Here is a 144179-nt window from a genome sequence, read left to right as displayed (position 1 = left end):
CTGCTGCTGATTGGCCAGAGTAGTGTTGTGTTGTTCGCTCCAAGCCACTGTGTTTACATGCCCATTTACAGAGCCAGGGCTGTGTATGGACACCATTTTTTTTCAGTCCACACACAGAATGGACAGTTAGCGGACCTTGAGGAGATATTTGCTGAATTTGACAAAAAGTGTATTGGATTAGAATCACTGACTTTACTTTTAATCCTGAATGACGCTTGCAGAAAGAGTGTATACTTTAAGTTTTACTCTATTTGTTATGTAGCAAAAACATTCACAAGCACAATATATTATTAAGGTCCTATGTTACCTGAAACCGGAGAACATAACAGCCATTATAATTTCAATGAATGTTATTGAATGTGAAGAACATATTTAAAAATTGATTTTTGAATAAATAAGGGTCAAATTGAACGCAGAACACTCTCTACAGTTTGTATATAAATGAGTATCAGCTGCACAAAAATAGAAAAGTTGTGAAATTTGATCATTTTTATATATACTCACTTTGAGAAAAGTCATAAAATATCTGGCTGAAAGAAAAGTGTTTAGGGTATTATTACTGCACTCAAATGTAAAAGCGGGTCAGATTTGACCTGGATGGTGTGTAAGGGTTCACATGAGAGTTGACAGTGTTTCCTACTTAGACCACAACAGGGAGTGTGACCTTACATCTGTCACACATGTTGTACTGCAGTGCTGAGAGGAAAGGCTGGACAGAAACCTGTCAACAATGTGTCATTTTGTGTATTTTTGTGGATAAGCGAGCATAAAATGTGTAATAAGTGGACATATGTGTAGAGTTATTGCAGAGGGTCATATATATGGTGGGAAAGTTGGCTGTTTATTCATGTTGAGAATGTTTTGGCAGAGGTTTAACTGTTAGCTATGTCAACTTAGCAGCTAAGCTAACCTGTGCTAGGTGTTCAGGGACCCTGTGGTGCTATGTTTTAAGAGTCTGTCCTTTACTTAAGTAAAAGTAGAAATATCACAATGTAAAAATACTTAATTACAAGTAAAATTCCTGCATTTAAAATCCTACATACGTAAAAGTACAGAAATATTAGCAGGTACATTTACTTAAAGTATTAAAGGTAGTAGTACTTGTTTTGCAGAAAAAAATTGGGCTGTGAATATATTAAATACATTTGATAAATTGCATTATTAATACTGATGAATCAGTTCATAAACAGCAATTTATTGTCATTATTTGATCTTCAGGAGTTTATAAGAGTCACAAGATAAATATGAGCAACAGTGAGATGATAGTTTGTGTAGGAAAGAAGAAAACTAAAATTCTGCTTCATAAACTGAAATTCATTTTCTCGAACTTTTCTCTCATCTTTTTGTTTCTTTGTGAAATATTGCAGTTTCATCTCTTTGGGTTTTATGTGTTTGAAGTTTAGAGCAACTAACAACTCACAGACATCTGAAAACACGATGAAAAGACACAACTACACACTGATTTCATGTTAAGTTCAGAACCGCTGCTTTAATCTTAACTAATACAGCAAAATTAACAGACTCATCTTATTTCATGTGAAGTGTAAATCTGAAAAGCAACTAAAGCTGTAGATGAATGTAGTGGAGTATAAAGTACAATGTTTCCCTCTGAATTGTACAGAAGTAAAAAAAATTTAAATACTCGAATAAAGTACAAGTAATTTATATTCAAATGTAGGTTGTTACTTTTGATCACTGCTTGCTGTCATGTTTGATGGTGTGTTTCCTCCACTTTGTCCCTCTGCTGTGATGCAGCTGAACGACACAAAGCTGAGCCTCAGCAGCACGCCTGTGGAGCATCATGGTGTGCAGCTCTCTAAGGACCAAACTGGAGTCACAGCCAAGCTGGTGCACTCCAACTACAACACCTCTATCTTCTTTGATGGCTACACAGCACAGATCCACATGACAGGTACAGAAAAACACGTCCTACATGGATAAAAGAAGGCGGCAGCCAGTTTTTTCTCTGTTTGTCTCCATATGAGAGGAATGAACAACTATCTTACAAATGTGGTTTTTCAAACTGATACATTATTTTGCTATACGCTGATGATGCTGATTGATTTACAAAAAAGAATTTGGCCGTATGGTGCAGTAAACCCAGAATGCATGGCATCAACTTGAACAACCCATGTTTCTTTGCACAAAGTAAATTTAGTATGTGTTGTCTATATTATGTTTAGATGTTTATATGCTGTACATGTATGTTTATATTACATTTATATTGTGTGTTTATATTATGTGCTTTACTAACTCTGTTTACATTTTCTTACATTTTTCTCTGTTTAATAATAATAATAAGTTTATTTAGTATAGCACCTTCACAGAAATGAAATTCACAAAGTGCTTCACAGGAATAAGAGTTAAAAATAAGACCATAAAAACATACATAGAGTAAAAACATATGCCACAAGTTCAAATTTAAAAAAACAAAACAAAAAAAAAACACAGGCAGCAAGGTACCTCAAGTAGAAACACTTGAACAAATGATCATTACACGTAACACACACCAATCAGACAACTCAAAAAGATAGAAAAGCCAATTTAAAAAGATGGGTCCTCAATAGTTTTTTAAAAGCTTCTATAGAGACTGCTGACTGTATATATACAGGAAGAGAGCGTTGGAGCCACAAATGCAAAGGCACAATCACCTTTAGTTTTCAGCCACGAGTGAGGGACAGCCAGTAGGTCCTGGTTGGACGACCTAAGTGACCTACTGGCAACGTAGGGATGGATAAGTCCATGATGTACTCAGGAGCCTGTCCCTGCAGGGCTCTATATGTAATAGCAAGAACCTTAAAAGGAATCCTAAAATGGATGGGCAGCCACTGCGAAGAACTTAAAATAGGAGAGATGTGAGTCATCCTGCTGGACCTGGTTAACAGCCTTGCAGCAGCATTTTGGACCATTTGTAGCTGGTTCACAGATGCTTTGCTGAGACAAATGAAAATGGAATTACAATAGTCCAAACGGGATGAAATGAATGCATGGACGATCATTTCTAGTTCTGGTTGTGATACGATGGACTTGAGTTTAGCGATATTTCGTAGATGGAAAAAACATGTACGGGTCAATGATTTAATATGCTGATCAAAATGCAAAGCCTGGTCAAATATGACACCAAGATTTCTTAAATTTGACCTAACAGCTGATGAAAGGGACCCAAAACTCTTAGCTACCTTGGGAGCTATACTGTCAGAAGCAATAATGAGAACCTCTGTCTTGTCAGTATTAAGCTGTAGGAAGTTGTTTGACATCCAGACCTTAATAGCAGTCAGACAGTTGTGCAGCACAGACAGTTTATCAGGGTTATCAGGCTTAAAAGGTACATAGAGCTGAATATCGTTAGCGTAACAATGATAGGAAACATCACTAAATTTGCTGATAACCTGCCCCAGGGGGAGCATATATAAAGCAAAGAGAATAGGACCCAAAACGGAACCTTGCGGCACACCACAGGAAAGAGAAGCAGTTTCGGACATGTAAGGACCAAGAGAAATAAGCTTGTATTCTGTCTTCAACATGTTGTATCTCTTTGCACAGTGGGATGGGAGGGGGGGTTGTCAGTAAAGTGAATGATATATTTCAGTTTGGATCCATGTCTAACAAATATCTATTGTGTTTTATAAAAATACATGCTTCACAGAGGGAATAAAAGCAGCTCTCAAAGACTTATAAAGAACAGTGGAAAGAGGAAATCTGGAATAAGCCCCAACTTTCAGATCAAAGGAGATTACTGCACAGAATCATACATTACAGTTATCAGAGAGGTCTGAGATCCTTATGTGCACGCTGGTTACTGAGGCCTTGATGTGTTTCTTGTGATTTTGGTTTTGTTGAGGATGAATTTCATTTTGTTTCATCAGTTCATGTACAGCAAACTATTGAGTTCATTATCTGCAAAATTCCATGAAAGGATCCTGATTCGTTTCAGTTGACTGAAGGTGAAACTGTATGCTGAGTCTGTATTTTAAGAGATTTTTGTTTTGGTGAGATTAATAGAAAACGTGTGCTGGTTAATATTAGCATATCTGTTAGCATATGGCCCGATGCTGCTGAGGTTGGGTCTATGACTGAAGACACTTGACAGGTGGCGTTAAGAAGGACGGGGAGCTGCTGGTCTGCTTTCTGCTCTGTTTGTACGTTCAGATGTGATCATACTGTGACTGTATGAATCAGTGGTTGACAGCTGTCCTTTAGTGAGCAGCCGTGTGCATCCAGTCCGACAATTTATTGATCTGAATCACATTCTCTCCTCAAACTGTCCAGGACCAAGTGGAAACACCCTGCAGGGTTTATGTGGCAACTCCAGCCGGTCTTTGAGTGACATGAAGGTCTCTGCGTACAGCTCAAGCAGGTAAGACCACGTCACTGACTGCTGCCTCATCACTGGGCTGCATGTATACTAGTAGTGCCTGTGTGTGTTTATATGAAGGAGTGAGGCCTGGGTAACACTCCTGACTTCTGCTGTTTGTCTCCCCCTAGCTGTGAGAAACAGTACAAAGAAGTTCCTGACAGTCAGATCAACTGCAAGACAGTGACTGAACGGTGAGCAGAGACACACCTGAACACACATCAAACTCTCCTTTGATCTATAAAACAACCAGAGTTACTCTCCATCACACGTTGATCTGCGAGAAAAAGAACATGTTGTTCATGTTTCATGTTGTCTGATGTGAGCAGGGATGAAACTGGAAGCCAAACACAACTGAACTCAGATTATACACCTTTTTATTTGGGGAACAGAGTTTTTGTGTCAATCTGTCTACACAACACCTGTCCTGTTATTAGACCCAATAACACTAACCTTTGTCTTGTTCTTCATGTTAGTAATCATTGACCTTATCTTTCTGTCTGACTGGACTTGATCGTTCTCTCTCCCATGACAGCTGTAATCTCCTGAAGGAGGATCCCTTCACCTCCTGCCACAACCGCACCAACCCCGAGCCCTTCATCACCGCCTGCACCAACACTCTGTGCAAATACCCAGCAGTGGACGGTCTCAACTGCCAGTTCCTGGAGGCTTACGCCAGAGCCTGCAGCCTGCAAAGCAAAGACACGCTGGAGGACTGGAGGTCAAAGGCCAGCTGCCGTAAGACCGTCCTTTACTGTCATTCAATTATGTTTTATAGGGCATGATAGGACAAGATGAGCCCAGATAACAGTGAGGACAGAACGGGAATCAAGAACTACTCTACTACAAGTAAAGACCTGCATTCAGATTTACAGTAAAATATGAAAAATAGAGGCAGTAGGTGCAGTGCATGTGATCAGATCAGATCTTCTGCGGACAGTGAAATGGCCACCTTCTCTGTCTACAGTGTTCCAGATGTAGACGGGACAAAGTGTTCTTCATATTTGACTGAATAAAGAACAAAGTTTGGTTGAGCTGTGTGAAAATCTCATGCACGCTGTTACTAAACTGCTCACAAGGAGTCAGGATCCGATCAGCTGTCGTTCCTGTTTATCTTACTGACTGACTCTAGTAAGTATTGATCTTTGTTTGATCTTTCAGCCTCCCCCCGGGCCTTCTGTCAGGACAAGTTCTGCAGTGCTCATGAGTTCTGTGCTGAGGACATCAGTGGTGGAACCAGCTGCTACTGTCGGGCCATTTTTGGCTCCAAGTACAGATCAACAAACACTTTTGGTATGAAGACTGAACAAGGAGACCCGTCTCACACGTGAAATGACACAATATGACATCAAATATCATAGTTTACATGTGAAAACATGAATTTATTTTGTGAGCTGGAAATACAGCATCTGACATACTGTCACATGAAGTGAGAATTCTCTGTTGGTTCATAACAACCACAGACACTTTCTCACACTGGATCGATTATTAATTTTATTAAAAAAGTATTGATTAGTGGAATGTGATGTGCTATTTTAACCACGCAAGTACAACAACAACTGCAAGGTGGTAGGTCTTAGGCACACGGACAGTGTAGGCGTCTCTATGTGCACCTGCTGTTTTGGTTCATGTATGTGCAGCAGCACAATGTGCAAAAGGGCTGAATGAAGGTGAATAGAGATCAGCAGGTGTGATGATTATTAAATACTCTCTCAGCCAGTCACATCACTGCTCTCATAGCTCTGAAACAGCTGAGCCAATCACAGTTAAATGTGATAACAGCAGCTCAACACACAAAAGGCTTTTCTTCAGGAAATGTCTGGATGGTTCAGAGCGTCATGACATGAACACACATCACCACAAATCTGCAGCCAAAGACAGGTGGACTAGTAGTCAGTTAGTTACTATAATAATAATAGAATAAAATAAAAAATAAACACATTGATTTGGTGAAGTTGTTTATATGATATGGGACAAACGCTATTTCAGCAATAATTCTAATGTATCTTACCTCGTACATGTTCACATGTTCCCTTACTGTTTTACTCCTCGTCTGTCCTACTGTCCAGGTGAGCCGACCGTCTGCAACCAAAGCTCTGCTTCACTTACTCTGGTTGGTTGTCTCCTGGAGGAAAAAAGCATCGACTACTCTGTCTTACACCTCAATGACCCAAACTGCAGAGGTCAGCGGGACAGCAAGACCCACATGGTGACCTTCAGCTTCGACAGCAGCAACGTCTGTGGGACAGTGGTCAAGGTGGGCTTCTCTTCTCTACTTACTGACTCTCCAGTCAGAGCCAGTCAGATCCCTTCTACCTCTCAGCTGGGCTTTTCCTCACACTTGTAGTGTTTGTGATCCATGTGTGACTGCAGGGGCGTGGTCAAGACCCACCACCTCCTTTGTTCCCTGAAATACTGGGGATTTATGAAGCTTATTCTGACACACAGCCAGTCAACACCTCAACAGTGTCAGATGTTACAGAATACAATAAAGTTTCTGTACAATACAATGCAATAACTAATGGGCATCTGAATAAATGAACAAAACCACAGGTAAAATCTAAAGATGAATGTGTGGTTTCCTTCACCTGAAACCTCACCTGCAGTAACACTGTCTGAATCCCTGTGACCCTGCAGGCCAATAGCAGCAAAATTATGTACAAGAACGCCATCATGACTTGGAACAGCTCTGGCCCCATCACTCGTCGTGATCAAGTGAACATCGACTTTTCCTGCTTCTACAACCAGCCGGACATCAAGACCTTGGCCTTCAAAATCAAAGACAGGTGAGTGGTTCAACAGGTTTGTGTGTTCGTTGAAACAGAGTTATTGGTGACACGTTGTCTGTAGCATGTACCTGTGCAGATCAGCTGATTTCTGCATATAGAGATAATTCTCTATATGCAGACATCATCTGACCAGGTAATAAACATGTATGTGTGTGTGTGTGTGCTCTGCAGCTCTGTGATCCAGCAGATTGTATCTGGAGCTTGGAATTACACTCTGACCATGAAGGCCTACACCGATGCCGACCGCACTCAAGCTGTGGAGTCCAGCACAGAAATCCAACTGGAGCAGACCATCTGGGTGGAGCTGAAGACGGACGGGTTGGATGACAAACTCGTTGCTGTGGTGACCGACTCTTGTTGGGCGACCAATGAAGCGTCATCCAGCGGGAGTCTGAGATACGACCTGATCATTAAGGGGTGAGAGACACAGAGGTGGAAGCCAGTCTGCAGCTTTTCACTGCTGCTTTGACATTTCTCAGTCAGCTCTGTATGAATAAGAAGCGAGGACTCATTAAGAATCCTGCTTTTTGATTCGACTTATTCACTGAAAGCAAAGTCTGGTCCTACCACACTTACCTCGACTCTGTCGGTTACCTAACAGACAACACCGTATGTGTTTACAGTATGGTGGACCACAGCCAGTGCTCAAAAGTCAGGCAAAGTGTAGTCAATCCCTCTCCCTGCAATTGCTTTTCATCATGTTAGCATGTTTTCAGGAGTTTACAATTGTTAATGTCAACAAGGTCTCAACAAGGGGAGTCACATCCATCTGCTACATGATGCACATTTCCTTATTTGGAAATTCACTCCCGGAGTTGGGGGTGTTCCCCAAAGATTAAGCTGAGCTACTGACACATGCGAAGTGCTCCTAAGGGACTCTCCTTAATCTGTTATTTCCCTTCCACAAAGTTAGGTTGTAAAAATAAAATTGATGAAATAAAATTGATAAAATAAATGAAAAATGCAAAGCAATAATCACCTTTGAAGTTCCTCCCTTCATGTTACACGGTGTGGTGTCTCTGTGTTATATATAGGAAGAGGTCTGTCTGCAGTGAGGCAATAAGTGAAGTTTTAGCTCAGTAGTCAGCACAATCGTCTTTGATCTGAGAGACTCCAGTTTGAGACCCAGTGTGGGGACCTCCTTTGTAAGGTAGTTTATTCATGAACACTTATTGAAGTGACTTACTATTAAATTTTCTAAAATTAAAAGCGTAATAAAAACAAAAACAGGATTTTTAAGCCTCTTTCCACTTTCATTCAAATACAAATAATCTTGCTGTCTCAACAAATACAGATACAAATACAAATAATGGGCTCTCTGCTCATCCCTAGTCTGAGTGTGTTTGTATATATGTGAGTGTCTTTGTATATGTGTCAAATCTTTAACCATTTTTAGTTGTGCTTTTTAATGTGCAAAAACAAAGAATAATAAGAGCCAGAATCAAGGAGCAGAATCAGAGTCAGAGTCCATAAAATAGAAACTGTCACTAACTCTCAGCAGAGAGACGTGCGTTCAGACTGAGTCAAATGCAGACAAGACGTTCAGAGGAATCTTTGATTCTGGGGATGCTGATGCAGCTTCTAACATCTGGTGTGTTTTCTTGTTTCTGAGCAGCTGTTCGAACCCTGCTGACCAGACGGTGAAGGTGCAGGCTAACGGACTGGGAACATCCAACTACTTCTCCTTCAACATGTTCCAGTTCTCTGGGAAGTCTGGTGATGTCTACCTGCACTGCAAACTCAACCTGTGTGTGAAGAAGAAGAACAGCACCTGTGCCCCGGTACGCCTGCTTCCCAAATCTACTCACAGATACATGCAGAACAGCTGCCGTCTGAACACACTTCATTAAATACATGTTCTCATGATGGGTCGATCACATCTCAGATGATCAATACCATGTTCAATTTCAGTGGTTACATATCACAGTACATTTTGACTGACTTCAACTAAAGTATTTATATTTTATTATTATTTTCAGTATGTCATATATGATTTCTTTCAATCAGAAGCTCCAGTCAACTAATATCAGTGTAGGACTGACTGAAATCTGAATCTTCATCTGTGTCTTTGTCTTGAATTTTGTCTCAGAGCTGCAGCGGAGGTAAGAGAGGACGCAGATCTGCCAGGACTACATATGAGGATGTAAACCCAGCCTTCATCACCATGGCCTGGACTAATTAGGTAAAAGCTAAATGCTGATTTATGTCATTGCACTGCAGTTTGGGAGAAAAGACATCAGCATCACACAGCAGAGACTGATAACTAATCCTCTGGTTGTCTTCTCAGGTTGTTTCCATGGCAACTCGGACGGACCTACAGACTGTCGACCTTCAGCATGATTCCAGACTTTTGCTTCATCCTGATCAAGAGCCACGTTTCCTGAAAAGATTAGCTCAGTCGTTATTGCTAATGAAGCCACGCTAGCACAAAGCTGTGATAACTAAACACTCCCGATCCTCCTCCTGCTTTGATTGGCCGATTCAGTCCAGTTTAAAGTTAAGAGTTGATTCGGTCCAGCAGGAAACAATCTGCAGCTCACATGAACTGTGTGAATGAGGACATTCAGCCCCCATCAGCTCTGAGCATGTTAGCGTGGATCATGTGTCAGTAACAAACCTGAGTAAATCTATGATGGAACGTCTCTGCAGAACATGTTGCTGTGCCTTCCTCGGTGATTTACACTTTAAAAAGACCAAACAGGCAGCAACAGAACGGTTGATCTGAATCAGGTTCATGTCTTCATATCACACAGACTGCACCTCCTTCATACAGGATCTCACTGTTCTGTGATTATTCAGACCCAAAACATTGGAGCAACTTTTCTGTAGTTAAGCATTTCTTAAATAATCTACTTATTGTTACGGTGAAGGCAAACATATTATAACCAAATTATTACATCCTTAGTACATCTACACTCAATAACAAGAACTTCAATTTACTCTCAAATAATGAAAAACAACTGATGATTGATACAAAGTAACTCAGGGATGTAGACATGGAAGGATTTAGGGTGACCGAAGTGAATGTTTTCTTTCTTGTGTGCACTGACTAAAACAATGATGAATGAAGGGTTTTAAAGGGTTTAATTCACTACGCCTTACTTTCCATTTATTGTGGTTTCTGTATTAAACTAATGAAAACTATCTAATGGAGTTTTTCCACCAAAAAGAATGTGTATCATCCAAAAAGTCTGAGCACTGAAGGCTGTCAGATGTTGTATCAGAAGTGAAGAATAGGACACCAGCGTCCTGGTCCAAAAAGCAGGTTTATTGATTATCTGGAAAACCTGAAAAACTCAAACCTGAATAGAGTTGACCTGGAAGACACAGTGGATCCAAAGCTCATGGAGATGTTGTGCTCTGAAGTGTCAGTAAAGTTTTTCAGAGAAGTGGAGGACATTTATTCCATCCTGATGGCACTGGTTAGATAAGAGACAGTCATGCATACCATCGTATAACCTTCCTCTTTTTTATTTCTTTTGTATTTACTCTGGCTTGTTTGTGGTGAACAGCAGCCTGGAGACCATCATCAGCTTGTGCCTGTAACAGAATATCAGATCATGCTCAGTTCAGTCTCATTTATGGAGGAAAGTCACTCTTGAGCCCTGAGAGAAGGTTTGCCACAAAAAGGTTTTAATGTTCAGTCTGAGGGAAAGTCCATCAACATGCTGATTATCAGTAGATTCAAGTGAAATGTTAACTGTGACTTTAACTGAACCAAACATGTGGCTTTAATGACACTGAGACCTGCTGTGGTGCTGTTTCATCTTTATTATATTTTTGTTTAAGCATCAAAGACCAAAAAAATAAATGAATAAAGGGGATGTGGGTAAAAGAAAAACATGAGTTTGTGTGTTTTTATGGATTTCTGTAAAGTGTAAAGTCTTCATTGTGTGCTGTCCATAATCTTCAGTTTAATTTTTCTTTAACTGCGATCACTTGGACTCATATTTGATGAGTGCCGCTGGAAGCTATTTCTTTAAAATAAAGCTTTATTTATATAGCACCTTTCAAAACAGTCAAAGTTACAAAGTACTACCAAACACCAAAAACAGGAATTTAAAAAACTCAATAAAATCCAAAACAAAGAAGTCAACATAACATAATTAAAACAGTTACAAGAAATTACCATCAGTTCAGACACAGACATGAGATAAAAACAGGTTTTAAGAAGAAATTTAGAAGCAGATGCTGAGTTTGCCTGTCAGAGACCTTCAGGCAGGGAGCTCCACAGTTCCTGGATAACAAAGGACCAATCACCCTTAGTGTCAAGGCGAGATTTTGGAACCATTCCTACGGCCCTGCTGGAGGATCTCAAGCAGCAAACAGGTTCATACGGAGGGAGATGGTCATAGATATATGAATCTGATCATGCATGGTTTTAAAAACAAGCAGTAAAATCTGAAAATCAAATCTTAAAATTCTAAAGGATGACTGGTGTAGTCACTTCTCTTAGAATGTGTTAAAAGACTGTTTGTATCAGCTGTTGTCTTTGGATGCCTGGCCCGCTTAGACCAAAATAAAGTTTGGTGGAGCAGTCGAGTCTGAAAGATATAAGAGCATGTGTGACCTTTTCCAGATCTGAAAATGAGGGGAACATTTGGTTAAATGTGTCAGCAGGATTGTTCCACTTTTGGCATCTGAAAATGAAAAGACAACTTTAAATAAGAAATTACATCTAGGTTTCAGGCCTCTTTTTCAACATTGTTAGATAAGGCACCCAGACCCAACTCTTCATGATACTTGTACCGGTGTGAGAGAAGTGATTATCATTATTTCAAACTGCAGAAAATGCTTAATTTCAGCAGCAAAATCTGTGTTCCAGGCTTTCTCAGGACATACATCATTAATACATATTATGTTGTGGCCCAGGGGCATGTAGATGGTAAATGAAAGGGGATCCAGAATCTATCCTTTGGGGACCCCACAAATGAGAAGGGCTTGAGAGGAGAAGGCATCTCCAAGCATAACAGAAGGACCTGTTGGACAGATAAGAGATGAACCAATCCAGAGCCACATCACTGACGCCAACATAGTTTTTCAGATGGCTGAAGCTTATGCAGAGCAGTCTCAGTGCTGTGCAGAAAGAGAAACAAAGTGTGAAAGCTTTAAAAAAAAAAAGTGTTCATAACAGAAAAAATATTAATTAAAAATGCAGAGTCATTGTTTAAAAATGGTAACTTAGAAATGGGTCTAAAATGGCTTTAACAGAGGAATCCAGAGATGGCTTCTTTGAAAGGGATTAACAGTGACATGTTTAAAATCTGAAGTGATATGTCAGTAGACTGAAAGCAGTTCATAATGGTTCAAATATCTGGACCAACCGCCTGAAATACTGCTTTTCAGAATACAGTGGGAATGCAGTCAGAAGGACGGGTGGATGATTTAGAAAGTGCACCACTGTGTTTCGGGTCTCTGTTATATTATTGTGAAAGTAATGAAGACATTCTCCACTCCTTCCTGTGGAGGATTCAGCTGGACAGCTTAGTGTGCGACTAATATTCACATAAGATTAAAAACACTGACAAGCTCCTCTTTGTCGATACCCTCATATTTATGGTGACTAGGTATGGTGTTTGAGGTAGTAAAAACTTACCAGAAATAAGGAACTGTGACAGAATTTAGGGGGCAGGAGCGAATCAAAGTGGGGGAGTTTGAGAGCAGGAGATGTGAATGGAACCTGGAAGGGCACTGACATGATCAGAGACAGCAAAATAAAAAATAAAAATCATGTCTTCAACACAGAAACCACAAGTACAAAGTCAAGTGTATGGCCTTTGCAATGGCTGGGTTGCTTGATGTATGGAGTAAGATTAAAAGAATCAAAAATTCTGATAAAATCAGAAGTGAACAAGAGGAAAATGGACAACACACATGGAAAGAACAAGAAATAATTAAAGCTGCAAGCAGCATTGAACGGGCTCTCACGCCTCCGCGAATGTCAGGCCGCAACGCAATCGAAGGGCTTCTGTCACGGGCATGTAGATGTCTTCAGACCCGGGCTGTTTTCAGACAGTGCAAGAGGGAGATAAACATCACTTCCTTCCACTATTTTGCCTGCTGCTGGGGCTACTTTGCTGAAATTTCGTAGGGGGCGCTACTCAGCCAGATTGTATCACTGATGGAATATTGTCATGTAGATGTGTTCAGTTAAGTTTAGTGAAGACTGGAACATTTACAATAAAGTTATAGCAACTTCCTCTATCAGGGCGAAAAATCAAATCTCAACAGTGTGAGACATGTCTGTCTTGCTCACACCTGTGTCATCAAAGTTATGCAAGTTTTAGGCCCATTCACTTGAATTTCAATTAGTAAATTGAAAACTCTGGATGAGTTTGTGCGTAAAACAAATTAAGTCATCAAGTCCATTTTTAGAAAAGGAAAGAATTTTAACCCACATGACCTGGTCAAAGTTTGATTGAAATGTGTACTGTCAGGTGTGTAGAAACAATAAGTAACTGCAGCTGGACACAGAAAAATACTCGTACACTTGAATGGAGAGTATGAGCGAACCCACACCTTTTTGAATATTTACTGCTTCCACATAGTTTTAGATACAAACATCATTTGAACTTTAAATGTGTCACGAGACTTTGACCTACAAATCTTGAATTTACATGTGTTTTCTATCTTTTGCTGTTTTTGAGATATTAGAGTGTGAGTTTTAAAGTCTTTTCTTGTTCCTCCTGTGATTTTATAATGAGTGTGTATTGTGGAATGTTTCACAGCACTGAGGGAGTGACATCACCAAGAGCAGTTGGAGAGGAGGATTTTAGAGGACACTTCTTGTGAAATCTTTTTTGACTGAAATCCGTGATACGATCCAAACCGTGAGTTTTGTGATTCATTGCACCCCTAGTGTTAACATGTCACCTTAGACTATATTTTGTATGTCATGCACATAGATAAGAGTGTGTAAGTCATGTATTTGATACATGCATTCATACTTTCTGATGTGAACCGACACTTTTAGATCTGTGAATGTTTTTAGTGTTCACTCTTTCTAGTATTCAGCACTGATCTGTTCCTGTATCACATTATAAGCTTTGTGGTACTTTATGTATTTCTGTATACTAAGAAAATACATAGGAAAATTTAATGTCTCATTTAAGACAAAGTAAACAAACTGCTGTAAGTACAAGTCATGGGCAGACAAGTCATGAGTATTTTTCTGTGTCCAGCTGCAGTTACTTATTGTCTCTACAATACACATTTCAATCAAACTTTGACCAGGTCATGTGGGTTAAAAGTCTTTACTTTTCTAAAAATATGTCTCACCCTGCAGAAAATTCTCATCCTCACACCGTTGAGATATCCTGTATCCATTGATACAGGTTTGAAAGTGGTCAGACATCAGAAGCCTCTGTTTGACACAAAGGTCATGCCTCCCCATTGGTGGACTTGGCACTGCAACTTTCAGGGCTTATAAAATCCAAACAAAAGAGTTATTACAAAGTTTTTAACAACTTTTTTTCAACAGTGTCATGTATTAAAGTTTGAAGCCGATACCATTAACGCCCCCGGATGAGATAGCGTTTGTTCGGAGGCCAAAATTGAGGCAAAGTCTTATTTTGACAGGCGGAGACAATTGTGGACTTCCGGCTGGATTTAGGTCAGGGGTGTCAGCACATGATTTTTAGGTCGGTGCTCAGGCCCTAAAAAGAACATTTGGTTGAAATAAACCATTGCAAAGTCGCAGTATTATTTGCAACATATTCCTTCTCTCTTCTTTGGAAAAGACATGTAAAATGATGCTCCAAGGGAGGACGGCCTCCCTAACCAATCAACAACCTGAATGCAATATTGACATCGAGTTGATCCAATGATAGTTTCCAGAATTCATCTTCAATTCTCTCCACTGTAAGGCAAAGTAGCAGCAGTAGATAGCTCCTTGCATTAGCCAATGCAACACCTGGCTTGTTGTAGCAGCCTGAAGGACTCTTTATACATCCATGGAAGGACTGTTAAGGACTGTTGTTAAGCTAATGGGAGAAATGATCTGGACTGTGCAGCGCAGCAGCAGCAGAACACCGCCAGGCAGCGGCTGAGAGAGAAGCAACCGGAGAAACAACTAGGAGAGTTATCTTGTTTGTCATTGTTGCTAATGATATCAGACTGGTTAAGCAGCAGCCATAAAGTTCTGTTAACTAACAAACAAGATGACCAACAGTCACAAATGGATGTTATGACATGAATACTTCATCTCCATGATAGAAAGAAGAAGACATCAAATAATGTGAGTCAGATACAGCTTCTCTCTCTCTGTCTCTTTGGTCGCTAATTTCATCTCTGATGGTTAAATGTCTCTCTGTGTGGCTGTTGTGTGAATTTATCTCCTTAACAAGAATGCAGCAGAGATATATATATAATGTGTTGTGGGTAGTTTGCTTGTTGAAGTTACAGTGAGCTGTCTGGACCCACTCATTCATGTGGAATTGATCCCGTTTTTAATTGAGTGGTTGTTCAGTCACTTGTTGATGTTATATGATTAGTGAATGAGTGTGCAGGAGGTCTGGCTGCTTGCTTCTGACAGTTTCTTTAGTTCGTTTTTAAGCTGAGCCATATATTGAGTAATAAGCTTAAAGTAACTAGAATAACAAGTGTTAACTAGTGGTGTAACTGATAGTAGTTGATCCGTGATCCATACGGATCGCCCCCCCACGGTTCGGCAGGCATATGAACTGCAGATTAATTGCAAAATTAAATGTCTCATTTAAGACAAAGTAAACAAACTGCTGTACGTACAAGTCATGGGCAGACAGCGTGTCGCTAACAAGGATTTTGAAGGGCAACGATCAAACCAGCACCTTATGGGTCTGAGGTGCCATCTGTAGGTATGTTTACACACTGTTTGATGTGCTGCAGCTGAGCAGCTAATTAGCATCTAGCTGCTAAATGACGTTAGCAGTGAATGTTTGTTTGGTGGCTCGTTCAACAAGCTGCAGGATGGGACGTGTGTTCATGTTTCTAAGTTATCATCAAGTTTTGATGATGTACACAAAGGCTGTTTCATTCACTACCGTCTTTAAAAGAGGAAGGTATCATGCCTCATATTGCAGTAATTGAGCATTGAATATTTAATTTATTTTATTTTATTTAATTTAAACATTGGACATCTTAAATGTTGTTTTCATTTAAAACCATGGGCAAAAGTTCCTTGCTGTTTCTTGCTGTAAGTGTGTTATAGAATAAATGGAAAACAAACTTTTATTTTTTTGACTGAAATCTGTGATACAATCCGAACCGTGAGTTTTGTGATTCAGTGCACCCCTAGTGTTAACATGTCAGCTTTGTAGACTATATTTTGTATGTCGTGCACATAGCTAAGAGTGTGTAAGTCAAGTATTTGATACATGCATTCATACTTTCTGATGTGAACCTACACTTTTAGATCTGTGAATGTTTTTAGTGTTCAGTCTTTCTAGTATTAAGCACTGATCTGTTCCTGTATCACATTATAAGCTCTGTGGTACTTTATATATTTCTGTATACTAAGAAAATACATAGGACACAAGTGTAAATCATGTGATATCTTGTCTGTTTTTGATGAGAACATAAATCTGTTGTCACAATAAAACAATACTATAAATTTGAATTTCACTTTGTTGGTAAAATCACACATCTGAACCACTCCATGGCTAAAATGAGCTCTTCTTTGTTTAGAAACAATATGTATATGCTAAATGTCTTTAAAGACACAGCCTTTACACCACTCAGGGGTTTTTGTTTTTAAAAGCAAATTGTTTTATTGGCATATAAAATTGCCCCCCACCCCTCCGATTTCATCAGATGGGGGACAATAATATAGTTTGATGCGGTATGTTGGTTTTCCTCCTGTCCTCCCCAATTTTTTGAGTCACCAGCCGCCACTGGTGTGGGGGTTGAATGCAGCTCATTTTTGCAGGATACAGCAGAAAGGCCTATATACATACAGTACATTATATACAAACTTTGTATGAAGTTTGGTGTTATCATTTATTTTACAATAATTATAGGTCTTATATTTATAATTCAGTAGTGGGGATGACCTATGAGTGGAAGGGAAAAATGGAGTGAGGGTGACAGTTTAGTTATAAAGTGCTGTAGAAAAATACCATCAAAACTAAAATTTGTATTTCTGTACTGCAGTTTTTCCTTTATTAGGGCCCGAGCACCTAGCGGTTCACTCACACTCTCCATTCAAATATATGAGTATTTTTCTGTGTTCAGCTGCAGTTACTTATTGTCTCTACACACCTGACAGTACACATTTCAATCAAACTTTGACCAGGTCATGTGGGTCAAAAGTCTTTACTTTTCAAAAAATAGACTTGATGAAAATTTGGAAATTCATTTGTTTTTTAAATTCAAGTGAATGGGCCCAAAATTTGATGAGCAGGTGTGAGCAAGACAGACATGTCTCACCCTTCAGAAAATTCTCACACTGTTGAGATTTGATTTTTCGCCATGACAGAGGAAGTTGCTATAACTTTATTGTAAATGCTCCAGTCTGCACCAAACTTCTCCTGACCTGAACACATCTACATGACAATATTCCATCAGTGATGCAAACTGGCTGAATAGCGCCCCCCACGAAATTTCAGCGAAGCAGTCCCAGCAGCGGGCAAAATAGTGGACAAAGGAAGTGATGTTTATCTCCTTGCACTGTCTGAAAACAGCCCGGGTCTGAAGACATCTACATGCCCGTGACAGAAGCCCTTCGATTGCTCCGCGGCCTGACGTGTGTGGAGGCGCAAGGGTCCGTTCAACACTGCTTGCAGCTTTCATTGCATTTCTTCTTTATGTGACATCTAAATCAAACATTATGTGACTCCAAGATGTGTTACCTGTATGTAGGGATTGAATGTGACAGGTTGTGTACAGGCACTGTACACAACATTTGGTGTAATATGCAAATCAGCAAAAAACCTGATAAGAATGTATCAGAGCCACATCAAACAGGCTCCTTTTATGAGAATTTTGATGGATGAGGTGCTGCAGGCTGACAGGTGTGTAATTATTCAGGTATGTTCTGAATGCACAGCCTTCATGTGTGTAATAACTGCCGCAGGGGTGTAGGTTTGGTTTTAATGTTGGTAGGGACATTTTGTGTCGGCCAAAATAGTTGTGTATTTGCACTCGCCCTCTATAGCTATCTTTTCTCTTTCATACGCACATGTGCATGCACACATAAAGAGCCTGACTACAATATATCGAATATGTATTTGCTGGCTTGCCTTTTATTTTATTTTACCTTGTATTTTTAGCGCATATATATAAATATGAGACTTTAATTCATATTTATAATTGATATTTCATAGATTGTGTCATGGCTGGGAGGCATAAGTTTGGTCATTAGTGATCATTAATAATTATCATAGGTAACTATTATTTATTAAAATTGATTAAAAAAATATGAATACAAATTAATAATAACACAGCATCACCTGGAAACCGGGACCAATAACCAAACACACTGGTGAACGGAGAAGGTTTGAGTCTGAGCTCTGACTTTCTGAACCAGCCTCTCATCACAAGTAAACACAATAATCACAAAAGACTTCTCTTTAAATGTACAACAGGATTTATTAACCTCAGCAAGAATTAATACAATTAAGAAATGCTTTAGTTATCAAATTACCGTACTATGACTAATACTACCTAAGCAAAACATACACACGACAACAGCTGTACACAGTTAAATACACATGCAAGTCAATGCGAGTGTGTGTGCGTGTATGTGTGTGCGTGTATGTATGTGTTTGTGTGTGTGTGTGTGTGTGTGTGTGTGTGTGTGGGTGACAAGATGGTGGGTGTAACCAGGGATGATAATGTCATGCAAGACTCAAGATGGCACACAGGACTACGGGAGGAATTCACATCACGTGAGAATCAAAAAGCAGATGTGACCGCAGTGTTTTGGTTAGAGACAATAGCAAGATAGCCAGCGACTCTGCACTTACCCAATTCAGCATGTGTGCATTCAAATACACATGTCTGGTGGTAAGATGGCTGGGGGCAGAATGCTGCTGTGTCCCACATTATCTGCCCACCAGATGTGCAAAGGGGTGCAAGTGTTTATGTGCATGTGTTCGTGTAAACAGAGCTAGTAATAATAGTAATGGGCGGACCGATTCTTTTCACAGTGTCAGTTCTTTCGAGTTGATACATGTAAATGTATCGAACCTTTTTCCAAAATATGCCGTCAGTTTCTTCATGACACTCAGTTATAGTGCAGGCACATTTGACAGCTAGTGCTGCCTGCCCCACAAAATTTCCCTTCAGTGGATTACCAGTCATCATGTATAAGTTTACATTAATAAAGATAAAATATTAATTTAAATGCATTGATTCAGCATCCCACTTGTATGTAGGTAGGCTATATAAGCTCAATATGATGTTACAGAAATGTGATGCGACACTGACCAACGATCTTTTAGTCTTTTTGAGGAGTAAGTCGCAGACCTCCTAGTTCGAGAGAGCAGCAGTTCATTCAGTCTGGTTCAATTTAACCTGCCGTCTGTCTCGACTCGAGTCTGATTAAATCGCCTCTCATTCAATCATACGTCCTAGTTCAAGAGAACGGTTCATTTGATCTTGTACAGTGAGTAGCTGCCAGGCTGTCTTGACTCGAGTCACACACTGACGTTGTCGTTCGAGACAATGATTCCCGCTCATTCATTGGTGCTCATTCATGTTTTGAGCGATTGCACCACTGTAGCAGGCAGGCAGGCAGTGTGAGCAGTACCCTACAATAACAGTGAGTGGATGTGGGCGGTATGAGTGGGAAAAGTCCAGGATTCATGAGCACTCGGTACGTTCGACAGACTGACCCGGTACATACCGGACACTAAAGAGATTCGTTCAAAAAGATTTGTTCATTCATTTTTGCCCATCACTAAGTAATAAGACAGAGAAAAGTAGTCTTCACTTTGTCACACAGAAAAGCACGCATACAGTATACGTTAGTCTGTAACGTGCATTATCTGGACTGTTGACTGACAAACCAACCTGCTTTCTCAATACTCTGCTGTGTATTGTGCGGTGGCACAATACACAAATTAGATTAGCATGGTGAACACAACTAAAAAAGCAGCAAGCATCAATGCTCCTCAGAGCTTAGCAATTCATAACCACAACAACAGCAATAAAGCTTAACAAGCAATAAGGCTAATAAACATACAGTACAACACTGTCTCTGCCCAGACGTAAGACTCTCATTTGGGTCACTTCAGTAAGCGATAATTGGGGTCCAGCACAGGTCCTCCAATGTGTGGGTCCTGTTGGTGCTGTCCTCATTTCCTCAAGGGTTAGTGGCAGCTTGTCTCTCAGTGGGCAGCAAGGAAACACAGGAGAGTAGACTTGGTCAGAAGGCAGCAGGGCATAGAAGTTATCCGCATCTTTGTGAAGAGATCCTTCTCTTCCTTCTGCAGGCAAACAGGAGAGCGGCGTCTAGCAGCCTTTTGGGGCTCCTCCTTTGTTTCAGGGATTAAAGGACACAGGTGGCCTCGTGGTCACGCTTCAGAGTTTACAAGTCTTGGCCTGCCTTTGTCTGACCACATGGTTGAGGCACAACAATTGTCACAATAAATGTTATAAGGAAATAAATGTATAGAAACTGTAGGTAATGTGATACTCTCACTTATACTGTTTAAAACAACTTTTGCTGGTTTGCAGGTTTTCAAACCTCACCTGAGATTCTGCAGCTCGGACAGGGACAGACAGCGCCACTGCCATTGCAACCCATATTGTGGTGAGAGGTGGGATTACATCTATAGTCTTAATGACTTGAAAACGTTTAAACTCTACTATTGAACTGTGTACTGTGAACGAAACTTGGCATGTACGTTCAAGATGAGAGAGAGTGGCTGCACTTGAGATGGGCTCTTGAATACATCTCAAACTTGGACCTAAAAAGTGGGACATTTTGCAAACTAACCTTCAAATACTCTTCAGAAAAGACTCTAAAGAAGAGGTAACAGCATTAATCAGCAATAACAGAGGAGAAAATTTCATCTTTGGATATATTTTTTCAATGAAAACACTATGTAGCTGTCAACTGCTAACTGCTACCTGCCACTGTTACCAACCTTCCCAAGGAGAAACTGCGTTGAGGAAGAGAAATTAAGGGGTCCTTGTTGGTGGTATTCTCTCTCTCTCTCTCCATGTGTGGTAGTGGCGCGACCAACGTTTGCAGTGTCCTCTCCTAGTTCTGACTATGCAGTGTCATTGTGTGGAGTGCAGGGGAAATATGTCTATGATCATCAGTTTCTTTTGGACATTCAGAACAAAGACCTTTGCTACGAGACATACTTGCTGGGAGCTAAATCAGCTGAGTGTGCTTTGTCTGCTACGCCCAATGGACCCAAAGGAGACCACGGCTTGAGAGGAAACATCGAAAGCAGTGTGTCAGGACGCGGAAGCACAGCAAGCTAGGCTAACTGTTAACCCATACAAACCGGCAGTTTCAACAATCAAGTTGCCTAATGTTCACTCTCTGGATAGCAAAATGGATTATAAACTCCTCCATCTGTGCTGGTCAGGCGTTGACATGCAAGAACTGTCTACATCCAACTGAGACATGTACTTTTCTCTTTAAATGCACTTAAATGCACCGTGCTCATTCTGTTTTTGTTTCTGTTTTTTCTCTTGGGATTTACATATTTTTATCATTTTTTATGGTGAATTTTTAGATATACAGTATATCTTTATCCTTTCTGTTGTTGTTACACTGCTGTGGGCTGGGAGAAACAGCATTTCATTTTTTTGTGTATGCAAATATACAAGAAAATGACAATTGAAGCTAACTAGCAAAGTTTCAGGAGCAGGACCACACCTCAATCCCACCCCTTCCGGCAATCCCATAAATACTAACTAAACCCTCTCCTCCTCTTTCGCTCTTGCATTCTGCATCAGAGCCGATTGCTTCGAGCACATCAAAAAACTATAAACATACTACTTGTTTTACGAACTTTCATCTTCTACTCACCTTATCTCAACCATGAATTTCATCTCCTTATTCCCATTGGATGACAATCTTTTTTGACAGCACCAGGATGACCAAGTCCAAAGTTTCTGCCTCACCAACGGATCCAGCTCAAAACTTCCCCACCACATCCATGCTTGAGACCCCGCTTTCCGAGGTCCACAATCCATCCAGGAAGTGGGCGACTCCAGCAAGCTCCGTCTCCTCCACAGTCCATATCCCACCTGGTTCATCTCTCCTCAACATCCAAAACTATAGTTCACCTGACAAATCCTCAGCATCTACCAGCCCACCTCCTTCATCCACAGAGGACAAGGCAATTCAAAAACTGTCCATTGCCGTCGCCACAATTCTCCAACTCCTTCGCCCACGAGGATAGCTCCAGGCCCTTGGCATCATCCCGACACTGGCATCACAACTGGGAGGTCCCCCGACATACAAAGAGAAGGGAATTCCATTCCACTGTACAGACAATGAGGCAAGACTTTTCAACTTTTCAATGTCAGCCTGTTGTACACACCACTCCGTCAACACCAGCCTTCTTCTAGGTGACATCGCCAGGCAAAACTCAATGACATGCCATGACGTCAGAGCCCCCGTTAAAGAGACAGCACAATTACACCCTCCAGCCCAAAGCCAGTGGAAAGGACAGCATCAGAGGAAAAAACATGGATCAAACGGACTAAATAACACCAGGGCTCCAATACCCACCTCCCAACAACGTGCTCACTCACCTACTTTGGATGAAGCAACTGCAGCAGCCTGCCTTGGTCAAGGATGCTGCCACCAGGATGCCAGCGCCCCCCACTGCCCCCTTCCTTCAACCACAGCAGCTTGCCTCGGCAGGGGCTTCTGGCACTGGGATGCCAGCGCCCCCTGCTGCTCCCTTACTCCAACCACAGCAGCTTGCCTCGGCAGGGGCTTCTAGCACTGGGATGCCAGCGCCCCCTGCTGCTCCCTTCCTCCAACCACAGCAGCTAGCCTTAGCAGGGGCTCCAGACACCGGGATGCCGGGATCCTCCACCTCTCAGCCCCACCACTCCCTGCAGCGCTTGTCCGCCGGGGCCATTGGTACTGGGATGCTGGCTCCCAGTTTCTCCCCACAGCCCACACAGCAGCTAGTTCCTTCCATTTTTAACTCTGGTCTTCCTTCATAACCCATTCTGGTCCAGCTCACACCGAGACACGTCAAGCCCAAACAAGAGCTTTTGCTCTTCCCGCTTAGCATCAGTGGCCCCACCAGCACCCATACCTCCAAAGCCAACGTCTTCCACCCCTTCCGTCATCTTCCCCTTACCCAATGGCATAGACAAAAAAGGCAGGCCCATCATGCACCAAGGCGGTCGAACCACTTTTAACAACTTTAACAATGCCGGATGCTCTATGTCCCAGTGCTGCTTCCTCTACGTCTGCGCCTTCTGCGGGGGTGGCCACACCCACCCTGCATGCCCACACAACCCCACCTCACAGAAGCTAGGTAATCACCTGTCTACACCTATTAACATTTCCACCTTGGCCGAAGCACTACATAATCACCCCAATCCAGTTTTCGTTATGTTCCTCCTAAGTGGAATTCGGGAAGGGTTCCACCCTGGAATCTCTGCAGTACCTGAGGCAGTCGACCGCCTGCTCGCTAAGGAAGTTAAAGAAGGCTTCATGATTGGTCTGTTCACTCTTCCTTCCTTTCCTACTTTCCATATCAGCCCTCTCGGTATCACAACCAGGAAATACTCCAGAAAGAAATGCATTATCGTCGAGCTTTCGGCACCACACAGCATTACTATTCCCAGCATTAACAACTTGATTCTGAGTAAAGACTTCTCCCTTCACTATGCCACCATCAACCATGCCATCTGCCTCATCAAACGTGCTGGAAAAAGGTCTTGGCTCTCAAAAGCTGAGATAACCAGCACTTTCACTTTCACTTTTCTCCCTGTCCACCCTGACCTCTAGCAATTCTTCTGCATCCGCAGGCAGGGTGCATATTACTTTGCCATCAGGTTCGCTTTCGGTTGCAAAAGCAGCCCTAAACTCTTTGACACCTTGTTTGAAGTCCATTGCTGGATCCTGTCTAATAACCATAACACCTCGTTCCTCATCCATCTCTTGGATGATTTCCGTATCGTTTCCCCCCCCCTCATCGCCACCTGCTTTTTGTCTGGTCACTCTGACCTCAGTTTTCTCTGACCTTGGAATTCCACTGTCTGCAGTAAAAACGGAGGGCCATAATAGCCACCGCTGTTCTGTGGGGCCATGAATGGTCCCATAAGTACATCCTCATATACTCAGACAACCCCGCAGTCATAGACATAACCAACAAAGGACGTTCCAACTCCTCATCCATCATGTCATTCATGCGCCGCCTAACCTGGCAGTCAGTTACACACCATTACGTCCTCCGCGCAGGCAGCTCATGTTCCTGGTCACTCCAACACCATCGCTGACTCTCTTTCCTGTTTCTTGTTTCAGAAGTTCAGAAGCTTGGCTCCACATGCAGATACCCTGCCTACTCCAGTTCCTCCATATTCAGCACTGACTTTCAACTTGTATATCCTGCCCTAGTACCCCTGATCATTGACTCCCAGAACTCCATCATCAACAGCCTATTGCCCTCAATCCTTTCATTCTACTGGACAGCTTGGAAAAGTTTCCATTACTTTCACGACCAGCATAACATAACCTTCCTGTCATTCGATCTCGTCACCCTGACTTGTTTCATTATCTATGCCCATTCCATTACGACTGTTAAAACACACACCATCAAAGTTTATCTGAGCGGCATCAGCTTCTTCTCCAAACTCATAACTGGCAGTCCAGGCTTGGCTTCAAGCCATCCTCAGATAACTTCACTCCTCAAAGGACTCCTTTGTCAAGAACCAGCCAAAAACCCTTGCTGTCTACCTCTTACTGCTGACCTGCTGTCAACATGCATCCACACCATCTGCTCCGGGCTCCACTTCCTATGTGGCTCGAATTCTAGAAGCCATGTTCTTGCTTGCCTTCTTCGCTTTCCTCAGATGCTCCGAATTCACTTCCTCAACCTTTCACTTCAACCCTCGCCGTCATGCTTGCATTTCAGACTTGTCTCTTTTCTCAGATGACACCATGGTTTTCTACCTAAAGCAAACTAAAACCAATCCATCCAGTCAGCCTAAACCCGTCTTCTACTTCAAAGTCCAATCACCTCTGAATCCTTTCAAAACCCTTGCAAACTACTTGATATACAGAAAATCTCAGAGCAAAACAGCGAGAGATCCTCTTTTCATCTCCGAATCCAGACAAGTGGCTACTCGATTCTGGTTCCACCAACACTTCCGCCACATACTTTCCCTATCTGGTATGTCTCCCATATATTACTCTGGACACTCCTTCAGAATCAGAGCTGCTTCAGCTTCCCGCAATGGAGTTCCGGAGTCATACGACTCACGGGTCGGTGGTCCTCTCAAACATACCATCATTACATCCGTTCGGATCTCAAAGATCTCAGATCTGCTCAAGCTCACCTTAAATAACTGGAAGTTTTTGGGGGTCTGTTGCTGCCCAGGCACCATGGCAGATTCCCCAAGAAGCCTCCCCACACCACATCCAAACAGGCAAGCTAGCGAAAGAGCAATCCTCATTAATCTTTTTCAATAAATTCAAATGTATTTTGTTGATGGTGTGGTCTTTGTTAGTGAATTGAAGCTAACTAGCAAAGTTTCAGGAGCAGGACCACACCTCAACCGCACCAATACTAATACTCAATACTAACCAAACCCTCTCCTCCTCTTTCGCTCTTGCATTCTGCATCCCTCCCTCCCACCATACTCTTTCTTCCTGTTTTTCCTCTCCTTCTTCCCTTGTAGGGTCCTGAGGGGGTCTGTTGCTGCCCGGGTGCCACCGCGAATTCCCCACGAAGCCTCCCCACACCACATCCAAACAAGCAAGCTAGCAGAAGAGCAAGCCTCATTAATCTTTTTTCAATAAATCATTCAAATGTATCTTCCTGATGGTGTGATCCTTGCTAGTGAATAAACTAAATCTTGAATCTTTAATTAGTGTCATCCTTTACCAGTGGTGGACAAAGTACACAACTCCAAAATACTTAAGTATTCAAAAGTACATTTTCTTTTTAATGTCAACGCATTGTTGTATTGTTGCCACAATGCATATACAGAACCTAATGACTCTGAAACAACCTACTGAATACACTGACTTGCTTGTACAACCTGTACAATAAAAAGCTTGTGGAATATGCTACAAAGCCTATATAAATACCTATAGAAACACAATTGAATCAACAAAAAGACAGCCATTGTCATTTTTATTTTTTTATTTAACACACCCCACTCCATCTCCACAAAACAGCATGTCAGTGTTCTGACACAGCTCTGGTAATGTGTGTGTGTGTGTGTGTGTGTGTGTGTGTGTGTGTGTGTGTGTATGTGTCTGCACTCGTGCACATGTGTGCATCAGGCACAGTGGGATTGCTGTAGATGCCTCTTCCTCAGAAAATAAAAAATAAATAAAACAACCTCCCTACCTTAAATAAACAGTTACACACCTCTAGCTTTACAACTGCCCAACAGCAATACTGCTTTCATTTCAAAAATCTGAAACATGGACTTCAGATATGGCCATGGATGTTCTGGTGAGGAATCATCATATCATCATCTTTATCTGCCGTAGTCATCATTACCACCACCAGGTTCAAACTGAACTGTTCAAAAAGCAATTTGAACTTGCCTGACAGCGTAGGAAAAGTTTACTGTGATTGGATTTTCTAGCCGCCTTCTTCTTCTTCTTCTTCTTCTTCTTCTTCGGGAGCTTACGTTCAGGCTTTATTTGGCTTGTAGTAACTTGAGTTAAGTTTCGAATAAAGTTTAGTCTGACTACGCTCAAATCTTCAGCGGCGTCTACTTCAAAATAAAATACTGTACGTGTTTACTTCAAAATTAAATTACTATACGTGGAAATACGAGACTTAATGTTACTAATAAAACAAAACAAATTAACTTGTCGCAATAAAAGATTAAATTTGGATACATTTGATTGAAAAACAAATGAAAGAGATGTCTTAAGAATTTTCTTGAGGTCTTGGAGGCCAGCTCAAAGAGGAATCTCTTTGAGGCTGTTTTTATAAGTTAGAATAAGATGGGAGGAGTTTTAGGGATGTTCTAAAGGGGTTTGTGCCGAACTATTGATGAATATTCAATTTCTTTGTTCTAGAGGCTTTAGGTGTGGCTGGTGGTCTGCAGGCTGTGCCTCCTGAAGTAAAGGAATTTGGGAAAATCTAATTCTGAGTTTTTACATGCAAAAACGTACACTTCAAGTCACTGTTACCTATTATTTCACATTAAGCTGTAAACACATTCCTGTCATAATGTCCAAACATTCATGATATTTCTGATTAATAATGGTCCTGTCAGCTTGTATCATATTTGTAAAACCATTAAAGAAACACTTAAGCATATTACATGATACATAATAAGTCAGTTCTTCTAATAACAAACATTAACCTTCATTGGTTCAACTTTCTCAAACTATCTACACATCTTAAACCATCTACTGAAATAAAGTTTAATACTATAGTGAAAGGAAATAAAGTCAGGCAACATTTATGTGATTAGATTACTTTCAGAAACATATTTAATTAAAGCTGCAAGCAGTGTTGAACGGGCCTTCGCGCCCTTGTGCACGTCAGGCCACAGCGCAGTCCTAGGGCTTCTATCACGGGCATGTAGATGTCTTCAGACCCGGGCTGTTTTCAGACAGTGCAAGAAGGAGATAAACATCACTTCCTTTGTCCATTGTTTTGCCCGCTGCTGGGGCTGCTTTGCTACAATTTCGTAGGGGGCCCTATTCAGCCAGTTTGCATCACTGACTGAATATTGTCATGAGGACGTGTTCAGGCCGGGACTCTTATCAAACATGCAAAGTTTGGTACGGACTGGAGCATTTGCACTTAAGTTATAGCAGTTTCCTCTGTCATGGCGAAACATCAGAACTCAACGCCACACCACAGCCACATGCTTCAACGATAGCTAAATTATAGCATATTAGGCACATTACCACCACCCTCCGCTTCGGACTGTAGACCAAATATTAAATCCTACACATCAATCCTGTCTGTCTAATAAACTCAAAAAAAACCCAAAAAACTGCTACTCCACCCACTTGGCAGGTTCATTAAAGTTTTAATGCTGAGCTCCGGAACTCTAGTCTTCCTGAGCTCTTCCCTCATATATTGTCTTTTTTGATCATACTTTGTACAATCTATGCTTGCATGTGCAATAGTTTCCTCAGCAAAGTGGGAACAAATATGTGCATATATCGGTAATCGCCAAAAATGATAGTCAAAAAGTAATCGTGTTAAATAACTGTGATGTCAATATTGAGCAAAAATAATTGTGATTATGCTTTTTGCCATAATCAAGCACCCCTAAAGAGAACATACATTTTGATTTACATACACACACACACACACAAAGCATTTAAATATGTATGTGATAAATTGTTGACTTTAATTAAAGCTGCAAGCAGCGTTGAGCGGGCCTTCGCGCCCCTGCGCACGTCGGGCCGTGGCGCAATCAAAGGGCTTCTGTTACGGGCATGTAGATGTCTTCAGACCTGGGCTGTTTTCAGACAGTGCAAGAAGGAGACAAACACTTCCTTTGTCCACTATTTTGCCCACTGTGGGGCTGCTTTACTGAAATTTCGTAGGGGGCGCTATTCAGCCAGTTTGCATCACTGATGGAATATTGTCATGTACACGCGTTCAGGCCGGGAGTCTTATCAAACATGTAAAGTTTGGTGCAGACTGGAGCATTTACAATAAAGATATAGCAACTTCCTCTGTCATGGTGAAACATCAAATCTTAACAGCTGTGAGGATGAGAATTTTCTGCAGGGTGAGACATGGCTGCCTTGCTCACACCTGTGGCATCAAAATCATGCAAGTTTTGTGCCCATTCACTTGAATTTCAATTAGTAAATTGAAAACCCTTGATGAGTTTGTGTGTAAAACAAATTAGTTTCCTAATGTTCATCGAGTCTATTTTTAGGAATGTAAAGACTTTTAACTAGGGATGCACAACATTAGATTTTTGCCAATATCCAATATGCTGACATTTCCAACTCATTGTGGCCGATTGCCAATGCCGATATATGCACATATTTTTACCAGCTGGCTGAGGAGGCTATTATTCATGCAAGCATAGATTATACTATGATCAAGAAAGATGAAGGAAGAACTTAGGAAGACTGGAGTTCAGTAGCTCAGCATTAAAGTTCTTCCCTCATATAGGCTATAGTCTTTCTTGATCATTAGTACAATATATGACTGCATGTGTAATAGTCTCCTCAGCCAAGTGGAAAAAAATATGTGCATATATCAACATCAGCAACTGGCAAAAATGACAGTCAAAAAGTGATCATGTTAAATAATCATGATCTCAATATTGAACAAAAATAATTGTGATTATGATTTTGGCCACAATCGAGCACCCCTAAAGACAACATAAATTTTGATTTACATACACACACACACACACACACACACACACACACACACAAAGAGTTTAAATATGTATGTGATAAATTGTAAATATGTATGTAATGAATTGTTTTCTTTAAGAAACTGTTACTTGAACATTTTTCAGTGTGCTCCTAAAGTTATATGTGTGCTCCTAATTTTTTTTCATTTAGGAGCACATGTACTTCTTGAAAAAAAGTAAGGATTGAACACTGGTGTCAGATGTGTAGAAACACTAAGTAACTGGAGTGTGGCGCAGTCTAAGGGCTTCTGTCACGGGCATGTAGATGTTTTCAGACCTGGGCTGACAGGCCTGACTTCACCCACCCCCCCCCCCCTCCCATTCTCTCTCTCCCTCTCAGCTGGAGAGAAGGATTTCAGAGTACTCTTCTTGTGAAATATCCTCATAAATCCCATGACTTTGGCCAAATCCTACATAAAAATCACATTTTTTTGTAGGAATTTCCGTCGCAAATCTATTGATACAGGTTTGAAAGTGGTCGGACTCATAGTTTAGACGTCAGACACCCCAGTTTGGCACAAAGTCCATGCCCAGAGATTGCCTCCCCATTGGTTTACATTGTAAGGTGTGATGTGGCACTCCAACTTTCAGGGCTTACTAGATCTAAACCATTCGAGTTATTACAAAGTTTTTTATAACTTTTGTTCAACACAGTGTGATAAGTCATGTATTAAAGTTTGAAGCCGATACCATTAACGCCCTAGGAGGAGATAGCGTTTATTCAAGGTCCAAAATTGGCACAAAATCATACTTTCATGGGTGAACTGCGGACTTCCTGTTGGATTTAGGTCAGGGGTGTCAGTGTATGATTTGTAGGTCTTGATGAGACAAATAATTGAGTTTTGGTTCAATCTCTCTACAACATTCCTACGGGCCGTGGCGGCCATTTTAGATACATAGGTGGCGCTCTCGAGCACATTTTGGCACTTTGGGGGTTAATTTTTACATTTTAACAAAGAGTTTTTGAGCATGTTTAGGGGGTCAAATTTAGGATTGAAGTGACGTACTAATAAAGAAAGAATAAGAAAGAAACAAACACACAAAATACAATAGGGTCTTCGCCCTTTGGGCTCAGGCCCAAATTAGCTTTGTGGCAGTTCTACCAACTAGTTTAATTGGATTTCTTCTTTATTTTTCATCTAAATCAAACATTATGTGATTCCATGATGTGTTACTTGCATGTGACAGGTAAAAAACTACTTGCATAACAGGTTTTTTTTGTCAACAGGGGAATCAATCCAATTGCACCAGCTGCAACATGCAAATCAGCAAGTAACCTGTTAAGAATGTACCAGAGCCACATCAAACAGGCTCCTTTATGAGAGTTTTGATGGATGAGGTGCTGCAGGCTGACAGGTAATGTAATGTAATGTAATGTAATGAGTGCAATCACTCAGGTATGTTCTGAACTCACAGTCTTCATGTGTGTAATAGGCACATGTGCGTACACACATAAAGAGCCTGACTACAATATCTGGAATGTGTATTTGCTGACTCTCCCTTTATTTGTTTTATCTTTTATTTATTAGATTCTGCAGCTCTGTCCTTCTTTCAGTTTGTTGATTTAGGCAACATAACTAATAAATATAATGATATTTACTATTTAATACCACCTCTCCCCTTTTAGTGGGTCAGGAGCAGAGTTATTATTGTATTGTTAAATATATCACAATATATATGGTGTTTGTGAAAGGTGCTATATAAATAAACTTTGCTTGCTTGCTTGCTTGCATATGAAACCCAGCTGGCACATGACCAACCTTCAACTTTGAAATGTGGTCGAAACAATGTCAGTTGTTTCAGTGTTGAAAAAACATTGAAGCTTAATGCTAAATGGCTGCAAAGGCCAAAAAAATACCTATAAATCAATATTGAAATTTTAACAAGATCTGTACGTCAAATCAACATGTCTTCAACAACAGGCATAATAAATGTATTGCCTTTTAAATTATTATTACGATCATTATTATTTTATTAGCATTTTATTATATTTCTATCATAAGACTACTTCAGAAATCTAAATTTATGTTAAATATAGAAAAACAACCACAATAATAATAGTTTTTTTTTTGTTTTTTTTTTACTGAAAAACTACTGAATCGGGTTGGTATCTCTGGTACTGAACTCAAATGGTTTTCCTCATACTGGTCTGACAGACATTTCAATGTCCACATGAATAATTACATGTCTTCCTCCGCTCCTCACTTATGTGAAGTCGATCCTTGAACCTATTCTGTTTTTATTATATATGCTACCTCTGGGTCATCTGCTTAACTCTTCCAGTAGTATCTCTTATCATTGCTATGCCGATGACATGCTGTTTTACTTCTCAGTTAAACCTAATGACCTCAATAACCTTACCACCCTTCATGACTGCCTAGCTTCTGTTACAAATTGGATGTCTCAAAATTTCTTCCATCTCAATTCTGACAAAACTGAGGTGATCAGTCCCAATTGTTTTACTAAGAAGGTCGGTCACTATATTGACCCTCTTGTTAGCAACATCAAGACCACAATCTTGGTATCCTTTTTGAACAACAGTTGAACTTTGAACCTCATATTACTAAGCTCATTCAATCTTGTTTCTTTCAGTTGAGGCATATTGCAAAAATCAAACTCCTAGTTCCTCTTTTCCTGCTTAGACTACTGTAACTCCCTCTTTACTTGCATTACTCAGTCCTCTCTTGCTCATCTTGAATTAGTGCAAAATGCGGCCACAAGGCTGTTAACAAAAACTAGTCATCAGTACCACATCACCTCAATTCTTGCCTCCCTTCATTGGCTTCCAGTAAGACATGGAATTGACTTTAAAATTTTACTAATTATGTACAAGGCCTTGCATGGTCTAGCTTCTGCATATATAGCAGAGTTATTGAGCCCTAGCCACCCTGATCATCTGATCAAGGCCTTTTATCTTTTCCCCATTCCTATTTTAAATCCAGGGGTGACCATGCTTTTACAGTAGTTGCTCTTAAACCTTGGAACAGCCTTCCCAATTCAATCAGATCTGCTGAATTTGTGGTTTGTTTTAAGCAGCAGCTGTTGGTTTTGATTACCTTGGTCGTGTGCTTATTTGTTGTCTATGTATCAGGCATATGTATGTATGTATACATGTCAGGGTTCCCCATACATGCATTTATTTGTGGTGATCGCTACAATATCAACATTGACTGCCACATATTGATTTTCTTTTTTTTTTTACTATTTAAAATGGGTAAAATCTTATTTCATAGTAGAGCTGCATACAGCACATTGGTTTGCTTAGCCCCCTTGCCCCCTTCTCGTTCTCTCTCTCTGACTGACAGTACAGTTACAAACTAAAGTGTTTGCTGCATGACTTTGCAGCAGCAGCATAGTCACAGCACAGAGTAGAGAGTGAGAAGTCCGTCCTCCCTCCTGCTCTCTGCTGTAACTGTTAGCCAGCAGCTGCTCTCATGTCTCCCCGGGTCTCAGTTGCTTGTTTAAATAAAAATTAAAACCACTACTGCAATAGTACAACAAAATAAGAGAATTAAATGTGGACTCTTGAACATTAGATCTCTGTCATCTAACGCCATATTAGTAAACGATTTAATCTCAGATCATCATATTGATTTATTTTGTCTTACTGAAACCTGGCTGTGTCGTGAAGAATATGTCATATGCCTTAATGAATCCACTCCCCCCAGTCATATTAATACTCACATTCCTCAGGACACTGGCCGAGGAGGTGGAGTTGCAGCCATTTTCACCTCAAGCCTAATCATCAACCCTAGACCTAAATTTAATCATGACTCATTCGAAAGCCTTGTTCTTAGTCTCTCTCACTCAACCTGGAAAACTAGAACAGCCAGTTCTATGTGTTATAGTGTACCGTCCTCCTGGCCCGTACTCTGAATTCCCTTTAATAATTTTTCCACAAACTCCTACTTTATCAGACCATTACTTAATAACTTTTGAATTCTTATTACTGGATTACACACCATTAGACAAAAATGTCCTCACTAGATGTCTATCTAGTGAGGACTGATAGTGTTGTAGATAAATTTAAGGAAGCAATTCCATCAGTACGGAATTCACTGCCATGTCTCAATACTACAGAGGACTCTTATGTTAACTTTAGTCCCTCCCAAATTGATAATCTTGTTGATAGTGCTGCAGGCTCATTAAGAAAAACACTCGACTCCATCGCCCCCTTAAAAAGGAAGATAATAAAACATAAGAGGTTAGCTCCATGGTATAACTCCCAAACCCGCAAATTAAAGCAAACATTGCGAAAATTGGAAAGGATTTGGCGTTCCACCAAAGTGGAAGAATCTCGCTTAGTCTGGCAAGATAGTCTTAAAACATATAGGAAGGCCCTCTGTAATGCCAGAGCCGCCTATTACTCAGCATTAATAGAAGAGAATAAAAACTGCCCCAGGTTCCTTTTCAGCACTTTGGCTGACAAAGAGTCATAACTCTACTGATCCATGTATTCCTATAGCTCTCAGTAGTAATGACTTTATGAGCTTCTTTAATGATAAAATTCTAACTATTAGAGACAAAATTAACCACCTCCTGCCCTCAACCATCAACCTGTCTCTTAGACTCCATCCCAACTAGGTTGCTTAAGGAAGCCTTACCCTTAGTTAGCACTTCTTTACTAGATATGATCAATCTGTCTTTAGTAACAGGCTATGTACCACAGGCCTTTAAAGTAGCTGTAATTAAACCTCTTCTTAAGAAGCCTACTCTTGATTCAGGCATTTAAGCCAATCGTAGACCTATATCTAATCTTCCCTTTCTCTCTAAGATCCTTGATAAAGCAGTCTCTAATCAGTTATGTGACTTTCTACATAACAATAGTTTATTTGAGGATTTTCAGTCAGGATTTAGAGGCATCATAGCACAGAGACAGCACTAGTGAAAGTCACAAATGATCTCCTAACTGCATCAGACAAAGGACTTCTCTCTGTACTTGTCTTGTTAGATCTTAGTGCCGCATTCGACACAATTGACCATCAAATCCTTTTGCAGAGACTGGACCATTTAATTGGCATTAAAGGAACTGCATTAAGCTGGTTTAAGTCCTATTCATCAGACAGATTTCAGTTTGTACATGTTAATGATGAATCCTCCATGAAGGCAAAAGTTAGACACAGAGTTCCACAAGGTTCTTTGCTTGGACCAATACTATTCACCTTGTATACGCTTCCTTTAGGTAATATTATTAGGAAACACTTCATTGTTATGCAGATGATACCCAATTATATTTATCAATGAAGCATGATGAAACCAATCAGTTAAACAAACTCCAAGCATGCCTTAAGGACATAAAGACCTGGATGACCTGCAATTTTCTACTACTAAACTCAGATAAAACTGAAGTTGTTGTGTTTGGCCCTAAACACCTTAGAAACACATTATCTAATGATATAGCTACGCTGGATGGCATTACCCTGGCCTCCAGCATCATCATAAGGAATCTGGGAGTTATCTTTGATCAGGATATGTCCTTTAACTCCCACATAAATCAAATTTCAAGGACTACCTTTTCTCACTTACATAATATTGCAAAAATCAGGCACATCCTGTCCCAAAAAGATGCAGAAAAACTAGTTCACGCATTTGTTACTTCTAGGCTGGATTATTGCATTTCCTTATCATCAGGCTGCAATAACAAGTCTCTAAAGACTCTCCAGCTGGTCCAGAATGCAGCTGCACATATACTAACAAAATCTATAAAAAGAGATCATATTTTTCCCATCTTAGCTTCGCTACATTGGCTTCCTGTAAAATCTAGAATTGAATTTAAAATCCTTCTCCCAACTTACAAAGCCCTTAATGGTCAAGCACCATCATATCTTGAAGAGCACACAGTACCGTATTCCCCCACTAGACTAAACAACATGCAACTAAGTGGTTTCAGTGACAGCAAGGTCCATAGCAACCACCATACCTACGATAGAATATGTTGCATTCGTACAATTTTCTGGCAAGACCTGAAACAACCTTCGTAATAACTAACAAACTAAACATCATATATACTGAGCAAAGATTATAAAAATAAAATGCACGTTTCTCTTTCATGAAAACATGAAACACGTAAATCACTGATTCTGTCAATATTGTCATGTTGATCCAACTGGAAACTAGGTTATAATATAATTGAATGCACAATTGTGTACAATGTGGAATGAAAAGGAAATGCAATCTATAGTTTATTCAGTGTTGAAAGATGAAACAAAGTTGCAAATTCAACTTTGATTTGCCTTTTAAAATTGAAACAAAATCCAACAGTGATTCAACATTGACTCAGGTTCACCCATGTTGAAAATTACGACGTTGAAACAATGTCACAATATCAACTTTCAAAATCAAAACAAAATCCACAACGATGAATCACCCGTGAGTAAACACTGAAATGTCGGCTGGCAAGAGAGAAGAGAGCTCTAGAGAGCAAGTGCCAATACACAATTATTTTGGCCATCTGACAAATGTCCCTACCAAATATAACATGAACGCTACCCTCAGCGTCTGTACATGCCAATCCACCCACGAACATTGAATGTCATGAAACCAGTTTGTCCACATGAAATCATTATAAATATGTGATGGGGTATGAAAGGGCACCATTGCACTCGAATACTGCATTTCTCGGTGCTGAAACCTCAGAGCATTTTCTTCCTGATTGTCCAGAAAGCTTCCAGAAGGTAAGACAACCTGACCACTCATCTCTGTCCCTCTCTCTGTACACAGGTCATGCCCCTCGGCGTCTGATAGCAACGAACAAAGTGCCCTGTATAGCGATGCACCGGGCTTTCAGCTAACTCCGATGTAAACTCATCTGTGGCAATATTAGATGTTAAGAGCAACTGCTCCGGCCTTCCATTCACTCCAATGTTAACCCTCCCGAGGCACGATAAGATGCTGTGAGAATCGGTCCGGTGGGCACACCTGAGGACCCGCCGCCCGAAAGTATTCAATTCCCATGTTAATGTTTTCTGTTAATGATATCCTCAACATTTCCCAACACAAAAACACTAAAGTGTTCTTGATAACTCAACAATATGATAGCTTATTGTTACGGCTGTCAGTTTCTATTATTTCTCCCTCGATTCTGAGAAATATTTGGATAGCAGAAGGCTATTTTACCCAAGATCCGCAGCCACCTTTACTATGGAGACAAAGACAGTCCCAATTGTTACCCGTTACAAAACATTTACTTACTATTATATCTACTATTTACATTTAATTACTGAATTTATTCCAAACTGATTAAGATTTTTGTGTGCAGCTCATTGAGTTCCCCCCTTCACACACACACACACACACACACACACACACACACACACATATACACACATGACACTGGAGTGCTTTATTTAATGATGTTGCTCAATATTAATTGAGGAAGACTTTGTTTTAAGGATGATGATTTCATATTAAATATCCTCAGCCACATATTCTTGAGAATATAAATAATGAACAACTTGTACAGGCTATAAAACACCCTTTATTAACAGAGACAGTGATGTTTGGAGATTGGAGATTCTAATTTGCATATTAAACACATCCACTATAAAAAAAATACATTATTAAACTAGCAGGCTGTGAAATAGAAGCGTTCAGGTGAGTTTGAAAGAGCTCTAAATATATAAACTAACTTTTAAAGAAATATTTAATTGAGATGTTCTTACCATGATGTCATGAGGATGTGACTGTATGTGTGAAGATGTTACAGTGTCGCTTATGATCTTTCAAAAGATGTTCTGCTTCTTCCAAGGATTGAACTCTGAATCTTAATCTTATTTCAAAGGTAAAACGGTTGAAAAAAACCTGTGTGCTTCTTTATTCCGCAGAAGATATTTCAGTTGGTTTGTGATTTAATATTTGGAAGGAGCTGTAACTACTACTACTTTATCTCTGTAAATACTGTAGTTGTCAAGTTTCAGCAGCAAGCTCGTCTCTCTGGGAAGCTTTGTTATAGTCATGATTTCTCACCTCACAGAGAAATTCTTTGGAATAACTGTCACACACCAGCCAGGAATCAAATCTGTCTGGTGTGACACAGATCATTAAAACCATTTGTCTTACCAAACAATAAATAATAGAATGAATATTTTAACAATTACATGCATGCATACATTAAAGATCCAAAGTGTTAGAACAACATAATAATAGATCATAATACTGATAAGAGAATTAAAGCCAGAGGAGATTTGCATTTAAATGCTCACATAGAAGATATTATATTGTATTATATTTCCAGCAAAGTCAAAGAAATAGTGTTATCCCTGTAACAATATTATTGGCTGATTTACTGACAGTGATAAAAGCTCTACATTTTATAAGATTATTATTTTTGTCATGCTTCAGCTGTGTCTCAGTTGTATTTACTGTATCTATTTTTAATAAATGTCCTGTTATACATACAGAGGACAGACTGAATGATTGCTGTGCTGTGTGTTTATGTGATGTGTGATGGATGTTTTCATGTTTGGAAATGTGATCTTTTTCTACTGTGACACATGGTCTGAGATAAAGTCAACTGAACTGAACTACATTGAAATTATGGGATATCAGTGACATGTGACTGTGTGTCGTCCAGCTCTCTGTCAGCTGACTGGTCTCCTCCAACATGCTCCTCCTGCTGCTGCTCTCCCTGGCTACAGTCAGCCACGTGTCAGGTAAGAACACACATGACTTCATCCCCACGGCAGCCATGTTGAAACTCTACCTGCACCATGAGTTTAGGGATGTCAGCAGACCTGACAGATATCAGATGATCTGACACTCTGAGGAACAACAGAATTATTTGAACTGAGGCAGGAAGGTCATTGTCCAGCTGACTAGTTAGTAAACATTTTGCCAGCTTGTTCGTGATCATGGACCAAACATGTTGATCTGTGAGTCTACGTGGCTGCTGTGGGCTCCTTAGAGCTCTTTGTTCCTCAACATTAGTATCTGCAGCTTTTCCTGTTGTCCTGCTAACTGACTTCAGTTCACTAACTGACTCTCATCATGTCTCCATTTCTGCAGCTGCACGAACGTATTTTACAACCAGTATTGCAGCAAACATCAGTGCATGTCCCATTGCCTTTTATGGACGAGTTTACAAGACTCTATATGTGAGTATGATGAATCGTCACGTTTGAACAGCTGTATGTCTTTGTCCTCGTTGATCCTTTGTGTCCGTAACAATGCTTCACTTTTACTCAGAAACTATTCAATGTATAAATCAAACTTCTTTTGACTTAAAATGCTCTAAAACAAGCGTCATTTCCACTGAGGATGCACGAGGGGACATGTTTTATTGTTTCAGGTTGATTTTTCTTCCTGCAGTTTCTCTGAACTTTGTTTTTTGACTGTCCTGAGAAAAGATCTGAGTTGATCAAAATATTGATACGTTCATCTGAGGCTCCTTCAGTTACTAATGTGAGCTCAAAGCAATGAGCATAACTTATTTTGCTGTTGGTTCTGCTTCTCAGATGACACTGTTTGTTATGAACAGGCGGCTGTGGCTCAGGAGGCAGAGCGGCTCGTCCACCAGCAGGGCTGGGGCTTCGATCCCCGGCTCTTCCTGCCCATGTGTCAAAGTGTCTCTGAGCAAAGCACTGAACACCAAGTTGCTCCCGATGGTCAAGCCGGCATCAGTGTGTGTGTGAATGAGAAGTAAAACTCATAAAGCGCTTTGTCTGTGAAGGTTGACAAGTGCTTTATAAATGCAGTCCATTTACCATTTGCTGGGGCTGTATGCAGCCTGCAGACACAACTCAGGGCAGAAAAAATGTCCTGCAGACTTTGTTTCCAGTGAGATAGTTAAGCAGAGAGCTCTTTGTAGTAAAGTTAGTATTAAACATTATTTATTAGAATTAGGTTTTTTTATACTTTCATTTTTATGGAAAGCATATGAATATTTTTTTTTTACATTTATTTCTCTTTTTTACGTCATGACGCTCTTAAATGTTAGAGGTCTGTGAAGTTGGTTCAGAGTAGATGGTAGATGGCTGCAGCACAGAGACAGAGGAGAGCACGTGTTTTACAATGACTCTTTGTCATTGGTCACGATGGAAAACATGTTAAAAAAAATGCGCATCGTTCACTGTGAGGCAGTTTTAGCTCTTCAGGAGCTGCTGCTTTGTTGTGAGCTGTTACCTCCAACACACTTCTGTTAGGATGTTCCACGTCAGTGGTAACTACTGCGCCTACAGTCTGAAGCCAAAGCATTACCTTACAGTGCAATGCCATCGATGGCCCCTAGATGCAGGCTTCAAAAAGAAAGAGGCTCAGCTCCCCCAGAAAGAGTCCTGAGCTCCCCTGGAAGCAACAAAATTTTGAGTTTGGGGGGTCTTGATAAATAAGTATTAACACTTCTAATGCTGCAGTGAATGATATAAAAATATATCAAATCTATTTCAAATCTGATGTCCCGTCATTTTAAAAGTGCGTGTGAAACATGTAGCAACTTAACCTGCTTGATGGACATGTTCAGGGTGTGTTTATGTATCATGTGCTTCTGTTCTCTGTGTAATTATTGTGCACAGATTCATGTCAGATCAACAATTCTCAGCATGCGGTCGGTGCAGTGTTGCTGCCGGAGCGCACATCCTAACCGTGCATTCAGTTCAGCAGCCTCTCATCATTTCTGCATTAAATCTGAGTGTCCCCTCCGTCTGTCAGACTTAGCTGCTGATCCCGATCACGTACCGTCATGAAGCAGATTTCTCTTTTACAAAAATAAGATTTCAGACAATAATACATGTAAAAAAACACCCTCCTAAAATTTTTAATTAAATTTCTCACTAAGTGATGAGTTAATTTTTCAAATGTTTCTTTGTAAATATTATAGACAGCAATAGCCTAAATAAGTCTCTCTCTCTCTCCTTCCCTCCTCCTGAAGCTGTCCGTGGTCCAGAATGTTGCTTGACTGACGTATCGCCTTCAAAACACTGATCTGGCTTATCTTTGAACTTTATTAAATGCTGTATTTCAGCTATATGTATGTAAGCTGTCACTGATGAAAGTGTCTTATTCTTTGTTGTCAGTGAACCTTTTTACTCAGTTTGCTTTTAAGAGCAGTCTGAGTGTAATTATCAGAAATATGATGAATGTGGGGCCTGACCAACGTGGCAGCATGTAATCAAACACATGGTCACATGTAAACACACACAGTCCATTTACAGAAGTGTCATGTAGCACAATGAACCAGCCACATGACAGAAACTTTATCCTGGTTTATTTGTCTCAGCAACTCTTGACAGTGACTGTGATCATCTCTCATTCTGTCTTCAGCTGAGGCCACAGTGGGAACATGTGAAAGGATCAATAGTGAGATCTTGGTTGTGCTCACAGTTGATAAGCAACGTGCTGATGAAACATGTGGACCTCAGAGTTCAAACACAAGCGCAGCGCCTGCTGTCTGAAGCTTTGATTTCATTCATGGGCAGCGAACATGGAGACTCAGGCTGTTTGATTTCTGTGCACGTTGGAAACTGTTGGTTTAAGAGGCTTTTTCAAGTCCTGTTGGTTGATTTGTTTGCACGGATCCACAGCAGGTTTTGTCTGTTGCCTGGTGTTGGTTTGTGTGTGTGTGTGTGTGTGTGTTTGTGTGTGCGTGTGTGTGTGATAGCCTTCACCAGGGTACTGTACCATGAAGTGAGACTACTATTACTACTACTAAACTATTACTGCATCACATACTCAGAATACTTTGTTCATCATCTGATAAAAAAACTAAAATACTTAGTTTACTTACTTACTTTAAGCTGTAGTCTTATAATATTTGGGAATTATTTCTAGTGTTTTTACATCTTCTATTGTGGTCATGTGATTATATTGTTTCCTTTGATTTTCACTTTTTGCTGTTGCTTTAACCAAATTCTCCTGCAGGTGTTTGGTTTCATCTCATATCATATTAAGTACTTCATTCATGGTTCTGATGATGTCACTCAATATTAACAACCCCACTTCTTTCACATTAACTCACTCGTAGCTGGAAAACCAGAGCTTGTTGATTTCCAGCTTCATGATAGCAGTTATCCAGTGAAGCAGCTGACCAAAGAGAGCCAGACTAAGCTGAACCTGCTTCATGGTTCAGGCCTCTGGTGTGCGTCAGACTGTCCGTGTCCCCGCTGGGATTCGATCCCACGTCAGAGAGACATCCAGAGAGAGAAAGAAGAACAGAACACATTCACCTTCATCAGTGTTGTTGATTTATTTGTTGTGTATCTCTGATGTTAACAGGTGAACTTGACGGACAGCAACGTCGCATTTTGTTTCAAAGGCCCGTACAGGCCTGGAAGCAAAAACGACTGTATTCTGATACCTAAGGGAGCAGTCACCAGAGGTTATCTGGGTACAACCCAAAGTACATATAGACCAGGATCCTATTATCATATAGGTCTGCCTCAACTCACAGGTTCATCAACATGCGAGGTGTACGTGGTTACAGAGAATGGAAATAGCCAGGCGGTGAGTGTTGTTCAGTTTCATCAGTGTCCATCTGTATATCTCTTATAACAAATCAGTCAAAGCCTTTTCTTAAAGATTTAAGATGTTATTTCCTAACAGTGTCTGAATCTCCTGTTTTATGTTTGCAGGGTCTATTCTACTTCGCACAGTTTGGTGAACAAGGAGCTTTATCTGCAATATTGTATCCAGCCTGGTCATCTAGTCCTGTGGTAGGTATATGTTTGATATGTTTGGGGACAAGTTAACACACACACACACACACACACACTCACACTCACACACATTTCCAGCAGTTGACTGGAAGTGATTCAGATGGAGTTTTGATGCTTTTGGAGAGGCTGGTTTATGTTTAAAGACTTTTAAGAAAAATAAGAAAGTATCCAGGATGTTAACAAAACCGTGAAAGCTCTGAACACTTCACAGACATGTTGCTTTATTTGGACGAGACAGTTTTAGTTCAGTTTGTCCACAAAGTTTTGTTCATATCTTCACGTGTTGTGCTTCTGTCCTGTCAGTGTGTGACAGTAACCTCTGTGATGTCGCTTCTTTGTAGGAGGCCGTTGTGCAGGTCGATGATGTTAAAGTGGATGACTGGAAAATGATCCCAGGTCTCACAAACTACACGGACATAAGTGGATGCAGACACTCAGGTTAGCAGAGCAAATAATTATTAAAGGACCAATTCACCCAAATTACAAACAGTCGTATTTCATCTCTTCCCTCTGGTGGAATCTGACCAGTCAGATAGTTTTGGTTTTATTTGTCCAGGTATTGAGCTCTCTGTCTGAGATTTCTGCCTCCACCGAACACAGTGCAGATCATTCAGTTTGTGATGCTGACAGCATTATAAGACATTTAAAACATTCAACAGCAACGTCTCTTTCCACAAACAGGGTCCATCCACACAACACACTGGAGTAGTTCCAGTTCAACTACAAACCACAAACTGAACTCCATTCACCTCCATTGTATCAGAGTGGAGGCAGAAATCTCACACGGCTGGACAGATATGATAAAATCAGTTGCTTTGTAATGTGGATGAACTGACTATTTAAATGGGCCCTCAGGGGTCCTCGAAGCCAAACATCATTATAAAGTTACTGTTAGAGTTTGTACACGATTCAGCAATCTGAGTTTTTTACAGGTGCTCTACTTCTACCAAAAACGGGAAAATGTGAATCAGAAGACTCCCCTGTAACCTGTAGTGCTTCAGCAGTCCTCAACACCACTCCTTGTGGCTCCGGAGAGATCTGCCAGGGCGACGGCCAGTAAATATATTTGATTCATATGTCTAACAGAATGCAGTTTTCTGTTCTGTCATCATTTAGTTCTGTGTCATAGCTCAGTGTCAGTGAGTAGTTTCCATCCCATACATCAGTAGCATCTTTTCATGTCACTGTTGCTGTTCCTCAGTCATTTCCAAATGTCTCATCATGCTGATGATGCTACTTGTCCCAAACCTCTGTCAGATGTGTCTTGGATGCCACGTGCACTGTAACCGGCTCCACTGTCATCGATCTCGGCGGTCAAGTTGTCTCTGTCCCGGATCGCTGTGCGTACACTCTGATGTCAGAATCAGGCGTCCACCTGCAGGCCGTCTTCCAGGACCGCCGTCGTAAAGATGTTAGTTTTTTGGACCATGTGATCCTACATCTGGATGACCCAGGCGTTAACTTTCACCTGGGACAAGGTGGGAGGGTTCAGGTAAGTTATCTACAGCCACAGTTTCACTTGGAGCGAGTGACGGACTTTGATCCAGAGTCCTCCTCACATCCTCCTGGTTGTTGGATCTCGTCAGTGTTCAGAACATTCAGCTGTTACTGTGGGTTGAAGTTTCTATTTTTGTGCTGCTGCTTTCCATTAATGTACCAAAAGCAGTCATCATTTGATCTTTTTGTTTCGTCTGCATCCTTTCAAGCCAAGACAAGAAGTTCATAAAAAGAGGCACCCCCCAACATATTATTTATTTCATTTTATTCCAAAGTAACACCATGGTATATGCAGACACTGTGTTAATGTTCTGAGGTAAAAAAGTCCTGTTTACTCAAACGCTTATTGTTTGACGTTGTGGTTTAGTTCACAAATATTCACTGTGCTCCAGTTTCCATGATACGGTTAATAAGTTGAAAACATATATATGGCAGGATATTTGTGCGAGTTCCATAAGACTGTCTGAGATTCAGTGTGGATTGATACATTTAATAAAATGGAAGCATATCTGTTCTGTGAGAAAACACTTTCTATGTAAATTGGCCACGGCCTCTCTCTCCAGTTCACCGGCCCTCCCCCACCATGCAATGGGTGCTGGAGATAGGAGACTGTCACATCCTCATACAGACAGCTGCTGTGATGACTTCCCCCTGTCCTGTGCATAAGCATGAACACCCCCTGCTGCTGATTGGCCAGAGTAGTGTTGTGTTGTTCGCTCCAAGCCACTGTGTTTACATGCCCATTTACAGAGCCAGGGCTGTGTATGGACACCATGTTTTTCAGTCCACACACAGAATGGACAGTTAGCGGACCTTGAGGAGATATTTGCTGAATTTGACAAAAAGTGTATTGGATTAGAATCACTGACTTTACTTTTAATCCTGAATGAAGCTTGCAGAAAGAGTGTATACTTTAAGTTTTACTCTATTTGTTATGTAGCAAAAACATTCACAAGCACAATATATTATTAAGGTCCTATGTTACCTGAAACCGGAGAACATAACAGCCAGCATAATTTCAATGAATGTTATTGAATGTGAAGAACATATTTAAAAATTGATTTTTGAATAAATAAGGGTCAAATTGAACACAGAACACTCTCTACAGTTTGTATAAAAATGAGTATCAGCTGCACAAAAATAGAAAAGTTGTGAAATTTGATCATTTTTATATATTCTCACTTTGAGAAAAGTCATAAAATATCTGGCTGAAAGAAAAGTGTTTAGGGTGTTATTACTGCACTCAAATGTAAAAGCGGGTCAGATTTGACCTGGATGGTGTGTAAGGGTTCACATGAGAGTTGACAGTGTTTCCTACTTAGACCACAACAGGGAGTGTAACCTTACATCTGTCACACATGTTGTACTGCAGTGCTGAGAGGAAAGGCTGGACAGAAACCTGTCAACAATGTGTCATTTTGTGTATTTTTGTGGATAAGCGAGCATAAAATGTGTAATAAGTGGACATATGTGTAGAGTTATTGCAGAGGGTCATATATATGGTGGGAAAGTTGGCTGTTTATTCATGTTGAGAATGTTTTGGCAGAGGTTTAACTGTTAGCTATGTCAACTTAGCAGCTAAGCTAACCTGTGCTAGGTGTTCAGGGACCCTGTGGTGCTGTTTTAAGAGTCTGTGCTTGAATTACCTTGTTACCGGTGATGGAACAAGGACTCAGGTCCTTTACTTAAGTAAAAGTAGAAATATCACAATGTAAAAATACTTAATTACAAGTAAAATTCCTGCATTTAAAATCCTACTTAAGTAAAAGTACAGAAATATTAGCAGGTACATTTACTTAAAGTATTAAAGGTAGTAGTACTTGTTTTGCAGAAAAAAATTGGGCTGTGAATATATTAAATACATTTGATAAATTGCATTATTAATACTGATGAATCAGTTCATAAACAGCAATTTATTGTCATTATTTGATCTTCAGGAGTTTATAAGAGTCACAAGATAAATATGAGCAACAGTGAGATGATAGTTTGTGTAGGAAAGAAGAAAACTAAAATTCTGCTTCATAAACTGAAATTCATTTTCAGGAACTTTTCTCTCATCTTTTCGTTTCTTTGTGAAATATTGCAGTTTCATCTCTTTGGGTTTTATGTATTTGAAGTTTAGAGCAACTAGCAACTCACAGACATCTGAAAACACGATGAAAAGACACAACTACACACTGATTTCATGTTAAGTTCAGAACCGCTGCTTTAATCTTAACTAATACAGCAAAATTAACAGACTCATCTTATTTCATGTGAAGTGTTAATCTGAAAATCAACTAAAGCTGTAGATGAATGTAGTGGAGTATAAAGTACAATATTTCCCTCTGAATTGTACAGAAGTAAAAAAAATTTAAATACTCGAATAAAGTACAAGTAATTTATATTCAAATGTAGGTTGTTACTTTTGATCACTGCTTGCTGTCATGTTTGATGGTGTGTTTCCTCCACTTTGTCCCTCTGCTGTGATTCAGCTGAACGACACAAAGCTGAGCCTCAGCAGCACGCCTGTGGAGCATCATGGTGTGCAGCTCTCTAAGGACCAAACTGGAGTCACAGCCAAGCTGGTGCACTCCAACTACAACACCTCTATCTTCTTTGATGGCTACACAGCACAGATCCACATGACAGGTACAGAAAAACACGTCCTACATGGATAAAAGAAGGCGGCAGCCAGTTTTTTCTCTGTTTGTCTCCATATGAGAAGAATGAACAACTATCTTACAAATGTTGTTTTTCAAACTGAAACATTATTTTGCTATACGCTGATGATGCTGATTGATTTAGAAAAAAGAATTTGGCCATATGGTGCAGTAAACCCAGAATGCATGGCATCAACTTGAACAACCCATGTTTCTTTGCACAAAGTAAATTTAGTATGTGTTGTCTATATTATGTTTAGATGTTTATATGCTGTATATGTATGTTTATATGACATTTATATTGCGTGTTTATATTATGTGCTTTACTAACTCTGTTTATCATTTAACATTTTCTTACATTTTTCTCTGTTCACATTTTAAGCTTGTATCCTGTCTTCAACATGTTGTATCTCTTTGCACAGTGGGATGGGAGGGGGGGTTAAAAGCAGCTCTCAAAGACTTATAAAGAACAGTGGAAAGAGGAAATCTGGAATAAGCCCCAACCTTCAGATCAAAGGAGATTACTGCACAGAATCATACATTACAGTTATCAGAGAGGTCTGAGGTCCTTATGTGCACGCTGGTTACTGAGGCCTTGATGTGTTTCTTGTGATTTTGGTTTTGTTGAGGATGAATTTCATTTTGCTTCATCAGTTCATGTACAGCAAACTATTGAGTTCATTATCTGCAAAATTCCATGAAAGGATCCTGTTTCGTTTCAGTTGACTGAAGGTGAAACTGTATGCTGAGTCTGTATTTTAAGAGATTTTTGTTTTGGTGAGATTAATAGAAAACGTGTGCTGGTTAATATTAGCATATCTGTTAGCATATGGCCCGATGCTGCTGAGGTTGGGTCTATGACTGAAGACACTTGACAGCTGGCGTTAAGAAGGACGGGGAGCTGCTGGTCTGCTTTCTGCTCTGTTTGTACGTTCAGATGTGATCATACTGTGACTGTATGAATCAGTGGTTGACAGCTGTCCTTTAGTGAGCAGCCGTGTGCATCCAGTCCGACAATTTATTGATCTGAATCACATTCTCTCCTCAAACTGTCCAGTACCAGGCGGAAACACCCTGCAGGGTTTATGTGGCGACTCCAGCCGGTCTTTGAGTGACATGAAGGTCTCTGCGTACAGCTCAAGCAGGTAAGACCACGTCACTGCTGTGACTGCTGCCTCATCACTGGGCTGCATGTATACTAGTAGTGCCTGTGTGTGTTTATATGAAGGAGTGAGGCCTGGGTAACACTCCTGACTTCTGCTGTTTGTCTCCCCCTAGCTGTGAGAAACAGTACAATGACACTGCTGACAGTCAGATCGACTGCAAGACAGTGACTGAACGGTGAGCAGAGACACACCTGAACACACATCAAACTCTCCTTTGATCTATAAAACAACCAGAGTTACTCTTCATCATACGTTGATCTGTGAGAAAAAGAACATGTTGTTCATGTTTCATGTTGTCTGATGTGAGCAGGGATGAAGCTGGAAGCCAAACACAACTGAACTCAGATTATACACCTTTTTATTTGGGGAACAGAGTTTTTGTGTCAATCTGTCTACACAACACCTGTCCTGTTATTAGACCCAATAACACTAACCTTTGTCTTGTTCTTCATGTTAGTAATCATTGACCTTATCTTTCTGTCTGACTGGACTTGATCGTTCTCTCTCCCATGACAGCTGTAATCTCCTGAAGGAGGATCCCTTCACCTTCTGCCACAACCACACCAACCCCGAGCCCTTCATCACCGCCTGCACCAACACTCTGTGCAAATACCCAGCAGTGGACGGTCTCAACTGCCAGTTCCTGGAGGCTTACGCCAGAGCCTGCAGCCTGCAAAGCAAAGACACGCTGGAGGACTGGAGGTCAAAGGCCAGCTGCCGTAAGACCGTCCTTTACTGTCATTCAGTTATGTTTTATAGGGCATGATAGGACAAGATGAGCCCAGATAACAGTGAGGACAGAACAGGAATCAAGAACTCTACTACAAGTAAAGACCTGCATTCAGATTTACAGTAAAATATGAAAAATAGAAGCAGTAGGTGCAGTGCATGTGATCAGATCAGATCTTCTGCGGACAGTGAAATGGCCACCTTCTCTGTCTACAGTGTTCCAGATGTAGACGGGACAAAGTGTTCTTCATATTTGACTGAATAAAGAACAAAGTTTGGTTGAGCTGTGTGATAATCTCATGCACGCTGTTACTAAACTGCTCACAAGGAGTCAGGATCCGATCAGCTGTTGTTCCTGTTTATCTTACTGACTGACTCTAGTAAGTATTGATCTTTGTTTGATCTTTCAGCCTCCCCCCGGGCCTTCTGTCAGGACAAGTTCTGCAGTGCTCATGAGTTCTGTGCTGAGGACATCAGTGGTGGAACCAGCTGCTACTGTCGGGCCATTTTTGGCTCCAAGTACAGATCGACAAACACTTTTGGTATGAAGACTGAACAAGGAGACCCGTCTCACACGTGAAATGACACAATATGACATCAAATATCATAGTTTACATGTGAAAACATGAATTTATTTTGTGAGCTGGAAATACAGCATCTGACATACTGTCACATGAAGTGAGCATTCTCTGTTGGTTCATAACAACCACAGACACTTTCTCACACTGGATCGATTATTAATTTTATTAAAAAAGTATTGATTAGTGGAATGTGATGTGCTATTTTAACCACGCAAGTACAACAACAACTGCAAGGTGGTAGGTCTTAGGCACACGGACAGTGTAGGCGTCTCTATGTGCACCTGCTGTTTTGCTTCATGTATGTGCAGCAGCACAATGTGCAAAAGGGCTGAATGAAGGTGAATAGAGATCAGCAGGTGTGGTGATTATTAAATACTCTCTCAGCCAGTCACATCACTGCTCTCATAGCTCTGAAACAGCTGAGCCAATCACAGTTAAATGTGATAACAGCAGCTCAACACACAGAAGGCTTTTCTTCACGAAATGTCTGGATGGTTCAGAGCGTCATGACATGAACACACATCACCACAAATCTGCAGCCAAAGACAGATGGAGTAGTTTTTGTCATCAATGAGTTACTATAATAATGAAAAATAAAGAAATTGATTTGGTGAAGTCGTTTATATGATTATATCGGATCAACACAATTTCAGCAGTAATTCCAGTGTATCTTACCTCGTACATGGTCAGATAGTTCAGTAATTAATTTTACACAACACACTACTTTTGCTGATAAATAAAGTTGGAAAAGAGGCTGATGAGCTGCTAATCCAACCTCTCCTTCATGAAAAAGCAGAATATCAAGTTATAACCAACCAGTGTGTAACAGCACTGTGCTCTGACGCAATACTTCTCAGAGGAGTGTTAGTGTTTAATTGAAATAAATTAGTTATATTTTAAGCATTAATCTGTTGTTACAGCATATCTGCAGCAAGTATTTAGTTTAATCCTGTTGATAAAATCACCAAAGCAGCAGCAGATTGGCGTTGCACCAGAAACAGACATGGTTCTGAGACATCTGTCTTCAGGGTGACTTCTAGGACCAAATTTCAACCAAAATACAACGACTGTCTTTGCACTGCTTTATTTGAATGAACCTCCCACCTGTGCACTGTGTGCTGGTCACCAAAATGCCACACAGACGGGCAAAGTGAGTTTTAAGATCAGGAAAATACAAAACTGTCAGAGCACTGGTCGGGCTGGTCGTTGCGCCTCCATGAAAATAGCCCTCACTGTTGCACGTATGTGTGTTTCATTCTCCTCGTCTGTCCTGCTGTACAGGTGAGCCGACCATCTGCAACCAAAACTCTGCTTCACTTAAGCTGGTTGGTTGTCTCCTGGAGGAAAAAAGCATCGACTACTCTGTCTTACACCTCAATGACCCAAACTGCAGAGGTCAGCGGGACAGCAAGACCCACATGGTGACCTTCAGCTTCGACAGCAGCAACGTCTGTGGGACGGTGGTCAAGGTGGGCTTCTCTTCTCTACTTACTGACTCTCCAGTCAGAGCCAGTCAGATCCCTTCTACCTCTCAGCTGAGCTTTTCCTCACACTTGTAGTGTTTGTGATCCATGTGTAACTGCAGGGGCGTGGTCAAGACACGCCACCTCCTTTGTTCCCTGAAATACTGGGGATTTATGAAGCTTATTCTGACACACAGCCAGTCAACACCTCAACAGTGTCAGATGTTACAATATACAATACAGTTTCTGTACCGTACAATACAATAACTAATGGGGATCTGAACAAACAAAACAACAGGTGAAATCCAAACATGAATGTGTGGTTTCCTTCACCTGAAACCTCACCTGCAGTAACACTGTCTGAATCCCTGTGACCCTGCAGGCCGACAGCAGCAAAATCATGTACAAGAACGCCATCATGACTCGGAACAGCTCTGGCCCCATCACTCGTCATGACCAAGTGAACATCGACTTCTCCTGCTTCTACAACCAGCCAGACACCAGGACTGTGGCCTTCAAAATCAAAGACAGGTGAGTGGTTCAACAGGTTTGACCCTGATTCACCTCTGAAGTCACAGCTGACAGTTTATTCTCACATTTAAATAAAGTGAAAAAGTAAAGTTACTTTAAAACCTGTGCTGGTTGAAACAGATTTATTTTTTTAACTCTGAAGTTATGAAACACTGAATCATGAATGTTTGGGATCAAATTTCGCTGTCTTCCCTCTTAATATGACTTAATCCATTCACCATTCACTCATGTTCATGTGGACAGTTTAAGTGACTCTCAGCTGAAAAATCAAGGATTCATATTTCCTGCTGAATGTAAAGCAAAGGAGTTACAACTGAATTTAAAATGGGAAGGTTGAGTTTCACTGGACTGAAGCTTGTTCGAGGCCTGTGCTAAAGTGTGTGTTTTGTGGTTCTTCCTGTGTGTTGGACAGTAGATGATTCATTGTTGGAGCTGTTGAACTACTGTGTATATGCACTGCTGTGGTTTTACTGGTGACACATCATCTTTAGCATGTACCTGTGTAGATCAGCTGATGTCTGCATACAGAGAATTAATCAGATAATAAATGTGTGTGTGTGTGTGTGTGTGCTCTGCAGCTCTGTGATCCAGCAGATTGTATCTGGAGCTTGGAATTACACTCTGACCATGAAGGCCTACACCGATGCCGACCGCACTCAAGCTGTGGAGTCCAGCACAGAAATCCAACTGGAGCAGACCATCTGGGTGGAGCTGAAGACGGACGGGCTAGATGACAAACTCGTCGCTGTGGTGACCGACTCCTGCTGGGCGACCAACGAGCCGTCACCCAGTGAGATTCTGAGATATGACCTGATCATTGGGGGGTGAGAGACACAGAGGTGGAAGCCAGTCTGCGGCTTTTCACTGCTGCTTTGACATTTCTCAGTCAGTTCTATACGAATAAGAAGTGAAGATTCATTAAGAATCCTGCTTTCTGATTCGACTTATCGACTACTGAAAGCAAAGTCTGGTCCTACCACACTTACCTCGACTTTATTTGATTTGATATCCAGCTATAAAAATTCAGAACTTCTTATCCTGGGTGATATAAACAATAACTGGTTAACTAATGCTTCTGATAATCTAAAAAATCTCTGCAATGGATTCAATCTCACACAGCCTATTTCTTCACCTACTTATCCAGATCCAAAAAGTGCAGAAAAGGCCACACTCGAAGATATTATTTTGACCTCAACATTATAAATCTAGTGGTGTTTTTCCTCTCGGCTTCAGTGACCACTGCCAAACAGCATGCATCCATGACACGAAATAACAAAGATTCAAACGAAATATCACTGTCAAAAGGAATTTTAAACACTTTTCTGAGCAAGCATTTTTGTTTGATTTGTACTAAAGTGATATTGGGTTTACCATGGCAATTCCTGATCCACACTTGGCGTTGGATTATTTAATAAAAACATTTAATTCCATTGCAGACAAGCATTCGCCTTTTACGAAATTCATAGTCAAAAACAGGAACAATCCTTGGTTTCATTTGGTAAATAGCTGAAATGTTACATGAAAGGGATGCTCCCTGGCACAAAGCGCGAACAACTAAATCATCCTCTGATTGGCAATATTTTTGTCAACAACGTAATAGGTGTTTCACTGTTATTCAAAATGCTAAATCTTCATTTTATGTCTCTGCACTATCTGAGAGTAAAGGAAACCCAGCAATTTTTTGGAAAAAGGTCAAATTATTTTCCCATAGTCCTACTTCATCCTGTGAAATAGTTCATTTTATTGCATCAGGTTATTTATCTGAAACTGCTGGATTTCCTCCCTCCACCTCTGATCATAGTGCACATTACTGGACAAACACTTTAGGCACTCAGACCTTTTCATTGGAGCCTTTTGCGAATCTTGAAGTGTTTAATGCTCTTTGTTCTATCAATCCAAAATATTTATGATCATTCAGAGCCAAGGTTTTTAGTATTAGCAGCTCAATTTTTAGTTGAATGCTTAACTTATATTTTTAATCTGACTTTGGTAACAGGAAGCATCCCTGACATTTGGAAGACAGCCTACATTCTACCTTTACATAAAGGGGCTCAGTCCAATGAGCTACATAATCATCGACCAATTTCTAAACTATCATGTATAGCTTATGTGTTAGAGAAAGTGGTAAATGATCAGGTGAGAACATTGTTAGATCAACAAATAAATGATAAATGTTTTTAAATCTTATCAATCAGGATTTAGAGCTGGTCATAGTAATGTGATGGCAGCATTAATAGTCTTGAATGATGTTGCTAATGCATTAGATAACAGGCAGGATTGTGTCGCCCTTTTTATTGGTTTATCTAAGGCTTTCGATACTGTCAACCATCAAATTCTTTTGAAACACTTGAAATCTATTGGATTTGATGAAAAATCTTGTTCTTGGTTTGCAAATTGTCTCAGAGGTATAATTCAAGCTGTTGTGGTTTATGGCTATATGTCAAGCTTTAGGAGTGTAAACAATAGTGTGCCACAGGGTTCCATTTTAGACCCACTTTTATTCACTATTTTTATAAATGAATTAGGTGAAAAAGTGACAAAAAAGTCAATTCATCTGTACACAGATGACGCTATTACCTATAGAATAGCGCTTTCTGTTACCCAGATTGCTCAAAACTTGCATACTGATTTCTGTGCAGTACAGCAAACATTGATTGATGTTAAATTACTATTAAACTCAGATAAACAAAATGTATGCTGTTTTCTAGAAAACTGACAGTACCATGGAAGTAAGTATTACTACTTTTAATGGGACACCGATTGAAAGAGTATCCTCTTATAAATACCTTGGTTTCTGGATAGATGATGAGCTATACTTCAAAAAACGTATTGATGAAATGACTAAATCTCGAAAAGCAAACTGGCATTCTTTTATAGAAATAAGTCTGCATGTCATACGCAGAATTATAGAAAGCAAACTCTATGGACTATGGTGGTGTTATTTATAAGCACTCTCCTGATTCTACTCTTAAACGTCTCGATGCAGTCTATCATTCCGACCTAAGGTTCATAACCGGAATTGGCTTTAAAATATAACATATAACATTTTTTGCCTCTTTATTTTTCTTTCTTTCTCATTAGCCTTTTCATCCTATATAGGTCTGAGTGTGCTTTTTTTAGTTGTGCTTTTTAATGTGCAAAAACAAAGAATAATAAGAACCAGAATCAAGAAGCAGAATCAGAGTCAGAGTCCATAAAATGGAAACTGTCATAAACTCCCAGCAGAGAGACTCGCAGTGAGTTCAGACTGAGTCAAACGTAGACGAGACGTTCAGAGGAATCTGTGATTCTGGGGATGCTGATGCAGCTTCTAACATCTGGTGTGTTTTCTTGTTTCTGAGCAGCTGTTCGAACCCTGCTGACCAGACGGTGAAGGTGCAGGCTAACGGACTGGGAACATCCAACTACTTCTCCTTCAACATGTTCCAGTTCTCTGGGAAGTCTGGTGACGTCTACCTGCACTGCAAACTCAACCTGTGTGTGAAGAAGAAGAACAGCACCTGCGCCCCGGTACGCCTGCTTCACAAATCTACTCACAGATACATGCAGAACAGCTGCCGTCTGAACACACTTCATTAAATACATGTTCTCATGATGGGTCGATCACATCTCAGATGATCAATACCATGTTCGATTTCAATGGTTACATATCACAGTACATTTTGACTGACTTCAACTAAAGTATTTATATTTTATTATTATTTTCAGTATGTCATATATGTTTTCTTTCTATCAGAAGCTCCAGTCAACTAATATCAGTGTAGGACTGACTGAAATCTAAATCTTCATCTGTGTCTTTGTCTTGAATTTTGTCTCAGAGCTGCAGCGGAAGTAAGAGAAGACGCAGATCTGCCAGGACTACATATGAGGATGTAAACCCAGCCTTCATCACCATGGCCTGGACTAATTAGGTAAAAGCTAAATGCTGATTTATGTCATTGCACTGCGGTTTGGGAGAAAAGACATCAGCATCACACAGCAGAGACTAATAACTAATCCTCTGGTTGTCTTCTCAGGTTGTTTCCATGGCAACTCGGACGGACCTACAGACTGTCGACCTTCAGCATGATTCCAGACTTTTGCTTCATCCTGATCAAGAGCCACGTTTCCTGAAAAGATTAGCTCAGTTGTTATTGCTAATGAAGCCACGCTAGCACAAAGCTGTGATAACTAAACACTCCTGATCCTCCTCCTGCTTTGATTGGCCAATTCAGTCCAGTTTAAAGTTAAGAGTTGATTCGGTCCAGCAGGAAACAATCTGCAGCTCACATGAACTGTGTGAATGAGGACATTCAGCCCCCATCAGCTCTGAGCATGTTAGCGTGGATCATGTGTCAGTAACAAACCTGAGTAAATCTATGATGGAACGTCTCTGCAGAACATTTTTCTGTGCCTTCCTCGGTGATTTACACTTTAAAAAGACCAAACAGGCAGCAACAGAACAGTTGATCTGAATCAGGTTCATGTCTTCATATCACACAGACTGCACCTCCTTCATACAGGATCTCACTGTTCTGTGATTAATCAGACCCAAAACATAGGAGCAACTTTTCTGCAGTTAAGCATTTTTTAAATAATCTACTTATTGTTACGGTGAAGGGAAACATATTATAACCAAATTATTACATCCTTAGTACATCTACACTCAATAACAAGAACTTCAATTTACTCTCAAATAATGAAAAACAACTGATGATTGATACAAAGTAACTCAGGGATGTAGACATGGAAGGATTTACGGTGACCAAAGTGAATGTTTTCTTTCTTGTGTGCACTGACTAAAACAATGATGAATGAAGGGTTTTAAAGGGTTTAATTCACTACGCCTTACTTTCCATTTATTGTGGTTTCTGTATTAAATTAATGAAAACTATCTAATGGAGTTTTTCCACCAAAAAGAATGTGTATCATCCAAAAAGTCTGAGCACTGAAGGCTGTCAGATGTTGTATCAGAAGTGAAGAATAGGACACCAGCGTCCTGGTCCAAAAAGCAGGTTTATTGATTATCTGGAAAACCTGAAAAACTCAAACCTGAATAGAGTTGACCTGGAAGACACAGTGGATCCAAAGCTCATGGAGATGTTGTGCTCTGAAGTGTCAGTAAAGTTTTTCAGAGAAGTGGAGGACATTTATTCCATCCTGATGGCACTGGTTAGATAAGAGACAGTCATGCATACCATAGTATAACCTTCCTCTTTTCTATTTCTTTTGTATTTACTCTGGCTTGTTTGTGGTGAACAGCAGCCTGGAGACCATCATCAGCTTGTGCCTGTAACAGAATATCAGATCATGCTCAGTTCAGTCTCATTAATGGAGGAAAGTCACTCTTGAGCCCTGAGAGAAGGTTTGCCACAAAAAGGTTTTAATGTTCAGTCTGAGGGAAAGTCCATCAACATGCTGATTATCAGTAGATTCAAGTGAAATGTTAACTGTGACTTCAACTGAACCAAACATGTGGCTTTAATGACACTGAGACCTGCTGTGGTGCTGTTTCATCTTTATTATATTTTTGTTTAAGCATCAAAGACCAAATAAATGAAAATAAATGAATAAAGGGGATGTGGGTAAAAGAAAAACATGAGTTTGTGTGTTTTTATGGATTTCTGTAAAGTGTAAAGTCTTCACTGTGTGCTGTCCATAATCTTCAGTTAAATTTTTCTTTAACTGCGATCACTTGGACTCATATTTGATGAGTGCCGCTGGAAGCTGTTTCTTTAAAATAAAGCTTTATTTATATGGCACCTTTCAAAACAGTCAAAGTTACAAAGTACTACCAAACACCAAAAACAGGAATTTAAAAAACTCAATAAAATCCAAAACAAAGAAGTCAACATAACATAATTAAAACAGTTACACAAATTACCATCAGTTCAGACACAGACATGAGATAAAAACAGGTTTTAAGAAGAAATTTAGAAGCAGATGCTGAGTTTGCCTGTCAGAGACCTTCAGGCAGGGAGCTCCACAGTTCCTGGATAACAAAGGACCGATCACCCTTAGTGTCAAGGCGAGATTTTGGAACCATTCCTACGGCCCTGCTGGAGGATCTCAAGCAGCAAACAGGTTCATACGGAGGGAGATGGTCATAGATATATGAATCTGATCATGCATGGTTTTAAAAACAAGCAGTAAAATCTTAAAATCAAATCTTAAAATTCTAAAGGATGACTGGTGTAGTCACTTCTCTTAGAATGTGTTAAAAGACTGTTTGTATCAGCTGTTGTCTTTGGATGCCTGGCCCGCTTAGACCAAAATAAAGTTTGGTGGAGCAGTCGAGTCTGAAAGATATACGAGCATGTGTGACCTTTTCCAGATCTGAAAATGAGGGGAACTTTTGGTTAAATGTCTCAGCAGGATTGTTCCACTTTTGGCATCTGAAAATGAAAAGACAACTTTAAATAAGAAATTACATATAGGTTTCAGGCCTCTTTTTTAACATTGTTAGATAAGGCACCCAGACCCAACTCTTCATGATACTTGTACTGGTGTGAGAGAAGTGATTATCATTATTTCAAACTGCAGAAAATGCTTAATTTCAGCAGCAAAATCTGTGTTCCAGGTTTTCTCAGGACATACATCATTAATACATATTATGTTGTGGCCCAGGGGCATGTAGATGGTAAATGAAAGGGGATCCAGAATCTATCCTTTGGGGACCCCACAAATGAGAAGGGCTTGAGAGGAGAAGGCATCTCCAAGCATAACAGAAGGACCTGTTGGACAGATAAGAGATGAACCAATCCTGAGCCACATCACTAACGCCAACATAGTTTTTCAGATGGCTGAAGCTTATGCAGAGCAGTCTCAGTGCTGTGCAGAAAGAGAAACACAGTGTGAAAGCTTTAAAAAAAAAGTGTTCATAACAGAAAAAATATTAATTAAAAATCATTAATTAAAAATTATGCAGAGTCATTTTTTTAAAAATGGTAACTTAGAAATGGGTCTAAAATGGCTTTAACAGAGGAATCCAAAGATGGCTTCTTTGAAAGGGATTAACAGTGACATGTTTAAAATCTGAAGTGATATGCCAGTAGACTGAAAGCAGTTCATAATGGTTCAAATATCTGGACCAACCGTCTGAAATACTGCTTTTCAGAATACAATGGGAATGCAGTCAGAAGGACGGGTGGATGATTTAGAAAGTGCACCACTGTGCTCCGGGTCTCTGTTATATTATTGTGAAAGTAATGAAGACATTCTCCACTCCTTCCTGTGGAGGATTCAGCTGGACAGCTTGGTGTGCGACTAATATTCACATAAGATTTAAAACACTGACAAGCTCCTCTTTGTCGAGACCCTCATATTTATGGTGACTAGGTATTGTGTTTGAGGTAGTAAAAACTTACCAGAAATAAGGAACTGTGACAGAATTTAGGGGGCAGGAGTGAATCAAAGTGGGGGAGTTTTAGAGCAGGAGATGTGAATGGAACCTGGAAGGGCACTGACATGATCAGAGACGGCAAAATAAAAAATAAAAATCATGTCTTCAACACAGAAACCACAAGTACAAAGTCAAGTGTATGGCCTTTGCAATGGCTGGGTTGCTTGATGTATGGAGTAAGATTAAAAGAATCAAAAATTCTGATAAAATCAGAAGTGAACAAAGAGGAAAATGGACAACACACATGGAAAGAACAAGAAATAATTAAAGCTGCAAGCAGCATTGAACGGGCTCTCACGCCTCCGCGAATGTCAGGCCGCAACGCAATCGAAGGGCTTCTGTCACGGGCATGTAGATGTCTTCAGACATGGCTGTTTTCAGACAGTGCAAGAAGGAGATAAACGTCACCTCCTTTGTCCACTATTTTGCCTGCTGCTGGGGCTACCTTGCTGAAATTTCATGGGGGGTGCTATTCAGCCAGTTTGCATCACTGATGGAATATTTTCATGTAGACGTGTTCAGGCCGGCAGTCTTATCAAACATGTAAAGTATGGTGCAGACTGGAACATTTACAATAAAGTTATAGCAACTTCCTCTATCATGGCGAATCAAATCTCAACAGTGTGAGAATTTTCTGCAGGGTGAGACATGTCTACCTTGCGCACACCTGTGGCATCAAGCTTTGGGCCCATTCACTTGAATTTCAATTAGTAAATTGAAAACTCTTTATGAGTTTGTGTGTAAAACAAATTAATTTCCTAATTTTCATCAAGTCTATTTTTAGAAAAGGAAATAATTTTAACCCACATGACCTGGTCAAAGTTTGATTGAAATGTGTACTGTCAGGTGTGTAGAAACAATAAGTAACTGCAGCTGGACACAGAAAAATACTCGTACACTTGAATGGAGAGTGTGAGCGAACCCACACCTTTTTGAACATTTACTGCTTCCACATAGTTTTAGATACAAACTTCATTTGAACTTTCAATGTGTCACGAGACTTTGACCTACAAATCTTGAATTTACATGTGTTTTCTATCTTTTACTGTTTTTGAGTTATTAGAGTGTGAGTTTTAAAGTCTTTTCTTGTTCCTCCTGTGATTTTATAATGAGTGTGTATTGCGGAATGTTTCACAGCACTGAGGGAGTGACATCACCAGGAGCGGAGAGAGGAGGATTTTAGAGAACACTTCTTGTGAAATCTTTTTTGACTGAAATCCGTGATACGATCCAAACCGTGAGTTTTGTGATTCATTGCACCCCTAGTGTTAACATGTCACCTTGGTAGACTATATTTTGTATGTCATGCACATAGATAAGAGTGTGTAAGTCATGTATTTGGTACATGCATTCATACTTTCTGATGTGAACCTACTTAGATCTGTGAATGTTTTTAGTGTTCAGTCTTTCTAGAATTCAGCACTGATCTGTTCCTGTATCACATTATAAGCTTTGTGGTACTTTATATATTTCTGTATACTAAGAAAATACATAGGAAACATATGTAAATCATGTGATATCTTGTCTGTTTTTGATGAGAACATAAATCTTTTGTCACAATAGAACAATACTATAAATCTGAATTTCACTTTGTTGGTAAAATCACACATCTGAACCACTCCACGGCTAAAATGAGCTCTTCTTTGTTTAGACACAATATGTATATGCTAAATGTCTTTAAAGACACAGCCTTTACACCACTCAGGAGTTTTTGTTTTTAAAAGCAAATTGTTTTATTGGCATAAAAAATTGCCCCCCACCCCTCCCCGATTTCATCAGGTTGGGGACAATGATATAGTTTGATGCGGTTTGTTGTAAGATTCCATGTTGGTTTTCCTCCTGTCCTCCCCCATTTTTTGAGTCACCAGCCGCCACTGGTGTGGGGGTTGAATGCAGCTCATTTTTGCAGGATACAGCAGAAAGGCCTATATACATACAGTACATTATATACAAACTTTGTATGAAGTTTGGTGTCATCATTTATTTTACAACAATTATAGGTCTTATATTTATAATTCATTGGTGGGGATGACCTATGAGGGGAAGTGAAAAATAAGTGAGGGTGACAGTTTAGTTATAAAGTGCTGTAGAAAAATACCATCAGAACTAAAATTTGTAGCTCTGTACTGCAGTTTTTCCTTTATTAGGGCCCGAGCACCTAGCGGTTCGCTCACACTCTCCATTCAAATGTATGAGTATTTTTCTGTGTCCAGCTGCAGTTACTTATTGTCTCTACACACCTGACAGTACACATTTCAATCAAACTTTGACCAGGTCGTGTGGGTTAAAAGTCTTTACTTTTCTAAAAATATGTCTCACCCTGCAGAAAATTCTCATCCTCACACCATTGAGATATCCTGTATCCATTGATACAGGTTTGAAATTGGTCAGACGTCAGAAGCCTCTGTTTGACACAAAGGTCATGCCTCCCCATTGCTTTACAGTGTAAGGTGGATGTGGCACTGCAAACTGTTAAGGCAAAGTCTTATTTTGACAGGCTAATTGCGGACTTTCGGTTGGATTTAGGTCAGGGGTGTCAGCACATGATTTGTAGGTCTTGATGAGACCAATAACTCAGTTTTAGTTTGATCTCTCTACGACATTCCTATGGGCCGCGGCGGCCATTTTAGTTACATAGGTGGCGCTAGAGAGCACATTTTGACACTTTGGGGCTTAATTTTTACATTTTATCAAATTTTACATAGACCTGATGTACATGCCAAATTTGGTGAGTTTTTGATCATGTTTAGGAGGTCAGATTTAGGTCTGATGTCCTGTAATAATAAAGAAACAAACACATGAAATACAATAGTGCCTTCGCACCTTCGGTGCTCAGGCCCTAAAAAGAACATTTGGTTGAAATAAACCATTGCAAAGTCACAGTATTATTTGCAACATATTCCTTCTCTCTTCTTTGGAATAGACACGTAAAATGATGCTCCAAGGGAGGACGGCCTCCCTAACCAATCAACAACCTGAATGCAATATTGACATCGAGTTGATCCAATGATAGTTTCCAGAATTCATCTTCAATTCTCTCCACTGTAAGGCAAAGTAGCAGCAGTAGATAGCTCCTTGCATTAGCCAATGCAACACCTGGCTTGTTGTAGCAGCCTGAAGGACTCTTTATACATCCATGGAAGGACTATTAAGGACTGTTGTTAAGCTAATGGGAGAAATGATCTGGACTGTGCAGCGCAGCAGCAGCAGGACACCGCCAGGCAGCGGCTGGAGAGAGAAGCAACCGGAGAAACAACCAGGAGAGTTAGCTTGTTTGTCATTGTTGCTAATGATATCAGACTGGTTAAGCAGCAGCCATAAAGTTCTGTTAACTAACAAACAAGATGACCAACAGTCACAAATGGATGTTATGACATGAATACTTCATCTCCATGATAGAAAGAAGAAGATATCAGATAACGTGAGTCAGATACAGCTTTTCTCTCACTCTGTCTCTTTGGTCGCTAATTTCATCTCTGATGGTTAAATGTCTCTCTGTGTGGCTGTTGTGTGAATTTATCTCCTTAACAAGAATAGAACAGAGATATATATATAATGTGTTGTGGGTAGTTTGCTTGTTGAAGTTACAGTGAGCTGTCTGGACTCATTCATTCATGTGGAATTGATCCCGTTTTTAATTGAGTGGTTGTTCAGTCACTTGTTGATGTTCTATGATTAGTGTGCAGGAGGTCTGGCTGCTTGTTTCTGACAGTTTCTTTAGTTCATTTTTAAGCTGAGCCATATATTGAGTAATAAGCTTAAAGTAACTAGAATAACAAGTGTTAACTAGTGGTGTAACTGATAGTAGTTGATCCGTGATCCATACGGATCACCCCCACCTGAACTGCAGATTAATTGCAAAATTAAATGTCTCATTTAAGACAAAGTAAACAAACTGCTGTACATACAAGTCATGGGCAGACAGCGTGTCGCTAACAAGGATTTTGAAGGGCAACGATCAAACCAGCACCTTATGGGTCTGAGGTGCTATCTGTAGGTATGTTTACACGCTGTTTGATGTGCTGCAGCTGAGCAGCTAATTAGCATCTAGCTGCTAAATGACGTTAGCGGTGAATGTTTGTTTGGTGGCTCGTTCAACAAGCTGCAGGATGGGACGTGTGTTCATGTTTCTAAGTTATCATCAAGTTTTGATGATGTACACAAAGGCTGTTTCATTCACTACCGTCTTTAAAAGAGGAAGGTATCATACCTCATATTGCAGTAATTGAGCATTGAATATTTCATTTATTTTATTTTATTTTATTTAAACATTGGACATCTTAAATGTTGTTTTCATTTAAGACCATGGGCAAAAGTACCTTGCTGTTTCTTGCTGTAAGTGTGTTATAGAATAAATGGAAAACAAACTTTTATTTTTTTGACTGAAATCCGTGATACAATCCGAACCGTGAGTTTTGTGATTCATTGCACCCCTAGTGTTAACATGTCAGCTTTGTAGACTATATTTTGTATGTCGTGCACATAGCTAAGAGTGTGTAAGTCAAGTATTTGGTACATGCATTCATACTTTCTGATGTGAACCTACACTTGTACACATAACATGATGCTGAACCTTTGAGTTGTGGCAGAGCTTTATGTAGGAGTATTAATACTTTATTAATGAATTACCTCGTCATTAGGGCACCACCTCCTTTTTGGTTAGGATTTGTTAGTGCCAGGAGGGAGCACTAACACTTGTTCAATTTAATCAATGAATCAGTCTCACAATCGTAAGTTCTTGTCCCAAACAGTGACCTCTGTTTACTGCAGCTCAAAGAAACAACCAAACACTTTTAGGATAAATGAAGACATTTATTAATAGCTAAACGTCTTGAGGATACAAGATAAAGCATAGATAATATAATATATACAGATAATATACAGACAATAATAAATAAAAAGAAAGTAAAATAAATAAATAAGGCCTAAGAATGATAAAAAGAAATAATAAAGAAAATGATTCAGCAAGAGTGGCTCGAAGTGCGTGACTCGAGGCTTAACATGTTGTACCGGGGAATGCTAAGGGAAAAGCTAATTCAACTTCTCTAAATAAATTCTTTAATTTTAACATTATTCAACATCAACTCTTGATCACATGTTATGCCTTACTGTCAGGGTATCTCGTCGTGGTAGAGGCGTCATCTTGGCAGGTCCAGCATTGTTGGTGCAGCATCACCAGTAATGTTGCAGTGAAAGAGCCCGTATCAGCTGTGGGCTGTGGCGCATCTCAGTGGATGCAGAGGTGTTGAATGCCGGTAAAGAATCAAGCCGCTTCAGGCTGCTCTGAAAGAGTCTTTAGGCCTGCTTCACTTCTGGTTTTCAATATTGCTCTCAGAGAGCAGGTTCAGTTTCAAGCCACCTTCTTCTTCTTCTTCTTCTTCTTCTTCGGGAGCTTACGTTCAGGCTTTATTTGGCTTGTAGTAACTTGAGTTAAGTTTCGAGTAAAGTTTAGTCTGACTACGCTCAAATCTTCAGCGGCGTTTACTTCAAAATAAAATACTGTACGTGTTTACTTCAAAATTAAATTACCATACGTGGAAATACGAGACTTAATGTTACTAATAAAACAAAACAAATTAACTTGTTGCAATAAAAGATTAAATTTGGATACATTTGATTGAAAAACAAATGAAAGAGATGTCTTAAGAATTTTCTTGAGGTCTTGTAGGCCAGCTCAAAGAGGAATCTCTTTGAGGCTGTTTTTATAAGTTAGAATAAGATGGGAGGAGTTTTAGGGATGTTCAGAAGGGGTTCGTGCCGAACTATTGATGAATATTCAATTTCTTTGTTCTAGAGGCTTTAGGTGTGGCTGGTGGTCTGCAGGCTGTGCCTCCTGAAGTAAAGGAATTTGGGAAAATCTAATTCTGAGTTTTTACATGCAAAAACTTACACTTCAAGTCATTGTTGCCTATTATTTCACATTAAGCTGTAAACACATTCCTGTCATAATGTCCAAACATTCATGATATTTCTGATTAATAATGGTCCTGTCAGCTTGTATCATATTTGTAAAACCATTAAAGAAACACTTAAGCATATTACATGATACATAATAAGTCAGTTCTTCTAATAACAAACATTAACTTTCATTGGTTCAACTTTCTCAAACTATCTACACATCTTAAACCATCTACTGAAATAAAGTTTAATACTATAGTGAAAGGAAATAAAGTTAGGCAACATTTATGTGATTAGATTACTTTCAGAAACATATTTAATTAAAGCTGCAAGCAGCGTTGAACGGGCCTTCGCGCCCTTGCGCACGTCGGGCCGCAGCGCAGTCCAAGGGCTTCTATCACGGGTATGTAGATGTCTTCAGACCCGGGCTGTTTTCAGGCCAGGACTCTTATCAAACATGCAAAGTTTGGTGCGGACTGGAGCATTTGCACTTAAATTATAGCAGTTTCCTCTGTCATGGCGAAACATCAAAACTCAACGCCACGCCACAGCCACACGCTTCAACGATAGCTAAATTATAGCATATTAGGCACATTACCACCACCCTCCGCTTCGGACTGTAGACCAAATATTAAATCCTACACATCAATCCTGTCTGTCTAATAAACTCAAAAAAAACCCAAAAAACTGCTACTCCACCCATTTGGCAGGTTCATTAAAGTTTTAATGCTGAGCTCCGGAACTCTAGTCTTCCTGAGCTCTTCCCTTATATATATTGTCTTTTTTGATCATACTTAGTACAATCTATGCTTGCATGTGTAATAGTTTCCTCAGCAAAGTGGGAAGAAATATGTGCATATATCGGTAATCACCAAAAATGATAGTCAAAAAGTAATCGTGTTAAATAACTGTGATGTCAATATTGAGCAAAAATAATTGTGATTATGCTTTTTGCCATAATCAAACACCCCTAAAGAGAACATACATTTTGATTTACATACACACACACACACACAAAGCATTTAAATATGTATGTGATAAATTGTTGACTTTAATTAAAGCTGCAAGCAGCGTTGAGCGAGCCTTCGCGCCCTTGCGCACTTCGGGCCGCGGCGCAATCAAAGGGCTTCTGTTACGGGCATGTAGATGTCTTCAGACCCGGGCTGTTTTCAGACAGTGCAAGAAGGAGACAAACACTTCCTTTGTCCACTATTTTGCCCGCTGTGGGGCTGCTTTACTGAAATTTCGTAGGAGGCGCTATTCAGCCGGTTTGCATCACTGATGGAATATTGTCATGTACACGCGTTCAGGCCGGGAGTCTTATCAAACATGTAAAGTTTGGTGCAGACTGGAGCATTTACAATAAAGTTATAGCAACTTCCTCTGTCATGGTGAAACATCAAATCTCAACAGTGTGAGGATGAGAATTTTCTGCAGGGTGAGACATGGCTGCCTTGCTCACACCTGTGGCATCAAAATCATGCAAGTTTTGTGCCCATTCACTTGAATTTCAATTAGTAAATTGAAAACCCTTCATGAGTTTGTGTGTAAAACAAATTAATTTTCTAATTTTCATCAAGTCTATTTTTAGGAATGTAAAGACTTTTAACTAGGGATGCACAACATTAGATTTTTGCCAATATCCAATATGCTGACATTTCCAACTCATTGTGGCCGATTGCCAATGCCGATATATGCACATATTTTTACCAGCTGGCTGAGGAGGCTATTATTCATGCAAGAAACTGTTACTTGAACATTTTTCAGTGTGCTCCTAAAGTTATATGTATGCTCCTAATTTTTTTCATTTAGGAGCACATGTACTCCTTGAAAAAAAGTAAGGATGGAACACTGCTGTCAGATGTGTAGAAGCACTAAGTAACTGGAGTGCGGTGCAGTCCAAGGGCTTCTGTCACGGGCATGTAGATGTTTTCAGACCTGGGCTGACAGGCCTGACTTCACCCACCCCCCCCCCTCCCATTCTCTCTCTCCCTCTCAGAGAAGGATTTCAGACTACTCTTCTTGTGAAATATCCTCATAAATCCCATGACTTTGGCCAAATCCTACATAAAAATCACATTTTTTTGTAGGAATTTCCGTCGCAAATCTATTGATACAGGTTTGAAAGTGGTCGGACTCATAGTTTAGACGTCAGACACCCCAGTTTGGCACAAAGTCCATGCCCAGAGATTGCCTCCCTATTGGTTTATATTGTAAGGTGTGATGTGGCACTCCAACTTTCAGGGCTTACTAGATCTAAACCATTCAAGTTAATAAAAAGTTTTTTATAACTTTTGTTCAACACAGTGTGATAAGTCATGTATTAAAGTTTGAAGCCGATACCATTAACGCCCTAGGAGGAGATAGCGTTTATTCAAGGTCCAAAATTGGCACAAAATCATACTTTCATGGGTGAACCGCAGACTTCCTGTTGGATTTAGGTAGGGGTGTCAGTGTATGATTTGTAGGTCTTGATGAGACAAATAATTGAGTTTTGGTTCAATCTCTCTACAACATTCCTACGGCCCGTGGCGGCCATTTTAGATACATAGGTGGCGCTCTCGAGCACATTTTGGCACTTTGGGGGTTAATTTTTACATTTTAACAAAGAGTTAACAAAGAGAATTACTCTCTGTTCAATTTTGGTTTTGATTACCTTGGTCGTGTGCTTATTTGTTGTCTATGTATCAGGCATATGTATGTATGTATACATGTCAGGGTTCCCCATACATGCATTTATTTGTGGTGACCGCTACAATATCAACATTGACTGCCACATATTGATTTTCTTTTTTTTTTACTATTTAAAATGGGTAAAATCTTATTTCATAGTAGAGCTGCATACAGCACATTGGTTTGCTTAGCCCCCTTGCCCCCTTCTCGTTCTCTCTCTCTGACTGACAGTACAGTTACAAACTAAAGTGTTTGCTGCATGACTTTGCAGCAGCAGCATAGTCACAGCACAGAGTAGAGAGTGAGAAGTCCGTCCTCCCTCCTGCTCTCTGCTGTAACTGTTAGCCAGCAGCTGCTCTCATGTCTCCCCGGGTCTCAGTTGCTTGTTTAAATAAAAATGAAGACCACTACTGCAATAGTACAACAAAATAAGAGAATTAAATGTGGACTCTTGAACATTAGATCTCTGTCATCTAACGCCATATTAGTAAACGATTTAATCTCAGATCAACATATTGATTTATTTTGTCTTACTGAAACCTGGCTGTGTCATGAAGAATATGTCATATGCCTTAATTAATCCACTCCCCCCAGTCATATTAATACTCACATTCCTCAGGACACTGGCCGAGGAGGTGGAGTTGCAGCCATTTTCACCTCAAGCCTAATCATCAACCCTAGACCTAAATTTAATCATGACTCATTCGAAAGCCTTGTTCTTAGTCTCTCTCACTCAACCTGGAAAACTAGAACAGCCAGTTCTATGTGTTATATTGTACCGTCCTCCTGGCCCGTACTCTGAATTCCCTTTAATAATTTTTCCACAAACTCCTACTTTATCAGACCATTACTTAATAACTTTTGAATTCTTATTACTGGATTACACACCATTAGACAAAAATGTCCTCACTAGATGTCTATCTGATAGTGTAGTAGATAAATTTAAGGAAGCAATTCCATCAGTACGGAATTCACTGCCATGTCTCAATACTACAGAGGACTCTTATGTTAACTTTAGTCCCTCCCAAATTGATAATCTTGTTGATAGTGCTGCAGGCTCATTAAGAAAAACACTCGACTCCATCGCCCCCTTAAAAAGGAAGATAATAAAACATAAGAGGTTAGCTCCATGGTATAACTCCCAAACCCGCAAATTAAAGCTAACATTGCGAAAATTGGAAAGGATTTGGCGTTCCACCAAAGTGGAAGAATCTCGCTTAGTCTGGCAAGATAGTCTTAAAACATATAGGAAGGCCCTCTGTAATGCCAGAGCCGCCTATTACTCAGCATTAATAGAAGAGAATAAAAACTGCCCCAGGTTCCTTTTCAGCACTTTGGCTGACAAAGAGTCATAACTCTACTGATCCATGTATTCCTATAGCTCTCAGTAGTAATGACTTTATGAGCTTCTTTAATGATAAAATTCTAACTATGAGAGACAAAATTAACCACCTCCTGCCCTCAACCATCAACCTGTCTCTTCGACTCCATCCCAACTAGGTTGCTTAAGGAAGCCTTACCCTTAGTTAGCACTTCTTTACTAGATATGATCAATCTGTCTTTAGTAACAGGCTATGTACCACAGGCCTTTAAAGTAGCTGTAATTAAACCTCTTCTTAAGAAGCCTACTCTTGATTCAGGCATTTAAGCCAATCGTAGACCTATATCTAATCTTCCCTTTCTCTCTAAGATCCTTGATAAAGCAGTCTCTAATCAGTTATGTGACTTTCTACATAACAATAGTTTATTTGAGGATTTTCAGTCAGGATTTAGAGGCATCATAGCACAGAGACAGCACTGGTGAAAGTCACAAATGACCTCCTAACTGCATCAGACAAAGGACTTCTCTCTGTACTTGTCTTGTTAGATCTTAGTGCCGCATTCGACACAATTGACCATCAAATCCTTTTGCAGAGACTGGAACATTTAATTGGCATTAAAGGAACTGCATTAAGCTGGTTTAAGTCCTATTCATCAGACAGATTTCAGTTTGTACATGTTAATGATGAATCCTCCATGAAGGCAAAAGTTAGACACGGAGTTCCACAAGGTTCTTTGCTTGGACCAATACTATTCACCTTGTATACGCTTCCTTTAGGTAATATTATTAGGAAACACTTCATTGTTATGCAGATGATACCCAATTATATTTATCAATGAAGCATGATGAAACCAATCAGTTAAACAAACTCCAAGCATGCCTTAAGGACATAAAGACTTGGATGACCTGCAATTTTCTACTACTAAACTCAGATAAAACTGAAGTTGTTGTGTTTGGCCCTAAACACCTTAGAAACACATTATCTAATGATATAGCTACGCTGGATGGCATTACCCTGGCCTCCAGCATCATCATGAGGAATCTGGGAGTTATCTTTGATCAGGATATGTCCTTTAACTCCCACATAAATCAAATTTCAAGGACTACCTTTTCTCACTTACATAATATTGCAAAAATCAGGCACATCCTGTCCCAAAAAGATGCAGAAAAACTAGTTCACGCATTTGTTACTTCTAGGCTGGATTATTGCATTTCCTTATCATCAGGCTGCAATAACAAGTCTCTAAAGACTCTCCAGCTGGTCCAGAATGCAGCTGCACATATACTAACAAAATCTATAAAAAGAGATCATATTTTTCCCATTTTAGCTTTGCTACATTGGCTTCCTGTAAAATCTAGAATTGAATTTAAAATCCTTCTCCCAACTTACAAAGCCCTTAATGGTCAAGCACCATCATATCTTGAAGAGCACACAGTACCGTATTCCCCCACTAGACTAAACAACATGCAACTAAGTGGTTTCAGTGACAGCAAGGTCCATAGCAACCACCATACCTACGATAGAATATGTTGCATTCGTACAATTTTCTGGCAAGACCTAAAACAACCTTCGTAATAACTAACAAACTAAACATCATATATACTGAGCAAAGATTATAAAAATAAAATGCACGTTTCTCTTTCATGAAAACATGAAACACGTAAATCACTGATTCTGTCAATATTGTCATGTTGATCCAACTGGAAACTAGGTTATAATATAATTGAATGCACAATTGTGTACAATGTGGAATGAAAAGGAAATGCAATCTATAGTTTATTCAGTGTTGAAAGATGAAACAAAGTTGCAAATTCAACTTTGATTTGCCTTTTAAAATTGAAACAAAATCCAACAGTGATTCAACATTGACTCAGGTTCACCCATGTTGAAAATTACGACGTTGAAACAATGTCACAATATCAACTTTCAAAATCAAAACAAAATCCACAACGATGAATCACCCGTGAGTAAACACTGAAATGTCGGCTGGCAAGAGAGAAGAGAGCTCTAGAGAGCAAGTGCCAATACACAATTATTTTGGCCATCTGACAAATGTCCCTACCAAATATAACACGAACGCTACCCTCAGCGTCTGTACATGCCGATCCACCCACGAACATTGAATGTCATGAAACCAGTTTGTCCACATGAAATCATTATAAATATGTGATGGGGTATGAAAGGGCACCATTGCACTCGAATACTGCATTTCTCGGTGCTGAAACCTCAGAGCATTTTCTTCCTGATTGTCCAGAAAGCTTCCAGAAGGTAAGACAACCTGAACACTCATCTCTGTCCCTCTCTCTGTACACAGGTCATGCCCCTCGGCGTCTGATAGCAACGAACAAAGTGCCCTGTATAGCGATGCACCGGGCTTTCAGCTAACTCCGATGTAAACTCATCTGTGGCAATATTAGATGTTAAGAGCAACTGCTCCGGCCTTCCATTCACTCCAATGTTAACCCTCCCGAGGCACGATAAGATGCTGTGAGAATCGGTCCGGTGGGCACACCTGAGGACCCGCCGCCCGAAAGTATTCAATTCCCATGTTAATGTTTTCTGTTAATGATATCCTCAACATTTCCCAACACAAAAACACTAAAGTGTTCTTGATAACTCAACAATATGATAGCTTATTGTTACGGCTGTCAGTTTCTATTATTTCTCCCTCGATTCTGAGAAATATTTGGATAGCAGAAGGCTATTTTACCCAAGATCCGCAGCCACCTTTACTATGGAGACAAAGACAGTCCCAATTGTTACCCGTTACAAAACATTTACTTACTATTATATCTACTATTTACATTTAATTACTGAATTTATTCCAAACTGATTAAGATCTTTGTGTGCAGCTCATTGAGTTCCCCCCTTCACACACACACACACACACACACACACACACATATACACACATGACACTGGAGTGCTTTATTTAATGATGTTGCTCAATATTAATTGAGGAAGACTTTGTTTTAAGGATGATGATTTCATATTAAATATCCTCAGCCACATATTCTTGAGAATATAAATAATGAACAACTTGTACAGGCTATAAAACACCCTTTATTAACAGAGACAGTGATGTTTGGAGATTGGAGATTCTAATTTGCATATTAAACACATCCACTATAAAAAAAATACATTATTAAACTAGCAGGCTGTGAAATAGAAGCGTTCAGGTGAGTTTGAAAGAGCTCTAAATATATAAACTAACTTTTAAAGAAATATTTAATTGAGATGTTCTTACCATGATGTCATGAGGATGTGACTGTATGTGTGAAGATGTTACAGTGTCGCTTATGATCTTTCAAAAGATGTTCTGCTTCTTCCAAGGATTGAACTCTGAATCTTAATCTTATTTCAAAGGTAAAACGGTTGAAAAAAACCTGTGTGCTTCTTTATTCCGCAGAAGATATTTCAGTTGGTTTGTGATTTAATATTTGGAAGGAGCTGTAACTACTACTACTTTATCTCTGTAAATACTGTAGTTGTCAAGTTTCAGCAGCAAGCTCCTCTCTCTGGGAAGCTTTGTTATAGTCATGATTTCTCACCTCACAGAGAAATTCTTTGGAATAACTGTCACACACCAGCCAGGAATCAAATCTGTCTGGTGTGACACAGATCATTAAAACCATTTGTCTTACCAAACAATAAATAATAGAATGAATATTTTAACAATTACATGCATGCATACATTAAAGATCCAAAGTGTTAGAACAACATAATAATAGATCATATCACTGATAAGAGAATTAAAGCCAGAGGAGATTTTCATTTAAATACTCACATAGAAGATATTATATTGTATTATATTTCCAGCAAAGTAAAAGAAATAGTGTTATCCCTGTAACAATATTATTGGCTGATTTACTGACAGTGATAAAAGCTCTACATTTTATAAGATTATTATTTTTGTCATGCTTCAGCTGTGTCTCAGTTGTATTTACTGTATCTATTTTTTAATAAATGTCCTGTTATACATACAGAGGACAGACTGAATGATTGCTGTGCTGTGTATTTATGTGATGTGTGATGGATGTTTTCATGTTTGGAAATGTGATCTTTTTCTACTGTGACACATGGTCTGAGATAAAGTCAACTGAACTGAACTACATTGAAATTATGGGATATCAGTGACATGTGACTGTGTGTCCTCCAGCTCTCTGTCAGCTGACTGGTCTCCTCCAACATGCTCCTCCTGCTGCTGCTCTCCCTGGCTACAGTCAGCCACGTGTCAGGTAAGAACACACATGACTTCATCCCCACGGCAGCCATGTTGAAACTCTACCTGCACCATGAGTTTAGGGATGTCAGCAGACCTGACAGATATCAGATGATCTGACACTCTGAGGAACAACAGAATTATTTGAACTGAGGCAGGAAGGTCATTGTCCAGCTGACTAGTTAGTAAACATTTTGCCAGCTTGTTCGTGATCATGGACCAAACATGTTGATCTGTGAGTCTACGTGGCTGCTGTGGGCTCCTTAGAGCTCTTTGTTCCTCAACATTAGTATCTGCAGCTTTTCCTGTTGTCCTGCTGACTGACTTCAGTTCACTAACTGACTCTCATCATGTCTCCATTTCTGCAGCTGCACGAGTTACTTTTACAACCAGTGCTACAGCAAACATCAATGCATGTCCCATTACCTTTTATGGACAAGTTTACAAGGCTCTATATGTGAGTAAGATGAATCGTCACGTTTGAACAGCTGTATGTCTTTGTCCTCGTTGATCCTTTGTGTCCGTAACAATGCTTCACTTTTACTCAGAAACTATTCAATGTATAAATCAAACTTCTTTTGACTTAAAATGCTCTAAAACAAGTGTCATTTCCACTGAGGATGCACGAGGGGACATGTTTTATTGTTTCAGGTTGATTTTTCTTCCTGCAGTTTCTCTGAACTTTGTTTTTTGACTGTCCTGAGAAAAGATCTGAGTTGATCAAAATATTGATACGTTCATCTGAGGCTCCTTCAATTACTAATGTGAGCTCAAAGCAATGAGCATAACTTATTTTGCTGTTGGTTCTGCTTCTCAGATGACACTGTTTGTTATGAACAGGCGGCTGTGGCTCAGGAGGCAGAGCGGCTCGTCCACCAGCAGGGCTGGGGCTTCGATCCCCGGCTCTTCCTGTCCATGTGTCAAAGTGTCTCTGAGCAAAGCACTGAACACCAAGTTGCTCCCGATGGTCAAGCCGGCATCAGTGTGTGTGTGAATGAGAAGTAAAACTCATAAAGCGCTTTGTCTGTGAAGGTTGACAAGTGCTTTATAAATGCAGTCCATTTACCATTTGCTGGGGCTGTATGCAGCCTGCAGACACAACTCAGGGCAGAAAAAACGTCCTGCAGACTTTGTTTCCAGTGAGATAGTTAAGCAGAGAGCTCTTTGTAGTAAAGTTTGTATTAAACATTATTTATTAGAATTAGGTTTTTTTATACTTTCATTTTTATGGAAAGCATATGAACATTTTTTTTTTACATTTATTTCTCTTTTTTACGTCATGACGCTCTTAAATGTTAGAGGTCTGTGAAGTTGGTTCAGAGTAGATGGTAGATGGCTGCAGCACAGAGACAGAGGAGAGCACGTGTTTTACAATGACTCTTTGTCATTGGTCACGATGGAAAACATGTTAAAAAAAATGCGCATCATTCACTGTGAGGCAGTTTTAGCTCTTCAGCAGCTGCTGCTTTGTTGTGAGCTGTTACCTCCAACACACTTCTGTTAGGATGTTCCACGTCAGTGGTAACTACTGCGCCTACAGTCTGAAGCCAAAGCAGTACCTTACAGTGCAATGCCACCGACGGCCCCTCGATGCAGGCTTCAAAAAGAAAGAGGCTCAGCTCCCCCAGAAAGAGTCCTGAGCTCCCCCAGAAAGAGTCCTGAGCTCCCCTGGAAGCAACAAAATTTTGAGTTTGGGGGGTCTTGATAAATAAGTATTAACACTTCTAATGCTGCAGTGAATGATATAAAAATACATCAAATCTATTTCAAATCTGATGTCCCGTCATTTTAAAAGTGCATGTGAAACATGGAGCAACTTAACCTGCTTGATGGACATGTTCAGGGTGTGTTTATGTATCATGTGCTTCTGTTCTCTGTGTAATTATTGTGCACAGATTCATGTCAGATCAACAATTCTCAGCATGCGGTCGGTGCAGTGTTGCTGCCGGAGCGCACATCCTAACCGTGCATTCAGTTCAGCAGCCTCTCATCATTTCTGCATTAAATCTGAGTGTCCCCTCCGTCTGTCAGACTTAGCTGCTGATCCCGATCACGTACCGTCATGAAGCAGATTTCTCTTTTACAAAAATAAGATTTCAGACAATAATACATGTAAAAAAACACCCTCCTAAAATTTTTAATTAAATTTCTCACTAAGTGATGAGTTAATTTTTCAAATGTTTCTTTGTAAATATTATAGACAGCGATAGTCTCTCTCTCTCTCCTTCCCTCCTCCTGAAGCTGTCCGTGGTCCAGAATGTTGCTTGACTGACGTATCGCCTTCAAAACACTGATCTGGCTTATCTTTGAACTTTATTAAATGCTGTATTTCAGCTATATGTATGTAAGCTGTCACTGATGAAAGTGTCTTATTCTTTGTTGTCAGAGAACCTTTTTACTCAGTTTGCTTTTAAGAGCAGTCTGAGTGTAATTATCAGAAATGTGATGAATGTGGGGCCTGACCAACGTGGCAGCATGTAATCAAACACATGGTCACATGTAAACACACACAGTCCATTTACAGAAGTGTCATGTAGCACAATGAACCAGCCACATGACAGAAACTTTATCCTGGTTTATTTGTCTCAGCAACTCTTGACAGTGACTGTGATCATCTCTCATTCTGTCTTCAGCTGAGGCCACAGTGGGAACATGTGAAAGGATCAATAGTGAGATCTTGGTTGTGCTCACAGTTGATAAGCAACGTGCTGCTGAAACATGTGGACCTCAGAGTTCAAACACAAGCGCATCGCCTGCTGTCTGAAGCTTTGATTTCATTCATGGGCAGCGAACATGGAGACTCAGGCTGTTTGATTTCTGTGCACGTTGGAAACTGTTGGTTTAAGAGGCTTTTTCAAGTCCTGTTGGTTGATTTGTTTGCACGGATCCACAGCAGGTTTTGTCTGTTGCCTGGTGTTGGTTTGTGTGTGTGTGTGTGTGTGTGTGTTTGTGTGTGCGTGTGTGTGTGATAGCCTTCACCAGGGTACTGTACCATGAAGTGAGACTACTATTACTACTACTAAACTATTACTGCATCACATACTCAGAATACTTTGTTCATCATCTGATAAAAAAACTAAAATACTTAGTTTACTTACTTACTTTAAGCTGTAGTCTTATAATATTTGGGAATTATTTCTAGTGTTTTTACATCTTCTATTGTGGTCATGTGATTATATTGTTTCCTTTGATTTTCACTTTTTGCTGTTGCTTTAACCAAATTCTCCTGCAGGTGTTTGGTTTCATCTCATATCATATTAAGTACTTCATTCATGGTTCTGATGATGTCACTCAATATTAACAACCCCACTTCTTTCACATTAACTCACTCGTAGCTGGAAAACCAGAGCTTGTTGATTTCCAGCTTCATGATAGCAGTTATCCAGTGAAGCAGCTGACCAAAGAGAGCCAGACTAAGCTGAACCTGCTTCATGGTTCAGGCCTCTGGTGTGCGTCAGACTGTCCGTGTCCCCACTGGGATTCGATCCCACGTCAGAGAGACATCCAGAGAGAGAAAGAAGAACAGAACACATTCACCTTCATCAGTGTTGTTGATTTATTTGTTGTGTATCTCTGATGTTAACAGGTGAACTTGACGGACAGCAACGTCGCATTTTGTTTCAAAGGCCCGTACAGGCCTGGAAGCAAAAACGACTGTATTCTGATACCTAAGGGAGCAGTCACCAGAGGTTATCTGGGTACAACCCAAAGTACATATAGACCAGGATCCTATTATCATATAGGTCTGCCTCAACTCACAGGTTCATCAACATGCGAGGTGTACGTGGTTACAGAGAATGGAAATAGCCGGGCGGTGAGTGTTGTTCAGTTTCATCAGTGTCCATCTGTATATCTCTTATAACAAATCAGTCAAAGCCTTTTCTTAAAGATTTAAGATGTTATTTCCTAACAGTGTCTGAATCTCCTGTTTTATGTTTGCAGGGTCTATTCTACTTCGCACAGTTTGGTGAACAAGGAGCTTTATCTGCAATATTGTATCCAGCCTGGTCATCTAGTCCTGTGGTAGGTATATGTTTGATATGTTTGGGGACAAGTTAACACACACACACACACACACACACTCACACTCACACACATTTCCAGCAGTTGACTGGAAGTGATTCAGATGGAGTTTTGATGCTTTTGGAGAGGCTGGTTTATGTTTAAAGACTTTTAAGAAAAATAAGAAAGTATCCAGGATGTTAACAAAACCGTGAAAGCTCTGAACACTTCACAGACATGTTGCTTTATTTGGACGAGACAGTTTTAGTTCAGTTTGTCCACAAAGTTTTGTTCATATCTTCACGTGTTGTGCTTCTGTCCTGTCAGTGTGTGACAGTAACCTCTGTGATGTCGCTTCTTTGTAGGAGGCCGTTGTGCACGTCGATGATGTTAAAGTGGATGACTGGAATATGACCACAGATAGTCTCCCAATCACCAAGGACATAAGTGGATGCAGACACTCAGGTTAGCAGAGCAAATAATTATTAAAGGACCAATTCACCCAAATTACAAACAGTCGTATTTCATCTCTTCCCTCTGGTGGAATCTGACCAGTCAGATAGTTTTGGTTTTATTTGTCCAGGTATTGAGCTCTCTGTCTGAGATTTCTGCCTCCACCGAACACAGTGCAGATCATTCAGTTTGTGATGCTGACAGCATTATAAGACATTTAAAACATTCAACAGCAACGTCTCTTTCCACAAACAGGGTCCATCCACACAACACACTGGAGTAGTTCCAGTTCAACTACAAACCACAAACTGAACTCCATTCACCTCCATTGTATCAGAGTGGAGGCAGAAATCTCACACGGCTGGACAGATATGATAAAATCAGTTGCTTTGTAATGTGGATGAACTGACTATTTAAACGGGCCCTCAGGGGTCCTCGAAGCCAAACGACATTATAAAGTTACTGTTAGAGTTTGTACACGATTCAGCAATCTGAGTTTTTTACAGGTGCTCTACTTCTACCAAAAACGGGAAAATGTGAATCAGAAGACTCCCCTGTAACCTGTAGTGCTTCAGCAGTCCTCAACACCACTCCTTGTGGCTCCGGAGAGATCTGCCAGGGCGACGGCCAGTAAATATTTTTGATTCATATGTCTAACAGAATGCAGTTTTCTGTTCTGTCATCATTTAGTTCTGTGTCATAGCTCAGTGTCAGTGAGTAGTTTCCGTCCCATACATCAGTAGCATCTTTTCATGTCACTGTTGCTGTTCCTCAGTCATTTCCAAATGTCTCATCATGCTGATGATGCTACTTGTCCCAAACCTCTGTCAGATGTGTCTTGGATGCCACGTGCACTGTAACCGGCTCCACTGTCATCGATCTTGGCGGTCAAGTTGTCTCTGTCCCGGATCGCTGTGCGTACACTCTGATGTCAGAATCAGGCGTCCACCTGCAGGCCGTCTTCCAGGACCGCCGTCGTAAAGATGTTAGTTTTTTGGACCATGTGATCCTACATCTGGATGACCCAGGCGTTAACTTTCACCTGGGACAAGGCGGGAGGGTTCAGGTAAGTTATCTACAGCCACAGTTTCACTTGGAGCGAGTGACGGACTTTGATCCAGAGTCCTCCTCACATCCTACTGGTTGTTGGATCTCGTCACTGTTCAGAACATTCAGCTGTTACTGTGGGTTGAAGTTTCTGTTTTTGTGCTGCTGCTTTCCATTAATGTACCAAAAGCAGTCATCATTTGATCTTTTTGTTTCGTCTGCATCCTTTCAAGCCAAGACAAGAAGTTCATAAAAAGAGGCACCCCCCAACATATTATTTATTTCATTTTATTCCAAAGTAACACCATGGTATATGCAGACACTGTGTTAATGTTCTGAGGTAAAAATGTCCTGTTTACTCAAACGCTTATTGTTTGACGTTGTGGTTTAGTTCACAAATATTCACTGTGCTCCAGTTTCCATGATACGGTTAATAAGTTGAAAACACATATATGGCAGGATATTTGTGCGAGTTCCATAAGACTGTCTGAGATTCAGTGTGGATTGATACATTTAATAAAATGGAAGCATATCTGTTCTGTGAGAAAACACTTTCTATGTAAATTGGCCACGGCCTCTCTCTCCAGTTCACCGGCCCTCCCCCACCATGCAATGGGTGCTGGAGATAGGAGACTGTCACATCCTCATACAGACAGCTGCTGTGATGACTTCCCCCTGTCCTGTGCATAAGCATGAACACCCCCTGCTGCTGATTGGCCAGAGTAGTGTTGTGTTGTTCGCTCCAAGCCACTGTGTTTACATGCCCATTTACAGAGCCAGGGCTGCGTATGGACACCATTTTTTTTCAGTCCACACACAGAATGGACAGTTAGCGGACCTTGAGGAGATATTTGCTGAATTTGACAAAAAGTGTATTGGATTAGAATCACTGACTTTACTTTTAATCCTGAATGAAGCTTGCAGAAAGAGTGTATACTTTAAGTTTTACTCTATTTGTTATGTAGCAAAAACATTCACAAGCACAATATATTATTAAGGTCCTATGTTACCTGAAACTGGAGAACATAACAGCCATCATAATTTCAATGACTGTTATTGAATGTGAAGAACATATTTAAAAATTGATTTTTGAATAAATAAGGGTCAAATTGAACGCAGAACACTCTCTACAGTTTGTATAAAAATGAGTATCAGCTGCACAAAAATAGAAAAGTTGTGAAATTTGATCATTTTTATATATTCTCACTTTGAGAAAAGTCATAAAATATCTGGCTGAAAGAAAAAGTGTTAGGGTGTTATTACTGCACTCAAATGTAAAAGCGGGTCAGATTTGACCTGGATGGTGTGTAAGGGTTCACATGACAGTTGACAGTGTTTCCTACTTAGACCACAACAGGGAGTGTGACCTTACATCTGTCACACATGTTGTACTGCAGTGCTGAGAGGAAAGGCTGGACAGAAACCTGTCAACAATGTGTCATTTTGTGTATTTTTGTGGATAAGCGAGCATAAAATGTGTAATAAGTGGACATATGTGTAGAGTTATTGCAGAGGGTCATATATATGGTGGGAAAGTTGGCTATTTATTCATGTTGAGAATGTTTTGGCAGAGGTTTAACTGTTAGCTATGTCAACTTAGCAGCTAAGCTAACCTGTGCTAGGTGTTCAGGGACCCTGTGGTGCTATGTTTTAAGAGTCTGTGCTTGAATTACCTTGTTACCAGTGATGGAACAAGGACTCAGGTCCTTTACTTAAGTAAAAGTAGAAATATCACAATGTAAAAATACTTAATTACAAGTAAAATTCCTGCATTTAAAATCCTACTTAAGTAAAAGTACAGAAATATTAGCAGGTACATTTACTTAAAGTATTAAAGGTAGTAGTACTTGTTTTGCAGAAGAAAATTGGGCTGTGAATATATTAAATACATTTGATAAATTGCATTATTAATACTGATGAATCAGTTCATAAACAGCAATTTATTGTCATTATTTGATCTTCAGGAGTTTATAAGAATCACAAGATAAATATGAGCAACAGTGAGATGATAGTTTGTGTAAGAAAGAAGAAAACTAAAATTCTGCTTCATAAACTGAAATTCATTTTCAGGAACTTTTCTCTCATCTTTTCGTTTCTTTGTGAAATATTGCAGTTTCATCTCTTTGGGTTTTATGTGTTTGAAGTTTAGAGCAACTAACAACTCACAGACATCTGAAAACACGATGAAAAGACACAACTATATACACACTGATTTCATGTTAAGTTCAGAACCGCTGCTTTAATCTTAACTAATACAGCAAAATTAACAGACTCATCTTATTTCATGTGAAGTGTTAATCTGAAAAGCAACTAAAGCTGTAGATGAATGTAGTGGAGTATAAAGTACAATATTTCCCTCTGAATTGTACAGAGGTAAAAAAAAATTAAATACTCGAATAAAGTACAAGTAATTTATATTCAAATGTAGGTTGTTACTTTTGATCACTGCTTGCTGTCATGTTTGATGGTGTGTTTCCTCCACTTTGTCCCTCTGCTGTGATGCAGCTGAACGACACAAAGCTGAGCCTCAGCAGCACGCCTGTGGAGCATCATGGTGTGCAGCTCTCTAAGGACCAAACTGGAGTCACAGCCAAGCTGGTGCACTCCAACTACAACACCTCTATCTTCTTTGATGGCTACACAGCACAGATCCACATGACAGGTACAGAAAAACACGTCCTACATGGATAAAAGAAGGCGGCAGCTAGTTTTTTCTCTGTTTGTCTCCATATGAGAAGAATGAACAACTATCTTACAAATGTTGTTTTTCAAACTGAAACATTATTTTGCTATACGCTGATGATGCTGATTGATTTACAAAAAAGAATTTGGCCATATGGTGCAGTAAACCCAGAATGCATGGCATCATCTTGAACAACCCATGTTTCTTTGCACAAAGTAAATTTAGTATGTGTTGTCTATATTATGTTTAGATGTTTATATGCTGTATATGTATGTTTATATGACATTTATATTGCGTGTTTATATTATGTGCTTTACTAACTCTGTTTATCATTTAACATTTTCTTACATTTTTCTCTGTTCACATTTTAAGCTTGTATCCTGTCTTCAACATGTTGTATCTCTTTGCACAGTGGGATGGGAGGGGGGGTTAAAAGCAGCTCTCAAAGACTTATAAAGAACAGTGGAAAGAGGAAATCTGGAATAAGCCCCAACTTTCAGATCAAAGGAGATTACTGCACAGAATCATACATTACAGTTATCAGAGAGGTCTGAGGTCCTTATGTGCACGCTGGTTACTGAGGCCTTGATGTGTTTCTTGTGATTTTGGTTTTGTTGAGGATGAATTTCATTTTGTTTCATCAGTTCATGTACAGCAAACTATTGAGTTCATTATCTGCAAAATTCCATGAAAAGATCCTGATTTGTTTCAGTTGACTGAAGGTGAAACTGTATGCTGAGTCTGTATTTTAAGAGATTTTTGTTTTGGTGAGATTAATAGAAAACGTGTGCTGGTTAATATTAGCATATCTGTTAGCATATGGCCCGATGCTGCTGAGGTTGGGTCTATGACTGAAGACACTTGACAGCTGGTGTTAAGAAGGACGGGGAGCTGCTGGTCTGCTTTCTGCTCTGTTTGTACGTTCAGATGTGATCATACTGTGACTGTATGAATCAGTGGTTGACAGCTGTCCTTTAGTGAGCAGCCGTGTGCATCCAGTCCGACAATTTATTGATCTGAATCACATTCTCTCCTCAAACTGTCTGGGACCAGGTGGAAACACCCTGCAGGGTTTATGTGGCGACTCCAGCCGGTCTTTGAGTGACATGAAGGTCTCTGCGTACAGCTCAAGCAGGTAAGACCACGTCACTGCTGTGAGTGCTGCCTCATCACTGGGCTGCATGTATACTAGTAGTGCCTGTGTGTGTTTATATGAAGGAGTGAGGCCTGGGTAACACTCCTGACTTATGCTGTTTGTCTCTCCCTAGCTGTGAGAAACAGTACAATGACACTGCTGACAGTCAGATCGACTGTAGTACAGTGACTGAACGGTGAGCAGAGACACACCTGAACACACATCAAACTCTCCTTTGATCTATAAAACAACCAGAGTTACTCTTCATCACACATTGATCTGCGAGAAAAAGAACATGTTGTTCATGTTTCATGTTGTCTGATGTGAGCAGGGATGAAGCTGGAAGCCAAACACAACTGAACTCAGATTATACACCTTTTTATTTGGGGAACAGAGTTTTTGTGTCAATCTGTCTACACAACACCTGTCCTGTTATTAGACCCAATAACACTAACCTTTGTCTTGTTCTTCATGTTAGTAATCATTGACCTTATCTTTCTGTCTGACTGGACTTGATCGTTCTCTCTCCCATGACAGCTGTAATCTCCTGAAGGAGGATCCCTTCACCTTCTGCCACAACCACACCAACCCCGAGCCCTTCATCACCGCCTGCACCAACACTCTGTGCAAATACCCAGCAGTGGACGGTCTCAACTGCCAGTTCCTGGAGGCTTACGCCAGAGCCTGCAGCCTGCAAAGCAAAGACACGCTGGAGGACTGGAGGTCAAAGGCCAGCTGCCGTAAGACCGTCCTTTACTGTCATTCAGTTATGTTTTATAGGGCATGATAGGACAAGATGAGCCCAGATAACAGTGAGGACAGAACAGGAATCAAGAACTCTACTACAAGTAAAGACCTGCATTCAGATTTACAGTAAAATATGAAAAATAGAAGCAGTAGGTGCAGTGCATGTGATCAGATCAGATCTTCTGCGGACAGTGAAATGGCCACCTTCTCTGTCTACAGTGTTCCAGATGTAGACGGGACAAAGTGTTCTTCATATTTGACTGAATAAAGAACAAAGTTTGGTTGAGCTGTGTGATAATCTCATGCACGCTGTTACTAAACTGCTCACAAGGAGTCAGGATCCGATCAGCTGTTGTTCCTGTTTATCTTACTGACTGACTCTAGTAAGTATTGATCTTTGTTTGATCTTTCAGCCTCCCCCCAGGCCTTCTGTCAGGACAAGTTCTGCAGTGCTCATGAGTTCTGTGCTGAGGACATCAGTGGTGGAACCAGCTGCTACTGTCGGGCCATTTTTGGCTCCAAGTACAGATCGACAAACACTTTTGGTATGAAGACTGAACAAGGAGACCCGTCTCACACGTGAAATGACACAATATGACATCAAATATCATAGTTTACATGTGAAAACATGAATTTATTTTGTGAGCTGGAAATACAGCATCTGACATACTGTCACATGAAGTGAGAATTCTCTGTTGGTTCATAACAACCACAGACACTTTCTCACACTGGATCGATTATTAATTTTATTAAAAAAGTATTGATTAGTGGAATGTGATGTGCTATTTTAACCACGCAAGTACAACAACAACTGCAAGGTGGTAGGTCTTAGGCACACGGACAGTGTAGGCGTCTCTATGTGCACCTGCTGTTTTGGTTCATGTATGTGCAGCAGCACAATGTGCAAAAGGGCTATATGAAGGTGAATAGAGATCAGCAGGTGTGGTGATTATTAAATACTCTCTCAGCCAGTCACATCACTGCTCTCATAGCTCTGAAACAGCTGAGCCAATCACAGTTAAATGTGATAACAGCAGCTCAACACACAGAAGGCTTTTCTTCACGAAATGTCTGGATGGTTCAGAGTGTCATGACATGAACACACATCACCACAAATCTGCAGCCAAAGACAGATGGAGTAGTTTTTGTCATCAATGAGTTACTATAATAATGAAAAATAAAGAAATTGATTTGGTGAAGTCGTTTATATGATCATATCGGATCAACACAATTTCAGCAGTAATTCCAGTGTATCTTACCTCGTACATGGTCACATAGTTCAGTAATTAATTTTACACAACACACTACTTTTGCTGATAAATAAAGTTGGAAAAGAGGCTGATGAGCTGCTAATCCAACGTCTCCTTCATGAAAAAGCAGAATATCAAGTTATAACCAACCAGTGTGTAACAGCACTGTGCTCTGACGCAATACTTCTCAGAGGAGTGTTAGTGTTTAATTGAAATAAATTAGTTATATTTTAAGCATTAATCTGTTGTTACAGCGTATCTGCAGCAAGTATTTAGTTTGATCCTGTTGATAAAATCACCAAAGCAGCAGCAGATTGGCATTGCACCAGAAACAGACATGGTTCTGAGACATCTGTCTTCAGGCTGACTTCTAGGACCAAATTTCAACCAAAATACAACAACTGTCTTTGCACTGCTTTATTTGAATGAACCTCCCACCTGTGCAATGTGTGCTGGTCACCAAAATGCCACACAGACGGGCAAAGTGAGTTTCAAGATCAGGAAAATACAAAACTGTCAGAGCATTGGTCGGGCTGGTCATTGCGCCTCCATGAAAATAGCCCTCATTGTTGCACGTATGTGTGTTTCATTCTCCTCGTCTGTCCTGCTGTACAGGTGAGCCGACCGTCTGCAACCAAAACTCTGCTTCACTTAAGCTGGTTGGTTGTCTCCTGGAGGAAAAAAGCATCGACTACTCTGTCTTACACCTCAATGACCCAAACTGCAGAGGTCAGCGGGACAGCAAGACCCACATGGTGACCTTCAGCTTCGACAGCAGCAACGTCTGTGGGACGGTGGTCAAGGTGGGCTTCTCTTCTCTACTTACTGACTCTCCAGTCAGAGCCAGTCAGATCCCTTCTACCTCTCAGCTGAGCTTTTCCTCACACTTGTAGTGTTTGTGATCCATGTGTAACTGCAGGGGCGTGGTCAAGACACGCCACCTCCTTTGTTCCCTGAAATACTGGGGATTTATGAAGCTTATTCTGACACACAGCCAGTCAACACCTCAACAGTGTCAGATGTTAGAGTATACAATACAGTTTCTGTACAATACAATGCAATAACTAATGGGGATCTGAACAAACAAAACAACAGGTGAAATCCAAACATGAATGTGTGGTTTCCTTCACCTGAAACCTCACCTGCAGTAACACTGTCTGAATCCCTGTGACCCTGCAGGCCAACAGCAGCAAAATCATGTACAAGAACGCCATCATGACTCGGAACAGCTCTGGCCCCATCACTCGTCATGACCAAGTGAACATCGACTTCTCCTGCTTCTACAACCAGCCAGACACCAGGACTGTGGCCTTCAAAATCAAAGACAGGTGAGTGGTTCAACAGGTTTGACCCTGATTCACCTCTGAAGTCACAGCTGACAGTTTATTCTCACATTTAAATAAAGTGAAAAAGTAAAGTTACTTTAAAGCCTGTGCTGGTTGAAACAGATTTATTTTTTTAACTCTGAAGTTATGAAACACTGAATCATGAATGTTTGGGATCAAATTTCGCTGTCTTCCCTCTTAATATGACTTAATCCATTCACCATTCACTCATGTTCATGTGGACAGTTTAAGTGACTCTCAGCTGAAAAATCAAGGATTCATATTTCCTGCTGAATGTAAAGCAAAGGAGTTACAACTGAATTTAAAATGGGAAGGTTGAGTTTCACTGGACTGAAGCTTGTTCGAGGCCTGTGCTAAAGTGTGTGTTTTGTGGTTCTTCCTGTGTGTTGGACAGTAGATGATTCATTGTTGGAGCTGTTGAACTACTGTGTATATGCACTGCTGTGGTTTTACTGGTGACACATCATCTTTAGCATGTACCTGTGTAGATCAGCTGATGTCTGCATACAGAGAATTAATCAGATAATAAATGTGTGTGTGTGTGTGTGTGTGCTCTGCAGCTCTGTGATCCAGCAGATTGTATCTGGAGCTTGGAATTACACTCTGACCATGAAGGCCTACACCGATGCCGACCGCACTCAAGCTGTGGAGTCCAGCACAGAAATCCAACTGGAGCAGACCATCTGGGTAGAGCTGAAGACGGACGGGCTAGATGACAAACTTGTCGCTGTGGTGACCGACTCCTGCTGGGCGACCAACGAGCCGTCACCCAGTGAGATTCTGAGATATGACCTGATCATTGGGGGGTGAGAGACACAGAGGTGGAAGCCAGTCTGCGGCTTTTCACTGCTGCTTTGACATTTCTCAGTCAGTTCTATACAAATAAGAAGTGAAGATTCATTAAGAATCCTGCTTTCTGATTCGACTTATCGACTACTGAAAGCAAAGTCTGGTCCTACCACACTTACCTCGACTTTATTTGATTTGATATCCAGCTATAAAAATTCAGAACTTCTTATCCTGGGTGATATAAACAATAACTGGTTAACTAATGCTTCTGATAATCTAAAAAATCTCTGCAATGGATTCAATCTCACACAGCCTATTTCTTCACCTACTTATCCAGATCCAAAAAGTGCAGAAAAGGCCACACTTGAAGATATTATTTTGACCTCAACATTATAAATCTAGTGGTGTTTTTCCTCTCGGCTTCAGTGACCACTGCCAAACAGCATGCATCCATGACACGAAATAACAAAGATTCAAACGAAATATCACTGTCAAAAGGAATTTTAAACACTTTTCTGAGCAAGCATTTTTGTTTGATTTGTACTAAAGTGATATTGGGTTTACCATGGCAATTCCTGATCCACACTTGGCGTTGGATTATTTAATAAAAACATTTAATTCCATTGCAGACAAGCATTCGCCTTTTACGAAATTCATAGTCAAAAACAGGAACAATCCTTGGTTTCATTTGGTAAATAGCTGAAATGTTACATGAAAGGGATGCTCCCTGGCACAAAGCGCGAACAACTAAATCATCCTCTGATTGGCAATATTTTTGTCAACAACGTAATAGGTGTTTCACTGCTATTCAAAATGCTAAATCTTCATTTTATGTCTCTGCACTATCTGAGAGTAAAGGAAACCCAGCAATTTTTTGGAAAAAGGTCAAATTATTTTCCCATAGTCCTACTTCATCCTGTGAAATAGTTCATTTTATTGCATCAGGTTATTTATCTGAAACTGCTGGATTTCCTCCCTCCACCTCTGATCATAGTGCACATTACTGGACAAACACTTTAGGCACTCAGACCTTTTCATTGGAGTCTTTTGCGAATCTTGAAGTGTTTAATGCTCTTTGTTCTATCAATCCAAAAAATTTATGATCATTTAGAACCAAGGCTTTTAGTATTAGCAGCTCAATTTTTAGTTGAATGCTTAACTTATATTTTTAATCTGACTTTGGTAACAGGAAGCATCCCTGACATTTGGAAGACAGCCTACATTCTACCTTTACATAAAGGGGCTCAGTCCAATGAGCTACATAATCATCGACCAATTTCTAAACTATCATGTATAGCTTATGTGTTAGAGAAAGTGGTAAATGATCAGGTGAGAACATTGTTAGATCAACAAATAAATGATAAATGTTTTTAAATCTTATCAATCAGGATTTAGAGCTGGTCATAGTAATGTGATGGCAGCATTAATAGTCTTGAATGATGTTGCTAATGCATTAGATAACAGGCAGGATTGTGTCACCCTTTTTATTAGTTTATCTAAGGCTTTCGATACTGTCAACCATCAAATTCTTTTGAAACACTTGAAATCTATTGGATTTGATGAAAAATCTTGTTCTTGGTTTGCAAATTGTCTCAGAGGTATAATTCAAGCTGTTGTGGTTTATGGCTATATGTCAAGCTTTAGGAGTGTAAACAATAGTGTGCCACAGGGTTCCATTTTAGACCCACTTTTATTCACTATTTTTATAAATGAATTAGGTGAAAAAGTGACAAAAAAGTCAATTCATCTGTACACAGATGACGCTATTACCTATAGAATAGCGCTTTCTGTTACCCAGATTGCTCAAAACTTGCATAATGATTTCTGTGCAGTACAGCAAACATTGATTGATGTTAAATTACTATTAAACTCAGATAAACAAAATGTATGCTGTTTTCTAGAAAACTGACAGTACCATGGAAGTAAGTATTTCTACTTTTAATGGGACACCGATTGAAAGAGTATCCTCTTATAAATACCTTGGTTTCTGGATAGATGATGAGCTATACTTCAAAAAACGTATTGATGAAATGACTAAATCTCGAAAAGCAAACTGGCATTCTTTTATAGAAATAAGTCTGCATGTCATACGCAGAATTATAGAAAGCAAACTCTATGGACTATGGTGGTGTTATTTATAAGCACTCTCCTGATTATACTCTTAAACATCTCGATGCAGTCTATCATTCCGACCTAAGGTTCATAATCAGAATTGGCTTTAAAATATAACATATAACATTTTTTGCCTCTTTATTTTTCTTTCTTTCTCATTAGCCTTTTCATCCTATATAGGTCTGAGTGTGCTTTTTTTAGTTGTGCTTTTTAATGTGCAAAAACAAAGAATAATAAGAACCAGAATCAAGAAGCAGAATCAGAGTCAGAGTCCATAAAATGGAAACTGTCACTAACTCCCAGCAGAGAGACTCGCAGTGAGTTCAGACTGAGTCAAACGTAGATGAGACGTTCAGAGGAATCTGTGATTCTGGGGATGCTGATGCAGCTTCTAACATCTGGTGTGTTTTCTTGTTTCTGAGCAGCTGTTCGAACCCTGCTGACCAGACGGTGAAGGTGCAGGCTAACGGACTGGGAACATCCAACTACTTCTCCTTCAACATGTTCCAGTTCTCTGGGAAGTCTGGTGACGTCTACCTGCACTGCAAACTCAACCTGTGTGTGAAGAAGAAGAACAGCACCTGTGCCCCGGTACGCCTGCTTCCCAAATCTACTCACAGATACATGCAGAACAGCTGCCATCTGAACACACTTCATTAAATACATGTTCTCATGATGGGTCGATCACATCTCAGATGATCAATACCATGTTCGATTTCAATGGTTACATATCACAGTACATTTTGACTGACTTCAACTAAAGTATGTATATTTTATTATTATATTCAGTATGTCATATATGTTTTCTTTCTATCAGAAGCTCCAGTCAACTAATATCAGTGTAGGACTGACTGAAATCTAAATCTTCATCTGTGTCTTTGTCTTGAATTTTGTCTCAGAGCTGCAGCGGAAGTAAGAGAAGACACAGATCTGCCAGGACTACATATGAGGATGTAAACCCAGCCTTCATCACCATGGCCTGGACTAATTAGGTAAAAGCTAAATGCTGATTTATGTCATTGCACTGCAGTTTGGGAGAAAAGACATCAGCATCACACAGCAGAGACCAATAACTAATCCTCTGGTTGTCTTCTCAGGTTGTTTCCATGGCAACTCGGACGGACCTACAGACTGTCGACCTTCAGCATGATTCCAGACTTTTGCTTCATCCTGATCAAGAGCCACGTTTCCTGAAAAGATTAGCTCAGTCGTTATTGCTAATGAAGCCACGCTAGCACAAAGCTGTGATAACTAAACACTCCTGATCCTCCTCCAGCTTTGATTGGCCGATTCAGTCCAGTTTAAAGTTAAGAGTTGATTCGGTCCAGCAGGAAACAATCTGCAGCTCACATGAACTGTGTGAATGAGGACATTCAGCCCCCATCAGCTCTGAGCATGTTAGCGTGGATCATGTGTCAGTAACAAACCTGAGTAAATCTATGATGGAACATCTCTGCAGAACATTTTGCTGTGCCGTCCTCGGTGATTTACACTTTAAAAAGACCAAACAGGCAGCAACAGAACGGTTGATCTGAATCAGGTTCATGTCTTCATATCACACAGACTGCACCTCCTTCATACAGGATCTCACTGTTCTGTGATTAATCAGACCCAAAACATAGGAGCAACTTTTCTGCAGTTAAGCATTTTTTAAATAATCTACTTATTGTTACGGTGAAGGGAAACATATTATAACCAAATTATTACATCCTCAGTGCATCTAAACTCAATAACAAGAACTTCAATTTACTCTCAAATAATGAAAAACAACTGATGGTTGATACAAAGTAACTCAGGGATGTAGACATGGAAGGATTTACAGTGACCAAAGTGAATGTTTTCTTTCTTGTGTGCACTGACTAAAACAATGACGAATGAAGGGTTTTAAAGGGTTTAATTCACTACGCCTTACTTTCCATTTATTGTGGTTTCTGTATTAAACTAATGAAAACTATCTAATGGAGTTTTTCCACCAAAAAGAATGTGTATCATCCAAAAAGTCTGAGCACTGAAGGCTGTCAGATGTTGTATCAGAAGTGAAGAATAGGACACCAGCGTCCTGGTCCAAAAAGCAGGTTTATTGATTATCTGGAAAACCTGAAAAACTCAAACCTGAATAGAGTTGACCTGGAAGACACAGTGGATCCAAATCTCATGGAGATGTTGTGCTCTGAAGTGTCAGTAAAGTTTTTCAGAGAAGTGGAGGACATTTATTCCATCCTGATGGCACTGGTTAGATAAGAGACAGTCATGCATACCATAGTATAACCTTCCTCTTTTCTATTTCTTTTGTATTTACTCTGGCTTGTTTGTGGTGAGCAGCAGCCTGGAGACCATCATCAGCTTGTGCCTGTAACAGAATATCAGATCATGCTCAGTTCAGTCTCATTTATGGAGGAAAGTCACTCTTGAGCCCTGAGAGAAGGTTTGCCACAAAAAGGTTTTAATGTTCAGTCTGAGGGAAAGTCCATCAACATGCTGATTATCAGTAGATTCAAGTGAAATGTTAACTGTGACTTCAACTGAACCAAACATGTGGCTTTAATGACACTGAGACCTGCTGTGGTGCTGTTTCATCTTTATTATATTTTTGTTTAAGCATCAAAGACCAAAAAAAAAATAAATGAATAAAGGGGATGTGGGTAAAAGAAAAACATGAGTTTGTGTGTTTTTATGGATTTCTGTAAAGTGTAAAGTCTTCACTGTGTGCTGTCCATAATCTTCAGTTTAATTTTTCTTTAACTGCGATCACTTGGACTCATATTTGATGAGTGCCGCTGGAAGCTGTTTCTTTAAAATAAAGCTTTATTTATATAGCACCTTTCAAAACAGTCAAAGTTACAAAGTACTACCAAACACCAAAAACAGGAATTTAAAAAACTCAATAAAATCCAAAACAAAGAAGTCAACATAACATAATTAAAACAGTTACACAAATTACCATCAGTTCAGACACAGACATGAGATAAAAACAGGTTTTAAGAAGAGATTTAGAAGCAGGATGCTGAGTTTGCCTGTCATAGACCTTCAGGCAGTGAGCTCCACAGTTCCTGGATAACAAAGGACCGATCACCCTTAGTGTCAAGGCGAGATTTTGGAACCATTCCTACGGCCCTGCTGGAGGATCTCAAGCAGCAATCAGGTTCATACGGAGGGAGATGGTCATAGATATATGAATCTGATCATGCATGGTTTTAAAAACAAGCAGTAAAATCTGAAAATCAAATATTAAAACTCTAAAGGATGACTGGTGTAGTCACTTCTCTTAGAATGTGTTAAAAGACTGTTTGTATCAGCTGTTGTCTTTGGATGCCTGGCCCGCTTAGACCAAAATAAAGTTTGGTGGAGCAGTCGAGTCTGAAAGATATAAGAGCATGTGTGACCTTTTCCAGATCTGAAAATGAGGGGAACATTTGGTTAAATGTCTCAGCAGGATTGTTCCACTTTTGGCATCTGAAAATGAACTTTAAATAAGAAATTACATCTAGGTTTCAGGCCTCTTTTTCAACATTGTTAGATAAGGCACCCAGACCCAACTCTTCATGATACTTGTACTGGTGTGAGAGAAGTGATTATCATTATTTCAAACTGCAGAAAATGCTTAATTTCAGCAGCAAAATCTGTGTTCCGGGCTTTCTCAGGACATACATCATTAATACATATTATGTTGTGGCCCAGGGGCATGTAGATGGTAAATGGAAGGGGATCCAGAATCTATCCTTTGGGGACCCCACAAATGAGAAGGGCTTGAGAGGAGAAGGCATCTCCAAGCATAACAGAAGGACCTGTTGGACAGATAAGAGATGAACCAATCCTGAGCCACATCACTGACGCCAACATAGTTTTTCAGATGGCTGAAGCTTATGCAGAGCAGTCTCAGTGCTGTGCAGAAAGAGAAACACAATGTGAAAGCTTTTAAAAAAAAAAGTGTTCATAACAGAAAAAATATTAATTAAAAATTATGCAGAGTCATTTTTTTAAAAATGGTAACTTAGAAATGGGTCTAAAATGGCTTTAACAGAGGAATCCAAAGATGGCTTCTTTGAAAGGGATTAACAGTGACATGTTTAAAATCTGAAGTGATATGCCAGTAGACTGAAAGCAGTTCATAATGGTTCAAATATCTGGACCAACCGTCTGAAATACTGCTTTTCAGAATACAGTGGGAATGCAGTCAGAAGGACGGGTGGATGATTTAGAAAGTGCACCACTGTGTTCCGGGTCTCTGTTATATTATTGTGAAAGTAATGAAGACATTCTCCACTCCTTCCTGTGGAGGATTCAGCTGGACAGCTTGGTGTGCGACTAATATTCACATAAGATTAAAAACACTGACAAGCTCCTCTTTGTCGATACCCTCATATTTATGGTGACTAGGTATTATGTTTGAGGTAGTAAAAACTTACCAGAAATAAGGAACTGTGACAGAATTTAGGGGGCAGGAGCGAATCAAAGTGGGGGAGTTTGAGAGCAGGAGATGTGAATGGAACCTGGAAGGGCACTGACATGATCAGAGACGGCAAAATAAAAAATAAAAATCATGTCTTCAACACAGAAACCACAAGTACAAAGTCAAGTGCATGGCCTTTGCAATGGCTGGGTTGCTTGATGTATGGAGTCAGATTAAAAGAATCAAAAATTCTGATAAAATCAGAAGTGAACAAGAGGAAAATGGACAACACACATGGAAAGAACAAGAAATAATTAAAGCTGCAAGCAGCATTGAACGGGCTCTCACGCCTCCGCGAATGTCAGGCCGCAACGCAATCGAAGGGCTTCTGTCACGGGCATGTAGATGTCTTCAGACCCGGGCTGTTTTCAGACAGTGCAAGTAGGAGATAAACATCACTTCCTTCCACTATTTTGCCTGCTGCTGGGGCTACTTTGCTGAAATTTTGTAGGGGGCGCTACTCAGCCAGATTGTATCACTGATGGAATATTGTCATGTAGACGTGTTCATTTAAGTTTGGTGAAGACTGGAACATTTACAATAAAGTTATAGCAACTTCCTCTATCATGGCGAAAAATCAAATCTCAACAGTGTGAGAATTTTCTGCAGGGTGAGATGTCTGTCTTGCTCACACCTGTGTCATCAAAGTTATGCAAGTTTTGGGCCCATTCACTTGAATTTCAATTAGTAAATTGAAAACTCTTGATGAGTTTGTGCGTAAAACAAATTAATTTCCTAATTTTCATCAAGTCTATTTTTTGAAAAGGAAAGAATTTTAACCCACATGACCTGGTCAAAGTTTGATTGAAATGTGTACTGTCAGGTGTGTAGAGACAATAAGTAACTGCAGCTGGACACAGAAAATTACTCATATATTTGAATGGAGAGTGTGAGCGAACCGCTAGGTGCTCGGGCCTAATAAAGGAAAAACTGCAGTACAGAGCTACAAATTTTAGTTTTGATGTTATTTTTCTACAGCACTTTATCACTGAACTGTCACCCTCACTCATTTTTTCCCTTCCACTCATAGGTCATCCCCACTACTGAATTATAAATATAAGACCTATAATTATTGTAAAATAAATGATAGTAACACCAAACTTCATACAAAGTTTGTATATAATGTACTGTATGTATATAGGCCTTTCTGCTGTATCCTACAAAAATGAGCTGCATTTAACCCCCACACCAGTAGCGGCTGGTGACTCAAAAAATTGGGGAGGACAGGAGGAAAACCAACATACCGCATCAAACTATATCATTGTCCCCCATCTGATGAAATCGGAGGGGTGGGGGGCAATTTTATATGCCAATAAAACAATTTGCTTTTAAAAACAAAAACCCCTGAGTGGTGTAAAGGCTGTGTCTTTAAAGACATTTAGCATATACATATTGTGTCTAAACAAAGAAGAGCTCATTTTAGCCGTGGAGTGGTTCAGATGTGTGATTTTACCAACAAAGTCCCTCAGTGCTGTGAAACATTCCGCAATACACACTCATTATAAAATCACAGGAGGAGCAAGAAAAGACTTTAAAACTCACACTCTAATATCTCAAAAACAGTAAAAGATAGAAAACACATGTAAATTCAAGATTTATAGGTCAAAGTCTCGTGACACATTCAAAGTTCAAATGAAGTTTGTATCTAAAACTATGTGGAAGCAGTAAATGTTCAAAAAGGTGTGGGTTCGCTCATACTCTCCATTCAAGTGTACGAGTATTTTTCTGTGTCCAGCTGCAGTTACTTATTGTTTCTACACACCTGACAATACACATTTCAATCAAACTTTCACCAGGTCATGTGGGTTAAAATTCTTTCCTTTTCAAAAAATAGACTTGATGAAAATTAGGAAATTAATTTGTTTTACACACAAACTCATAAAGAGTTTTCAATTTACTAATTGAAATTCAAGTGAATGGGCCCAAAACTTGCATGATTTTCATGCCACAGGTGTGCGCAAGGTAGACATGTCTCACCCTGCAGAAAATTCTCACACTGTTGAGATTTGATTTTTCGCCATGATAGAGGAAGTTGCTATAACTTCATTGTAAATGTTCCAGTCTGCACCATACTTTACATGTTTGATAAGACTGCCGGCCTGAACACGTCTACATGAAAATATTCTTGTAGTATAATGTATCCTTCTTGCACTGTCTGAAAACAGCCATGTCTGAAGACATCTACATGCCCGTGACAGAGGCCCTTCGATTGCTTTGAGGCCTGACATTCGCGGAGGCGTGAGAGCCTGTTCAATGCTGCTTGCATCTTTAATTATTTCTTGTTCTTTCCATGTGTATTGTCCATTTTCCTCTTTGTTCACTTCTGATTTTATCAGAATTTTTGATTCTTTTAATCTGACTCCATACATCAAGCAACCCAGCCATTGCAAAGGCCATGCACTTGACTTTGTACTTGTGGTTTCTGTGTTGAAGACATGATTTTTATTTTTTATTTTGCCGTCTCTGATCATGTCAGTGCCCTTCCAGGTTCCATTCACATCTCCTGCTCTCAAACTCCCCCACTTTGATTCGCTCCTGCCCCCTAAATTCTGTCACAGTTCCTTATTTCTGGTAAGTTTTTACTACCTCAAACACAATACCTAGTCACCATAAATATGAGGGTCTCGACAAAGAGGAGCTTGTCAGTGTTTTTAATCTTATGTGAATATTAGTCGCACACTAAGCTGTCCAGCTGAATCCTCCACAAGAAGGCGTGGAGAATGTCTTCATTACTTTCACAATAATATAACAGAGACCCGGAACACAGTGGTGCACTTTCTAAATCATCCACCCGTCCTTCTGACTGCATTCCCACTGTATTCTGAAAAGCAGTATTTAAGACGGTTGGTCCAGATATTTGAACCATTATGAACTGCTTTCAGTCTACTGGCACATCACTTCAGATTTTAAACATGTCACTGTTAATCCCTTTCAAAGAAGCCATCTCTGAATTCCTCTGTTAAAGCCATTTTAGACCCATTTCTAAGTTACCATTTTTTTAAAAATGACTCTGCATAATTTTTAATTAATGATTTGTAATTAATATTTTTTCTGTTATGAACACTTTTTTTTTAAAGCTTTCACACTGTGTTTCTCTTTCTGCACAGCACTGAGACTGCTCTGCATAAGCTTCAGCCATCTGAAAAACTATGTTGGCATCAGTGATGTGGCTCAGGATTGGTTCATCTCTTATCTGTCCAACAGGTCCTTCTGTTATGCTTGGAGATGCCTTCTCCTCTCAAGCCCTTCTCATTTGTGGGGTCCCCAAAGGATAGATTCTGGATCCCCTTCCATTTACCATCTACATGCCCCTGGGCCACAACATAATATGTATTAATGATGTATGTCCTGAGAAAGCCCGGAACACAGATTTTGCTGCTGAAATTAAGCATTTTCTGCAGTTTGAAATAATGATAATCACTTCTCTCACACCAGTACAAGTATCATGAAGAGTTGGGTCTGGGTGCCTTATCTAACAATGTTGAAAAAGAGGCCTGAAACCTAGATGTAATTTCTTATTTAAAGTTGTCTTTTCATTTTCAGATGCCAAAAGTGGAACAATCCTGCTGAGACATTTAACCAAATGTTCCCCTCATTTTCAGATCTGGAAAAGGTCACACATGCTCTTATATCTTTCAGACTCGACTGCTCCACCAAACTTTATTTTGGTCTAAGCGGGCCAGGCATCCAAAGACAACAGCTGATACAAACAGTCTTTTAACACATTCTAAGAGAAGTGACTACACCAGTCATCCTTTAGAGTTTTAATATTTGATTTTCAGATTTTACTGCTTGTTTTTAAAACCATGCATGATCAGATTCATATATCTATGACCATCTCCCTCCGTATGAACCTGATTGCTGCTTGAGATCCTCCAGCAGGGCCGTAGGAATGGTTCCAAAATCTCGCCTTGACACTAAGGGTGATCGGTCCTTTGTTATCCAGGAACTGTGGAGCTCACTGCCTGAAGGTCTATGACAGGCAAACTCAGCATCCTGCTTCTAAATCTCTTCTTAAAACCTGTTTTTATCTCATGTCTGTGTCTGAACTGATGGTAATTTGTGTAACTGTTTTAATTATGTTATGTTGACTTCTTTGTTCTGGATTTTATTGAGTTTTTTAAATTCCTGTTTTTGGTGTTTGGTAGTACTTTGTAACTTTGACTGTTTTGAAAGGTGCTATATAAATAAAGCTTTATTTTAAAGAAACAGCTTCCAGCGGCACTCATCAAATATGAGTCCAAGTGATCGCAGTTAAAGAAAAATTAAACTGAAGATTATGGACAGCACACAGTGAAGACTTTACACTTTACAGAAATCCATAAAAACACACAAACTCATGTTTTTCTTTTACCCACATCCCCTTTATTCATTTATTTTTTTTGGTCTTTGATGCTTAAACAAAAATATAATAAAGATGAAACAGCACCACAGCAGGTCTCAGTGTCATTAAAGCCACATGTTTGGTTCAGTTGAAGTCACAGTTAACATTTCACTTGAATCTACTGATAATCAGCATGTTGATGGACTTTCCCTCAGACTGAACATTAAAACCTTTTTGTGGCAAACCTTCTCTCAGGGCTCAAGAGTGACTTTCCTCCATAAATGAGACTGAACTGAGCATGATCTGATATTCTGTTACAGGCACAAGCTGATGATGGTCTCCAGGCTGCTGTTCACCACAAACAAGCCAGAGTAAATACAAAAGAAATAGAAAAGAGGAAGGTTATACTATGGTATGCATGGCTGTCTCTTATCTAACCAGTGCCATCAGGATGGAATAAATGTCCTCCACTTCTCTGAAAAACTTTACTGACACTTCAGAGGATGGAAAGTAAGGCGTAGTGAATTAAACCCTTTAAAACCCTTCATTTATCATTGTTTTAGTCAGTGCACACAAGAAAGAAAACATTCACTTTGGTCACTGTAAATCCTTCCATGTCTACATCCCTGAGTTACTTTGTATCAATCATCAGTTGTTTTTCATTATTTGAAGTTAACATAAATTGAAGTTCTTGTTATTGAGTTTAGATGTACTAAAAATGTAATAATTTGGTTATAATATGTTTCCCTTCACCATAACAATAAGTAGATTATTTAAAAAATGCTTAACTGCAGAAAAGTTGCTCCTATGTTTTGGGTCTGATTAATCACAGAACAGTGAGATCCTGTATGAGGGAGGTGCAGTCTGTGTGATATGAAGACATGAACCTGATTCAGATCAACCGTTCTGTTGCTGCCTGTTTGGTCTTTTTAAAGTGTAAATCACTGAGGAAGGCACAGCAACATGTTCTGCAGAGACGTTCCATCATAGATTTACTCAGGTTTGTTACTGACACATGATCCACGCTAACATGCTCAGAGCTGATGGGGGCTGAATGTCCTCATTCACACAGTTCATGTGAGCTGCAGATTGTTTCCTGCTGGACCGAATCAACTCTTAACTTTAAACTGGACTGAATCGGCCAATCAAAGCAGGAGGAGGATCAGGAGTGTTTAGTTATCACAGCTTTGTGCTAGCGTGGCTTCATTAGCAATAACGACTGAGCTAATCTTTTCAGGAAACGTGGCTCTTGATCAGGATGAAGCAAAAGTCTGGAATCATGCTGAAGGTCGACGGTCTGTAGGTCCGTCCGAGTTGCCATGGAAACAACCTGAGAAGACAACCAGAGGATTAGTTATTGGTCTCTGCTGTGTGATGCTGATGTCTTTTCTCCCAAACTGCAGTGCAATGACATAAATCAGCATTTAGCTTTTACCTAATTAGTCCAGGCCATGGTGATGAAGGCTGGGTTTACATCCTCATATGTAGTCCTGGCAGATCTGCGTCTTCTCTTACTTCCGCTGCAGCTCTGAGACAAAATTCAAGACAAAGACACAGATGAAGATTTAGATTTCAGTCAGTCCTACGCTGATATTAGTTGACTGGAGCTTCTGATAGAAAGAAAACATATATGACATACTGAATATAATAATAAAATATACATACTTTAGTTGAAGTCAGTCAAAATGTACTGTGATATGTAACCATTGAAATCGAACATGGTATTGATCATCTGAGATGTGATCGACCCATCATGAGAACATGTATTTAATGAAGTGTGTTCAGATGGCAGCTGTTCTGCATGTATCTGTGAGTAGATTTGGGAAGCAGGCATACTGGGGCACAGGTGCTGTTCTTCTTCTTCACACACAGGTTGAGTTTGCAGTGCAGGTAGACGTCACCAGACTTCCCAGAGAACTGGAACATGTTGAAGGAGAAGTAGTTGGATGTTCCCAGTCCGTTAGCCTGCACCTTCACCGTCTGGTCAGCAGGGTTCGAACAGCTGCTCAGAAACAAGAAAACACACCAGATGTTAGAAGCTGCATCAGCATCCCCAGAATCACAGATTCCTCTGAACGTCTCGTCTGCGTTTGACTCAGTCTGAATTCACTGCGAGTCTCTCTGCTGAGAGTTTATGACAGTTTCCATTTTATGGACTCTGACTCTGATTCTGCTTCTTGATTCTGGTTCTTATTATTCTTTGTTTGTGCACAAAGCACAACTAAAAAAAGCACACTCAGACCTATATAGGATGAAAAGGCTAATGAGAAAGAAAGAAAAATAAAGAGGCAAAAAATGTTATATGTTATATTTTAAAGCCAATTCTGATTATGAACCTTAGGTCGGAATGATAGACTGCATCGAGACGTTTAAGAGTAGAATCAGGAGAGTGCTTATAAATAACACCACCATAGTCCATAGAGTTTGCTTTCTATAATTCTGCGTATGACATGCAGACTTATTTCTATAAAAGAATGCCAGTTTGCTTTTCGAGATTTAGTCATTTCATCAATACGTTTTTTGAAGTATAGCTTATCATCTATCCAGAAACCAAGGTATTTATAAGAGGATACTCTTTCAATCGGTGTCCCATTAAAACCAGTAATACTTACTTCCATGGTACTGTCAGTTTTCTAGAAAACCGCATACATTTTCTAAATCTGAGTTTAATAGTAATTTAACATCAATCAATGTTTGCTGTACTGCACAGAAATCATTATGCAAGTTTTGAGCAATCTGGGTAACAGAAAGCGCTATTCTATAGGTAATAGCGTCATCTGTGTACAGATGAATTGACTTTTTTGTCACTTTTTCACCTAATTCATTTATAAAAATAGTGAATAAAAGTGGGTCTAAAATGGAACCCTGTGGCACACTATTGTTTACACTCCTAAAGCTTGACATATAGCCATAAACCACAACAGCTTGAATTATACCTCTGAGACAATTTGCAAACCAAGAACAAGATTTTTCATCAAATCCAATAGATTTCAAGTGTTTCAAAAGAATTTGATGGTTGACAGTATCGAAAGCCTTAGATAAACCAATAAAAAGGGCGACAGTCCTGCCTGTTATCTAATGCATTAGCAACATCATTCAAGACTATTAATGCTGCCATCACAATACTATGACCAGCTCTAAATCCTGATTGATAAGATTTAAAAACATTTATCATTTATTTGTTGATCTAACAATGTTCTCACCTGATCATTTACCACTTTCTCTAACACATAAGCTATACATGATAGTTTAGAAATTGGTCGATGATTATGTAGCTCATTGGACTGAGCCCCTTTATGTAAAGGTAGAATGTAGGCTGTCTTCCAAATGTCAGGGATGCTTCCTGTTACCAAAGTCAGATTAAAAATATAAGTTAAGCATTCAACTAAAAATTGAGCTGCTAATACTAAAAACCTTGGCTCTGAATGATCATAAATTTTTTGGATTGATAGAACAAAGAGCATTAAACACTTCAAGATTCGCAAAAGGCTCCAATGAAAAGGTCTGAGTGCCCAAAGTGTTTGTCCAGTAATGTGCACTATGATCAGAGGTGGAGGGAGGAAATCCAGCAGTTTCAGATAAATAACCTGATGCAATAAAATGAACTATTTCACAGGATGAAGTAGGACTATGGGAAAATAATTTGACCTTTTTCCAAAAAATTGCTGGGTTTCCTTTACTCTCAGATAGTGCAGAGACATAAAATGAAGATTTAGCATTTTGAATAGCAGTGAAACACCTATTACATTGTTGACAAAAATATTGCCAATCAGAGGATGATTTAGTTGTTCGCGCTTTGTGCCAGGGAGCATCCCTTTCATGTAACATTTCAGCTATTTACCAAATGAAACCAAGGATTGTTCCTGTTTTTGACTATGAATTTTGTAAAAGGCGAATGCTTGTCTGCAATGGAATTAAATGTTTTTATTAAATAATCCAACGCCAAGTGTGGATCAGGAATTGCCATGGTAAACCCAATATCACTTTAGTACAAATCAAACAAAAATGCTTGCTCAGAAAAGTGTTTAAAATTCCTTTTGACAGTGATATTTCGTTTGAATCTTTGTTATTTCGTGTCATGGATGCATGCTGTTTGGCAGTGGTCACTGAAGCTGAGAGGAAAAACACCACTAGATTTATAATGTTGAGTTCAAAATAATATCTTCAAGTGTGGCCTTTTCTGCACTTTTTGGATCTGGATAAGTAGGTGAAGAAATAGGCTGTGTGAGATTGAATCCATTGCAGAGATTTTTTAGATTATCAGAAGCATTAGTTAACCAGTTATTGTTTATATCACCCAGGATAAGAAGTTCTGAATTTTTATAGCTGGATATCAAATCAAATGAAGTCGAGGGAAGTGTGGTAGGACCAGACTTTGCTTTCAGTAGTCGATAAGTCGAATCAGAAAGCAGGATTCTTAATGAATCTTCACTTCTTATTCGTATAGAACTGACTGAGAAATGTCAAAGCAGCAGTGAAAAGCTGCAGACTGGCTTCCACCTCTGTGTCTCTCACCCCTTAATGATCAGGTCATATCTCAGAATCTCACTGGGTGACGGCTCGTTGGTCGCCCAGCAGGAGTCGGTCACCACAGCGACAAGTTTGTCATCTAGCCCGTCCGTCTTCAGCTCCACCCAGATGGTCTGCTCCAGTTGGATTTCTGTGCTGGACTCCACAGCTTGAGTGCGGTCGGCATCGGTGTAGGCCTTCATGGTCAGAGTGTAATTCCAAGCTCCAGATACAATCTGCTGGATCACAGAGCTGCAGAGCACACACACACACACACACACATTTATTATCTGATTAATTCTCTGTATGCAGACATCAGCTGATCTCCACAGGTACATGCTAAAGATGATGTGTCACCAGTAAAACCACAGCAGTGCATATACACAGTAGTTCAACAGCTCCAACAATGAATCATCTACTGTCCAACACACAGGAAGAACCACAAAACACACACTTTAGCACAGGCCTCGAACAAGCTTCAGTCCAGTGAAACTCAACCTTCCCATTTTAAATTCAGTTGTAACTCCTTTGCTTTACATTCAGCAGGAAATATGAATCCTTGATTTTTCAGCTGAGAGTCACTTAAACTGTCCACATGAACATGAGTGAATGGTGAATGGATTAAGTCATATTAAGAGGGAAGACAGCGAAATTTGATCCCAAACATTCATGATTCAGTGTTTCATAACTTCAGAGTTAAAAAAATAAATCTGTTTCAACCAGCACAGGCTTTAAAGTAACTTTACTTTTTCACTTTATTTAAATGTGAGAATAAACTGTTATTGTCAGCTGTGACTTCAGAGGTGAATCAGGGTCAAACCTGTTGAACCACTCACCTGTCTTTGATTTTGAAGGCCACAGTCCTGGTGTCTGGCTGGTTGTAGAAGCAGGAGAAGTCGATGTTCACTTGGTCATGACGAGTGATGGGGCCAGAGCTGTTCCGAGTCATGATGGCGTTCTTGTACATGATTTTGCTGCTGTCGGCCTGCAGGGTCACAGGGATTCAGACAGTGTTACTGCAGGTGAGGTTTCAGGTGAAGGAAACCACACATTCATGTTTGGATTTCACCTGTTGTTTTGTTTGTTCAGATCCTCATTAGTTATTGTATTGTACGGTACAGAAACTGTATTGTATATTGTAACATCTGACACTGTTGAGGTGTTGACTGGCTGTGTGTCAGAATAAGCTTCATAAATCCCCAGTATTTCAGGGAACAAAGGAGGTGGCGTGTCTTGACCACGCCCCTGCAGTTACACATGGATCACAAACACTACAAGTGTGAGGAAAAGCTCAGCTGAGAGGTAGAAGGGATCTGACTGGCTCTGACTGGAGAGTCAGTAAGTAGAGAAGAGAAGCCCACCTTGACCACCGTCCCACAGACGTTGCTGCTGTCGAAGCTGAAGGTCACCATGTGGGTCTTGCTGTCCCGCTGACCTCTGCAGTTTGGGTCATTGAGGTGTAAGACAGAGTAGTCGATGCTTTTTTCCTCCAGGAGACAACCAACCAGCTTAAGTGAAGCAGAGTTTTGGTTGCAGATGGTCGGCTCACCTGTACAGCAGGACAGACGAGGAGAATGAAACACACATACGTGCAACAGTGAGGGCTTTTTTCATGGAGGCGCAACGACCAGCCCGACCAGTGCTCTGACAGTTTTGTATTTTCCTGATCTTAAAACTCACTTTGCCCGTCTGTGTGGCATTTTGGTGACCAGCACACAGTGCACAGGTGGGAGGTTCATTCAAATAAAGCAGTGCAAAGACAGTCGTTGTATTTTGGTTGAAATTTGGTCCTAGAAGTCACCCTGAAGACAGATGTCTCAGAACCATGTCTGTTTCTGGTGCAACGCCAATCTGCTGCTGCTTTGGTGATTTTATCAACAGGATTAAACTAAATACTTGCTGCAGATATGCTGTAACAACAGATTAATGCTTAAAATATAACTAATTTATTTCAATTAAACACTAACACTCCTCTGAGAAGTATTGCGTCAGAGCACAGTGCTGTTACACACTGGTTGGTTATAACTTGATATTCTGCTTTTTCATGAAGGAGAGGTTGGATTAGCAGCTCATCAGCCTCTTTTCCAACTTTATATATCAGCAAAAGTAGTGTGTTGTGTAAAATTAATTACTGAACTATGTGACCATGTACGAGGTAAGATACACTGGAATTACTGCTGAAATTGTGTTGATCCGATATAATCATATAAACGACTTCACCAAATCAATTTCTTTATTTTTCATTATTATAGTAACTCATTGATGACAAAAACTACTCCATCTGTCTTTGGCTGCAGATTTGTGGTGATGTGTGTTCATGTCATGACGCTCTGAACCATCCAGACATTTCGTGAAGAAAAGCCTTCTGTTTGTTGAGCTGCTGTTATCACATTTAACTGTGATTGGCTCAGCTGTTTCAGAGCTATGAGAGCAGTGATGTGACTGGCTGAGAGAGTATTTAATAATCACCACAAATGCTGATCTCTATTCACCTTCATATAGCCCTTTTGCACATTGTGCTGCTGCACATACATGAACCAAAACAGCAGGTGCACATAGAGACGCCTACACTGTCTGTGTGCCTAAGACCTACCACCCTGCAGTTGTTGTTGTACTTGCGTGGTTAAAAAAACATCATATTCCACTAATCAATACTTTTTTAATAAAATTAATAATCGATCCAGTGTGAGAAAGTGTCTGTGGTTGTTGTGAACCAACAGAGAATTCTCACTTCATGTGACAGTATGTCAGATGCTGTATTTCCAGCTCACAAAATAAATTCATGTTTTCACATGTAAACTATGATATTTGATGTCATATTGTGTCATTTCACGTGTGAGACGGGTCTCCTTGTTCAGTCTTCATACCAAAAGTGTTTGTCGATCTGTACTTGGAGCCAAAAATGGCCCGACAGTAGCAGCTGGTTCCACCACTGATGTCCTCAGCACAGAACTCATGAGCACTGCAGAACTTGTCCTGACAGAAGGCCTGGGGGGAGGCTGAAAGATCAAACAAAGATCAATACTTACTAGAGTCAGTCAGTAAGATAAACAGGAACGACAGCTGATCGGATCCTGACTCCTTGTGAGCAGTTTAGTAACAGCGTGCATGAGATTATCACACAGCTCAACCAAACTTTGTTCTTTATTCAGTCAAATATGAAGAACACTTTGTCCCGTCTACATCTGGAACACTGTAGACAGAGAAGGCGGCCATTTCACTGTCCGCAGAAGATCTGATCTGATCACATGCACTGCACCTACTGCCTCTATTTTTCATATTTTACTGTAAATCTGAATGCAGGTCTTTACTTGTAGTAGAGTTCTTGATTCCTGTTCTGTCCTCACTGTTATCTGGGCTCATCTTGTCCTATCATGCCCTATAAAATATAACTGAATGACAGTAAAGGACGGTCTTACGGCAGCTGGCCTTTGACCTCCAGTCCTCCAGCGTGTCTTTGCTTTGCAGGCTGCAGGCTCTGGCGTAAGCCTCCAGGAACTGGCAGTTGAGACCGTCCACTGCTGGGTATTTGCACAGAGTGTTGGTGCAGGCGGTGATGAAGGGCTCGGGGTTGGTGTGGTTGTGGCAGAAGGTGAAGGGATCCTCCTTCAGGAGATTACAGCTGTCATGGGAGAGAGAACGATCAAGTCCAGTCAGACAGAAAGATAAGGTCAATGATTACTAACATGAAGAACAAGACAAAGGTTAGTGTTATTGGGTCTAATAACAGGACAGGTGTTGTGTAGACAGATTGACACAAAAACTCTGTTCCCCAAATAAAAAGGTGTATAATCTGAGTTCAGGTGTGTTTGGCTTCCAGCTTCATCCCTGCTCACATCAGACAACATGAAACATGAACAACATGTTCTTTTTCTCACAGATCAACGTGTGATGAAGAGTAACTCTGGTTGTTTTATAGATCAAAGGAGAGTTTGATGTGTGTTCAGGTGTGTCTCTGCTCACCGTTCCTTCACTGTCTTGCAGTCGATCTGACTGTCAGCAGCTTCTTCGTGCTGTTCCTCACAGCTAGGGAGAGACAAACAGCAGAAGTCAGGAGTGTTCCCCAGGCCTCACTCCTTCATATAAACACACACAGGCACTACTAGTATACATGCAGCCCAGTGACGAGGCAGCACTCACAGCAGTGACGTGGTCTTACCTGCTTGAGCTGTACGCAGAGACCTTCATTTCACTCAAAGACCGGCTGGAGTTGCCACATAAACCCTGCAGGGTGTTTCCGCCTGGTAATGGACAGTTTGAGGAGAGAATGTGATTCAGATCAATAAATTGTCGGACTGGATGCACACGGCTGCTCACTAAAGGACAGCTGTCAACCACTGATTCATACAGTCACAGTATGATCACATCTGAACGTACAAACAGAGCAGAAAGCAGACCAGCAGCTCCCCGTCCTTCTTAACGCCAGCTGTCAAGTGTCTTCAGTCATAGACCCAACCTCAGCAGCATCGGGCCATATGCTAACAGATATGCTAATATTAACCAGCACACGTTTTCTATTAATCTCACCAAAACAAAAATCTCTTAAAATACAGACTCAGCATACAGTTTCACCTTCAGTCAACTGAAACGAATCAGGATCCTTTCATGGAATTTTGCAGATAATGAACTCAATAGTTTGCTGTACATGAACTGATGAAACAAAATGAAATTCATCCTCAACAAAACCAAAATCACAAGAAACACATCAAGGCCTCAGTAACCAGCGTGCACATAAGGACCTCAGACCTCTCTGATAACTGTAATGTATGATTCTGTGCAGTAATCTCCTTTGATCTGAAAGTTGGGGCTTATTCCAGATTTCCTCTTTCCACTGTTCGTTATAAGTCTTTGAGAGCTGCTTTTAACCCCCCCTCCCATCCCACTGTGCAAAGAGATACAACATGTTGAAGACAGGATACAAGCTTAAAATGTGAACAGAGAAAAATGTAAGAAAATGTTAAATGATAAACAGAGTTAGTAAAGCACATAATATAAACACACAATATAAATGTCATATAAACATACATATACAGCATATAAACATCTAAACATAATATAGACAACACATACTAAATTTACTTTGTGCAAAGAAACATGGGTTGTTCAAGTTGATGCCATGCATTCTGGGTTTACTGCACCATATGGCCAAATTCTTTTTTGTAAATCAATCAGCATCATCAGCGTATAGCAAAATAATGTTTCAGTTTGAAAAACAACATTTGTAAGATAGTTGTTCATTCTTCTCATATGGAGACAAACAGAGAAAAAACTGGCTGCCGCCTTCTTTTATCCATGTAGGACATGTTTTTCTGTACCTGTCATGTGGATCTGTGCTGTGTAGCCATCAAAGAAGATAGAGGTGTTGTAGTTGGAGTGCACCAGCTTGGCTGTGACTCCAGTTTGGTCCTTAGAGAGCTGCACACCATGATGCTCCACAGGCGTGCTGCTGAGGCTCAGCTTTGTGTCGTTCAGCTGCATCACAGCAGAGGGACAAAGTGGAGGAAACACACCATCAAACATGACAGCAAGCAGTGATCAAAAGTAACAACCTACATTTGAATATAAATTACTTGTACTTTATTCGAGTATTTAAATTTTTTTTACTTCTGTACAATTCAGAGGGAAATATTGTACTTTATACTCCACTACATTCATCTACAGCTTTAGTTGCTTTTCAGATTAACACTTCACATGAAATAAGATGAGTCTGTTAATTTTGCTGTATTAGTTAAGATTAAAGCAGCGGTTCTGAACTTAACATGAAATCAGTGTGTAGTTGTGTCTTTTCATCGTGTTTTCAGATGTCTGTGAGTTGTTAGTTGCTCTAAACTTCAAACACATAAAACCCAAAGAGATGAAACTGCAATATTTCACAAAGAAACGAAAAGATGAGAGAAAAGTTCCAGAAAATGAATTTCAGTTTATGAAGCAGAATTTTAGTTTTCTTCTTTCCTACACAAACTATCATCTCACTGTTGCTCATATTTATCTTGTGACTCTTATAAACTCCTGAAGATCAAATAATGACAATAAATTGCTGTTTATGAACTGATTCATCAGTATTAATAATGCAATTTATCAAATGTATTTAACATATTCACAGCCCAATTTTCTTCTGCAAAACAAGTACTACTACCTTTAATACTTTAAGTAAATGTACCTGCTAATATTTCTGTACTTTTACTTAAGTAGGATTTTAAATGCAGGAATTTTACTTGTAATTAAGTATTTTTACATTGTGATATTTCTACTTTTACTTAAGTAAAGGACCTGAGTCCTTGTTCCATCACTGGTAACAAGGTAATTCAAGCACAGACTCTTAAAACATAGCACCACAGGGTCCCTGAACACCTAGCACAGGTTAGCTTAGCTGCTAAGTTGACATAGCTAACAGTTAAACCTCTACCAAAACATTCTCAACATGAATAAACAGCCAACTTTCCCACCATATATATGACCCTCTGCAATAACTCTACACATATGTCCACTTATTACACATTTTATGCTCGCTTATCCACAAAAATACACAAAATGACACATTGTTGACAGGTTTCTGTCCAGCCTTTCCTCTCAGCACTGCAGTACAACATGTGTGACAGATGTAAGGTTACAGTCCCTGTTGTGGTCTAAGTAGGAAACACTGTCAACTGTCATGTGAACCCTTACACACCATCCAGGTCAAATCTGACCCGCTTTTACATTTGAGTGCAGTAATAACACCCTAAACACTTTTTCTTTCAGCCAGATATATTATGACTTTTCTCAAAGTGAGAATATATAAAAATGATCAAATTTCACAACTTTTCTACTTTTGTGCAGCTGATACTCATTTTTATACAAACTGTAGAGAGTGTTCTGCGTTCAATTTGACCCTTATTTATTCAAAAATCAATTTTTAAATATGTTCTTCACATTCAATAACATTCATTGAAATTATGCTGGCTGTTATGTTCTCCGGTTTCAGGTAACATAGGACCTTAATAATATATTGTGCTTGTGAATGTTTTTGCTACATAACAAATAGAGTAAAACTTAAAGTATACACTCTTTCTGCAAGCTTCATTCAGGATTAAAAGTAAAGTCAGTGATTCTAATCCAATACACTTTTTGTCAAATTCAGCAAATATCTCCTCAAGGTCCGCTAACTGTCCATTCTGTGTGTGGACTGAAAAAAATGGTGTCCATATGCAGCCCTGGCTCTGTAAATGGGCATGTAAACACAGTGGCTTGGAGCGTACAACACAACACTACTCTGGCCAATCAGCAGCAGGGGGTGTTCATGCTTATGCACAGGACAGGGGGAAGTCATCACAGCAGCTGTCTGTATGAGGATGTGACAGTCTCCTATCTCCAGCACCCATTGCATGGTGGGGGAGGGCCGGTGAACTGGAGAGAGAGGCCGTGGCCAATTTACATAGAAAGTGTTTTCTCACAGAACAGATATGCTTCCATTTTATTAAATGTATCAATCCACACTGAATCTCAGACAGTCTTATGGAACTCGCACAAATATCCTGCCATATATGTGTTTTCAACTTATTAACCGTATCATGGAAACTGGAGCACAGTGAATATTTGTGAACTAAACCACAACGTAAAACAATAAGCGTTTGAGTAAACAGGACATTTTTACCTCAGAACATTAACACAGTGTCTGCATATACCATGGTGTTACTTTGGAATAAAATGAAATAAATAATATGTTGGGGGGTGCCTCTTTTTATGAACTTCTTGTCTTGGCTTGAAAGGATGCAGACGAAACAAAAAGATCAAATGATGATTGCTTTTGGCACATTAATGGAAAGCAGCAGCACAAAAATAGAAACTTCAACCCACAGTAACAGCTGAATGTTCTGAACAGTGACGAGATCCAACAACCAGGAGGATGTGAGGAGGACTCTGGATCAAAGTCCGTCACTCGCTCCAAGTGAAACTGTGGCTGTAGATAACTTACCTGAACCCTCCCACCTTGTCCCAGGTGAAAGTTAACGCCTGGGTCATCCAGATGTAGGATCACATGGTCCAAAAAGCTAACATCTTTACGACGGCGGTCCTGGAAGACGGCCTGCAGGTGGACGCCTGATTCTGACATCAGAGTGTACGCACAGCGATCCGGGACAGAGACAACTTGACCGCCGAGATCGATGACAGTGGAGCCGGTTACAGTGCACGTGGCAACCAAGACACATCTGACAGAGGTTTGGGACAAGTAGCATCATCAGCATGATGAGACATTTGGAAATGACTGAGGAACAGCAACAGTGACATGAAAAGATGCTACTGATGTATGGGATGGAAACTACTCACTGACACTGAGCTATGACACAGAACTAAATGATGACAGAACAGAAAACTGCATTCTGTTAGACATATGAATCAAATATATTTACTGGCCGTCGCCCTGGCAGATCTCTCCGGAGCCACAAGGAGTGGTGTTGAGGACTGCTGAAGTACTACAGGTTAGGTAGTCTTCTGATTCACATTTTCCCGTTTCTGGTAGAAGTAGAGCACCTGTAAAAAACTCAGATTGCTGAATCGTGTACAAACTCTAACAGTAACTTTATAATGTCGTTTGGCTTCGAGGACCCCTGAGGGCCCGTTTAAATAGTCAGGTCATCCACATTACAAAGCAACTGATTTTATCATATCTGTCCAGCCGTGTGAGATTTCTGCCTCCACTCTGATACAATGGAGGTGAATGGAGTTCAGTTTGTGGTTTGTAGTTGAACAGGAACTACTCCAGTGTGTTGTGTGGATGGACCCTGTTTGTGGAAAGAGACATTGCTGTTGAATGTTTTAAATGTCTTATAATGCTGTCAGCATCACAAACTGAATGATCTGCACTGTGTTCGGTGGAGGCAGAAATCTCAGACAGAGAGCTCAATACCTGGACAAATAAAACCAAAACTATCTGACTGGTCAGATTCCACCAGAGGGAAGAGATGAAATACGACTGTTTGTAATTTGGGTGAATTGGTCCTTTAATAATTATTTGCTCTGCTAACCTGAGTGTCTGCATCCACTTATGTCCTTGTAGATTGGGAGACTATCTGTGGTCATATTCCAGTCATCCACTTTAACATCATCGACCTGCACAACGGCCTCCTACAAAGAAGCGACATCACAGAGGTTACTGTCACACACTGACAGGACAGAAGCACAACACGTGAAGATATGAACAAAACTTTGTGGACAAACTGAACTAAAACTGTCTCGTCCAAATAAAGCAACATGTCTGTGAAGTGTTCAGAGCTTTCACGGTTTTGTTAACATCCTGGATACTTTCTTATTTTTCTTAAAAGTCTTTAAACATAAACCAGCCTCTCCAAAAGCATCAAAACTCCATCTGAATCACTTCCAGTCAACTGCTGGAAATGTGTGTGAGTGTGAGTGTGTGTGTGTGTGTGTGTGTGTTAACTTGTCCCCAAACATATCAAACATATACCTACCACAGGACTAGATGACCAGGCTGGATACAATATTGCAGATAAAGCTCCTTGTTCACCAAACTGTGCGAAGTTGAATACACCCTGCAAACATAAAACAGGAGATTCAGACACTGTTAGGAAATAACATCTTAAATCTTTAAGAAAAGGCTTTGACTGATTTGTTATAAGAGATATACAGATGGACACTGATGAAACTGAACAACACTCACCGCCTCGGTATTTACAGTGTATGTAACCACGTACGCCTCGCATGTTGATGAACCTGTGAGTTGAGGCAGACCTGTATGATAATGGGATTCTGGTCTATTTGTCCTTTGGGTTGTACTCAGATATCCTTCGGTGACTGGTCCCTTAGGTAGCAGAATACAGTCGTTTTTGCTTCCAGGCCTGTACGGGCCTTTGAAACAAAATGCGACGTTGCTGTCCGTCAAGTTCACCTGTTAATGTCAGAGATACACAACAAATAAATCAACAACACTGATGAAGGTGAATGTGTTCTGTTCTTCTTTCTCTCTCTGGATGTCTCTCTGACGTGGGATCGAATCCCAGCGGGGACACAGACAGTCTGACACACACCAGAGGCCTGAACCATGAAGCAGGTTCAGCTTAGTCTGGCTCTCTTTGGTCAGCTGCTTCACTGGATAACTGCTATCATGAAGCTGGAAATCAACAAGCTCTGTTAACTTTGGTTTTCCAGCTACGAGTGAGTTAATGTGAAAGAAGTGGGGTTGTTAATATTGAGTGACATCATCAGAACCATGAATGAAGTACTTAATATGATATGAGATGAAACCAAACACCTGCAGGAGAATTTGGTTAAAGCAACAGCAAAAAGTGAAAATCAAAGGAAACAATATAATCACATGACCACAATAGAAGATGTAGAAACACTAGAAATAATTCCCAAATATTATAAGACTGCAGCTTAAAGTAAGTAAGTAAACTAAGTATTTTAGTTTTTTTATCAGATGATGAACAAAGTATTCTGAGTATGTGATGCAGTAATAGTTTAGTAGTAGTAATAGTAGTCTCACTTCATGGTACAGTACCCTGGTGAAGGCTATCACACACACACGCACACACAAACACACACACACACACAAACCAACACCAGGCAACAGACAAAACCTGCTGTGGATCCGTGCAAACAAATCAACCAACAGGACTTGAAAAAGCCTCTTAAACCAACAGTTTCCAACGTGCACAGAAATCAAACAGCCTGAGTCTCCATGTTCGCTGCCGATGAATGAAATCAAAGCTTCAGACAGCAGGCGATGCGCTTGTGTTTGAACTCTGAGGTCCACATGTTTCAGCAGCACGTTGCTTATCAACTGTGAGCACAACCAAGATCTCACTATTGATCCTTTCACATGTTCCCACTGTGGCCTCAGCTGAAGACAGAATGAGAGATGATCACAGTCACTGTCAAGAGTTGCTGAGACAAATAAACCAGGATAAAGTTTCTGTCATGTGGCTGGTTCATTGTGCTACATGACACTTCTGTAAATGGACTGTGTGTGTTTACATGTGACCATGTGTTTGATTACATGCTGCCACGTTGGTCAGGCCCCACATTCATCATATTTCTGATAATTACACTCAGACTGCTCTTAAAAGCAAACTGAGTAAAAAGGTTCACTGACAACAAAAAATAAGACACTTTCATCAGTGACAGCTTACATACATATAGCTGAAATACAGCATTTAATAAAGTTCAAAGATAAGCCAGATCAGTGTTTTGAAGGCGATACGTCAGTCAAGCAACATTCTGGACCACGGACAGCTTCAGGAGGAGGGAAGGAGAGAGAGAGAGACTTATTTAGGCTATTGCTGTCTATAATATTTACAAAGAAACATTTGAAAAATTAACTCATCACTTAGTGAGAAATTTTTATTGTCATAGCCAGTAAAAATTTGAAAATTTTTAGCTGAAGAGCTAAAACTGCCTCACAGTGAACGATGCGCATTTTTTTAACATGTTTTCCATCGTGACCAATGATAAAGAGTCATTGTAAAACACGTGCTCTCCTCTGTCTCTGTGCTGCAGCCATCTACCATCTACTCTGAACCAACTTCACAGACCTCTAACATTTAAGAGCGTCATGACGTAAAAAAGAGAAATAAACGTAAAAAAAAAATGTTCATGTGCTTTCCATAAAAATGAAAGTATAAAAAAACCTAATTCTAATAAATAATGTTTAATACAAACTTTACCACAAAGAGCTCTCTGCTTAACTATCTCACTGGAAACAAAGTCTGCAGGACATTTTTTCTGCCCTGAGTTGTGTCTGCAGGCTGCATACAGCCCCAGCAAATGGTAAATGGACTGCATTTATAAAGCACTTGTCAACCTTCACAGACAAAGCGCTTTATGAGTTTTACTTCTCATTCACACACACACTGATGCCGGCTTGACCATCGGGAGCAACTTGGTGTTCAGTGCTTTGCTCAGAGACATTTTGACACATGGACAGGAAGAGCCGGGGATCGAAGCCCCAGCCCTGCTGGTGGACGAGCTGCTCTGCCTCCTGAACCACAGCCGCCTGTTCATAACAAACAGTGTCATCTGAGAAGCAGAACCAACAGCAAAATAAGTTATGCTCATTGTTTTGAGCTCACATTAGTAATTGAAGGAGCCTCAGATGAACGTATCAATATTTTGATCAACTCAGATCAACTTTTCTCAGGACAGTCAAAAAACAAAGTTCAGAGAAACTGCAGGAAGAAAAATCAACCTGAAACAATAAAACATGTCTCCTCGTGCATCCTCAGTGGAAATGACGCTTGTTTTAGAGCATTTTAAGTCAAAAGAAGTTTGATTTATACATTGAATAGTTTCTGAGTAAAATTGAAGCATTGTTACAGACACAAAGGATCAACGAGGACAAAGACATACAGCTGTTCAAACGTGACGATTCATCATACTCACATATAGAGTCTTGTAAACTCGTCCATAAAAGGCAATGGGACATGCACTGATGTTTGCTGTAGCACTAGTTGTAAAAGTAACTCGTGCAGCTGCAGAAATGGAGACATGATGAGAGTCAGTTAGTGAACTGAAGTCAGTCAGCAGGACAGCAGGAAAAGCTGCAGATACTAATGTTGAGGAACAAAGAGCTCTAAGGAGCCCACAGCAGCCACGTAGACTCACAGATCAACATGTTTGGTCCATGATCACGAACAAGCTGGCAAAATGTTTACTAACTAGTCAGCTGGACAATGACCTTCCTGCCTCAGTTCAAATAATTCTGTTGTTCCTCAGAGTGTCAGATCATCTGATATCTGTCAGGTCTGCTGACATCCCTAAACTCATGGTGCAGGTAGAGTTTCAACATGGCTGCCGTGGGGATGAAGTCATGTGTGTTCTTACCTGACATGTGGCTGACTGTAGCCAGGGAGAGCAGCAGCAGGAGGAGCATGTTGGAGGAGACCAGTCAGCTGACAGAGAGCTGGAGGACACACAGTCACATGTCACTGATATCCCATAATTTCAATGTAGTTCAGTTCAGTTGACTTTATCTCAGACCATGTGTCACAGTAGAAAAAGATCACATTTCCAAACATGAAAACATCCATCACACATCACATAAATACACAGCACAGCAATCATTCAGTCTGTCCTCTGTATGTATAACAGGACATTTATTAATAATAGATACAGTAAATACAACTGAGACACAGCTGAAGCATGACAAAAATAATAATCTTATAAAATGTAGAGCTTTTATCACTGTCAGTAAATCAGCCAATAATATTTGTAGTGACTTGATTTCGACAAAACAAAAAACCTAAGCCACAGTGAGGGGCTGTTACCGGGACATGTAATTGACGCGTCGTCATGCGGCGGCTCTGTGTACTAAATCAAACATCCTCGGACTTGCACTTCAGATGTGTTTATTTATCAACACGCACCAATAAAGCATTTGCTATCCATACACTTATATTTATAACTTGCATGAAAACAACAAAAAGGCTTTAAGATTAGCCTCTAAACGGCGGTCAAAAAACTGTGTGCTTCTCCCCGTAAGCAGCACACCTGAGGAGTAATTGCCTCTTCCTCTACATATACATTTTCGTCTGCTGCTGTTCAATACGCCACCTACTGTGGCAACCAGGGAGTAACCTCAACACAGTTTTAGATACAAACGGCTCTAACACACCGGCCCCTAATTGAATGGCCACAGACATTACAATTACCTTCACGTGTAAACAAATAGAGCCATAACTTGAGTAAAAGTGAACCCAAACAACAACAAACAAACAAAAAAAAATTCAAACATCTGTAAACGTAACCCTTTTTTTTGTGGAGGTCACTATACCTCATCCCTAATTGCTTGTCGCTTCATGCAACAAGCAAAGCTTACTGACAGGTCTTTCCAAGACGTTTGTCTTCGTCTGGAGATGCACAGAGCGTACTAACCCTTTTTTGTCCGGGAAAGTTTCCAAAATTCTGCCCAGAAGCCAAGAACCACGGGGAGCAGCAGAATCCATTACAACAACAATGTCTCCAGGAATGAAGTTTCTCCTTTTCTGATTCCATTTCTGGCGTTCTTGCAGCAGAGGGAGGTATTCCTGTACCCATCTTTTCCAAAATAGATCTGCAATGTACTGAACTTGTCGCCATCTCCTTTTCACAGAAGAATGTGGTTAGGAGTGAGAGGCTCGAGGTCATTAGGATCGTCTGAGAGCTTGGTGAGGGGACGACCATTCAATATAGACTCAACCTCACACAGGACTGTATGAAGACCATCATCATCCAGAGTTTGCAAGTACAGCAAAGAAGTGAGAACTTTCCTCACCATCCAGATAGCACGTTCCCAGACACCACCATGGTGTGATGCTGAAGGTGGGTTAAAGTTCCACTGGATGCCATCTTGCAACAGAACTCCCTGTATCCGGTTGTGATTTAATGATGATAGCGCTTCCCTCAGCTCTTTCTCTGCTCCCACAAAATTGGTTCCATTGTCTGAACGCATACTGGACACTTGTCCTCTTCGACTGATGAACCTTCGAATAGCATTAATACATGCATCAGTGTCCAGGGATGGAGCTACTTCCAGATGAATGGCTCTGCTTGCAAGACAGGTAAAGATGACACCATAACGTTTACAGAGACTTCGACCTCTCTTTACTTCCAAAGGCCCGAAGTAATCTACTCCGACATTTGTAAAGGGAGGGGGATCAGGAAGAAGCCTTTCCTTCGGTAGGTCTGCCATTTTTTGCTTGCCTACTCTTCCCTTATGTCGCCTGCAGAAGCCGCATTGTGATATGATTTTCCTCACAGCTGCATTGGAATTTGTTATCCAAAACTTGTTGCGCAGCTTTGACAGAGTGTGATTTCTTCCACCATGACCCACCTGTTGATGAATATGCCTCAATATGAGCATGGAGATGTATTGATCTTTTGACAGAATGAGTGGATGCTTAGTCTCTTCTGGCAAAGCAGCCTTACTCAATCGTCCTCCTACTCTCAAATCCTGCAAATGTGGATCAAGCTTGTACACAGAACTGTCTCTAGACACAGATTTTCCAGCTAATACGGCAGAGATTTCTTCCTTGAACCTCTTTTGTTGACTGTAGCGAATGACGGCCATTTCAGCATCCAAGAGATCCTCAGGTGACAACATCTGGCTTTCAATGGCTCTTTTGGCCCTCTCCATTTCCAGCGACACATTGAGAGATGATCCACCTGCCTCCTTTCTGTGGAGCTCAAGAGCATGTAAGTCCTTTCTCTTTTGTTTCAACTGCAGCAGAATTCTCTTCCATTTGAGAAACCATGCCACCGCCACTTTGAGTCTCCTCCAATCCGAAAAGTATGATAAGAGCTGATCTGTAGCAGTCGGAGAGCCCTGAGTAATGATGGTGTTTACTGTAGCTTCTCTTTTGACCTCCAAATCATCATCTGCAATTGTGACCTCTGTGATGTCTGCAGGCCAATTCTTTTCTGGGTCAAGGAGAAACTTCGGGCCCTCAATCCAGCTACCCCCATTCAGCAGATCTCCAACCTTCACACCTCTGGAGGCATAGTCTGCAGGGTTGTCTTTGGTATTAATATACCTCCACTGAGAGACTTGAGTTGCATCTCTAATAGTTGTTACCCTATTTGATACAAATATGTGGAAACGCTTATCCTCATTTTTTATGTACTTAAGCACTGCAGTGCTGTCCGTCCAGAAAGTTGACTGATCCAGTGGCAGCTCCAACTCCGCTCTCAACATCTGATCTACCCGCACAGCCAGAACAGCAGCCGCAAGCTCCAGACGGGGAATGGTTATCGGTTTTAGAGGGGTAACTCTTGCCTTACCCAACAGGAAAGAAACATAGACCATCTTACAGTTTTCAGTCCTGAGATAAGTAACAGTACCGAATCCATCCTGACTAGCATCAGAGAAGTTGTGCAGCTGTGCCTTAATGGGCTGTCCAAAGTCTTTGGGCTTAATGCATCTTTCAACTTTGAATGCTGCCAACCTTTTCAGGTCTTCCAGCCACCTTCTCCACTGATGGCCAATGTCTGCAGGTATGTTGTCGTCCCATCCACAACGTCTCCGACAGAGCTCTTGCAGCATGACTTTGGCTGGGAGGGTTACTGGGGCAAGAAAACCCAGAGGATCATAGACCGAGCTGATTATGGACAACATTCCTCGCCTCCTCTGTGGTTGTTCTTTCATCGCCATTTTGAATTTGAATGTGTCTGACTCCACACACCATTGCAGCCCAAGAGCTCGTTCGACTGGAAGCTCGTCTCTATCCAGATCCAGTTCTTTCAAGTCTTTCACTCTATGCTCCTCTTCAATGGTTTGCAGTACTGCCCGGCTATTACTGATCCACTTTGTCAAAGTGAAGCCACCCTTTTGGCAGATTTCAGTGAGAGCTTGAACCATGGCAACTGCCTCCTCGTCTGAGCGCGAGCTCTTCAAACAGTCATCAACATAAAAGTTTCTTTTGACTGTTTCCACAACTTCTAGTGAGAAATTAGCCCGATTATCCTCTGCAGTTCTCTTGAGTGCATAACTGGCAAAACTTGGGGAAGAGACAGCCCCGAACAAATGAACTGCCATTCGAAATTCTTCAATCTCTTGGTTCACATTGCCCTCAGGCCACCACAAGAAGCGCAGGAAGTCTTTGTCCTCTTCAGCCACCCTAACTTGGTAAAACATAGATTTAATGTCTCCCATAAATGCCACTGGCTCCTGTCTGAATCTGGTTAGAACACCCAACAGTGAACTAGTGAGGTTTGGGCCTTGTAGCAGCTGGCTGTTGAGTGAAGTTCCCTTAAACTCAGCTGAACAGTCAAACACAACACGCAATGTACCCTTTTTGGGATGGCGTACACCATGATGGGGTATATACCAGAACTTTCCATTTTCACCTTCCAGCTGATGTTGAGGCACTTTCTCTGCATAGCCGTTCTTAATTACATCGGTGTAGAAGCTGGTATATTCCTAGTGGAATAGTTAATCTTTCCTGAACTTCCCCTTTAATCCCAGCAGCCTTTGCTTAACCATAGAAAGGTTATTAGGAAGCGAAAGCTGGTCCTTTCTGAAGGACATTTTCAGGCTGTAATGTCCATCCTGCAGCTGTGTTGACTCATCCATCATCTTTAAGAATCTAATATCTTCTCTCGACACTCCTTGTTCCTCTGAACGTCGCTCATTGAAGTCATGACTGTATTGGTTGCTCAGCATTTCCTCCAGCTTACAGACAGAAATCCTATTGACAGCAGCCACCGAGAATCCTGTTTTAGGCCTGCTGCTCTCTCCATCTCGAAGGGGACCATTAACTACCCAGCCAAGTACAGTTCGTATTGCATATGGTCCATTCTCTCTGCTGTTGATGACCTCCCATGGTTCCAATACCTTAGGGGCGTTAGTGCCAATCAACAGGTCACATTAGCATCAATGCATGGGATCTGCACTTCTGAGAGATATGGCCAATTCTGCAATTCTCCCTGTATGATAATGTTACTGGTGGTCACAGGCATTTTATTTTGTGTGAATACTTCTGGGAGACTGTAGAAGCTGTTACTGCCAAGACCAGCTACCTCCAAACCATTCAGGGTGCTAGTTGAAACAACCCTTTCCTGTCCCATAGTGCGCAAAAGGAAACTGGTTTTCCTACCAGTATTGTTCAGCCTTTGCATAAGATGTTCTGAGCAGAAAGTAGCCGTACTCCCAGGATCCAGGAACACATATGTTTGTATTATCTTGCTTCCCCTGCTGGATTTAACCTGAACTGGCAAGATAGACAAAATGCTATCCTCCTTTGTGGGACTGAGCTTGGAGTTCCACATCCCTTGGCTGCATCACTTACAGTAACTGTGGCGAAGCTGTTACCTCTGACCTTGCTGAACTTTGAATGTGGCTTGAACTTGTTAACACTCTTTACTGCAGGCAAACCACTTATCGTGTCTTGGATGTCCCCAAAAAGTGGATCAGAATTGATCTTAACTTGGCGTTTGATAAATGAGACCATGTCTTTAAAGCAAGCTCTGCGATTGTACCTCTCCAGTATTTCATGTGCCTGTATCCTCCATTTTTCTCTGTACTTAAATGGCAACTTTATCATGATTGCTCTCATGTTAGTTGGCATGTCCAGCTCCTGCACATATTGAAGTTCCTCCATTACATTGCAACAACTTTGCAGAAATAGAGAAAAAGTTTGCAGTGCTCCCACATCCTCTGCCTTCACTGCAGGCCAAGCCAAAGCCTTCTCCATGTAGGCTGCACCAATCCTATATTGGCTTCCAAAGTGTTCTTGGAGAAGCTCTTTAGCCAGCTGATAACCTCTGTCGGGAATCATGTGCTGACAACTCCTCACCAATTCTCTGGGCTGCCCTCTTGTAAATTGCTCCAAAAAATAAAGGCAGTCAGCTTTGCTAGCCTTTGATTCCACACTATGTTCAAAAGCTTTTATGAAGGTTTTATACTGAAGAGGATCACCGTCGAATGCTGGAATGTCTCGAGAAGGCAAGGACATTAAGTGCTGTTGTTGAACCAGAGCTGCTGTGATTTCATTTTGTCGGTGCATTATGGTGCACAGGTCTCCTTGTACTGGTACAGAATATAAATGCTGTTGCTCCACTGATGCAGGCTGCACATTGTTAACTGGCAGAGAGAGGTTTTGTTGTGTATCTCCAAACTGCATTGTTCCAGATGTTTCTGTTTCCTTTTTCCACTTTGTCTCATATTTTGATCCAAAGACCTGATGTGTTTTTCCCCTCAGAGGGTGCGTTCAGTGCACTTGAATCCTTTTGGGCTACTGAGAAGCTGCTTTGTGGCATTGCTCTCCACGTATATGGTTTAAATGAGTTTGCTGCAGGATTGAGTCCTTTGGAATTTAGGTTTTGTTCTTCATTCCTTTGCAAGTAAGAATTCATTCCATCAGAAGGTGCTTGTGAGTTACTGGAACATTCTGATGCAGCTTGAAAAACTGCTAGCCTTGCAGTGGATGCAGCTATTTCAGCATCAATCTCAAGCTGCTCCCTTTTTCTTCTCAGCTGCTCTTCCTGGGCCTCTAGAGCATGCCTTTCCTTTAAAGCCGCAGCTCTAGCGAGAAGTGCAGCCCTTTCTGCTTCTGCCTTAATGCGAGATGAAGCTGTGGTTTTGCCACTTTTATCACTACAAGTGCTTTTTCGGTGAGAATGTCTACTGGCAACATTTGATATGCTGTCATCAGGGTGAACATCATCACCATCCTCACCACAATGATCATTTGCCAACCATTTTTCAACCTCAGAAATGAAACCATTTTCAACAAGCATTTTTGCAGCAAACCAAGTGTTTTGTTTGTCACTTTCTTCAGTGGACATTAAAGGCAACAGAGCCACATGAGCATCTTTGGCTTCCCCACACAAAAGCACAATTTTTTCCAGTGTATGTTTTATCTCTTTTGCATTACCACTCTGCATAAGCTCTTGAGTTACATTTCTTAGGTTTTTAGCCTTACTTAATTTGTCTTTTCTTACATTTTGTAACCTTTCCACCTTTGCAACAAGAGCTTTGTGTGTTAATGTAATAGACCGTTTACCTTTTACAGATTCTGGCTCATTAACATTTCCCTCTCTCACCGAAGCTGCAGCAGCCGCTTGCTCCGCGGCAGCCACGTCTGGTTTACCGTCCATAATGTCCTTTAATTCACACCGCAACGCACATCCGAGATGAAAGCAACGAGATAAAGTTCAGTTTATCAGTGCTGTTTTAGCGACCAATGCATTGGGATTACGCTCGCAAAGTTGTGTGCACACTTTATTATGGCCATAAAGTTAGTAGCGCTACTCTTTACCTTACACGCGGTGGGCGCCGTGATGTCACAATCCAGATGAATGAATCAGCTGATGACCGGTGCGTCCATCTCCACCTCCCATGCTTTAAAACAAATGTAGGAAATCCAGCGTCGAGTCTTCCTCCATGCACGATGGCTAACGAACTAACTGAAGCGGAGTTTTTTTGACTTAAATGTAGTGACTTGATTTCGACAAAACAAAAAACCTAAGCCACAGTGAGGGGCTGTTACCGGGACATGTAATTGACGCGTCGTCATGCGGCGGCTCTGTGTACTAAATCAAACATCCTCGGACTTGCGCTTCAGATGTGTTTATTTATCAACACGCACCAATAAAGCATTTGCTATCCATACACTTATATTTATAACTTGCATGAAAACAACAAAAAGGCTTTAAGATTAGCCTCTAAACGGCGGTCAAAAAACTGTGTGCTTCTCCTGGTAAGCAGCACACCTGAGGAGTAATTGCCTTTTCCTCTACATCTACGTTTCCGTATGCTGCTGTTCAATACCTACTGTGGCAACCAGGGAGTAACCTCAACACAGTTTTAGATACAAAAGGCTCTAACAATATTGTTACAGGGATAACACTATTTCTTTTACTTTGCTGGCAATATAATACAATATAATATCTTCTATGTGAGCATTTAAATGCAAATCTCCTCCAAATCCTCATGACATCATGGTAAGAACATCTCAATTAAATATTTCTTTAAAAGTTAGTTTATATATTTAGAGCTCTTTCAAACTCACCTGAACGCTTCTATTTCACAGCCTGCTAGTTTAATAATGTATTTTTTTTTTTAGAGTGGATGTGTTTAATATGCAAGTTAGAATCTCCAATCTCCAAACATCACTGTCTCTGTTAATAAAAGGTGTTTTATAGCCTGTACAAGTTGTTCATTATTTATATTCTCAAGAATATGTGGCTGAGGATATTTAATATGAAATCATCATCCTTAAAACAAAGTCTTCCTCAATTAATATTGAGCAACATCATTAAATAAAGCACTCCAGTGTCATGTGTGTATATGTGTGTGTGTATATGTGTGTGTGTGTGTGTGTGTGTGTGTGTGTGTGTGTGTGAAGGGGGGAACTCAATGAGCTGCACACAAAGATCTTAATCAGTTTGGAATAAATTCAGTAATTAAATGTAAATAGTAGATATAATTGTAAGTAAATGTTTTGTAACGGGTAACAATTGGGACTGTCTTTGTCTCCATAGTAAAGGTGGCTGCGGATCTTGGGTAAAATAGCCTTCTGCTATCCAAATATTTCTCAGAATCGAGGGAGAAATAATAGAAACTGACAGCCGTAACAATAAGCTATCATATTGTTGAGTTATCAAGAACACTTTAGTGTTTTTTGTGTTGGGAAATGTTGAGGATATCATTAACAGAAAACATTAACATGGGAATTGACAGTGAGGAAAATACTTTCGGGCGGCGGGTCCTCAGGTGTGCCCACCGGACCGATTCTCACAGCATCTTATCGTGCCTCGGGAGGGTTAACATTGGAGTGAATAGAAGGCCGGAGCAGTTGCTCTTAACATCTAATATTGCCACAGATGAGTTTACATCGGAGTTAGCTGAAAGCCCGGTGCATCGCTATACAGGGCACTTTGTTTGTTGCTATCAGACGCCGAGGGGCATGACCTGTGTACAGAGAGAGGGACAGAGATGAGTGGTCAGGTTGTCTTACCTTCTGGAAGCTTTCTGGACAATCAGGAAGAAAATGCTCTGAGGTTTCAGCACCGAGAAATGCAGTATTCGAGTGCAATGGTGTCCTTTCATACCCCATCGCATATTTATAATGACTCCATGTGGACAAACTGGTTTCATGACATACAATGTTCGTGGGTGGATCGGCATGTACAGACACTGAGGGTAGCGTTCATGTTATATTTGGTAGGGACATTTGTCAGATTGCCAAAATAATTGTGTATTGGCACTTGCTCTCTATAGCTCTCTTTTCTCTTGAAAGCCAACATTTCAGTGTTTACTCACGGGTGAATCATCGTTGTGGATTTTGTTTTGATTTTGAAAGTTGATACGTTGATAAGTTCAACGTCTTAATTTTCAACATGGGTGAACCTGAGTCAATGTTGAATCACTGTTGAAAGACATTCATCTTTCAACACTGAATAAACTATAGATTGCATTTCCTTTTCATTCCACATTGTACACAATTGTGCATTCAATTATATTATAACCTAGTTTCCAGTTGGATCAACATGACAATATTGACTGAATTAGTGATTTACATGTTTCATGTTTTCATGAAAGAGAAACGTGCATTTTATTTTTATAATCTTTGCTCAGTATATATGATGTTTAGTTTGTTAGTTATTACGAAGGTTGTTTCAGGTCTTGCCAGAAAATTGTACGAATGCAACATATTCTATCGTAGGTATTGTGGTGGCTATGGACCCTGCTGTCGCTGAAACCACTTAGTTGCATGTTGTTTAGTCTAGTGGGATAATACGGTATTATGAGCTCTTCAAGATATGATGGTGCCTGACCATTAAGGGCTTTGTAAGTTGGGAGAAGGATTTTAAATTCAATTCTAGATTTTACAGGAAGCCAATGTAGCGAAGCTAAGATGGGAAAAATATGATCTCTTTTTATAGTTTTTGTTAGTATATGTGCAGCTGCATTCTGGACCAGCTGGAGAGTCTTTAGAGACTTGTTATTGCAGCCTGATAATGAGGAAATGCAATAATCCAGCCTAGAAGTAACAAATGCGTGAACTAGTTTTTCTGCATCTTTTTGGGACAGGATGTGCCTGATTTTTGCAATATTATGTAAGTGAGAAAAGGCAGTCCTTGAAATTTGATATATGTGGGACATATCCTGATCAAAGATAACTCCCAGATTCCTTACGGTGGTGCTGGAGGCCAGGGTAATGCCATCCAGAGTAGCTTTATCATTAGATAATGTGTTTCTAAGGTGTTTAGGGCCAAGCACAATAACTTCAGTTTTATCTGAGTTTAGTTGTAGAAAATTGCAGGTCATCCAAGTCTTTATGTCCTTAAGGCATGCTTGGAGTTTGTTTAACTGATTGGTTTCATCATGCTTCATTGATAAATATAATTGGGTATCATCTGCATAACAATGAAGTGTTTCCTAATAATATTACCTAAAGGAAGCATATACAAGGTGAATAGTATTGGTCCAAGCAAAGAACCTTGTGGAACTCTGTGTCTAACTTTTGCCTTCATGGAGGATTCATCAGTAACATGTACAAACTGAAATCTGTCTGATGAATAGGACTTAAACCAGCTTAATGCAGTTCCTTTAATGCCAATTAAATATTCCAGTCTCTGCAAAAGGATTTGATGGTCAATTGTGTTGAATGCGGCACTAAGATCTAACAAGACAAGTACAGAGAGAAGTCCTTTGTCTGATGCAGTTAGGAGGTCATTTGTGACTTTCACTAGTGCTGTCTCTGTGCTATGATGCGCTCTAAATCCTGACTGAAAATCCTCAAATAAACTATTGTTATGTAGAAAGTCACATAACTGATTAGAGACTGCTTTATCAAGGATCTTAGAGAGAAAGGGAAGATTAGATATAGGTCTACGATTGGCTTAAATGCCTGAATCAAGAGTAGGCTTCTTAAGAAGAGGTTTAATTACAGCTACGTTAAAAGACTGTGGTACATAGCCTGTTACTAAAGACAGATTGATCATATCTAGTAAAGAAGTGCTAACTAAGGGTAAGGCTTCCTTAAGCAACCTAGTTGGGATGGAGTCGAAGAGACAGGTTGATGGTTGAGGGCAGGAGGTGGTTAATTTTGTCTCTAATAGTTAGAATTTTGTCATTAAAGAAGCTCATAAAGTCATTACTACTGAGAGCTATAGGAATACATGGATCAGTAGAGTTATGACTCTTTGTCAGCCAAAGTGCTGAAAAGGAACCTAGGGCTGTTTTTATTCTCTTCTATTAATGCTGAGTAATAGGCGGCTCTGGCATTACAGAGGGCCTTCCTATATGTTTTAAGACTATCTTGCCAGACTAAGCGAGATTCTTCCACTTTGGTGGAACGCCAAATCCTTTCCAATTTTCGTGATGTTTGCTTTAATTTGCGGGTTTGGGAGTTATACCATGGAGCTAACCTCTTATGTTTTATTATCTTTTATTATCTTGCGATGGAGTCGAGTGTTTTTCTTAATGAGCCTGCAGCACTATCAACAAGATTATCAATTTGGGAGGGACTAAAGTTAACATAAGAGTCCTCTGTAGTATTGAGACATGGCAGTGAATTCCGTACTGATGGAATTGCTTCCTTAAATTTATCTACAACACTATCAGTCCTCACTAGATAGACATCTAGTGAGGATATTTTTGTCTAATGGTGTGTAATCCAGTAATAAGAATTCAAAAGTTATTAAGTAATGGTCTGATAAAGTAGGAGTTTGTGGAAAAATTATTAAAGGGAATTCAGAGTACGGGCCAGGAGGACGGTACACTATAACACATAGAACTGGCTGTTCTAGTTTTCCAGGTTGAGCGAGAGAGACTAAGAACAAGGCTTTCGAATGAGTCATGATTAAATTTAGGTCTAGGGTTGATGATTAGGCTTGAGGTGAAAATGGCTGCAACTCCACCTCCTCGGCCAGTGTCCTGAGGAATGTGAGTATTAATATGACTGGGGGGAGTGGATTCATTAAGGCATATGACATATTCTTCACGACACAGCCAGGTTTCAGTAAGACAAAATAAATCAATATGATGATCTGAGATTAAATCGTTTACTAATATGGCGTTAGATGACAGAGATCTAATGTTCAAGAGTCCACATTTAATTCTCTTATTTTGTTGTACTATTGCAGTAGTGGTTTTAATTTTTATTTAAACAAGCAACTGAGACCCGGGGAGACATGAGAGCAGCTGCTGGCTAACAGTTACAGCAGAGAGCAGGAGGGAGGACGGACTTCTCACTATCTACTCTGTGCTGTGACTATGCTGCTGCTGCAAAGTCATGCAGCAAACACTTTAGTTTGTAACTGTACTGTCAGTCAGAGAGAGAGAACGAGAAGGGGGCAAGGGGGCTAAGCAAACCAATGTGCTGTATGCAGCTCTACTATGAAATAAGATTTTACCCATTTTAAATAGTAAAAAAAAAAAGAAAATCAATATGTGGCAGTCAATGTTGATATTGTAGCGGTCACCACAAATAAATGCATGTATGGGGAACCCTGACATGTATACATACATACATATGCCTGATACATAGACAACAAATAAGCCCACGACCAAGGTAATCAAAACCAAAATTGAACAGAGAGTAATTATAAAAAGGCTAACCTATAGAAATGAGTTTTCAGAAGCCGCTTAAAACAAACCACAGATTCAGCAGATCTGATTGAATTGGGAAGGCTGTTCCAAGGTTTAAGAGCAACTACTGTAAAAGCATGGTCACCTCTGGATTTAAAATAGGAATGGGGAACAGATAAAAGGCCTTGATCAGATGATCAGGGTGGTTAGGGCTCAATAACTCTGCTATATATGCAGAAGCTAGACCATGCAAGGTCTTGTACATAATTAGTAAAATTTTAAAATTTTAAAGTTCCATGTTTTACTGGAAGCCAATGAAGGGAGGCAAGAATTGAGGTGATGTGGTACCGATGACTAGTTTTTGTTAACAGCCTTGTGGCTGCATTTTGCACTAATTCAAGATGAGCAAGAGAGGACTGAGTAATGCAAGTAAAGAGGGAGTTACAGTAGTCTAAGCAGGAAAAGATGAACTAGAAGTTTGATTGTTGCAATATGCCTCAACTGAAAGAAACAAGATTGAATGAGCTTAGTAATATGAGGTTCAAAGTTCAACTGTTGTTCAAAAAGGATACCAAGATTGTGGTCTTGATGTTGCTAACAAGAGGGTCAATATAGTGACCGACCTTCTTAGTAAAACAATTGGGACTGATCACCTCAGTTTTGTCAGAATTGAGATGGAGGAAATTTTGAGACATCCAATTTGTAACAGAAGCATGTCATCGGCATAGCAATGATAAGAGATACCACTGGAAGAGTTAACCCAGACCCAGAGGTAGCATATATAATAAAAACAGAATAGGTTCAAGGATCGACCTCACATAAGTGAGGAGCGGAGGAAGACATGTAATTATTAATGTGAACATTGAACTGTCTGTCAGACCAGTATGAGGAAAACCATTTGAGTTCAGTACCAGAGATACCAACCCGGTTCAGTAGTTTTTCAGTAAAAAAACAAAACAAAACAAAAACTATTATTATTGTGGTTGTTTTTCTCTATATTTAACATAAATTTAGATTTCTGAAGTAGTCTTATGATAAAAATATAATAAAATGCTAATAAAATAATAATGATCGTAATAATAATTTAAAAGGCAATACATTTATTTTGCCTGTTGTCGAAGACATGTTGATTTGACGTACAGATCTTGTTAAAATTTCAATATTGATTTATAGGTATTTTTTTGGCCTTTGCAGCCATTTAGCATTAAGCTTCAATGTTTTTTCAACACTGAAACAACTGACATTGTTTCGACCACATTTCAAAGTTGAAGGTTGGTCATGTGCCAGCTGGGTTTCATATGCAAGCAAGCAAGCAAGCAAAGTTTATTTATATAGCACCTTTCACAAACACCATATATATTGTGATATATTTAACAATACAATAATAACTCTGCTTTTTGTTGACAAAAAAAACCTGTTATGCAAGTAGTTTTTTACCTGTCACATGCAAGTAACACATCATGGAATCACATAATGTTTGATTTAGATGAAAAATAAAGAAGAAATCCAATTAAACTAGTTGGTAGAACTGCCACAAAGCTAATTTGGGCCTGAGCCCAAAGGGCGAAGACCCTATTGTATTTCGTGTGTTTGTTTCTTTCTTATTCTTTCTTTATTAGTACGTCACTTCAATCCTAAATTTGACCCCCTAAACATGCTCAAAAACTCTTTGTTAAAATGTAAAAATTAACCCCCAAAGTGCCAAAATGTGCTCGAGAGCGCCACCTATGTATCTAAAATGGCCGCCACGGCCCGTAGGAATGTTGTAGAGAGATTGAACCAAAACTCAATTATTTGTCTCATCAAGACCTACAAATCATACACTGACACCCCTGACCTAAATCCAACAGGAAGTCCGCAGTTCACCCATGAAAGTATGATTTTGTGCCAATTTTGGACCTTGAATAAACGCTATCTCCTCCTAGGGCGTTAATGGTATCGGCTTCAAACTTTAATACATGACTTATCACACTGTGTTGAACAAAAGTTATAAAAAACTTTGTAATAACTCGAATGGTTTAGATCTAGTAAGCCCTGAAAGTTGGAGTGCCACATCACACCTTACAATGTAAACCAATGGGGAGGCAATCTCTGGGCATGGACTTTGTGCCAAACTGGGGTGTCTGACGTCTAAACTATGAGTCCGACCACTTTCAAACCTGTATCAATAGATTTGCGACAGAAATTCCTACAAAAAAATGTGATTTTTATGTAGGATTTGGCCAAAGTCATGGGATTTATGAGGATATTTCACAAGAAGAGTACTCTGAAATCATTCTCTCCAGCTGAGAGGGAGAGAGAGAATGGGAGGGGGGGGGGTGGGTGAAGTCAGGCCTGTCAGCCCAGGTCTGAAAACATCTACATGCCCGTGACAGAAGCCCTTGGACTGCGCCACACTCCAGTTACTTAGTGTTTCTACACATCTGACAGCAGTGTTCAATCCTTACTTTTTTTTTCAAGGAGTACATGTGCTCCTAAATGAAAAAAATTAGGAGCACACATATAACTTTAGGAGCACACTGAAAAATGTTCAAGTAACAGTTTCTTAAAGAAAACAATTCATTACATACATATTTACAATTTATCACATACATATTTATTTTTGATTTATGTAAATCAAAATTTATGTTGTCTTTAGGGGTGCTCGATTGTGGCCAAAATCATAATCACAATTATTTTTGTTCAATATTGAGATCATGATTATTTAACATGATCACTTTTTGACTGTCATTTTTGCCAGTTGCTGATGTTGATATATGCACATATTTTTTTCCACTTGGCTGAGGAGACTATTACACATGCAGTCATATATTGTACTAATGATCAAGAAAGACTATAGCCTATATGAGGGAAGAACTTTAATGCTGAGCTACTGAACTCCAGTCTTCCTAAGTTCTTCCTTCATCTTTCTTGATCATAGTATAATCTATGCTTGCATGAATAATAGCCTCCTCAGCCAGCTGGTAAAAATATGTGCATATATCGGCATTGGCAATCGGCCACAATGAGTTGGAAATGTCAGTATATTGGATATTGGCAAAAATCTAATGTTGTGCATCCCTAGTTAAAAGTCTTTACATTCCTAAAAATAGACTCGATGAAAATTAGGAAACTAATTTGTTTTACACACAAACTCATCAAGGGTTTTCAATTTACTAATTGAAATTCAAGTGAATGGGCACAAAACTTGCATGATTTTGATGCCACAGGTGTGAGCAAGGCAGCCATGTCTCACCCTGCAGAAAATTCTCATCCTCACAGCTGTTGAGATTTGATGTTTCACCATGACAGAGGAAGTTGCTATAACTTTATTGTAAATGCTCCAGTCTGCACCAAACTTTACATGTTTGATAAGACTCCCGGCCTGAACGCGTGTACATGACAATATTCCATCAGTGATGCAAACTGGCTGAATAGCGCCCCCTACGAAATTTCAGTAAAGCAGCCCCACAGTGGGCAAAATAGTGGACAAAGGAAGTGTTTGTCTCCTTCTTGCACTGTCTGAAAACAGCCCTGGTCTGAAGACATCTACATGCCCGTAACAGAAGCCCTTTGATTGCGCCACGGCCCGACGTGCGCAAGGGCGCGAAGGCCCGCCTAACGCTGCTTGCAGCTTTAATTAAAGTCAACAATTTATCACATACATATTTAAATGCTTTGTGTGTGTGTGTGTGTATGTAAATCAAAATGTATGTTCTCTTTAGGGGTGCTTGATTATGGCAAAAAGCATAATCACAATTATTTTTGCTCAATATTGACATCACAGTTATTTAACACGATTACTTTTTGACTATCATTTTTGGCGATTGCCGATATATGCACATATTTCTTCCCACTTTGCTGAGGAAACTATTACACATGCAAGCATAGATTGTACAAAGTATGATCAAAAAAGACAATATATGAGGGAAGAGCTCAGGAAGACTAGAGTTCCGGAGCTCAGCATTAAAACTTTAATGAACCTGCCAGTGGGTGGAGTAGCAGTTTTTTGGGTTTTGAGTTTTGAGTTTTGAGTTTTGATGTTTCGCCATGACAGAGGAAACTGCTATAACTTAAGTGCAAATGCTCCAGTCCGCACCAAACTTTGCATGTTTGATAAGAGTCCCGGCCTGAACACGTCCTCATGACAATATTCAGTCAGTGATGCAAACTGGCTGAATAGGGTCCCCTACGAAATTGTAGCAAAGCAGCCCCAGCAGCGGGCAAAACAATGGACAAAGGAAGTGATGTTTATCTCCGTCTTGCACTGTCTGAAAACAGCCCGGGTCTGAAGACATCTACATGCCTGTGATAGAAGCCCTTGGACTGCGCTGCGGCCCGACGTGCGCAAGGGCACGAAGGTCCGTTCAACACTGCTTGCAGCTTTAATTAAATATGTTTCTTTATTTCAGTAGATGGTTTAAGATGTGTAGATAGTTTGAGAAAGTTGAACCAATGAAGGTTAATGTTTGTTATTAGAAGAACTGACTTATTATGTATCATGTAATATGCTTAAGTGTTTCTTTAATGGTTTTACAAATATGATACAAGCTGACAGGACCATTATTAATCAGAAATATCATGAATGTTTGGACATTATGACAGGAATGTGTTTACAGCTTAATGTGAAATAATAGGCAACAGTGACTTGAAGTGTAAGTTTTTGCATGTAAAAACTCAGAATTAGATTTTCCCAAATTCCTTTACTTCAGGAGGCACAGCCTGCAGACCACCAGCCACACCTAAAGCCTCTAGAACAAAGAAATTGAATATTCATCAATAGTTCGGCACAAACCCCTTTAGAACATCCCTAAAACTCCTCCCATCTTATTCTAACATATAAAAACAGCCTCAAAGAGATTCCTCTTTGAGCTGGCCTCCAAGACCTCAAGAAAATTCTTAAGACATCTTTTTCATTTGTTTTTCAATCAAATGTATCCAAATTTAATCTTTTATTGCAACAAGTTAATTTGTTTTGTTTTATTAGTAACATTAAGTCTCGTATTTCCACGTATAGTAATTTAATTTTGAAGTAAACACGTACAGTATTTTATTTTGAAGTAGACGCCGCTGAAGATTTGAGCGTAGTCAGACTAAACTTTTTTCGAAACTTAACTCAAGTTACTACAAGCCAAATAAAGCCTGAACGTAAGCTCCCGAAGAAGACGAAGAAGAGGGTGGCTAGAAAATCCAATCACAGTAAACTTTTCCTACGATGTCAGGCAAGTTCAAATTGCTTTTTGAACAGTTCAGTTTGAACCTGGTGGTGGTGGTAATGATGAGTATGGCAGATAAAGATGATGATATGATGATTCCTCACCAGAACACCCATGGCCATATCTGAAGTCCATGTTTCAGATTTTTGAAATGAAAGCAGTGTTGCTGTTGGGCAGTTGTAAAGCTAGAGGTGTGTAACTGTTTATTTAAGGTAGGGAGGTTGTTTTATTTATTTTTTATTTTCTGAGGAAGAGGCATCTACAGCAATCCCACTGTGCCTGATGCACACATGTGCACGAATGCACACACATACACACACACACATTACCAGAGCTGTGTCAGAACACTGACATGCTGTTTTGTGGAGATGGAGTGGGGTGTGTTAAATAAAAAAATAAAAATGACAATGGCTGTCTTTTTGTTGATTCAATTGTGTTTCTATAGGCATTTATATAGGCTTTGAAGCATATTCTACAAGCTTTTTATTGTACAGGTTGTACAAGCAAGTCAGTGTATTCAGAAGGTTATTTCAGAGTCATTAGGTTCTGTATATGCATTGTGGCAACAATACAACAATGCGTTGACATTAAAAAGAAAATGTACTTTTGAATACTTAAGTATTTTGGAGTTGTGTACTTTGTCCACCACTGGTAAAGGATGACACTAATTAAAGATTCAAGATTCAAGATTTAGTTTATTCACTAGCAAGGATCACACCATCAGGAAGATACATTTGAATGATTTATTGAAAAAAGATTAATGAGGCTCGCTGTTCTGCTAGCTTGCTTGTTTGGATGCGGTGTGGGGAGGCCTCATGGGGAATTCGCGGTGGCACCCGGGCAGCAACAGACCCCCTCAGGACCCTAGGAGGGAAGGAGAGGAAACCCCCACCCTGTCACCCTCACTCCATTTTTCCCTTCCACTCATAGGTCATCCCCACTACTGAATTATAAATATAAGACCTATAATTATTGTAAAATAAATGATAACACCAAACTTCATACAAAGTTTGTATATAATGTACTGTATGTATATAGGCCTTTCTGCTGTATCCTGCAAAAATGAGCTGCATTCAACCCCCACACCAGTGGCGGCTGGTGACTCAAAAAATTGGGGAGGACAGGAGGAAAACCAACATACCGCGTCAAACTATATTATTGTCCCCTATCTGATGAAATCGGAGGGGTGGGGGGCAATTTTATATGCCAATAAAACAATTTGCTTTTAAAAACAAAAACCCCTGAGTGGTGTAAAGGCTGCTTCTTTAAAGACATTTAGCATATACATATTGTTTCTAAACAAAGAAGAGCTCATTTTAGCCATGGAGTGGTTCAGATGTGTGATTTTACCAACAAAGTGAAATTCAAATTTATAGTATTGTTTTATTGTGACAACAGATTTATGTTCTCATCAAAAACAGACAAGATATGATTTACACTTGTGTCCTATGTATTTTCTTAGTATACAGAAATATATAAAGTACCACAGAGCTTATAATGTGATACAGGAACAGATCAGTGCTTAATACTAGAAAGACTGAACACTAAAAACATTCACAGATCTAAAAGTGTAGGTTCACATCAGAAAGTATGAATGCATGTATCAAATACTTGACTTACACACTCTTAGCTATGTGCACGACATACAAAATATAGTCTACAAAGCTGACATGTTAACACTAGGGGTGCAATGAATCACAAAACTCACGGTTCGGATTGTATCACGGATTTCAGTCAAAAAAATAAAAGTTTGTTTTCCATTTATTCTATAACACACTTACAGCAAGAAACAGCAAGGAACTTTTGCCCATGGTCTTAAATGAAAACATTTAAGATGTCCAATGTTTAAATAAAATAAAATAAAATATATGAAATATTCAGTGCTCAATTACTGCAATATGAGGCATGATACCTTCCTCTTTTGAAGACGGTAGTGAATGAAACAGCCTCTGTGTACATCATCAAAACTTGATGATAACTTAGAAACATGAACACACGTCCCATCCTGCAGCTTGTTGAACGAGCCACCAAACAAACATTCACTGCTAACGTCAGTTAGCAGCTAGATGCTAATTAGCTGCTCAGCTGCAGCACATCAAACAGCGTGTAAACATACCTACAGATGGCACCTCAGACCCATAAGGTGCTGGTTTGATCGTTGCCCTTCAAAATCCTTGTTAGCGACACGCTGTCTGCCCATGACTTGTACGTACAGCAGTTTGTTTACTTTGTCTTAAATGAGACATTTAATTTTGCAATTAATCTGCAGTTCATATGCCTGCCGAACCGTGGGGGGGCGATCCGTATGGATCACGGATCAACTACTATCAGTTACACCACTAGTTAACACTTGTTATTCTATTTACTTTAAGCTTATTACTCAATATATGGCTCAGCTTAAAAACGAACTAAAGAAACTGTCAGAAGCAAGCAGCCAGACCTCCTGCACACTAATCATAGAACATCAACAAGTGACTGAACAACCACTCAATTAAAAACGGGGTCAATTCCACATGAATGAATGAGTCCAGACAGCTCACTGTAACTTCAACAAGCAAACTACCCACAACACACTATATATATATCTCTGCTCTATTCTTGTTAAGGAGATAAATTCACACAACAGCCACACAGAGAGACATTTGACCATCAGAGATGAAATTAGCGACCAAAGAGACAGAGTGAGAGAGAAGCTGTATCTGACTCATGTTATCTGATATCTTCTTCTTTCTATCATGGAGATGAAGTATCATTCATGTCATAACATCCATTTGTGACTGTTGGTCATCTTGTTTGTTAGTTAACAGAACTTTATGGCTGCTGCTTAACCAGTCTGATATCATTAGCAACAATGACAAACAAGCTAACTCTCCTGGTTGTTTCTCCGGTTGCTTCTCTCTCCAGCCGCTGCCTGGCGGTTTCCTGCTGCTGCTGCGCTGCACAGTCCAGATCATTTCTCCCATTAGCTTAACAACAGTCCTTAATAGTCCTTCCATGGATGTATAAAGAGTCCTTCAGGCTGCTACAACAAGCCAGGTGTTGCATTGGCTAACGCAAGTAGCTATCTACTGCTGCTACTTTGCCTTAGAGTGGAGAGAATTGAAGATGAATTCTGGAAACTATCATTGGATCAACTCGATGTCAATATTGCATTCAGGTTGTTGATTGGTTAGGGAGGCCGTCCTCCCTTGGAGCATCATTTTACGTGTCTTTTCCAAAGAAGAGAGAAGGAATATGTTGCAAATAATACTGTGACTTTGCAATGGTTTATTTCAACCAAATGTTCTTTTTAGGGCCTGAGCACCGAAGGTGCGAAGGCACTATTGTATTTCATGTGTTTGTTTCTTTATTATTACAGGACATCAGACCTAAATCTGACCTCCTAAACATGCTCAAAAACTCACCAAATTTGGCATGTACATCAGGTCTAGTGTAAAATTTGATAAAATGTAAAAATTAAGCCCCAAAGTGTCAAAATGTGCTCTCTAGCGCCACCTATGTAACTAAAATGGCCGCCGCGGCCCATAGGAATGTCGTAGAGAGATCAAACTAAAACTGAGTTATTGGTCTCATCAAGACCTACAAATCATGTGCTGACACCCCTGACCTAAATCCAACCGGAAGTCCGCAATTAGCCTGTCAAAATAAGACTTTGCCTTAACTTTGGCCTCCGAACAAACACTATCTCCTCCGGGGGCGTTAATGGTATCGGCTTCAAACTTTAATACATGACTTATGACACTGTTGAAAAAAAGTTGTTAAAAACTTTGTAATAACTCAAACAGTTTGGATTTTATAAGCCCTGAAAGTTTGCAGTGCCACACCCACCTTACATTGTAAAGCAATGGGGAGGCATGACCTTTGTGTCAAATAGAGGCTTCTGACGTCTGACCACTTTCAAACCTGTATCAATGGATACAGGATATCTCAATGGTGTGAGGATGAGAATTTTCTGCAGGGTGAGACATATTTTGAGAAAAGTAAAGACTTTTAACCCACATGGCCTGGTCAAAGTTTGATTGAAATGTGTATTGTAGAGAAAATAAGTAGCTGCAGCTGGACACAGAAAAATACTCATACATTTGAATGGAGAGTGTGAGCGAACCGCTAGGTGCTCGGGCCCTAATAAAGGAAAAACTGAAGTACAAAGCTACAAATTTTAGTTTTGATGGTATTTTTCAACAGCACTTTATCACTAAGACAGCATGTTAGCGACATGCTGTCTGCCCATGACTTGTACTTACAGCAGTTTGTTTACTTTGTCTTAAATGAGACATTAAATTTTGCAATTAATCCGCAGTTCATATGCCTGCCGAACCGTGGGGGGTGATCCGTACGTATCACATTATTCTTGTTACTTTAAGCTTATTACTCAATATGTTGTAAATTATACATCCTTCCATGGATGTATAAAGAGTCCTTCAGGCTACTACAACAAGCCAGCTGTTGCAGTGGAGAGAATTGAAGATGAATTCTGGAAACTATCATTGGACCAACTCAATGTCAATATTGCATTCTGGTTGTTGATTGGTTAGGGAGGCTGTCCTCCCTCAGAGCATCATGTTACGTGTCTCTTCCAAAGAAGAGAGAAAAAATATGTTGTAAATTAAAGCTGCAAGCAGTGCTGAATGGGCCCTTGCGCCTCCACGCATGTCAGGCTGCAACACAATCGAAGGACTTCTGTCACGGGCATTTAGATGTCTTCAGATCCAGGCTGTTTTCAGACAGTGCAAGAAGGAGATAAACATCACTTCCTTTGTCCACTATTTTGCCTGCTGCTGGGGCTACTTTGCTGAAATTTCGTGGGGGGCGCTATTCAGCCAGTTTGCATCACTGATGGAATATTTTCATGTAGACGTGTTCAGGCCGGCAGTCTTATCAAACATGTAAAGTTTGGTGCAGACTGGAGCATTTACAATAAAGTCATAGCAACTTCCTCTGTCATGGTGAAATATTAAATCTCAACGGTGTTCTGCAGGGTGAGACATGTCTACCTTGCTCACACCTGTGGCATCAAAATCATGCAAGTTTTGTGCCCATTCACTTGAATTTCAATTAGTAAATTGAAAACTCTTGATGAGTTTGTGTGTAAAACAAATTAATTTCCTAATTTTCGTCAAGTCTATTTTTAGAAAAGGAAAGACTTTTAACCCACATGACCTGGTCAAAGTTTGATTGAAATGTGTACTGTCAGGTGTGTAGAAACAATAAGTAACTGCAGCTGGACACAGAAAAATACTTGTACACTTGAATGGAGAATAATGGACAGTGTGAGCGAACCCACACCTTTTTGAACATTTACTGCTTCCACATAGTTTTAGATACAAACTTCATTTGAACTTTAAATGTGTCACAAGACTTTGATCTACAAATCTTGAATTTACATGTGTTTTCTATCTTTTATTGTTTTTGAGATATTAGAGTGTGAGTTTTAAAGTCTTTTCTTGCTCCTCCTGTGATTTTATAATGAGTGTGTATTGCGGAATGTTTCACAGCACTGAGGGAGTGACATCACCAGGAGCAGTTGGAGAGGAGGATTTTAGAGTATGCTTCTTGTGAAATCTCCTCATAAATCCCATGACTTTGGCCAAATCATTATAAATCATATTTTTTAGTAGGAAATTTCATGGCGAATCCATTGATACAGGTTTAAAAGTGGTCAGACTTATAGTTTAGATGTCAGAAGCCTCTGTTTGACACAAAGGTCATGCCCATAGATTGCCTCCCCATTGTTTTACATTGTAAGGGTGATGTGGCACTGCAACTTTCAGGGCTTATAAAATCTAAACTGTTTGAGTTATTTCAAAGTTTTTAACAACTTTTTTTCAGCACAGTGTCATAAGTCACCTATTAATACCATTAACGCCCTTGAAAGGCTAATTGCGGACTTCCTGTTGGATTTAGGTCAGGGGTGTCAGTGTATGATTTGTAGGTCTTGATGATGTCTCTACGACATTCCATGGGCCGTGGTGGCCATTTTACATAGGTGGCGCTAGAGAGCACATTTTGGCACTTTGGGGGTTCATTTTTACATTTTATCAAATTTTTCACCAGACCTGATTTGGTGAGTTTTTGAGCATGTTTAGGGGGTAAAACTTAGGTCTGATGTCCCGTAATTATAAAGAAACAAACACACGAAATACAATGGTAAGGCAAGGACTACTGTTTTACAGTAGTCCTCTGCCTTTTGGGCTCGGTCCCTAATATGATTCAGTAGTGGGGATGTGATGTGATAAGATGTGGCTCTCACTGCAATAAGATTGTTTCTGTTGTGGATTTTGAGTAAATTTTGATCTTGCACACCCCCTTTCTTTAAACAAAGGGAACTGGTGTACAGGTTGTGCTGGATCATAATGCTGTTTTTTGATCCCATGAGGGATAGGCCACAACATGTCTTGACACATGTGACTACACATGTGTTGTGTTTGGTATCACTCCCACCAAATAGACTATAGGCAAGGCAAAGCAAGGCAAGGCAAGTCAATTCAAAGTGCTTTACTTAGAGCATAAAAGGCATTAAAACAGAATATGAAAGCAACACAAGTAAAAAGACATATAAAACAATTTTAAAAAAGTGTTAAATTTGGAAATGAAAAGAAGCTTAAAGGGAATAAGACAGAGAAAATAAGAGAATAAAAGTTACAGTGCAGTGTAAAATATTAACCCTCAAATTTGGTTTAATAAAAGGCAGCAAACAGAAAAGTCTTCAGCTGTGATTTAAAAGAACTGAGAGTCTGGGATTTTGTTCCAGATATGTGGAGCATAAAAACTGAACGCTGCTTCTCCATGTTTAGTTTTTACTCTGGAGACAGAAAGCAGACGTGATCCAGACCACCTGAGAGGTCTAGATGGTTCATAATGTAGCAGCAGATCAGAAATGTATTTTGGCCCGAAACCATTCAGTGCTTTATAAACCAACAGCAGTATCTTAGAATCAACTCTTTGACAGACAGGAAGCCAGTGTAAAGATCTGAGAACTGGAGTTACATGATCCACTTTCTTGGTCTTAGTGAGGACTCGAGCAGCAGCGTCTGAATCAGCTGCAGCTGTCTGATCGATTTTTTAGAGAGACCTGTGAGGACAGCGTTACAGTAGTCAAGTCTACTGAAGATAAATGCAGGACAAGTTTTTCCAAATCCTGCTGAGACATAATTCCTTTAATTGTTGATATATTCTTCAGGTGACAGTAGGCTGACTTTGTAATTGTCTTAATGTGGCTATTGAAATTCAGGTCTGAGTCCATGACGACACCAAGATTTCTGACTTGGTTTGTAATTTTTAACATTATTGATTGAAGCTGAGTGCTGACTTTTAAACGTTCTTCCTTGGCTCCAAAAAAAATTACCTCAGAAAATTCCGGCACATCCAATCGTTGATTTGTTCAATGCTCTTACTCAGTGCTTGTACTGGACCATAGCCCCCTGGTGATATGGTTATGTAAATTTGTGTGTCATCCACATAACTGTGGAAGCATATTTTGTTGTTTTCCATAATCTGAGCTAGTGGGAGCATGTAGATGTTGAACAGAAGTTGAACTCCACATGTCATTTTTGTCCACTCAGACGTGTAATTACCTATGGACACAAAGTAGTCCCAGTCCTTTAAGTAGGATTCAAACCAGTTTAGTACTGTGCCAGAAAGTCCTACCAGTCTGTCTAGTAATATCTTGTGGTCGACCGTGTCAAGTGCGGCACTGGGAATGGTTGTTTAGTGCCACAAAGTTGTTCAGCTGTTGAAAAATAGCTTTTTCAATGATCTTGTTTAAAAATGGGAGGTTTGATATGGGCTTATAGTTGCTCATTAGTGATGTGTCTAGATTGTTCTTTTTTAAGAGTGGCTTGATGACGGCAGTTTTCAGGGCCTGTGGGAAGACACCTGAGAGAAGAGATGTGTTGGATCTGTAGAAAATCTGAGGCCATGCAGTTTGAAACAATTTTGAAAAAACCTGTAGGCAGAATATCAAGGCAGCCGGAGGAGGATTTCAAATGTTGTATAATGTCCTCTAGGTTTTTATAGTGTATCGGATTGTTGTGTCATACTACTTGAACTGATTTTAAGTGGACACAGGGACAACGTATATCCTGCACCTGATATGGAGGCACTGACTGCTTGTCTATTTTTCTGAATTTTGTCAGTGAAGAAGAAGGCAAATTCATTGCGGGCCCTGGTGGATAGAAGTGCAGGGGCTACTGACACAGGAGGGTTTGTCAGCCTGTCGACAGTAGCAAATAAGGCACGTGCATTACTATTATTTTTGGTAATGATGTCAGAGAAGAAGGACTGCCTTGCATTTCTTAGTTCCAAGTTATAACTGTGATGTCTCTCTTTATAGATGTCATAATGAACCTAGAACCTAGTTAAATTCTCCTCATTTTGTCTGGTAATCTTTATGTCTTCATTTAAGTGAAAATATGTAACTTTTAAAAGATAGTTTCTCATCAAGAATGAAAGATAGATTTCTGAGCAATAAAAAATAATGCACCACACTCACCATAACATCCATTTTTAGCCACCACAGCCTATTTTTAAAAGTGGTACTTCCAAGTATGTCAGGATCCACACTCAGCAGGGGGGGAGTAGGCCCAATGTCATGGCAGCTTAAATATGGACACTTTCAGTATTTAGAAATTAAGCAAATTGCTGGGAAACCAAAAGTATTACTGTTTAGAAGTAAAACTGCACGCAACACAGTGTGGTGATCAGCGCCTTTAAAGCATACATGCCCTGCATCACACCCACACCCACCTTCTGCAATTAACAAGAGGTCCTGTCCATTCACAAGTGATGCTCCAGTAGCTTTCCAGCCTCTGGCAACAAGCCAAACTGTCCGCCATTTGTTGGGGTACCCGTCCTTCAAATCCGCACGACATTCCACTTCATTCAACACTCCATTAACCCTCCAGCAAACAACAACTTCCTGTCCATCTATTCCTGGGAGCCAAGTACAGCAACTGCGGGAGGGAACCAAGCAGCAACTACCACAACTTGAGGCTATAACAATGTGGAAGCCCCTTAAGTGCCACAGATGACCACTAGATGTTGTCTTCAATTGACTCCCATCAAAAAGTGTCAATTTCTTTCTAGAAATATTTCTAGATATATCTTTTTTTTTCTTTTTTTTAGCAAGTATTAATTGCTAAATTCAGGCCCTCTAATCTAACTGACTCAGAGGTTGCCAGAATGATTAGATCTCTTAAGCCATCCAGAGCAAAGGATATATTTGGTATGGATGCAGTTATGCTCCAAGAGCTAAGTACAACACTAACTAATCCTATTACCAAAATTATTAACCTCTCGATTTCTCAAGGAATGTTTCAAAGTGTTTGGAAGTCAGCTGTTGTGGTTCCTATATTTAAAAGTGGGGATCCCCTTTCTACCTGCAATTACAGGCCTATCAGCATCCTACCTACAGTATCAAAGGTTGCAGAGAAAATGGTAGCTGAACAAATCATCTGCTATCTGAACACTAGCTCATTTGCTCTGCACCCAATGCAATTTGGCTCCAGAGCCAATTATTCAACTGAAACAGCCAACTGTTTTTTCACTGAAAAAAATCAAATCTCTACTGGATAAAGGTGGTGCTGTTGGAGCTGTGTTTCCTGACCTCAAGAAAGCATTTGATACTGTTAATCATAGAATTCTCATGTCTAAGTTATCTAGCTTCAATTTTTGTTCAGATACACTTAAATGGATAGAATCATATTTGTTATATCGATATCAGTCTATCCAAGTACAGAATCATCAATCAGCTGCCCTTCATCTGTCCACAGGTGTCCCACAAGGATCTATCCTGGGCCCATTGCTATTTACATTATATATCAATGATTTCTCATCTGTATGTCTTGACACCAACATCCAAATATATGCTGATGACACTGTAATTTATGTACATGGTGGCAGCATGACACAAGTTGCTAATAAACTCACAAACTCCATGGCTCCTGTAACAGCATGGTTAAAGCAATGCTGTTTGCAACTAAATGTGTCTAAAACAGTGTGCATGTTTTTCACCAAGACAAACAGTTCTAGTGTAGAGCCGGATGTCTTTGTATCAGGGGAGAGGCTACAGGTCGTATCTGAATACAAGTACCTTGGTGTTTTGATTGATTCCGAACTTTAATTCAAGGCTCAGGTGAAAAAGGTCTATAACCGTGTCAAATTCAATCTTTCAAATTTCAGGTTCACTCGAGATTATATGTCAACAGAGGTGGCTAAGATGTACATGCATTCCATGGTCATTTTCCATATAATTTACTGTTTAACAACCTGGTCGCAGGCTAGCAACACGACTCTAAAACCAATAGAGTCTTTATATAAACAAACACTTAAAATCCTTGACAAGAAACCGGTACATTTTCATCATTGCCCAATATTAAAAAAAATATCTTGTTGAGTTGGGAAAACATGATTAAATATATAGATATTTGTCTTGTGTATAAGATTACAGATTACATATGGTTTGACCTCTCCTCCGCTCAGACAGTTTGTCAACATAAGAACAACTGCATATTGGTTCACAAGAGGTGCAGCAAGAGGGGATTGCATCATCCCACTCAGAAAAAGTACTTTCAGTCATTGTCTGTTAAAGCTGCACTAGAATGGAACTCCATCCCAGCAACTATGACAGAACTGGACACATACAGTTCATTTAGAGCTCATTTAAAGAAATGGTTAATTAGTACTCAGCTCTGTCAGCACTAAAACTTAATTGCACCTTACGCCATCTTGCTATCTTGCTACTGCCAGTCTGCCTTCATGTACCTGCATGCATGTCTTTTATTGTGTCAGACTAATGTATGTATTTTACATACTGTGCATGCTTTATGTGTCTGTGCTTCTGCTTTGCATGTTTTAGTTAGTGTCTAACAATGCAGCTCAGTGTGGTTTTATTCAATCTACATTTCTATTAACATAAATATCTTAATGTATTTATTGTCTTGCATATCTTGTATTATGAGCCTCTGTGTTCAATGTTTTGAGGATGTCCTGAATGATGTTTAACATATTCTTTTTTCTCTCTCTTCATTTTGTTATTTGTTCTGCATGCTTATAAATGCATGCTTAGTAACTTTGTAATTTCAATCTCATTTTCATATTATGTTTTTAGGGTGACTCTGTAACATCTGTCCAGGGACTACAGATGAAAAATAGCCTCTTGGCTAACTCTGGTGCATTTACAGCAATGTTTATTAATGTGCACCGTCCCTGTTAAATAAACAAACAAATAAAAAATAAAATAGAAATAATAAGTGTGCTGGTGGTCATTTTGGAAATTATTGCTCCATTAATAAGATTTGAGGACTTATAGTAGCTTTGATGTCTGCCATGTGGGTGTTGTTTGACAGCTGTGATTGACAGTCGGCTCACCTGTCCCACTGATTCAGACTACCGTCATAATATTTCACCAAGTTTAATGTTAAAACTTAGTATTGTATTTATCAATAAGTTATACTGGTGATGATGTGTTTCATATCAATATAACTTGATATCAATATAATCAATACAACTTGATTTGTTTAATATTATATACTTTATTGTATTTGGGGTCATCATGGCATGATTATCTGAGTTTACCAATGATTTAATCTTTCTTTTTGATTTTCATGTCTTCATTTGCAGATATATTTACAAACCGTGTCATTGAGAGAGAGAGGAGTGTTTGCTTATGGAGGGCAGATGTCTCCCTGTCATTCAGCTGAGTGATAATCCAACTGGAAACCACATCTATTTTTACCACCTCTCTCTCTATCTGTCTGTCTGTCTGTCTCTCTCTCTCTTTCTCTCTCTCTCTCTCTCTCTCTCACTCTCTCTCTCTCTCTCTCTCTCTCTCTCTCTCTCTCTCTCTCTCTCTCTCTCTCACTCTCTCCCCTCTCAGCTGTGTTTCTTCTTAAGGTTTTTTCGTGGCTCCACAGTCTCAGCAGCAGTAGCAGTGAAACGTCCTGATCTCCGTGAACCTGGCTCAGGTACTGTTTTAAACAGTTTCTAATATTCTCTTCTTTCTGTGTAAATTTACGACAAATTATTAATAAGATATAATTTTCTTAAAAACAGGTGAATAACACTTTGTTTTGCTAATCAGTTTTTATAACAAGAACAAGAACAAGAACAAGAAAATCCCATTTGTCTTTTAAAATGAGCCCCTCAGAGTGTTGTAAGTAGTAAATACATTAAATTTGATTAATCAAAATTAAATTAGGTGAGCTGATTACTGGATATGGTGATTTACTGTTAATTATGTGGCACTTGTGTTTTTCTTAATTATTTACCATTTAATGTTTGTAGTTTTGTCCATGAGTCATAAAAATACTAAATTATAACCTCATGACAGATTATTGGTTTACAATTTTCACCAGTGTTTTTTTTTTGTTGTTTTTTGTTGTTTTTTTTTTTTTTTGTCATTTCAGTTTTACTTCTCACTTCACATAATGAGGTGATGATCTTAAATGATCACAAGTACATCCTATATTGTTATCCTTTTAAACAGTTTTTATTGAAATGTTTACACAGTAAACAAGGGTCCAGTGTCATTTTGGGTTGTCAGGTTGTGAAAAATGACCATTTACCTTCTGGCTGCAGAAGGTCTAGGCCAAAATCAAATCAATTTATTAATAATTTATGAAGATTTTTTTCATGTATTGCTAACATTTATAGCTGTATTAATACCGAATAGAATGAATAAACACTAACCATAGAGATTTTTACAACCTGGGAACCTTAAATGTATTCTAAGTAA

At 39.9% G+C, this 144179-nt stretch overlaps 5 protein-coding genes and 1 long non-coding RNA gene across 8 annotated transcripts in view; 5 read left to right on the top strand and 1 right to left on the bottom strand.

The window, feature by feature from the left end:
- LOC137192257 (alpha-tectorin-like) overlaps positions 1-11029 on the top strand; it is a 21409-nt gene extending 10380 nt beyond the window's left edge. The window contains exons 9-19 of the mRNA XM_067602793.1: positions 1756-1912; positions 4270-4357; positions 4486-4548; positions 4890-5092; positions 5516-5647; positions 6424-6611; positions 6992-7140; positions 7315-7560; positions 8759-8924; positions 9233-9325; positions 9431-11029. Coding sequence (XP_067458894.1) covers positions 1756-1912; positions 4270-4357; positions 4486-4548; positions 4890-5092; positions 5516-5647; positions 6424-6611; positions 6992-7140; positions 7315-7560; positions 8759-8924; positions 9233-9325 — 1485 coding nt within the window. The 3' untranslated portion in view covers positions 9431-11029. The remainder of the gene's footprint in view (positions 1-1755; positions 1913-4269; positions 4358-4485; positions 4549-4889; positions 5093-5515; positions 5648-6423; positions 6612-6991; positions 7141-7314; positions 7561-8758; positions 8925-9232; positions 9326-9430) is intronic.
- A 25137-nt stretch (positions 11030-36166) lies between these two features.
- Positions 36167-56995, top strand: LOC137192256 (uncharacterized). Its single transcript, XM_067602792.1, has 19 exons — positions 36167-36317; positions 38216-38294; positions 38647-38735; positions 41851-42078; positions 42207-42287; positions 42632-42728; positions 43223-43346; positions 43548-43782; positions 46262-46418; positions 47487-47574; positions 47708-47770; positions 48112-48314; positions 48735-48866; positions 50187-50374; positions 50751-50899; positions 51478-51723; positions 54244-54409; positions 54718-54810; positions 54916-56995. Exons 2-18 carry the CDS (start codon positions 38246-38248, stop codon positions 54808-54810), a joined length of 2388 nt encoding a protein of 795 aa, XP_067458893.1. The 5' UTR covers positions 36167-36317; positions 38216-38245; the 3' UTR covers positions 54916-56995.
- Positions 56996-70290: 13295 nt separating this feature from the next.
- Positions 70291-72880, top strand: LOC137192073 (uncharacterized). The gene is made up of 3 exons (XR_010930498.1): positions 70291-70441; positions 72333-72411; positions 72764-72880. It is a non-coding gene; the product is annotated as an uncharacterized lncRNA (long non-coding RNA).
- Positions 72881-75581: 2701 nt separating this feature from the next.
- On the top strand, positions 75582-90613 carry LOC137192255 (alpha-tectorin-like). The gene is made up of 16 exons (XM_067602791.1): positions 75582-76209; positions 76338-76418; positions 76763-76862; positions 77357-77480; positions 77682-77916; positions 80403-80559; positions 81634-81715; positions 81849-81911; positions 82253-82455; positions 82876-83007; positions 84328-84515; positions 84892-85040; positions 85619-85864; positions 88385-88550; positions 88859-88951; positions 89057-90613. The coding sequence occupies exons 3-15, from the start codon at positions 76808-76810 to the stop codon at positions 88949-88951; spliced, it is 1893 nt and encodes a 630-aa protein (XP_067458892.1). The 5' UTR covers positions 75582-76209; positions 76338-76418; positions 76763-76807; the 3' UTR covers positions 89057-90613.
- Positions 90614-96562: 5949 nt separating this feature from the next.
- LOC137192254 (uncharacterized) lies at positions 96563-122859 on the bottom strand. The gene is made up of 19 exons (XM_067602789.1): positions 122674-122859; positions 114062-114140; positions 113621-113709; positions 110901-111128; positions 110692-110772; positions 110248-110347; positions 109633-109753; positions 109197-109431; positions 106558-106714; positions 105402-105483; positions 105206-105268; positions 104662-104864; positions 104110-104241; positions 102604-102791; positions 102079-102227; positions 101249-101494; positions 98570-98735; positions 98169-98261; positions 96563-98063 (listed from the first exon to the last, which is right to left on the bottom strand). The coding sequence occupies exons 2-18, from the start codon at positions 114108-114110 to the stop codon at positions 98169-98171; spliced, it is 2382 nt and encodes a 793-aa protein (XP_067458890.1). The 5' UTR covers positions 114111-114140; positions 122674-122859; the 3' UTR covers positions 96563-98063.
- Positions 122860-143286: 20427 nt separating this feature from the next.
- ccdc141 (coiled-coil domain containing 141) overlaps positions 143287-144179 on the top strand; it is a 64585-nt gene continuing 63692 nt past the window's right edge. For all 3 annotated transcript variants that reach the window (XM_067602786.1, XM_067602785.1, XM_067602787.1), the window contains exon 1: positions 143287-143409. The gene's annotated coding sequence lies outside the window, so the exon portion shown is untranslated. The remainder of the gene's footprint in view (positions 143410-144179) is intronic.

Source organism: Thunnus thynnus, chromosome 11 (assembly GCF_963924715.1).
Source record: "Thunnus thynnus chromosome 11, fThuThy2.1, whole genome shotgun sequence".
NCBI lineage: Eukaryota > Metazoa > Chordata > Actinopteri > Scombriformes > Scombridae > Thunnus > Thunnus thynnus.
This window is presented reverse-complemented; position numbering and strand designations above follow the sequence as displayed.

Bases quoted from the DNA above. Each gene is read 5' to 3' on its own strand.
- LOC137192256 (XM_067602792.1), top strand. From the start codon at position 38,246: ATGCTCCTCCTGCTGCTGCTCTCCCTGGCTACAGTCAGCCACGTGTCA. The intron at 42,729-43,222 runs GTTAGCAGAGCA...AGTTTTTTACAG, and splicing joins AAGTGGATGCAGACACTCAG to GTGCTCTACTTCTACCAAAA. The intron at 43,347-43,547 runs GTAAATATATTT...AACCTCTGTCAG, and splicing joins ATCTGCCAGGGCGACGGCCA to ATGTGTCTTGGATGCCACGT.
- LOC137192255 (XM_067602791.1), top strand. From the start codon at position 76,808: ATGACCACAGATAGTCTCCCAATCACCAAGGACATAAGTGGATGCAGA. The intron at 81,716-81,848 runs GTAAGACCACGT...GTCTCTCCCTAG, and splicing joins TCTGCGTACAGCTCAAGCAG to CTGTGAGAAACAGTACAATG. The intron at 88,551-88,858 runs GTACGCCTGCTT...ATTTTGTCTCAG, and splicing joins AGAACAGCACCTGTGCCCCG to AGCTGCAGCGGAAGTAAGAG.
- LOC137192254 (XM_067602789.1), bottom strand. From the start codon at position 114,110: ATGCTCCTCCTGCTGCTGCTCTCCCTGGCTACAGTCAGCCACATGTCA. The intron at 111,129-113,620 runs GTGAGTATGATG...TGACATTAACAG, and splicing joins GAGTTTACAAGACTCTATAT to GTGAACTTGACGGACAGCAA. The intron at 102,228-102,603 runs GTGGGCTTCTCT...GTGACCCTGCAG, and splicing joins TCTGTGGGACGGTGGTCAAG to GCCGACAGCAGCAAAATCAT.